We start from the raw sequence: 144,179 nt of genomic DNA on the forward strand, positions 1-144,179 counted from the left end.
CAGCACAGCTCTAACACACCTGATACAACAGATCAACTAATCATGATCTTCAATTTAAACGTGTAGTAGTTGAAACAGTTGTGTTAGCGTTGAGTCAGAAGTTGCCCACCCATGTCTTACTGTCTGTGACATGACATATAGGAGCATAGAGATATTGCACAGAAACTTATAACGTCTGTGATGGAGGATTTCGGATGTCAACAGGTCACAAAACTGTAAGTAAAGTGAACAAGGGTTAAGTCCCTAGTATTTGTTCTTTGAGATAATATTTGTTTTCTCCCCTCATCTCACTGCTGGCACTCTGGGCTTTAGTTATAACAACACAGGAACCGACAGAGCAAAGGAGAATAAAAGAAGGAGATGAAAATAAGTACTTCCTAATTACATGATGGATGAAAGTGAAAAGGTAGACGTTCTTGGTCCATTAGAACTGCCAATCAAATGGTGTAAAGGTGAGGGTTAGTTATGGCAACACCTCAGGACTGGGACCACTGAAACATGCTCAGAAACAAGCACACCTGGGTTCAAATACTATTTAAAACCTTTGAAATACATTGAGCGTTTGCTCTAGCTTGCCTTGAGTGCCAGATGGGTGGGTTTTGCAGTATTGGAACTATTCTATTGGTCCATTAAACCAGGCTTACTCAATCAAACACAAATAAAGTACCCGTAATTATGTCAAATACTATTTGAACCCAGGTCTTGTCAGAAACCAACACACCATTCAGCTTTAGAAAAGCTTTAAAGAGGAACTGGACACTTAGAGGAAAACCAACACCACTAAACATTGGTGTATCAAATTATTCACATATATATTTTTGTCTTTAAATCAGATGGGAACCATTCATTCATACATTTTGGCTTGTAAATTGTGGGAATATCCCCAGGACAAACTGTGGACATTTTAATATCTGATTTTTAAATTGGTAGTTTTCTGTAGAGTTATGATAACATGGCAGAGTTGGCAGACTGGTGTCATTCCTTTTCCCACATCAACTCACAGACAATGGCAGCGTTTGTTCATCTGAACGGCACATACATTTGTCAGTATTAGCTTCTGGTTGTGGGGAGCATTATCAATACACAGTTCCTAGAGTTAAATCATTTTGACATTAAGGTTAATTCTGTAGATGTATTGCAGTATATTGGTTAGTTCCCAATGAATGACCCTGCTGTTTTTAGTTTTATTTTATTTTATTTGACCATTTAAAAAAACAAGCACACATAAAACTTGAAAAAGCCATACATGCACATGAGGTGAATGTGAAAGTGTACTTGTCACATGGTAAGTACACTTCACCTATGCCATGAAGGTCCAGCCCTTTTGTCAGAGGTCACAGTGCACACACAAACAGGGATGTCACACTATAGTCCTTAACCTCCCACAGATCCCGCTCCACCTTGAATGTAGTTAATCTTCTATGGCCAAAGAAATGACAGCACAGTGTTTTTTTCTCTTGATCAACCATTCTTCCTCGTCAGTGCAACTCCAAATGGCCAATCAGAGGTTTGTGTCAAGCAGGGCAAAGGAGCAGTTGCTGCAACAGAACAAAGGCTGTCTCAACTCTGACATTTCACTTCCTTTTTTACTTTTGTATTGAATCTCTCTCTCTCTCTCGCGCGCTCTACTTCTCTAAAACAGGTCACCATCAATAATGGCTGACCCTGGCCGTGACCCTGGACCTGACACCACTCACGAGGGTGTCTCAGGGGGAGTTGGGATATGCAAAACACACACACACACACACACACACACACACACACACACACACACACACACACACACACACACACACACACACACACACACACACACACACACACACACACACACACAAGGGTCTTGATTTCCCCCTTCAACCCAACTCAGCAATAGCTGGTTGTGAGTGATCTAATCTTCACGGTTTGTTGCCCATTTTAATGAGCTTTGAGGTGTGTGTGTGTGTGTGTGTGTGTGTGTGCGTCTGTGCGTGCATTGATGTGTATAAGTGTGTGTATGAGGTCACGCTTCTTGGAACCTCTGCCACATGTCTCACACCTCTGCTGGGATCTGATAACAGAACTGTAAACTGATGAAGATGGAAAAGCACCTTGCCAGTGCCATAGAGCCAACTTACAGTTGAAGTCAGAAGTTTACATACACTTAGGTTGGAGTCATTAACTTGTTTTTCAACCACTCCACAAATTTCTTGTTAAGAAACTATAGTTTTGGCAAGTCGGTTAAGACATCTACTTTGTGCATGACACAAGTAATTTTTCCAACAATTGTTTACAGACAGATTATTTCACTTATAATTCACTGTATCACAATTCCAGTGGGTCAGAAGTTTACATACACAGACTGTGCCTTTAAACAGCTTGGAAAATACCAGAACACGATGTCATGGCTTTAGACGCTTCTGATAGGCTAATTGACATCATTTGAGTCAATTGGAGGTGTACCTGTGGATGTATTTCAAGGCCTACCTTCAAACTCAGTGCCTCCTTGCTTGACATCATGGGAAAATCAAAAGAAATCAGCCAACACCTCAGAAGAAAATTGTAGACCTCCACAAGTCTGGTTCATCCTTGGGAGCAATTTCCAAATGCCAGAAGGTACCACGTTCATCTGTGCAAACAATAGTAAATAAGTATAAACACCATGGGACCACGCAGCCATCATACTGCTCAGGAAGGAGAAGGGTTCTGTCTCTTAGAGATTAACGTACTTTGGTGCGAAAAGTGCCAATCAATCCCAGAACAACAGCAAAGGTCCTTGTGAAGAGGCTGGAGGAAACAGGTACAGAAGTATCTATATCCACAGTAAAACAAGTCCTATATCGACATAACCTGAAAGGCCGCTCAGCAAGGAAGAAGCCACTGCTCCAAAACTGCCATAAAAAAAGCCAGACTACGGTTTGCAACTGCACATGGGGACAAAGATCATACTTTTTGGAGAAATATCCTCTGGTCTGATGAAACCAACATAGGACTGTTTGGCCATAATGACCATCGTTATGTTTGGAGGAAAAAGGGGGAGGCTTGCAAGCCGAAGAACACCATCCCAACCATGAAGCACAGGGGTGGCAGCATCATGTTGTGGGGGTTCTTTGCTGCAGGAGGGACTGGTGCACTTCACAAAATAGATGTGAAGTGAGGCAGGAAAATTATGTGGATATATTGAAGCAACATCTCAAGACATCAGTCAGGAAGTTAAAGCTTGGTCGTAAATGACCCCAAGCATACTTCCAAAGTTGTGGCAAAATGGCTTGAGGATAACAAAGTCAAGGTATTGGAGTGGCCATCACAAAGCCCTTGACCTCAATCCTATAGAAAAATTGTGGGCAGAACTGAAAAATCGTGTGTGAGCAAGGAGGCCTGCAAACCTGACTCAGTTACACCAGCTCTGTCAGGAGGAATGGGCCAAAATTCACCCAACTTATTGTGGGAAGCTTGTGGAAGGCTAACCGAAACATTTGACCCAAGTTAAACAATTTAAAGGCAATGCTACCGAATACTAATTGAGTGTATGTAAACTTCTGACCCACTGGGAATGTGATTAAATAAATTAAACTTGAAATAAATAATTCTCTCTACTATTATTCTGACATTTCACATTCTTAAAATAATGTGGTGATCCTAACTGATCTAAGACAGGGAATTTTTACTAGGATTAAATATCAGGAAGTGTGAAAAACTGAGTTTAAATGTATTTGTGTCTGTAAACAGTTGTTGGAAACATTACTTGTGTCATGCACAAAGTAGATGTCCTAACCGACTTGCCAAAACTATAGTTTGTTAACAAGTCATTTGTGGAGTGGTTGAAAAACAAGTTTAATTGACTCCAACCTAAGTGTATGTGAACTTCTGACTTCAACAGTAGTTTTGCGAGCCAATGCTAACTAGCTAAGTAGAAAAATGGCTTAATTGCTAGAATCTCACAGTATCCCTTAAACCTAGTCCTAGACTAAATGTTTCTCCATTTAAAGTGCTTCTTAGTCAAAGATTAGGCTTAATCTGTGCCTGGGCTACTTTTTCATCGAGCCTGCAGTACCCATAACTGTACACTAAAAGATCACATATTGTATAGCCCCTAGTCTGTTAACAATGATAACTCAGAGATGCCCAGAAGACCGCTGAGATGTTACACTGGGGTTAAATGCTGTAGCCTACCTGAAAGGTACATTCATACTATGAATGACACAGACTATGAAAGATACAATAAGGATATGATGTAACGCATGGATGGCACTGGCAAGCGTCAACCACACACAGATTAATCATGCAAGCCACTGTGCATACAGTACATGTCATGAACCTGTGAAAGCTAGGCATGACACATTTACAATTCCAAATAACATAGATTAAAAAAACACAGGAAATGCGATTGTGACTCATAACACACATTCAACTACACTGAGTGTACAAAACATGGACAAGAGCACCATGGTATGTTGCTCTTTCCATGACCAGGTGAATCCAGGTGAAAGCCATGATCCCCTTTTGATGTCACCTGTTAAATCCACTTCAATCAGTGTAGACGATTAAAGAAGGATTTTTAAGCCTTGGGACAATTGAGACATGGATGTGCAAGACAAAATATTTAAGTGTCTTTGAACAGTAGGTGCCAGGTGCACCAGTTTGAGTGTGTCAAGAACTGCAACGCTGCTGGGTTTTTCATACTCAACAGTTTTCCATGTTTATCAAGAATGTTCCACCATCCAAAGGACATCCAGCCAACATGACACAGCTGTGGGAAGCATTGGAGTCAACATGGGCCAGCATCCCTGTGGATCGCTTTCGACACCTTGTAGAGTCCATGCCCTGACAAATTGAGGCTGTCTGAGGGCAAATGGGGGTGCAACTCAATATTAGGAAGGTGTTCCTAATATTTTATAACCTCAGTGTATACCACGCCCCAAACTCAAACACGTTTCTTTTCTTCCCAGGTGCAGATTTCCTCATAGGCACATCATCATGTCTACAGAATCTACCAGCTCCACGTGTACTCACAGTGCCAACAGGTCCCTGACAACGACACCAGCCCCTCAGATCTCCTCCCTACGCACCTGTGAGCCTCCAGGGTCCTCCCTCCAGCAGATGGTGCACTCACAGGTACCAGAATCCACTGAAAACGGTTTATTTTACAGTTTCACCTAGAAATACACTCCCTCCATTTTGATTCAGCCCAAAGCCATGCATGCTTTACCCATCTCATCTCCTTTCCTGCACCTGCATTAGGCTGCTGTTCCTCCAGAGGTAATTCCAGAATCCACATTGTGATCTTAGTGCATAAGCCCATAGCTGTTTGACTAACCAGACCTCGGTTCAAGTAGTATTTTTTGGTTCCATTGGTTGCTTTTCATTGGTCATTTTCATTGTGACAGATAAAGTATATTTTTTAAAGTGAATACTATTTGAACCCAGGTCTGCTTGCAACATGGAGATTGTTTTTAAGTGAATCTAAAAGGATTTATAAACTGGGTGGTTTGAGCCCTGAATGCTGATTGGCTGACAGCCGTGGTATATCAGACCGTATACCACTGGTAACGTTGGTAACCAGTTTATAATAGCAGTAAGACACCTCGGGGGTTTATGATATATGGACAATATACCACGGCTAAGGGCTGCATCCACGCACTCGCGTTGCATTGTGCCTAAGAACAGTCCTTAGCCGTGGTATATTGGCCATATACCACACATCCTCGGGCCTTATTGCTTAAGTCAACTACAGTGCCTTGCGAAAGTATTCGGCCCCCTTGAACTTTGCGACCTTTTGCCACATTTCAGGCTTCAAACATAAAGATATAAAACTGTATTTTTTTGTGAAGAATCAACAACAAGTGGGACACAATCATGAAGTGGAACGACATTTATTGGATATTTCAAACTTTTTTAACAAATCAAAAACTGAAAAATTGGGCGTGCAAAATTATTCAGCTCCTTTACTTTCAGTGCAGCAAACTCTCTCCAGAAGTTCAGTGAGGATCTCTGAATGATCCAATGTTGACCTAAATGACTAATGATGATAAATACAATCCACCTGTGTGTAATCAAGTCTCCGTATAAATGCACCTGCACTGTGATAGTCTCAGAGGTCCGTTAAAAGCGCAGAGAGCATCATGAAGAACAAGGAACACACCAGGCAGGTCCGAGATACTGTTGTGAAGAAGTTTAAAGCCGGATTTGGATACAAAAAGATTTCCCAAGCTTTAAACATCCCAAGGAGCACTGTGCAAGCGATAATATTGAAATGGAAGGAGTATCAGACCACTGCAAATCTACCAAGACCTGGCCGTCCCTCTAAACTTTCAGCTCATACAAGGAGAAGACTGATCAGAGATGCAGCCAAGAGGCCCATGATCACACTGGATGAACTGCAGAGATCTACAGCTGAGGTGGGAGACTCTGTCCATAGGACAACAATCAGTCGTATATTGCACAAATCTGGCCTTTATGGAAGAGTGGCAAGAAGAAAGCCATTTCTTAAAGATATCCATAAAAAGTGTTGTTTAAGGTTTGCCACAAGCCACCTGGGAGACACACCAAACATGTGGAAGAAGGTGCTCTGGTCAGATGAAACCAAAATTGAACTGTTTGGCAACAATGCAAGACGTTATGTTTGGCGTAAAAGCAACACAGCTGAACACACCATCCCGACTGTTAAACATGGTGGTGGCAGCATCATGGTTTGGGCCTGCTTTTCTTCAGCAGGGACAGGGAAGATGGTTAAAATTGATGGGAAGATGGATGGAGCCAAATACAGGACCATTCTGGAAGAAAACCTGATGGAGTCTGCAAAAGACCTGAGACTGGGACGGAGATTTGTCTTCCAACAAGACAATGATCCAAAACATAAAGCAAAATCTACAATGGAATGGTTCAAAAATAAACATATCCAGGTGTTAGAATGGCCAAGTCAAAGTCCAGACCTGAATCCAATCGAGAATCTGTGGAAAGAACTGAAAACTGCTGTTCACAAATGCTCTCCATCCAACCTCACTGAGCTCGAGCTGTTTTGCAAGGAGGAATGGGAAAACATTTCAGTCTCTCGATGTGCAAAACTGATAGAGACATACCCCAAGAGACTTACAGCTGTAATCGCAGCAAAAGGTGGCGCTACAAAGTATTAACTTAAGGGGGCTGAATAATTTTGCACGCCCAATTTTCCGTTTTTGATTTGTTAAAAAAGTTTGAAATATCCAATAAATGTCGTTCCACTTCATGATTGTGTCCCACTTGTTGTTGATTCTTCACAAAAAAATACAGTTTTATATCTTTATGTTTGAAGCCTGAAATGTGGCAAAAGGTCGCAAAGTTCAAGGGGGCCGAATACTTCGAAAGGCACTGTATCTACTTATCACATACACAAGACCTTTTCAAGGACAAGATGCCCTGGAGGAAATGTGTTAAGTTTTATCCTGACATTAATCACGTTCCTCTTCTTTTGGACTAATGAATTACCCACCCCTGGGGCAGCAATGTGCCAGTAAATACTGGAGATCTCTATCTATAAGGAGATGTAAATACCCCCCCCCCCCCCCCCCCCCGCCAAAACAGGCATGTTGTGTTTAAACCCAAATTATATCTGCGTCCCAAATAGCGCTGTCATGTACTGTCATGTTGTGTCTTGTCTCTGTCCTTTCCCTTCACCCTGTCTCCCTCTGCTGGTCGTTGTTAGGTTACCTTTTCTCCCCCGCTTTCCCCCAGCTGTTCCTTGTCTCCTCTAACTACCCATTCACCCCGTTTCCCACCTGTTCCCTTTTTCCCTCTGATTAGGTCCCTATATCTCTCTCTGTTTCTGTTCCTGTCCTTGTCGGATTCTTGTTTGTTGTGTTTCATGCCTGAGCCAGACTATCGTCATGTTTGCTGTAACCTTGTCCTGTCCTGTCGGAATCTGCCGGTCTATCTGAGCCTACCTATGTTTGGTTATTAAAGAAGCTCTGTTTAAGTTAGTTCGCTTTTGGGTCCTCATTCACTCACCATAACAGAAGAATCCGACCAAGAATGGACCCAGCGACTTCGGATCCTCTCCACTCAGCCGTCGGGATCCAGGGAGCGATGCTAGGCAGACACGAGCAGGAAGTGTCTGCTGCTCGACATGCCGTTGAGACCCTGGCCACCCAAGTCTCCAACCTCACAGAACAGGTTCACCATCTCCGCCTCGATCCACCGGCCACTTCCAGGGCTTTCGAATCTCCGGAGCCCAGAATCAATAACCCGCCGTGTTACTCTGGGGAGCCCACTGAATGCCGCTCGTTCCTCACCCAGTGTGATATTGTGTTTTCTCTCCAGCCCAACACTTACTCCAGGAGCACTGCTCGTGTCGCCTACGTCATATCTCTCCTTATTGGACGGGCTCGTGAGTGGGGCACGGCAATCTGGGAGGCAAGGGCTGAGTGTACTAACCAGTATCAGGACTTTAAGGAGGAGATGATACGGGTTTTTGATCGATCTGTTTTTGGGGAGGAGGCTTCCAGGGCCCTGTCTTCCCTATGTCAAGGCAATCGATCCATAACAGACTACTCTATTGAGTTTCGCACTCTTGCTGTCTCCAGTGGCTGGAACGAGCCGGCCTTGCTCGCTCGTCTTCTGGAGGGTTTCCGCGCAGAGGTAAAGGATGAGATTCTCTCCCGGGAGGTTCCTTCCAGCGTGGATTCCTTGATTGAACTCGCTATTCGCATTGAGCGACGGGTTGATCTTCGTCACCGAGCTCGTGGAAAGGAGCTCGCGCTCTCCGTCGCCTCCCTCTCCGCATCACTACCATCTTCCTCTGCCGGCTCGGGTGCTGAGCCCATGCAGCTGGGAGGTATCCGCATCTCGACTAAGGAGAGGGAACGGAGAATCACCAACCGCCTCTGTCTCTATTGCGGTTCCGCTGGTCATTTTGTCACTTCATGTCCAGTAAAAGGCCAGAGCTCGTCAGTAAGCGGAGGGCTACTGGTGAGCGCTACTACTCCTGTCTCTCCTTCAAGATCCTGCACTACCTTGTCGGTCCATCTACGCTGGACCGGTTCGTCAGCTTCCTGCAGTGCCTTAATAGACTCTGGGGCGGAGGGCTGTTTTATGGACGAGACATGGGCTCGGGAACATGACATTCCTCTCAGACAGTTAAAGGAGCCCACGGCCTTGTTCGCCCTGGATGGTAGTCCTCTCCCCAGGATTCAGCGTGAGACGCTACCTTTAACCCTCACTGTTTCTGGTAATCATAGTGAAACCATTTCTTTTTTAATTTTTCGTTCACCTTTTACACCTGTTGTTTTGGGCCATCCCTGGCTAGTTTGTCATAATCCTTCCATTAATTGGTCTAGTAATTCTATCCTCTCCTGGAACGTCTCTTGTCATGTGAAATGTTTAATGTCTGCTATCCCTCCTGTTTCCTCTGTCTCTTCTTCACAGGAGGAGCCTGGTGATTTGACAGGGGTGCCGGAGGAATATCACGATCTGCGCACGGTGTTCAGTCGGTCCAGGGCCACCTCTCTTCCTCCACACCGGTCGTATGATTGTAGTATTGATCTCCTTCCGGGAACCACCCCCCCCCGGGGTAGACTATACTCTCTGTCGGCTCCCGAACGTAAGGCTCTCGAAGATTATTTGTCTGTAGCTCTTGCCGCCGGTACCATAGTCCCCTCCTCCTCTCCCGCCGGAGCGGGGTTTTTTTTTTGTCAAGAAGAAGGACGGGTCTCTGCGCCCCTGCATAGATTATCGAGGGCTGAATGACATAACAGTGAAGAATCGTTATCCGCTTCCTCTTATGTCTTCAGCCTTCGAGATCCTGCAGGGAGCCAGGTTTTTCACTAAGTTGGACCTTCGTAACGCTTACCATCTCGTGCGCATCAGGGAGGGGGACGAGTGGAAGACGGCGTTTAACACTCCGTTAGGGCACTTTGAATACCGGGTTCTTCCTTTCGGCCTCGCTAACGCTCCAGCTGTCTTTCAGGCATTAGTCAATGATGTCCTGAGAGACATGCTGAACATCTTTGTTTTCGTTTACCTTGACGATATCCTGATTTTTTCACCGTCACTCCAGATTCATGTTCAGCACGTTCGACGTGTCCTCCAGCGCCTTTTAGAGAATTGTCTTTTTGTGAAGGCTGAGAAGTGCACTTTTCATGCCTCCTCCGTCACATTTCTCGGTTATGTTATTTCCGCTGAAGGCATTAAGATGGATCCCGCTAAGGTCCAAGCTGTCATTGATTGGCCCGTCCCTAAGTCACGCGTCGAGCTGCAGCGCTTTCTCGGCTTCGCGAACTTCTATCGTCGTTTCATCCGTAATTTCGGTCAGGTGGCAGCTCCTCTCACAGCCCTTACTTCTGTCAAGACGTGCTTTAAGTGGTCCGTTTCCGCCCAGGGAGCTTTTGATCTCCTCAAGAATCGTTTTACATCCGCTCCTATCCTTGTTACACCTGACGTCTCTAGACAGTTCGTTGTCGAGGTTGACGCGTCAGAGGTGGGCGTGGGAGCCATCCTTTCTCAGCGCTCCCTCTCTGACGACAAGGTCCACCCATGCGCGTATTTTTCTCATCGCCTGTCGCCGTCGGAACGTAACTATGATGTGGGTAACCGCGAACTGCTCGCCATCCGGTTAGCCCTAGGCGAATGGCGACAGTGGTTGGAGGGGGCGACCGTTCCTTTTGTCGTTTGGACTGACCATAGGAACCTTGAGTACATCCGTTCTGCCAAACGACTTAATGCGCGTCAGGCGCGTTGGGCGCTGTTTTTCGCTCGTTTCGAGTTCGTGATTTCTTATCGTCCGGGCTCTAAGAACACCAAGCCTGATGCTTTGTCTCGTCTCTTCAGTTCTTCAGTAGCCTCCACTGACCCCGAGGGGATTCTCCCTGAGGGGCGTGTTGTCGGGTTGACTGTCTGGGGAATTGAGAGGCAGGTAAAACAAGCGCTCACTCACACTCCGTCGCCGCGCGCTTGTCCTAGGAACCTTCTTTTCGTTCCCGTTCCTACTCGTCTGGCCGTTCTTCAGTGGGCTCACTCTGCCAAGTTAGCCGGCCACCCTGGCGTTCGGGGTACGCTTGCTTCCATTCGCCAGCGTTTTTGGTGGCCCACCCGGGAGCATGACACGCGTCGTTTCGTGGCTGCTTGTTCGGTCTGCGCGCAGACTAAGTCCGGTAACTCTCCTCCTGCCGGCCGTCTCAGGCCGCTTCCTATTCCCTCTCGACCGTGGTCTCACATCGCCTTAGATTTTGTCACCGGACTGCCTTCGTCAGCGGGGAAGACTGTTATTCTTACGGTTGTCGATAGGTTCTCTAAGGCTGCTCATTTCATTCCCCTTGCTAAGCTTCCTTCTGCTAAAGAGACGGCACAAATCATCATCGAGAATGTTTTCAGAATTCATGGCCTTCCGTCAGACGTCGTTTCGGACAGAGGTCCGCAATTCACGTCTCAATTTTGGAGGGAGTTTTGCCGTTTGATTGGGGCTTCCGTCAGTCTCTCTTCCGGCTTTCACCCCCAGTCTAACGGTCAAGCAGAACGGGCCAATCAGACTATTGGTCGCATCTTACGCAGTCTTTCTTTTCGTAACCCTGCGTCTTGGTCAGAACAGCTCCCCTGGGCAGAATACGCCCACAACTCGCTTCCTTCGTCTGCGACCGGGCTATCTCCTTTTCAGAGTAGCCTCGGGTACCAGCCTCCGCTGTTCTCATCTCAGTTCGCCGAGTCCAGCGTCCCCTCCGCTCAGGCTTTTGTCCAACGTTGCGAGCGCACCTGGAAGAGGGTCAGGTCTGCACTTTGCCGTTATAGGACGCAGACTGTGAGGGCTGCTAATAAGCGTAGAACTAAGAGTCCTAGATATTGTCGCGGTCAGAGAGTTTGGCTCTCCACTCAGAACCTTCCCCTTAAGACGGCTTCTCGCAAGTTGACCCCGCGGTTCATTGGTCCGTTCCGTATTTCTCGGGTCATTAATCCTGTCGCAGTTCGACTTCTTCTTCCGCGATACCTTCGTCGCGTCCACCCGGTCTTCCATGTCTCCTGCATCAAGCCCGTCCTTCGCGCCCCCGCTCGTCTTCCCCCCCCCCCCCCCATCCTTGTCGAGGGCGCACCCATCTACAGGGTCCGTAGAATTTTGGACATGCGTCCTCGGGGCCGTGGTCACCAGTACCTCGTAGATTGGGAGGGGTACGGTCCTGAGGAGAGGAGTTGGGTTCCCTCTCGGGACGTGCTGGACCGTGCGCTGATCGAGGATTTCCTCCGTTGCCGCCAGGTTTCCTCCTCGAGTGCGCCAGGAGGCGCTCGGTGAGTGGGGGGGTACTGTCATGTACTGTCATGTTGTGTCTTGTCTCTGTCCTTTCCCTTCACCCTGTCTCCCTCTGCTGGTCGTTGTTAGGTTACCTTTTCTCCCCCGCTTTCCCCCAGCTGTTCCTTGGGTCTAACTACCCATTCACCCCGTTTCCCACCTGTTCCCTTTTTCCCTCTGATTAGGTCCCTATATCTCTCTCTGTTTCTGTTCCTGTCCTTGTCGGATTCTTGTTTGTTGTGTTTCATGCCTGAGCCAGACTATCGTCATGTTTGCTGTAACCTTGTCCTGTCCTGTCGGAATCTGCCGGTCTATCTGAGCCTACCTATGTTTGGTTATTAAAGAAGCTCTGTTTAAGTTAGTTCGCTTTTGGGTCCTCATTCACTCACCATAACAAGCGCCCTATAGGATGTCATTTGGGATACAGGCAATGCCAGGAGATAAAATGCATGTGTTTCTTGTCTATTTCCTTGCATTGTTTCATGATTGCAGATGCCAGCCAGGAGATTCTGGATGTGGCTAAATAACCAGCTAACAATTTGTATATTAATCTCTCCTCAGTGTGATGACAGCAGTTCTGTGTCATTTACCACTGCCCAGCGTGAGAAAGAAAGCGCCACCTACAGACAGAGAAATGCCGCTGCAGAGACCTGCAGGAGGCACAGCATTGATGGAGCCATGGTAACACAGAGTCAAAGGTCAAACTTAGGGTCAGTGTCAGCTGACCGCTTCCACCCCTACCGTCGTCAGTTCAGCAACGGTGGGGTTGCCACGGGTTGGTTGGCCCCTGGGCCCCCTGGGTCTCATCCCTTCATCAGTCTCGGAGAGGTGGAGTCTCCAGATAGTTTCACAGACACATCTACCAGTGAGGAACAGACATGCTGGGATACATACAACGGGAGTTTCCAAGCTTCCAGACTGATGGTATGATACAGTGATATTCATACTCTAAATGGCTATTAATTCATGGTACACGCTAACAGCTGAACTGTAGTACCATACCCAAATGTACATGGCCATTGAGGAGAGCATTTCGCTACACTCGCATTAACATCTGCTAACCATGTGTATGTGACAAATAACATTTGATTTGATTTGATCACAATGCTGCCAATGAGTTTCCTCAGATTTCATTACTTGTATAATGCATTTATATTAATTCATTCCCTTCATTCAACACAGCAGGGCTCCCAGCACTCTTACCCAGAACCACTGGCTGCACCCAAGGAACCTTCCTGCTTCCTGTCCCAAGGCCATGCCTCCTACAGCCCCCTAGCCCCACTGCAGCAGGTGAGTGGGCAGGACCAAAGTACAGGGGGAGGGGTTAACTTAAGGGGGAGGTTCTTAGAGGAGCTTAACTCAATAGGGTGGTTTAGGTAGGCTATAGAGCGCAATAGTAATGGTGTCTTTTTGTAGGCACTAACGGAGGGGATTTTGTAGGGTTTTTGGATAAACACAGAAAATAAGGTCTATGGTAACACGGGTTTAGGAGATCTTATGGTATATGTTTTGTTCTATGAGAGAATCTTAATCTGCTAACGTAAAAATATTGAATTTTGATGCATTTATGTAATCAAAACAAGCACACAAAGCACTTAAAGGCTTCATAATTCATAAATGTCCGGTTAACTGACTAATATTCTCTCAAAGAACAAAACTCATTTATATTTTTTAGGTCTACAAACTGTTGGTTTGGGTGGAATGTTGGTGCTGTATAGGTTGGTTGACACAGAAACTACCAACGGTACTGCATATCTTTTCAAGAGTTAGGGCCCTTGAAAAGATAACTTGTCAAACTCCTTGCCAAGGAAAACAACACTTTGCCAACAGGGCTTGGTTATATCATACCGTGAACTTGTAACAGTATAGGGTTGGCAGAACACAGCTGTGCGGTTTGGAAAAACCTCACTGTGTACTCACTTTGTTACTAAAGTAATACAAGTTCTGCTGTAACAATGTGTGTATGTATGTGTTTGTGTTCTCTCTAGTTCTCACCAGGTGTGTATTCTACCAGTGGACAATCCAAAAGTTCTCAGTACTCTCTCCAGTGCCTCTCCACTCCAACCCATCAGGACAGTAGCATGCAGTCCCTCTTCCCCAAGCCCATCTACTCATACAGGTGAACACGCTACTTCGATACTCCATACATGTTCATAATCACAATCTATTACCAATCGGTACAATCAGGTTTTGGAATTTGGCGTAACATTAATTATATATTAAAGACCTTATTTAATCAAGACTGTATTCAATCAAGACCTTATTCAATCAAGACCTTATTTAATCAAGACCGTATTCAATCAAGACCTTATTCAATCAAGACCTTATTCAATCAAGACCTTATTTAATCAAGACCGTATTCAATCAAGACCTTATTCACTCAAGACCTTATTCAATCAAGACCTTATTCAATCAAGACTGTATTCAATCAAGACCTTATTCAATCAAGACCTTATTCAATCAAGACCTTATTCAATCAAGACTGTATTCAATCAAGACCTTATTAAATCAAGACCGTATTCAATCAAGACCTTATTCAATCAAGACCTTATTCAATCAAGACCTTATTCAATCAAGACTGTATTCAATCAAGACCTTATTTAATCAAGACCTTATTCAATCAAGACCTTATTTAATCAAGACCTTATTCAATCAAGACTGTATTCAATCAAGACCTTATTTAATCAAGACCTTATTCAATCAAGACATTATTTAATCAAGACCGTATTCAATCAAGACCTTATTCAATCAAGACCTTATTCAATCAAGACTGCATTCAATCAAGACCTTATTTAATCAAGACCTTATTCAATCAAGACCTTATTTAATCAAGACCTTATTTAATCAAGACCGTATTCAATCAAGACCTTATTTAATCAAGACCTTATTCAATCAAGACTGTATTCAATCAAGACCTTATTTAATCAAGACCTTATTTAATCAAGACCGTATTCAATCAATACCTTATTCAATCAAGACCTTATTCAATCAAGACCTTATTTAATCAAGACCTTATTCAATCAAGACCTTATTCAATCAAGACCTTATTCAATCAAGACCTTATTCAATCAAGACCTTATTCAATCAAGACCTTATTTAATCAAGACCTTATTCAATCAAGACCTTATTCAATCAAGACCTTATTTAATCAAGACCTTATTTAATCAAGACCTTATTCAATCAAGACCTTATTCAATCAAGACCTTATTCAATCAAGACCTTATTTAATCAAGACCTTATTTAATCAAGACCGTATTCAATCAAGACTGTATTCAATCAAGACTGTATTCAATCAAGACCTTATTCAATCAAGACCTTATTTAATCAAGACCTTATTCAATCAAGACCTTATTCAATCAAGACCTTATTCAATCAAGACCTTATTCAATCAAGACCTTATTTAATCAATACCTTATTTAATCAAGACCTTATTTAATCAAGACCGTATTCAATCAAGACTGTATTCAATCAAGACCTTATTCAATCAAGACCTTATTCAATCAAGACCTTATTTAATCAAGACCTTATTTAATCAAGACCTTATTCAATCAAGACCTTATTCAATCAAGACCTTATTCAATCAAGACCTTATTCAATCAAGACCTTATTCAATCAAGACCTTATTTAATCAAGACCTTATTCAATCAAGACCTTATTCAATCAAGACCTTATTTAATCAAGACCTTATTTAATCAAGACCTTATTCAATCAAGACCTTATTCAATCAAGATCTTATTCAATCAAGACCTTATTTAATCAAGACCTTATTCAATCAAGACCTTATTTAATCAAGACCTTATTCAATCAAGACCTTATTTAATCAAGACCTTATTTAATCAAGACCTTATTTAATCAAGACCTTATTTAATCAAACCCATTTCTCAATATTGATTACTCCTCTTTCTCTGCCTGTTTGAAGTCATGTTTACAGGGCGAAACAAAAATCAGTTGAACTGTAAGCATGTCAGTTCTTTAATAACCCCTAAAACCAGTTTACCAGTTTAGATTGAAAGGGAACCAAAGTATATACTGTATATTTGGTGTATGGAGGGGGTGTAATGTGTGAGGTGGATGGAGGGAGTGTGAGGTGTGAGGTGGATGGAGGGGGTGTGAGGTGTGAGGTGGATGGAGGGGGTGTAAGGTGTGAGGTGGATGGAGGGGGTGTAAGGTGTGAGGTGGATGGAGGGGGTGTAAGGTGTGAGGTGGATGGAGGGGGTGTGAGGTGTGAGGTGTGAGGTGGATGGAGGGGGTGTAAGGTGTGAGGTGTGAGGTGGATGGAGGGGGTGTAAGGAGTGAGATGGATGGAGGGGGTGTAAGGTGTGAGGTGAATGGGAGGTGTGAGGTGTGCGGCATGAGGTGTGAGGTGGATGTAGGGGTGTGAGGTGTGATTTGGTTGGGGGGGTGCGGTGTGAGGTGTGAGGTGGATGGGGGCTGTGTGAGGTGTAAGGTGGATGAGGGGTGTGTCAGGTATGAGGTGTGTGTGAGGTGGATTGGGTGTGTGTGAGGTGTAAGGTGGATGAGAAGTGTGTGTGAGGTGTGAGATGGATGGAGTGTGTGTGAGGTGGATGGAGGCTGTGTGAGGTGTGAGGTGTGAGATGGATGGAGTGTGTGTGAGGTGGATGGAGGCTGTGTGAGGTGTGAGGTGGATGGGGGGGTGTGAGGTGTGCAGCGTGTGCGGCGTGAGGTGTGAGGTGGATGGGGGGGTGCAGTGTGAGGTGTGAGGTGGATGGGGGCTGTGTGAGGTGTGAGGTGGATGGGGGGTGTGCGGTGTGAGGTATGAGGTGGATGGGGGCTGTGTGAGGTGTGAGGTGGATGTAGGGGTGTGAGGTGTGAGTTGGATGGGGGGGTGTGAGGTGGATGGGGGCTGTGTGAGGTGTGAGGTGGATGGGGTGTGTGTGAGATGTGAGGTTGATGAGATGTGTGTGTGAGATGTGAGGTGGATGGTGTGTGTGTGAGGTGGATGAGGTGTGTGAGGTGTGAGGTGTGAGGTGGATGGGGGGTGTGTGCGGTGTGAGATGGATGGGGTGTGTGTGAGGTGTGCGGTGGATGGAGAGGTGTGAGGTGTAAGTTGGATGGGGGGTGTGCGGTGTGATGTGTGAGGTGGATGGGGTGTGTGTATCAGATGTGAGGTGGATGGGTGGGTGTGAGGTGTGCAGCGTGTGCGGCGTGAGGTCTGAGGTGTGAGGTGGATGGGGGCTGTGTGAGGTGTGAGGTGTGAGGTGTGAGATGGATGGGGGGTGTGCGGTGTGAGGTGTGAGGTGGATGGGGGCTGTGTGAGGTGTGAGGTGGATTGGGTGAATGGGAGGTGTGAGGTGGATGTAGGGGTGTGAGGTGTGAGTTGGATGGGGGGGTGTGAGGTGTGAGGTGGATGGGGGCTGTGTGAGGTGTGAGGTGGATGGGGGCTGTGTGAGGTGTGAGGTGGATGGGGTGTGTGTGAGGTGTGAGGTTGATGAGATGTGTGTGTGAGATGTGAGGTGGATGGTGTGTGTGTGAGGTGGATGAGGTGTGTGAGGTGTGAGGTGTGAGGTGTGAGGTGGATGGGGGGGGTGTGCGGTGTGAGATGGATGGGGTGTGTGTGAGGTGTGCAGTGTGTGTGTGTGTGTGTGTGTGTGTGTGTGGTGGATGAGGTGTGTGTGAGGTGTAAGGTGGATGAGGTGTGTGAGGTGTGAGGTGGATGGGGGGGTGTGAGGTGGCTGAGGTGTCTGTATAAGATGTGAGGTGGATTGTGTGTGTGTGAGGTGTGAGGTGTTGGGTGAATGGGAGGTGTGAGGTGTGTGGCGTGAGGTCTGAGGTGGATGGAAGGGTGTGAGGTGTGAGTTGGATGCGGGATGTGCGGTGTGAGGTGGATGGTGTGTGTGTGTGTGTGTGTGTGTGTGTGTGTGTGTGTGTGTGTGAGGTGTGAGGTGGATGGGGTGTGCGTGAGGTGTAAGGTGGATGAGATGTGTGTATGAGATGTGAGGTGGATGGAGTGTGTGTGAGGTGGATGGAGTGTGTGTGAGGTATGAGGTGTGGGGTGAATGGGAGGTGTGAGGTGTGTGGTTGATGAGGGGTGTATGAGGTGTGCGGCGTGAGGTGTGAGGTGGGTGGAGTGTGTTTGTGTGAGGTGTGAGGTGAGAGGTGGATGGAGTGTGTATGAGGTGGTTGAGATGTGTGTGTGAGGTGTGAGGTGGATGGAGTGTGTGTGAGGTGTGAGGGGTGTGTGTTAGGTGTGAGATGGATGGGGTGTGCGTGAGGTGTAAGGTGGATGAGATGTGTGTATGAGATGTGAGGTGGATGGAGTGTGTGTGAGGTGGATGGAGTGTGTGTGAGGTGTGAGGTGTGGGGTGAATGGGAGGTGTGAGGTGTGTGGTTGATGAGGGGTGTGTGAGGTGTGCGGCATGAGATGTGAGGTGGATGGGGGTGTGAGGTGTGAGGTGGGTGGAGTGTGTTTGTGTGAGGTGTGAGGTGAGAGGTGGATGGAGTGTGTATGAGGTGGTTGAGATGTGTGTGTGAGGTGTGAGGTGGATGGAGTGTGTGTGAGGTGTGAGGGGTGTGTGTTAGGTGTGAGGTGGATGAGATGTGTGTGAGGTGTGACGTGGATGAGATGTGTGTGTGTGTGTGTGTGAGGTGAATAAGGTGTGTGTGAGTTGTGAGGTGGATGGTGTGTGTGTGGGGTGGATGGGGTGTGTGTGAGGTGGATGGAGTGTGTGTGAGATGGATGGAGTGTGTGTGTGAGGTAGCCCATACCCAAGCGCTACACTGGTTCCACATACATTAGCACTGCCTCTTATTCAAATTCACTACTAAGACCATTTGTGCTTGAATTACATTCATTTTACTTCTTGACGCACCCATCCCGTTAGCGGGATCATTTTCGTCAACATCCGCTGAATTGCAGAGCGCCAAATTCAAATTGAATTACTAAAAATATTTAATTTTCATGAAATCACAAGTTTAATATAGCAAAACACAGCTTAGCTTGTTGTTAATCCACCAGGCATGTCAGATTTCAAAAAAGCTTTTCAGAGAAAGCATACCAAGCATGTACAGTGCCTTGCGAAAGTATTCGGCCCCCTTGAACTTTGCGACCTTTTGCCACATTTCAGGCTTCAAACATAAAAATATAAAACTGTATTTTTTTGTGAAGAATCAACAACAAGTGGGACACAATCATGAAGTGGAACGACATTTATTGGATATTTCAAACTTTTTTAACAAATCAATAACTGAAAAATTGGCCGTGCAAAATTATTCAGCCCCTTTACTTTCAGTGCAGCAAACTCTCTCCAGAAGTTCAGTGAGGATCTCTGAATGATCCAATGTTGACCTAAATGACTAATGATGATAAATACAATCCACCTGTGTGTAATCAAGTCTCCGTATAAATGCACCTGCACTGTGATAGTCTCAGAGGTCCGTTAAAAGCGCAGAGAGCATCATGAAGAACAAGGAACACACCAGGCAGGTCCGAGATACTGTTGTGAAGAAGTTTAAAGCCGGATTTGGATACAAAAAGATTTCCCAAGCTTTAAACATCCCAAGGAGCACTGTGCAAGCGATAATATTGAAATGGAAGGAGTATCAGACCACTGCAAATCTACCAAGACCTGGCCATCCCTCTAAACTTTCAGCTCATACAAGGAGAAGACTGATCAGAGATGCAGCCAAGAGGCCCATGATCACTCTGGATGAACTGCAGAGATCTACAGCTGAGGTGGGAGACTCTGTCCATAGGACAACAATCAGTCGTATATATTGCACAAATCTGGCCTTTATGGAAGAGTGGCAAGAAGAAAGCCATTTCTTAAAGATATCCATAAAAAGTGTTGTTTAAAGTTTGCCACAAGCCACCTGGGAGACACACCAAACATGTGGAAGAAGGTGCTCTGGTCAGATGAAACCAAAATTGAACTTTTTGGCAACAATGCAAAACGTTATGTTTGGCGTAAAAGCAACACAGCTGAACACACCATCCCCACTGTCAAACATGGTGGTGGCAGCATCATGGTTTGGGCCTGCTTTTCTTCAGCAGGGACAGGGAAGATGGTTAAAATTGATGGGAAGATGGATGGAGCCAAATACAGGACCATTCTGGAAGAAAACCTGATGGAGTCTGCAAAAGACCTGAGACTAGGATGGAGATTTGTCTTCCAACAAGACAATGATCCAAAACATAAAGCAAAATCTACAATGGAATGGTTCAAAAATAAACATATCCAGGTGTTAGAATGGCCAAGTCAAAGTCCAGACCTGAATCCAATCGAGAATCTGTGGAAAGAACTGAAAACTGCTGTTCACAAATGCTCTCCATCCAACCTCACTGAGCTCGAGCTGTTTTGCAAGGAGGAATGGGAAAAATTTGCAGTCTATCGATGTGCAAAACTGATAGAGACATACCCCAAGCGACTTACAGCTGTAGTTGCAGCAAAAGGTGGCGCTACAAAGTGTTAACTTAAGGGGGCTGAATAATTTTGCACGGCCAATTTTTCAGTTTTTGATTTGTTAAAAAAGTTTGAAATATCCAATAAATGTCGTTCCACTTCATGATTGTGTCCCACTTGTTGTTGATTCTTCACAAAAAAATACAGTTTTATATCTTTATGTTTGAAGCCAACATGTGGCAAAAGGTCGCAAAGTTCAAGGGGGCCGAATGCTTTCGCAAGGCACTGTATTCCTTTAAATGGAGGGAAGGCATGCAATGGAACAGAGAGCTTTCAGGAAAAACAGCACTTCCTGGTTGGATTTTCCTCAGGTTTTCGCCTGCAATATCAGTTCTGTTATACTCACAGACAATATTTTGACAATTTTGGAAACTTTAGAGTGTTTTCTATCTTATAGTCTTATATGCATATTCTAGATTCTGGGCCTGAGAAATATGCAGTTTCATTTGGGTACGTTTTTCATCCAAACATCAAAATACTGCCCCCTACACTCAAGAGGTTTTAATGTAATTTCTATCTACCATACTTATTTTCTGACGTTTTCCTCAGCGGCTGAGTTAATATGATAATAGCAACTTGTTTCCTTTTATTGTTTTGTGGATGTCATCATGGATCCTTGTCATGAATGATGTACATTAGAATCATCGCTATCTGTCCCCATAGAAGAACCCTTTTTGGTTCCAGGTAAAACCCTTTTTGGTTCCAGGTAGAACTCTTTCTACAGACGGTTCTACATGGAACCCAAAAGGGTTCTCCTATGGGGACAGTCGATGAACCCTTTTGGAACCCTACTGTATATGTAATGAATAAACAACACTGTGATGTTACATAATATAATATATGTTATCATATGCAATAATAATATAATATGGACTACAACTGATTGACTACACTGACTACAATGTTTGTCTTCAATCCGTAGCATTCTGATCTTCATGGCTCTGAGGAACAGTAAGACAGGGAGTCTCCCTGTTAGTGAGATCTACAGGTTCATGACTGAACACTTCCCATACTTCAAGGTACAGCAGGAGGACATTATGGCTTCTCGCTGACACAACAGTCATCTCTGTCTTCATAACGCTTTCATTATTTTCATCCTATGTATTTTATCTGTGAAATGTCACAGGCAGAGTTGTTATAACCATTGCTATACATCCTTGTATGAACTTTGCATCACCTAACTTTCCAAAACGAATGAATACAAGGACACACAAGTGACATGCATTGGGCTTAACCACACTTGTAAAGTAAATTCCTTGTATTTACATGTGGTTTGAAAGACTCAATCACTGAGAGATCAACGCCTGCTGATCTTCAATCCTCTCATATCTGGCGATAAGCCCTTTATAGTAGGACATGGAGAGGGAGAGAGAGAGAAACCATATATTTTCTTTAGAGGCTCCATAGATGAATGATGAATGATACTATAATAGTGTATATAGATCCAACTGTGTGCCAAAGCAGAAGCAGCCTTTGCCGTAGACTAGCCTCGTCCCCAGCCATTTGTTAGGCATCATCAACCCCTACCTATTCTATAGAGAATTCAGGCGTGGCCTCTAGGACCTAGTCAAAAATAGTGCACTAGGGAACAGGGTGCTATTTGGGACTCAGACTGTGTTTATCGAGGCTAGCCGTGGGCCACCCCGGCTGATACCCGTTAGGGCTTGATCAGTGTCTTCCCATCCATCAAGATGCTTATAGACCCATGAAGTGGTTGGCTGTTTGTTGGCTTTCAGTCTGGCTGGCTATCTGGCCTGCTGTCTGTCTGTCTGTCTGTCTGTCTGTCTGGCTGGCTGGCTGGTTGGCTGGCTGGCTGTCTGGCTGGCTCTCTGTATGTCTGGCTGTCTGTCTGTCTGGCGTAGGAAGAGGAGGAATGTACAACGTGGCACTGCAGCAGCTTTGGCTCCTCTTCAGCCAAACATACTGTAGAACCTATGACTGAGAGCCTGCCTCTGGGGTGTGTGTGTGTGTGTGTGTTTGTGTGCGTGTGTGCGTGTGTGCGTGTGTGTGTGTGTGTGTGTGTGTGCAATGTGGCCCTACCCCTGCTTTGGTTCCTCTTGACTTTTGACTTGATTTTTAAGTATTTTAACCCCTATTTCGGTAAAAAGCTGAGGGTTGGGGCTGGACAGAGCTATGGATGCAGAGACTGACCATCCATGACATCACATTATATTTTTAAGCTGTATATTGTTTATTTGCATTGAATGTTTACAAACAGTGGAGTAAAACAAGCGTATATGTTGGGTTCTGAACTAACTTCTAAGCTATATTCTTCAAGGATGAATGGGTAACTATCATTAATTGGAATGTCAAAAAATGGATGCATCAATCGCAGATAGCCCCTTTAAGAAATTCATAAATATGTTAAATATACTTCAATGCAATACCTTGATTATTTACATATACTACTGTATAGTTTGGTTAGTATAGTATAGTATAGTTACCTTGATTATTTACATATACTACTGTATAGTTTGGTTAGTATAGTATAGTATAGTTACCTTGATTATTTACATATACTACTGTATAGTTTGGTTAGTATAGTATAGTATAGTTACCTTGATTATTTACATATACTACTGTATAGTTTGGTTAGTATAGTATAGTATAGTTACCTTGATTATTTACATATACTACTGTATAGTTTGTGGCTATAAACATTGAACAATTAAAAATTGGAGAGGAAAAATATCCCATGGAAAATGTAAATACTGTTACTGTACATTTCTCCTCTCCTTTCTGTCTCTCAGACGGCTCCAGATGGATGGAAGAACTCGGTCCGCCACAATCTGTCTCTGAATAAGTGCTTTGAGAAGGTGGAGAATAAGATTGGCAACTCTTCCCGTAAGGGCTGCCTGTGGGCCCTCAACCCAGCCAAGATAGAGAAGATGCAGGAGGAGCTACACAAGTGGCGCCGCAAAGACCCCCTCACTGTCCGCAAGAGCATGGCCAGGCCAGGTAGGTGGTCTATTCATCAAGACCAGGACTCCTCTTAGACCTGGCCCATGTTTTATTTGCACTTCCTCAAAGTTCAGATGCCAGTGTTTTAATGGACTGTAAGCTTGGCAATCCTCAGGTCCGTCATGGCATAAATTACACCCTAAATAAGATGGTTCTATGTTACTCAGAACGATTCAAGTACAGCTTGTGTTGTTACAGACAGGGCATGTTACCTTGGAGACCGAGCAACACCAGTGTTCTGGTGATTATATCCACTCAGCCTTTTTGGCAGCTGTTACCAGAGATAAATGTAAGGTCATCTCAATTTACCCATCTCTCTCTCTCTCTCTCTCTCTCTCTCTCTTTCTCACTCTCTCTCTCTCTCTCTCTGTTTTCTCAGAGGACCTGGATCGCCTGTTGGGGGAAAGACCAGGGAATCTGAAATCTTTACCTTTTTACCACCAGACCCCACTGGCAAGATCCACCACAAACTACAACCCTACCCCTTCCTCCTTCACTTCATCCCAGCCTCCAGAGCCCTGTCGTCCTCTCCAACGTCCCCTCTACCCCCACGTCCCCCCTTCCACCCTGACAGTCAACCAGCACCCCCGCTACATGTCCCCCACCACCCCCCACCCCTTCTCCTTCTACTCCCCCTGCGGACAGCAGCCTCCATCAGGTATCCCTCCCAATGTGGGTACCTTGGGTTCCCCTTTGGCGGGGCAGACACCCTCCAACTGTAGCGCCACCATACAGGCAGAGTATAAATTTGGGCCCAGGAGCATGCAGGAGCTACAGCTAGAGGGAGATGCTAGTAACGATATCGACACGCTCAACCCCAGCTTGACTGACCTGCAGCTCCACGGTGAGTGAGTGAGAGAGAGTGAGAGAGTGAGAGTGAGAGAGAGTGAGAGAAAGTGAGAGAGAGTGAGAGAGAAAGAGAGAGAGAGAGAGAGAAAGAACCATATTCAGGAATTCTTTTTATACAATCTTCAACAAGATTAGCAACCCTGTTCACTCTCTTCTCAGGTTACTTGTGGGAGGAGCTGAGAGAGGACAGCCTGGCTCCTGATTCGCTGGTAGCAATCAGTCCCTCCTCGTCCCCCTCATCTTCCCAGCCAACACACTTCCTCCTGGGGTCAAGTCTGAGGAGCACCTGTCCTGTCAACCAGACATCAGAGTTGATCTCTGTCGGGCTGGGGAAGGAGGAGGAAGAAGATGAGGGGGAGATGGACGGAGGATGTGGAGGTCCATCAGACCTACATATTAATGGACAGTACCACACAGCCTACACAGGTGTGGAGAGTTTAGCTGGTTACCTCACTTCCATGGGGAACACCCCCATACCTTTGCTTTGAAGACCAGGAATAGACTGGGGTTGTGAAGGTCAAGACTTATCACAATGTAGCAATGAAACAGTGACAATATTGTGCACAGTTTGATCACAATCAAACATCATATTTTGCTTTGCTTTGAACCTGCAGAGCTCGTTGGTTCAATTAGTCTACAATTAGCCTGAATGAAATCTGTGAGCGAGTAGGGGTTCAGGTTTTCACACAAGATGGCAGCAGAGAGCTGTAGTGACTTATTTAATGGAACTTTAGAGTTGTTGATAGAAATACAGCGCTGGTGACATTTCTTCCTTATTCTACACTACAGAGAAGCATATCTGTTCTACACAACATATTTCTATGTTGAACATTTTGTGAAGTACCTTTCTCCTGAATAAGCCCCCTGGTGTGATATGTTCCCGCTTTTTCAATTTGCATTTTATTCAGTTTATGGTGACAAGAGATGATTCAAGCCATCTGGTTTTTAGCTCAAAGCTAATGAATGTAATTACAAAATTTGTCTTAGCATAATTTCTGATACGAAACAGGGAACATAATCACTGTTAACTCAATTAATTTTCTTTCTAGAAATAGTTTTCAAAGCTTTCTAGCTAAATTACCATTGAGGATGGAAGTCAATCTCAAGGCAGAGCCAGACAATTGTTCTCAGACCTCCCTCTAGTTCCTGTAAGTCCTATCTAATAATTTAGCTTCCATAAATATGAAAGTGAACAAGGTGACATCACCTTACCAGGAACAAGTTTTGAGAGTGTGTTTTAGTCATAGCATGTGTGAAAGGGCCCTTTTTCTTGTATGGAACAACTGAGTATATAGTAAACTGTCTTTGATTTATAGCTCTTGAACTGATTCATGATTTGATATTCTAGTCTAGACAATTTGTTCTGCATCTATCTAATTTCTGTCCATCACAAATCTATCCAGACATTGTAAAACAACCTTCGATATAATTGGCTGTTCCCACATATTGTAGCTGGTGTCATTGTTTTACCATCTTGGGTATCAAGTGAAAAAAGACCACAAGTCGCATTTTAAGACTTTCCAAAAAAATCACATATATTTATTTCTCTGAGTGGCATTTCAACTGTCCAAACTTGACATCATTTTAATTTACAATAACCACATTTCTTATAAATACATCTGCAGATCTCTTGAGACTAAATATGAGCGGGATATCAAAATGAATATCTGGTTTTGAGTTCATATATGACTATCCTTCGACTACTTTTAACTCGTCAAAGTGGCTACTTAAAAAAATACTTTAGAAGATAAAACTATGAGTATACGTAAATAAACACGACTAGGGTTGCAAAATTCCAGTAACTTTCCTTAAATTCCCAGTTTTTCCAAAAATCCATGTTGGAAAATTCCTGGAATCAGGCTGGAATAAGAAATCCAGGAATCCTCCAAAAGGGACTTCTGGAAAACCTGGGAATTTTGGAAAAGCTAGAATTTTCCAGCCCTAATACGACACATTCACATTAAAAGAGTACCTGTCCCATTCTACGATGTACTGTATGCTAATGGGATTCAACTGGTTTCTACTGGTATGGTGATCAACAAAGAACCTCATCAAACGGCAGTATTGTTCCTTTCAGGGACAACGAGTCATTCAGAGCTAATAGCTATTTATTAGAAATTCAATCAACTTTTTTTGACTTTCTTTAAGAGTAAAAAAAAGTAGCAGAACCCTAGTAGAAATATATAGGTTCTGCTTGCTCGACTAGAATACATGTTTTGATGATGTCAGAGAATTGTGTGTCTGTGTCACTTGGTAATACGACAGACAGCTGGTCTGTCTGTCTCTGTTATTTAAATAGCTACAATACCAGTCAAAAGTTGGGACACACCTACTCCTTCAAGGGTTTTTCTTTATATTTTACTATGTTCTACATTGTAGAATAATAGTGAAGACATCAAAACTATGAAATAACACATATGGAATCATGTAGTAACCAAAATATATGATATATTTTAGATTCTTCATAGTAGCCACCCTTTGCCTTGATGACAGCTTTGCAGTCTTGGCATTCTCTCAACACGCTTCACCTGGAATACTTTTCCAACAGTCTTGAAGGAGTTCCCACATATTCTGAGCACTTGTTGGCTGCTTTTCCTTCACTCTGCGGTCCAACTCATCCCAAACTATCTCAATTGGGTTGAGGTCGGGTGATTTTGGAGGCCAGGTCATCTGATGCAGCAATCCATCACTCTTCTTCTTGGTCAAATAGCCCTTACACGGCCTGGAGGTGTGTATGGTCATTGTCCTGTTGAAAAACAAATGATAGTCCCACTAAGCGCAAACCAGATGGGATGGTGTATCGCTGCAGAATGCTGTGGTAGACATGCTGGTTAAGTGTGCCTTGAATTCTAAATAAAGCACTGACAGTATAACAGCAAAGCACGTCCACACCATCACACCTCCTCCTCCATGCTTCATGGTGGGAACCACACATGCGGAGATCATCCATTCACCTACTCTGCGTCTCATAAAGACACAGCGATTGGAACCAAAAATCTCAAATTTGGACTAATCAGACCAAAGGACAAATTTCCACCGATCTAATGTCCATTGCTCATATTTGTTTGCCCAAGCAAGTCTCTTCTTATTATTGGTGTCCTTTAGTAGTGGTTTCTTTGCAGCAATTTGACAATGAAGGCCTGATTCAGGCAGTCTCCTCTAAACAGTTGATGTTGAGATGTGTCCGTTACTTGAACTCTGTGAAGCATTTATTTGGGCTGCAATTTCTGAGGCTGGTAACTCTAAAGAACTCATCCTCTGCAGCAGAGGTAATTGTGGGCCTTCCTTTCCTGTGGCGGTCCTCATGAGAGCCAGTTTCATCATAGCACTTGATGGTATTTGCGACTGCACTTGAAGAAACTTTTAGTTCTTGAAATGTTCTGCATTGACTGACCTTCGTGTCTTAAAGTAAAGATGGAATGTAATTTCTCTTTGCTTATTTGAACTGTTCTTGCCATAATATGGACTTGGTCTTTTACCAAATAGCGCTACCTTCTGTATACCACCCCTAACCTGTCACAACACAACTGATTGGCTCAAACGCATTAAGAAGGCAAGACATTCCAGAAATGAACTTTTAACAAGGCACACCTGTTAATTGAAATGCATTCTAGGTGACTACCTCATGAAGCTGGTTGAGAGAATGCCAATAATGTGCAAAGCTGTCATACTGGAAAAGGGTGGCAACTTTTTTAAACACTTTTTTGGTTACTACATGATTCCATATGTGCTATTTCATAGTTTTGATGTCTTCACTATTATTCTACAATGTAGAAAATAGTCATGTAAAACCCTTGAATGAGTAGGTGTGTCCAAACCTTTGACTGGTACTGTAAATGTCAATGAGATGAAGTGCAGAAAAGCAGACATTCTATCTCTCTTTCTCGCTCTCTTCATTTTTTCTGTCTCTTCTTATCTCTCTCTCCCTTTCTCTTTTTCTCTTTAGCTGACTGACTGAGAACTCACTGACTAGACATTCAATCTCACTCATTGTTACTGGCCCTTATATACTCTACTGGTTGTGCTTTTAATTTGTCTAGATCAGGCCACATCAGACGTGTCCCATAGCGAAGGTCTGTGTGTGTTTATGTATGCTAGACTGTGTACACATCTATAACACTCTCTATCAGACACAGAAAGTTGAGAGGTCATTGAAAGAGACTGGAGTAGGGGATTGCAATTGAGGGGATGACAAGCAACGGAGGAATTCTGATTGGAGAAAATAAAGCTGCTGAGAGTGCGAGGCTGTCCATCAGTCCTGCTGCTTGTGACCTGTCAGTCCGTCCATACGTCTCTCCGTTTGTCGTCTGTCTGTCTGTCTGTCTGTCTGTCTGTCTGTCTGTCTGTCTGTCCATGGTCCTATGGTGGGGTGGGTTAGAGTTGGAGTGGGTCTAGGTGTCTAGGGAAGTCCTGTGCTCCTACGGACTCCCACTGTAGGAGTAGTCTGCCTTGTTGTGCATCACCAGCTTGTTGTCCACAAAGTAGAAGCTGTCGGACTGCGTTTTGTATGGGTGCAGGATCATCTCGCGCACTGAGGAAGAAGAGGAAGGACACGTCAGTGTGTGTGTTTGAGTGAGTGTGTGTGTCGTATGGGTACAGGAAGTGCGTGTATGCATGCGTGCTATGTCTGTGTCTCTGTTTGTACGTGTGTCTATACTCACTGATGTCCTCTGACAGAGGGGGGAACTCGTAGATGTGTTCACAGGTGTTCTTGCTGCTGGGCATACAGAAACCAAACTCAAAATCAAAGCTTTTGAGGAGCTGCTCTCTGAAGTAGTGCCTCTCAATCATCCTGAAGTTGTTGATGGGCATGTCTCCCACTGTGAACTCCACACTGTGTGAGAGAGGACAGGGGGACAGAGCGATTTGATAAACTATTGGAAACACACTTGCACATCATTTGTTTGTTATAGTTTGTTGCAGAACCAAAGTGTAATTCCATGTTTCCTCATTTCCCCCTTCTACAGTAGCCTTTTCTTGCATTCAAATGACTAGTGGCCTGTATTGAAATGTTATTCATATTTTTCATAATTTCATAATAAACATTAATTTAAATAAACAGCAGAAAATCTGGTGTTTCGATGCCAAACTGTTTTGCTGTGTTTCAGTCTTCTGTGATGTATATAAAGTGTAATATTGGGATGAAAACTCCAAAAGTAAAAATTTAATACATTTCAACTCTATATCTGACATGGTACAGGTGTCTTCTTTTTTTAAGCCCATAACCATGTGTGTGAGGTGTATACGTTGGTTTCAGTGTAGATGTGCTTAAGACTACCAATAAACACTCTGTGAGACCCTGAGTTAGCCCACTGCAGTAAAACGTTCATTAATAACAACTGGCCTGACTGTCATTTTTCTCATCTCTCTTTCTCTCTTTCTTTTTCCCTCACCCTGCCTCCTTTTTTTCTCTCTCCCTCTCTCTTTCTCCCCCTACTGTGCAGCCTTCCTGCCTCCTTGGTATCTGTCACACACAAACATGCACGCAAGCACGTAGGCACACACACACACACACACCACCTCTCACTCTCTGAGAATAGCCCTCCCCATCTGTCTCCTCTCAGAAGAGAACAGCAGGGCACTGAATGGCCACCGCTCCACCACCCTTACACACCCACACAGGCGGCCATCTTAGCTGTGACTTACGTGGCGCCGACCTGGCGCAACTGCAGGAAGGCAGGGGTGAACTGGTAACGGACGAAGCGGCCTCCGTTGGGGTCAAAATCCTTCTTTTCGCCTGCTGCCATAGTGTCACAAAAGATACCGCGTTAACAAGCATGCTGTTTTGAAGCACGGTCTCTCTGCTGTGTACCTCTCTGAATAGACACTGTTTCAGAGCCTTAGATGATCAACTCACACAGTGAAATAACACCTTCTTGATAGAGACCAAGCTAATAGGAGTAATTTGTTCATGAATCATGCATATTACTGCCTGGGCCTAGTTAACCCAGAGGTATATGCTGCTCACACATACAGTAGGTCTTAAAACCTCTTCGTTATCAGAGGCTATGACCTGTAGTTTAGTGCCACAAGTCATATATCCTAGGCTCTAATAAGAGAGAAAATTGTTAACATGTATATGAGAATATGAATATGTTAGGGAACACAAATACTAATGGTTATATTTAGCACAGAACAGGCCTATTACTGACCTGGTGCTGTTGGTTTGGTGATCTCACCGTCCCTGTCTCCATGTCTTGATTAAAGACATTACCAACATATAGCTCATTCCACAGTACATGCATCTAATATCTGTGCTGTTTAATACGGTAGTTTCGACATAGCCCATACCTGGTACAGGGGGTTTAGTGATCTCAAACAGCACCGTCCCTGTCTCCATGTCTCGGATCTTGAACCGTGTGAAGTCGATCATGTGAACGTTCTCCTCTGGGGAACATAGGTAGTCTGAAACAGAAAGGGGACAGAGCACATTTCAGTCTGAATACAGGAGGGCTACATACTCTACAGAACACATTTCAGGCTGAATACAGGAGGGCTACAGGAGGGCTACATACTCTACAGAACACCTTTCAGTCTGAATACAGGAGGGCTACATACTCTACAGAACACATTTCAGTCTGAATACAGGAGGGCTACATACTCTACAGAACACATTTTAGTCTGAATACAGGAGGGCTACATACTCTACAGAACACATTTTAGTCTGAATACAGGAGGGCTACATACTCTACAGAACACCTTTCAGTCTGAATACAGGAGGGCTACATACTCTACAGAACACCTTTTAGTCTGAATACAGGAGGGCTACATACTCTACAGAACACATTTCAGTCTGAATACAGGAGGGCTACATACTCTACAGAACACATTTCAGTCTGAATACAGGAGGGCTACATACTCTACAGAACACATTTCAGGCTGAATACAGGAGGGCTACATACTCTACAGAAAACATTTTAGTCTGAATACAGGAGGGCTACATACTCTACAGAACACATTTCAGTCTGAATACAGGAGGGCTATATACTCTACAGAACACATTTCAGTCTGAATACAGGAGGGGTACAGGAGGGCTACATACTCTACAGAACACCTTTCAGTCTGAATACAGGAGGGCTACATACTCTACAGAACACCTTTTAGTCTGAATACAGGAGGGCTACATACTCTACAGAACACCTTTTAGTCTGAATACAGGAGGGCTACATACTCTACAGAACACATTTCAGTCTGAATACAGGAGGGCTATATACTCTACAGAACACATTTCAGGCTGAATACAGGAGGGCTACAGGAGGGCTACATACTCTACAGAACACATTTCAGTCTGAATACAGGAGGGCTACAGAACACATTTCAGTCTGAATACAGGAGGGCTACATACTCTACAGAACACATTTCAGGCTGAATACAGGAGGGCTACAGGAGGGCTATATACTCTAGAGAACACATTTCAGTCTGAATACAGGAGGGCTACAGGAGGGCTACATACTCTACAGAACACCTTTCAGTCTGAATACAGGAGGGCTACATACTCTACAGAACACCTTTCAGTCTGAATACAGGAGGGCTACAGAACACATTTTGTCTGAATACAGGAGGGCTGCAGGAGGGCTACATACTCTACAGAACACATTTTAGTCTGAATACAGGAGGGCTACAGGAGGGCTACATTCTCTACAGAACACATTTTAGTCTGAATACAGGAGGGCTACAGGAGGGCTACATACTCTACAGAAAACCTTTTAGTCTGAATACAGGAGGGCTACATACTCTACATAACACATTTCAGTCTGAATACAGGAGGGCTACAGAACACATTTTAGTCTGAATACAGGAGGGTTACAAAACACATTTTAGTCTGAATACAGGAGGGCTACATACTCTACAGAATATATTTTAGTCTGAATACAGGAGGGCTACATACTCTACAGAAAACATTTTAGTCTGAATACAGGAGGGTTACATACTCTACAGAACACATTTCAGTCTGAATACAGGAGGGCTACAGAACACATTTTAGTCTGAATACAGGAGGGCTACAGGAGGGCTACAGAACACATTTGAGTTTGAATACAGGAGGGCTACATACTCTACAGAACACATGTCAGTCTGAATACAGGAGGGCTACAGAACACATTTTAGTCTGAATACAGGAGGGCTACAGGAGGGCTACATACTCTACAGAACACATTTTAGTCTGAATACAGGAGGGCTACATACTCTACATAACACATTTTAGTCTGAATACAGGAGGGCTATAGGAGGGCTACATACTCTACAGAAAACCTTTTAGTCTGAATACAGGAGGGCTACATACTCTTCATAAAACATTTTAGTCTGAATACAGGAGGGCTACAGGAGGGCTACATACTCTACAGAACACATTTTAGTCTGAATACAGGAGGGTTACATACTCTACAGAACACATTTGAGTCTGAATACAGGAGGGCTACATACTCTACAGAACACCTTTTAGTCAAAGGAATGAACAGTAGAAAGACTATGTATACTTTTACCATACTTTTATTTACATTCATGAACATTCTTGAATTGTCAACCTCTTACATACAAATAGACCAGAAATGTTTAAGATATTAGTGTAAAAGTTAACTTTTATCAAGTAAAGGAATATAAAAGCATGAAACTTGGTACACTTGTACATCTGGACTACAAGTAATGATCTCTATGTTATAAGACAATTCTGCAGCTGTTACAGCCTTGTGCACAATGATTAGGCTCTTCCAAAACATGTCCCTTCACTAAGCACTCTGACCCTGCCCCATCCAGCCACTTGGCCAGCCTGTCAGATCCTCACCTAACAGAGAGACAGAAAGAGCTATTTTTACTCCTCTAATCTTTGCATCTGCCAAGATGTGACACTGACAATAACCACAGTCTTATAGTCACTGGAGAACTTCTCTGTGATAACATGCAGGCCCACAGTGTTTTGTGTCACACTAACAGAACTGACAGTTTGGAATCTGAGACACTTCTATAAGGCCCTCTCACAGAACTGACAGTTTGGAATATGTGGACAGGCAAAACTATTAGGACAGAAATCGAACACTAACCAACACGTCTGGTTCCAATACGGCTCAGTTGGTTGGAGCATGGTGTCGGCAAAACCAGGGCAACACCAGGGTGCCAGCCAACTTAACCTAAGGTTCGGGTCGAGGGTACTGTACGCTGATCCCACACTCTTAGAAAAAAGGTTCCAAAAGGGTTCTTCGTCTGTCCCCATAAAATGACCCTTTTTGGTTCCAGGTAGAACCCTTTTTGGTTTCATGTAGAACCCTCTCTGTGGAAATGGTAACACATGAAACCCAAAAGAGTTTTACCTGGAACCAAAAGGGTTATTCAATGGGTTCTCCTATGGGGAAAGTCTAAGAACCTTTTTAGGTTCTAGATAGCACCCTTTTTGCAGATCTGTGCCCAAGGGACAGCATCTACAGCCCTGTGGCAAACACTCACCTCCCCACAAGCTGTGGATTAGGACTAAGAGGCTTACATTGTTTCACCGTCACATGGACAGATTGGAAGACGCTAAGGGGATTTGGGGAAACTATAGCTTTTGCTGTATTGTAACCCCCATTCCTCCGACACCACCCCACAAATTGACCACTGCACACCTTTCATACACCCCTCCCTACCTGCATCCTATTAAAAAATACAGGTGGGCACCTGCCTCTAAGCCTTTGATATAGCTTCATGTCAAAACTGTACTGAGGTAGAATAGTAAGAGCACATTCTAGTAAGATTTTAGTGAGCCCTCACACACACACACACACACACACGCACACGCACACGCACACACGCAAAACATACACTGTGTGCACAGACACACGTATGCACGCACACAAACACTCTCTCCCTCCCTCTCTACTTACCTAAGGAACCAGATGGACCAAACTGGCTAGCCAATGGCCAGGAGATATTTTTAGCCTTCCTGTTACCTAGCTGTGCTACATGGAGAGAGGGGAGGAGTCTGAATGTGTATGTGAGTATGCATGGTTTTGTGTGTGTGTGTGTGTGTGTATACACATGCACACGTGTGTGTGTGTGTGCGTGTGTGTGTGTGTGTGTGTGTGTGTGTGTGTGTGTGTGTGTGTGTGTGTGTGTGTGTGTGTGAGAGTGGAGGAGGAGGGAGTGATGGACTCAAAGGGCCTTCACACAAATCTGCTGAGGTCTTAAGGCGATGCCCCCTGTTCCTTGCTCCGGCTCTGGTGTTGTTAGGGTCATTAATATAATTGGCAGCAGGCTTTGGACTCTTGTGTGTGTGTGTGTGTGTGTGTGTGTGTGTGTGTGTGTGTGTGTGAGTTGTGACTGGGTCTCCTGTCTACTTTCCATCTCACCTACTACCCACCTATCATTATAATCCACACCACAGAACTACTACACCTTCAGATAGGTAAAAACGGTGTATACTGTATGTGTGTGTGTGTGCGGCTGTGTGTATTCTCTACTGGTGGGGCAATGGACATTTTTAATAGGTAAGGCCAGGGGTCTATGTCTAAGACCAGAAAGGTTATCTCAGGTGAGAGTACAGTTGATGGGAAAGCACTTAGCACTGGGACATAACCGGAAGTCAGTCCAGCCACATCACATGCCTGCTGGAATAACAGGCCAGTCAACAGATTTACTGTACATGTAAGCAGCTCTCCAACTTAAACCAGCAACCACAAACTGTCATTTTTACTTCTGAGGCCAACATACTGTAAGCTCTGAGGGTTACAAAATAACTCCAATTGATGTGAGGCTCATCTGTACTACTGAACTATGGCAAGTTTCAAGTTTTATTTAACAAATGCACAAGTACAGTGACATGCTTTACTTGAAATCCCAATCCAACAGTGCTGTACTCAATATCAAACTAGTATAAAAAAAAACTACAAAAAAAAAACTACAAAAACACAAAAAATAATAAATAAGACAAAAACAGAAGAATGTCAGCTATATTCAGGGTCAGTGTCAATACCAAATTCACAATGTGCAGGGATACTGGAGTATTGAGGTAGATACACTGCATTACCAAAAGTATGTGGACACCTGCTCGTTGAACATCTCATTCCAAATTCATGGGCATTAATATGGAGTTGGTCCCCCCTTTGCAGCTATAACAGCCTCCACCCTTTTGGGAAGGCTTTCCAATAGATGTTGGAACATTGCTCCGGGGACTTGCTTCCATTCAGCCACAAGAGCATTAGTGAGGTTGAGCACTGATGTTGGGCGATTAGGCCTGGCTCACAGTTGGCATTCCAATTCATTCCAAAGGCTTTCGATGGCGTTGAGGCCAGGGCTCTGTGCAGACCAGTCAAGTTCTTCAAAACTAATCTCAACAAACCATTTCTGTATTTTGACCTGCTTTATGCATGGGGGCATTGTCATGCTGAAACAGGTAAGGGCCTTCCCCAAAGCACAGAATTGTCTAGAATGTCATTGTATGCTGTAGCATTAAGATTTCCCTTCACTGGAACTAAGGGGCCTAGCCCGAACCATGAAAAACAGCCCCAGACCATTATTCCTCCTCCACCAAACTTTACAGTTGGCACTATGCATTTGGGCAGGTAGTGCTCTCCTGGCATCTGCCAAACCCAGATTTGTTCGTTGGACTGCCAGATGTTGAAGCGTGGTTCATCACTCCAGAGAACGCGTTTCCACTGCTCCAGAGTCCAATGGCGGCGAGCTTTACACCACCCAGCCGACGCTTGGCATTGTGCATGGTGCTCTTATGTTTGTGCGGCTGCTCGGCCATGGAAACCCATTTCATGAAGCTCCCGACGGACAGATCTTGTGCTGAAGCTGCTTCCAGAGGTAGTTTAGAACTCAGTAGTGAGTGTTGCGGCCAAGGACACACTCCGCGCTTCAGCACTCGGAGGTCCCGTTCTGTGAGTTTGTGTGTCCTACCACTTCGCGGCTGAGCCGTTGGTGCTCCTAGACGTTTCCACTTCACAATACCAGCACTTACAGTTGACCGGGGCAGCTCTAGCAGGGCAGAAATTTGACTCTAGCAGGGCAGAACAACTGACTTGTTGGAAAGGTAGCATCCTAAGATGGTGCCACGTTGAAAGTCACTGACCTCTTCAATGAGGCCATTCTAATGCCAATGTTTATCTATGGAGATTGCATGGTTGTGTGCTCGATTTTATACACCTGTCAGCAACTGGTGTGGCTGAAATAGCCGAATCCACTAATTTGAAGGGGTGCCCACATACTTTTGTATATATAGTGCACCTGTATGTGAGTAACACAGTGATTTAGGGGTAAATGTGGTAAATAAACGGTAGCAATATTGAGGGTTGTACAGTACATCTTAAATAATTGTCAATGACCATTGAGTTCAAACACTAACTTAAAGCACTTAGGCTAACCTTTTGCTCATTTGTCAGCACAGGTCATTCAGGTTCAAATCAGTATAAAATAATACTATTCAAATTCAAAAGTTGCTGTCCCCTCAATAATAAACAAAGAAGTATAGAACAGACATACAGTGTTAAAACGTAGATATTCATAACAAAACACTACAGACTATTACTGCTCTATAACATTATTGTAGGTCAGTTATGTGTGTAGTGACTGAATGACCTTAATGTGCACTCTGATGCCATATGGTATAGTAGATGTCATCTAACTACCTAACACGTTACATAAGAAGCCAAAGCTGTGTCCAGGCATCAGCTAACAAGTGGTAGAGCAGGCTAGTGCTGCCATTAATTCCTCATCAACATACAGTACAACCATGCTGCAACGCAGCGCCATTTAAATACAGTGTTGGAAAAGTCCAAATTCAATCTCTGGTAGAAAAAATGATGCCGTGCCGTCCGCAAAATTGTAAGAAATCATGTTATTGTGACCATTCTATTTCTATAATAAGACGTCCCTTTTCCAATCTGTCAGTCAATCCCAAAGGCACCACAAACATTTTTACAGCCATGACAACCACAACCACAACCACAGTATGTTGGAAAGGAAGCTGTTGTTACCCTGGCAACACTGGCACTATGTTCTTGGCACACGGCAGCCTTGCCTTCTTTACTGTGACTGTGATGTCTGATAAGAGTGATGTTCTCAGAACATGAGACGGCTACAGATCAGCTAGCTAAACAGGAGCTCCACGAGCAAATTGTATGAGCCCCACTACCCTTACTGCAGTGCAAAGGCTGCATCTCAATAGTCGTCCCCACAACTCATAGTACAAAGAAGGCCGCATCTCAATAGTCTAAAGTGGCTTCCTCCCCTTTACTGATCTGAACACACATGCAAAATAAATTATGGAGGATACCAACTGAACCAGGAAATTGCTTTCACCTGTTCAGTTCATTCATGTCAGTGTAGATTTTCTTCTCCACTATGCAATCTGGTTTCCGAGCTGGTCATGTGTGCACCTCAGCCACGCTCAAGGTCTTAAAAGATATCAGAACCGTCATTGATAAAAGACTGTACTGTGTAGCCGTCTTCATCGACCTGGCCAAGGCTTTCGACTCTGTCAATCACCGCATTGTTATCGGCAGACTCAATAGCCTTGGCTTCTCAAATGACTGCCTCGCGTGGTTCACCAACTACTTCTCAGATAGAGTTCAGTGTGTCAAATCGGATGGCCTGTTATGTGGACCTCTGGCAGTCTCTACGGGGGTGCCACAGGGTTCAATTCTCGGGCCGACTCTTTTCTCTGTATGTATCAATGATGTCGCTCTTGCTGCTGGTGATTCTCTGATCCACCTCTATGCAGACAACACCATTCTGTATACATCTGGCCCTTCTTTGGACACTGTGCTAAGAAACCTCCAAACGAGCTTCAATGCCATACAACAGTCGTTCCGTGGCCTCCAACTGTTTTTAAATGCTAGTAAAACTAAGTGCATGCTCTTCAACCGATTGCTGGCCGCACCCCCCTGCCCGACTAGCATCACTACTCTGGACGGTGTCTGGTTAGACTGTAAACTCTCCTTTCAGACTCACATTAAGCATCTCCAATCCAAAATTAAATCTACCAAACATACCCTCGTAAAACTGACTATCCTACCGATCCTTGACTTCGGCGATGTCATTTACAAAATAGCCTCCAACACTCTACTCAGCAAACTGGATGTAGTCTATCCCAGTGCTATCTGTTTTAAAGCCCCATATACTACCCACCACTGCGACCTGTATGCTCTCGTTGGCTGGCCCTCTACATATTTCGCCAAACCCACTGGCTCCAGGTCATCTATAAGTCTATGCTAGGTAAAGCCCCGCCTTATCTCAGCTCACTGGTCACCATAGTAACACCCACCCATAGCACGTGCTCCAGTAGGTATATTTCACTGGTCCCCTCCAAAGCCAACACCTCTTTGGCCACCTTTCCTTACAGTTCTCTGCTGCCAATGACTGGAACAAATTGCAAAAATCACTGAAGCTGGAGTCTTATATCTCCCTCTCTAACTTTAAGCATCAGCTGTCAGAGCAGCTTAACGATCACTGTACCTGTACACAGCCAATCTGTAAATAGCACAGCCAACTACCTCATCCCTATATTGTTACTTAACATCTAGCTCTTTTGCTCCCCAGTATCTCTACTTGCAAATCATCATCTGCACATCTATCACTTCAGTGTTAATGATCCATGTGGCCAAAAGGCACATGGACAAAAGGACAAAAGACCCTAGCCTGTTCCATCAGAGACGGTCATGACGACTCAATGTCAAGCTTGTATGAGCATGAGCTATTCAATCATTTCAGCTAACATATCGTATTCCCTTCAATACACATCACGATCACAATATACTGTACACTGTACATCATATAAGTGATCATACCTACTTCCTCAAAGGGAATTCTACTTTCTGATTGATTTCTGTTGTAGTTTGAGCTTTTCCCACTCATCCAGTCCAGTGGCCAGGTAGGTAGGGAGAGAACACACTACATGGCTGCCTAACGTTAAATTCAATCTTTGGCCACGTGAAACGCTGCACTGCAAAATGCGTGTGTGATAATATATCCGAAGCTAACTGGACAGAGGACCGACAGATGCCCTGCAGAGGGATGGCAACATGACTAGTTACACACACACACACACACACACACACACACACACACACACACACACACACACACACACACACACACACACACACACACACACACACACACACACACACACACACACACACACACACACGCCAAGCCAGCCAGAATTACAGATGGAGAGAGAATGTCATCAGATTTCCCTTATCGTGACCCAGACGGTGTGAAAAGTTTCATAGAAATAAATGTACTCTACGAAACAAATTTCACACCCAACGAGTCACCAAAAAGCCCTGCAATCACGGCTCCTAAATGTCTCCACATTCTTTCTCCTCACTGGGTAAGGCCTGCATGTAGATAATAGATGGACATACGTCATAGCCGCTGTTAAAATCCTAACAGACCTCATCCGCTGTACTTTTAGGGTGATTTAAATGATCATTGTGTATATTTCATCACAGGGAACGACAACACAAGATTGTGATTTACGCCTAAAACATTGAGAGAGGGACAGAAAGATGACAAATATGTCATGAATCATCGGATTTAACATGAAGAGGTTCCACTTTCTATTCATCTGAATGGTTATCCTTGAAGAGGAGGATGAGAGGAGAGGAAAGGAGAGAATGAGTGGAGAGGTGGGAGGAGAGGAGAGAAGAGGAAGATTATACATTGTAATTGAATGTTAAAACAGTTTTGTTCATTAACCGCATCACAGCAACAACCTGGTCCATGATGACATTTACCAGTATTCCCTGGAGTAACTAGGCTAATCAAGCTATGGCTTCATTTACAGAGAAAACCACTACAAATACATAACCGTCTGAGTAGGTACAGCCTATTGATATCATTGAGCAAGGTGGTCCAGGTGATCTACGCATCTATGGAGGGTGCATGTGTATGTTCAGTAGGGTGTGACTGTCCTCTCAGTCTGTGTTCTATGGGCTGCTGCTGCTCCATATGGTGAAGGGGATCTAGTTGTGATGCCTATGTGTGGTTCTGTCTGTGCATGTGTGAGTGTAAGGGACCTTGCTCTATGAGTGTTTGAATGTTTATGACTAATATGTGGCCATGCGCTGTGTGTGTATGTGTGTGTGTGTTCCTGCGCGACTGTGTGTGTCTGTGTGCTTGCTCGATTGTGTGTCGGCAACTCGGTGGCAGAGAGTTGCCGGAAGGCTCTGAAGTGTCAGCGTCACCCAGGTTCCCTCTCTCTCCCTCCCTCTTTCGCTAACCCTCTTTTTCTCTCCCTCACTCTCCCTGAGAGGAGCACACCTCTTCACTTCCTTTTCCTTTAACAGCATCACCTAGCAACGCTCGTTCTGATGCTGTGCCAGGACATTTTGCTTTCTGCTCCACCTCCCTCCCTCCATCCACCCCCCACCCCTCCCTCCATCCCTCCCCCCACACCTCCCTCCATTCATCCCACCCCCCACCCTTCCCTCCATCCCACCCCCCACCCCTCCCTCCATTCATCCCTCCCCCCACCCCTCCCTCCATTCATCCCACCCCCCACCCTTCCCTCCATCCCACCCCCCACCCTTCCCTCCATCCCACCCCCCACCCCTCCCTCCATTCATCCCTCCCCCCACCCCTCCCTCCATTCATCCCACCCCCCACCCCTCCCTCCATCCCTCCCCCACACCTCCCTCCATTCATCCCACCCCCACCCTTCCCTCCATCCCACCCCCCACCCCTCCCTCCCTCCATCCCACCCCCCACCCCTCCCTCCCTCCATCCCTCCCCCCACCCCTCCCTCCATTCATCCCACCCCCCACCCCTCCCTCCATCCCTCCCCCCACCCCTCCCTCCATTCATCCCACCCCCCACCTCTCCTCCTGCTCTACCTTTCCTCCCCTCCACCTGCCCACTCTGCATGAACAAAATACAACAAAACACGAAACGAAACAAAGCAGAGCAGAACGACTCATGTTAGGGTTCATTCATATGGTAATGAAACGCTATCAGCTGGCCTCAGATCTGTTAATGCTGTATAGATATGGTCGTTGTCATGAAAAAACAAACAGATCTGGGATGATGAAATGGGATGATGAAATGCTACATTACAGTGATCTGATAAAGTGGTGTCAGACCACTGGGCCTCCTGCTGTGAGTGTGTGCGAGTGTGTGTGTCCGGACGCGTGTGTCTCCTAGTGGTTAAGAGTGTTGGGCCAGTAACCAAAAGGCTGCTGGTTTGAATCCCTGAGCCGGCTAGCTGATAAAATCGGTCTGTGCCCTTGAGCAAAGCACTTAACCCTAAATTGCTCCTGTAAGTCACTCTGGAGTGTCTGACAAAATGACTCAAAAGGCTTCTTTCTGCCTGTAATACATTACAGTGTGATGCACAACACCTTCAGATATGTCTTGGAACAGATGTGTCAACATACAACATGGTACATTGACATGAACTCCACGTAATGGGAATGTGGGTTTTATGCAGGTTCTATGCTTTATGTACAGTCCTTATTTTCATACACAGTAGACGACAAGGCTACAGGATATGATAGAGCCTCAGGTTATTCCAAAACTGGACACACAACAGCATGGGCTGACAGTGATCTGCATTTCTTGCCTCTCTCTAGTGCTTCAAAGTTCACAGAAGTATTGCAGAGGAGTAAAATTAGACTCAGTCTTGAGTCATGCTGTTCTTACAGAACGGACCTGTTTTGACACAAGATGGTCGTTCGTGGCATTCATCAACAGCAAGCAATGGCCATATATAGTTCTTATAGAAATGGACCTGTTTTGACACAAGATGGTCGTTCGTGGCATTCATCAACAGCAAGCAGTGGCCATATATAGTTCTTATAGAAATGGACCTGTTTTGACACAAGATGGTCGTTCGTGGCATTCATCAACAGCAAGCAGTGGCCATATATAGTTCTTATAGAAATGGACCTGTTTTGACACAAGATGGTCGTTCGTGGCATTCATCAACAGCAAGCAGTGGCCATATATAGTTCTTATAGAAATGGACCTGTTTTGACACAAGATGGTCGTTCGTGGCATTCATCAACAGCAAGCAATGGCCATATGTAGTTCTTATAGAAATGGACCTGTTTTGACACAAGATGGTTGTTCGTGGCATTCATCAACAGCAAGCAGTGGCCATATATAGTTCTTATAGAAATGGACCTGTTTTGACACAAGATGGTCGTTCGTGGCATTCATCAACAGCAAGCAGTGGCCATATATAGTTGTTATAGAAATGGACCTGTTTTGACACAAGATGGTCGTTCGTGGCATTCATCAACAGCAAGCAGTGGCCATATGTAGTTCTTATAGAAATTGACCTGTTTTGACACAAGATGGTCGTTCGTGGCATTCATCAACAGCAAGCAGTGGCCATATATAGTTGTTATAGAAATGGACCTGTTTTGACACAAGATGGTCGTTCGTGGCATTCATCAACAGCAAGCAGTGGCCATATATAGTTCTTATAGAAATGGACCTGTTTTGACACAAGATGGTCATTCGTGGCATTCATCAACAGCAAGCAATGGCCATATGTAGTTCTTATAGAAATGGACCTGTTTTGACACAAGATGGTCGTTCGTGGCATTCATCAACAGCAAGCAGTGGCCATATATAGTTCTTATAGAAATGGACCTGTTTTGACACAAGATGGTCGTTCGTGGCGTTCATCAACAGCAAGCAGTGGCCATATATAGTTGTTATAGAAATGGACCTGTTTTGACACAAGATGGTCGTTCGTGGCATTCATCAACAGCAAGCAGTGGCCATATGTAGTTCTTATAGAAATTGACCTGTTTTGACACAAGATGGTCGTTCGTGGCATTCATCAACAGCAAGCAGTGGCCATATATAGTTGTTATAGAAATGGACCTGTTTTGACACAAGATGGTCGTTCGTGGCATTCATCAACAGCAAGCAGTGGCCATATATAGTTCTTATAGAAATGGACCTGTTTTGACACAAGATGGTCGTTCGTGGCATTCATCAACAGCAAGCAATGGCCATATGTAGTTCTTATAGAAATGGACCTGTTTTGACACAAGATGGTCGTTCGTGGCATTCATCAACAGCAAGCAGTGGCCATATATAGTTCTTATAGAAATGGACCTGTTTTGACACAAGATGGTCGTTCGTGGCATTCATCAACAGCAAGCAGTGGCCATATATAGTTGTTATAGAAATGGACCTGTTTTGACACAAGATGGTCGTTCGTGGCATTCATCAACAGCAAGCAGTGGCCATATGTAGTTCTTATAGAAATGGACCTGTTTTGACACAAGATGGTCGTTCGTGGCATTCATCAACAGCAAGCAGTGGCCATATGTAGTTCTTATAGAAATGGACCTGTTTTGACACAAGATGGTCGTTCGTGGCATTCATCAACAGCAAGCAGTGGCCATATATAGTTCTTATAGAAATGGACCTGTTTTGACACAAGATGGTCGTTCGTGGCATTCATCAACAGCAAGCAGTGGCCATATATAGTTGTTATAGAAATGGACCTGTTTTGACACAAGCTTTGTTCACATCTACCCTTTTCTTTATTTTGATTTGAATCGAGCTGTCAATCAATATGGATAATTAATTCATGTTATTAGGCTAATAGAATAAATAAAATATGGCCCATAAAATACCCAAGGACACCTGTTCACAGGACATGTCGAAAACATTTGACAGTCTCCCACAGGAACAAATCTACATTTTAAATGGCTGTTCATTTCAGGTTGATAGTAATAGGCTTTTTATTATGCTTCTTCACACAACATGTCTAAAATATGCTGTTCATTTCAGGTTGATAGTAATAGGCTTTTTATTATGCTTCTTCACACAACATGTCTAAAATATGCTGCCTGTAGGCTACTGGCTTGCAGCCTGGCTGACTGTGAGGTGATTGGCTGGCTGGCTGTGAGGTTTATTGAAAGGTTGTGTTTTTATTTAACAGCTGAATGCAGATTAGATTTCCTCCCTCCTCTTATCTTCCTCCTCAGCCCCCGCTCGGTCTGCCGTTCGGTCAGAGTGAAAAAGCAGCTTGATTTTTTAAAGGGCATGAGTGAGAGCGCTTGTGTCTGTTTGTGTGCATAATGGTCTGGGGGAGAGGTGTCAGGAGGGTTTACGCGTTAATCACCCTGACAGTGTCATTGCGCAAAATGATACGCAGCATCATCTGAATATGTGTGCAACAAAAGGTCAACATTCACCTTCTGCTACCATTTTTGTCAAGCCGTCTACACATACAGTTTGACTCATACGTTTGATAAATCCAACGTATGCACCACACAGAACGCACTGCAACTGCCTCTGCAACGCAATGCTGTAAGTCAAATGCAACATTCCATTGAATTGAATGTACTTCTGGTGTACTAAAACTAATGAAGCTGTCGGTGTGATCGAGGCATTAATGTCTGAATTTGAGCTGCAATTGGCTGTGAGAGAAGTGTTGCTGTGTGGTTGCGGTGCAGAACACACTAGCTCTGTTCACAAGCCCTGTGAGTGAACACAATGTTCTGTTGTCCTAGGCGCTACATCATGCTAACCACACACACTAGGGTAACCAATCGATTGCCACATCTATAAAAAAAAATGCATTCCAAATGGACCCCAACACAAACACTCCTACACTATCTCACACACACACACACACACACACACACACACACACACACACACACACACACACACACACACACACACACACACACACACACACACACACACACACACACACACACACACACACACACACACACATCTTCAACAGACAGTTAACTGTGTCCCAGAAGTGGACCAACTGTGTGTCTACAGTAGCCTATAACAACAATATGTGACGGTAAGATGTTGACTATAAAAATAGGCCTATTTTAAACAAACACAAGGTAGACCTACTAAGTGATAGAACATGTCTATCATTTTGTTTTGATTCTAACAAACCTTCCTATGGTGTTTTGATGAAAGCAGTTGGTTTACTGGTCATAGTTTGAGGACCTACATCAGCTTGTATTTAGCAGTCAATCCCTCACCCCCAGAACAAGCTGAGGAAGGGGGTGAAACATTTAGAAATAAGTTACATCCTCCTTTATTCATCTGCTTTAGAACTTTGAGAATGAAATCCATTTGATCAGAGGCGGAGCTTTAGAGGCCACAGTATTGGCTGCTACAGGTTAATACACTGCTTCAGCCAACCAGGAGCAAGCACAGACACACAGACACATACTAGGAAGTGGAGGATCAAAGGAAAGGCTCTGACCCTACCCTTAAGCTTACAATAAGCATATTGTAGGGCAAAACAACTGTCACATTATAGCCAAGTTTGACTTTGTAGCTTGGCCATGTAGGCCTAGTTGGAGCCATGTTTTAGGGCCATAGGCAAAATGAACAAAGCCCAGGAAGCTCCAGTTACACTGCAGTAGCACATCTCTCTGACAGCTTTCCTCTGATATCTACCATCTACCACTACAGTACTTCACTGGCCCCCAGGGTCACACTGCTACCAGTTGAGAAAGAAAAGGCCGGCGGCCATTTTAAACTCTGCTCTATGTTGATAGGATTCTGTGCCAAACGTCACAAAGAATGGAGGCAAATTAAATGAACATGGCTGGGTAATATAGAAAGACTGTCTGTTATGTGTTATTGTACCGTAGGGCTGTATTAGCTTGAATGTGAATCGTCTCAGTTCATCACGTCATCCCATTCAGAGGGTGAACGCACGCACGCACGCACGCACACACACACACACACACACACACACACACACACACACACACACACACACACACACACACACACACACACACACACACACACACTTTAACACACTCACACTCATAGCGGTATGACTAAGCTCATATATTCCTCCAGGCTCTCTTTCCACTATGTGGCATACTGAGTTTACCGGTCTGTCTGGAAACAGATTCCTCTACCCCAGCACTTAAGGCATAGATACATTCAAATATCATGTGAACCTTTTTGCATCATAGTAACACATATCATCAGACTGGTATAACAACAGTCTGTCCGACAATAAAGGCTTAGTAATACATGTTTTTACCACTGTATCTTCTACTAGGCAAATTAATCATTATTTTAATTATGAATTATTTTGGGGGGTTTTGCTTTTGTAATGCATCATTTTGAGGGTCACTTGGTAATGTCATGGTGGGCTGGATACAGCCATAGGGCCGAGGGTTGTGTGTCCCTGACCAAAGGAGTCCAGCCCGCACGTGCACACACACACATCAGATGACAATGAGTCAATGGCTTGCTGCTTTCAACAAGGAATGATGCATTCTCAATACCCCAATCTGCCACTCAATAGATAATACATTTTGTATTACTTAGGCCTATCCATTGACGAGTTTCACAGCAAATGAAAAACATTGACAGTCAATGACTTGCGTTAATTGTTAACCTTCAAATCAACAGGCAACTGCTTTGTTATACTATAGATAACACTTGTTTAATCAGATTGGAGTTGCTTTGACCCAAGTGAGGAACAATATCCCCACCACAAGTCATCTATCCATCTCCAAAAACTAGAGGAGAAGAGAGAAAAGCACGGGACAGGAGAAGAGAGGACAGGGGAGGAGAATAAAAGAGGACTCTCCTGCCCATTGACATCAGATGAATGGCCCCCATAGAACAGTAGCTTACCTTGTGACAGATGCAAAGAGCAGATTTAAATTAGGCCGGCCACACAGATCAATTTTAATTAAAGCTCCAGCAATTGTGGTGACAGTCAAGTCCAGAGACTGTAAATACAGTCAGGGGAAAATACAGTTAGAGGGAAAGGTTGTTGTTTATCAGATAGGCAGTGATGAAGTGTTTCCCTGGCTTTAATTCAATGTCTCTGTGATAGATGGAGACACCGAGAGACTGTATAGGAGCTGGACGTAAAGTGGGTTGGACTTACTGAATAAGTGATTCATTACTGGAGAGTTAATATACTTGCATTAATATACTTACAGTAATGTCTTTCATATGCTCATTTTAAGAAAAGACAATTACACTGCAGACAAATAAACACACACAATGAGTGATGAGGACTGGACAACGATGTGAGGACTGGACAACAAGGTGAGTAGGTGTAATAAATAACAAGCAATATCTAATATACAGCATAGTACTGTTCCTTTTTGATGTGGCTCGACAACTACAGAAAGAAGTCAATAAGTGTGAGAAAAAATGCTATAATTCTATATTTAGCATCTCATTATGTCACCTAAGGACAACTGATTGAAATGGCCTGTATTCAGTCTGTCTGAATCTGATGTGGTGAGACAGAGACCTGCCAGTATACAGGCTGGTTACCCACTTCACCCCACACACAAAGAGCAGCCCAGTCCGCCTGCCAAAAGCCTGTCGTTCTATTGTTTAGCTACCTAGGATGATTTTTCAAGAGTGGCGGTCTATATTCAAGCAATTGCTTGTGTGGTGAGACACTTCCTGCGTGCCAAAAGCCAGTTGGGTTAGTATTGGCTGACTAGAGTGGAATGAGCTATTCCTGAGGACGGATTCTCCCTGGTGAACAATCTGAAGCAATTATGACTAATACTATCACAACAAAGTCGGCCACCTGACTACATTTGAGTAATAGGATGACATCCAAGATTGTGTGAACTAGCCACAACAAATGTCAAAAATGTATCTGTTCGATGTGTGCATGTGCCAAAGAGATCATGTGAATCTGTCTCCAGTTTCCTTTAGAGATCGTTACTCATAACAGCATGAAATATACAGTGCCAATCAAAAGTTTAGACACATCTACTCATGTGTAGAATCTACTCACATCTACTCATGTGTAGAATCTACTCACATCTACTCATGTGTAGAATCTACTCACATCTACTCATGTGTAGAATCTACTCACATCTACTCATGTGTAGAATCTACTCACATCTACTCATGTGTAGAATCTACTCACATCTACTCATGTGTAGAATCTACTCACATCTACTCATGTGTAGAATCTACTCACATCTACTCATGTGTAGAATCTACTCACATCTACTCATGTGTAGAATCTACTCACATCTACTCATGTGTAGAATCTACTCACATCTACTCATGTGTAGAATCTACTCACATCTACTCATGTGTAGAATCTACTCACATCTACTCATGTGTAGAATCTACTCACATCTACTCATGTGTAGAATCTACTCACATCTACTCATGTGTAGAATCTACTCACATCTACTCATGTGTAGAATCTACTCACATCTACTCATGTGTAGAATCTACTCACATCTACTCTACATTGTAGAATAATAGTGAAGACATTAAAATGATGAAATAACACATATGGAAACACCAAAAAAGTGTTAAACAAATCAAAATATATGTTATATTTGAGATTCTTCAAAGTAGCCACCATTTGCCTTGATGACAGCTTGCACACTCTTGGCATAGACATAGGACCTGCAATCTGGGCCCTAATAAATCAGGTTTCCCATAGAAAAACATTAGAAAACACAATGACCTCAAAAATAAATTTTCCTGGATAGATTGTGCTCTGGGTTTCACCTGCCAAATCAGTTCTGTTATACTCACAGACATTATTTTAACAGTTTTAGAAACTTTAGAGTGTTTTCTATCCAATACTACCATGCATATGCATATCCTAGGTTCTGGGCCTGCGTAACAGGCAGTTTACTTTGGGCACGCTTTTCATCTGGATGTGAAAATTCTGCCCCCTATCCCAAAGAAGTTTTAAACACACTGTGTTTGTCTATTGTTGTGACTAAGATGAAGATCAGATCAAAATGTATGACTAATTTATGTAGAAATCCAGGTAATTCCAAAGGGTTCACCTATTTTTTCTTGCCACTGTATATGTCAGATGTTTAGCTGGAATGGAATGCTCGTATCCTGTATATTTGACTGACGTGGTTTTCTAACCTAACGATCTTAACATCAATGCACTTACTTGTTGTTCAGGATAAGTATCAAAAGTAAATGTTTTACATACAGATCTCATATTACTGTATTGCATGTTTTTACATTTTTAATATCGATTTCATAAATGTACAGTATCATTTGTACATTCATTTAAGAAAAATGCAGTTATTTATTCAATTGACTGTGTAAAACCTAGCAGTACTACTTCTTTCTCTGACAGTGAGGCAGATATACAGGGCATTCGGGAATGTTTTAGACCCCTTCCCTTTTTTACACATTTTGTTACGTTTCAGCCTTATTCTAAAATTAATTACATTTTAAAAATCCTCATCAATCTACACACAATATCCCATAATGGCAAAGCGAAAACAGGTATTTAGAAATGTTTGCACATTTATAAAAACAAAAACAAAAACAGAAATACTTTATTTACATAAGTATTCAGACCCTTTGCTATGAGACTCGAAATTGAGCTCAGGTGCATCCTGTTTCCATTGATCATCCTTGAGATGTTTCTACAACTTGATTGGAGTCCACCTGTGGTAAAGTCAATTGATTGGACATGATTTGGAAAGGCACACACCTGTCTATATAAGGTCCCAAAGGTGACAGTGCATGTCAGAGCAAAACCAAGCCATGAGGTCGAATTAATTATCCGTAGTACTCTGAGACAGGATTGTGTCGAGGCACAGATCTAGGGAAGGGTACCAAAACATTTCTGCAGCATTGAACGTCCCCAAGAACACAGTGGCCTCCATCATTGTTAAATGGAAGAAGATTGGAACCACCAAGACTCTTTCTAGAGCTGGCCGCCCGGCCAAACTGAGCAATCGGGGGAGAAGGGCCTTGGCCAGGGAAGTGACCAAGAACCTCATGGTCACTCTGACAGAGCTCAGGAGTTCCTCTGTGGAGATGGGAGAACCTTCCAGTAGGACAGCCATCTCTGCAGCACATCACCAATCAGGCCTTTATGGTAGAGTTGCCACACGGAATCCACTCGTCACATAAAAGGCACATGACAGCCCGCTTGGAGTTTGCCAAAAGGCACCTAAAGGACTCTCAGACCATGAGAAACAAGATTCTCTGATCTGATGACACAAATATTGAACTCTTTGGCCTGAATGCCAAGCGTCACGTCTGGAGGAAATATGGCACCGTCCCTATGGTGAAGCATGGTGGTGGCAGGATCATGCTGTGGGGATGTTTTTCATTGGCAGGGACTGGGAGACTAGTCAGGATCGAGGGAAAGATGAACGGAGCAAAGTACAGAGAGATACTTGATGAAAACCTGCTCCAGAGCGCTCAGGACCTCAGACAGGGGCGAAGGTTCACCTTCCAACAGGACAAACACCCTAAGCACACAGCCAAGACAATGCAGGAGTGGCTTTGGGACAAGTCTCTGAATGTCCTTGAGTGGCTCAGCTAGAGCCCGAACTTGAACCCGATGGAACATTTCTGGAGAGACTTGAAAATAGCTGTGCAGCGACTCTCCCCATTCAACCTGACAGAGCTTGAGAGGATCTGTAGAGACGAATGGGAGAAAATCCCCAAATATAGGTGTGCCAAGCTTGTAGCATCATACCCAAGAAGACTTGAGGCTGTAATCGCTGAAAGGTGCTTCAACAAAGTACTGAGTAAAGGGTCTGAATACTTACAGTTGAAGTTGGAAGTTTACATACACCTTAGCCAAATACATTTAAACAAAAATTTTCACAATTCCTGACATTTAATCCTCGTAAAAATGCCCTATCTTAGATCAGTTAGGATCACCACTTTATTTTGAGAATGTGAAATGTCCGAATAATAGTAGAGAGAATTATTTATTTCAGCTTTTATTTCTTTCATCACATTCCCAGTGGGTCAGAAATGTACATCCACACAATTAGAATTTGGTAGCATTGCCTTTAAATTGTTTAGCTTGGGTCAAACGTTTCGGGTAGCCTTCCACAAGCTTCCCACAATAAGTTGGGTGAATTTTGGCCCATTCCTCCGGACAGAGCTGGTGTACCTGAGTCAGGTAAGTTGACTGTTTAAAGGCACAGTCAACTTAGTGTATGTAAACGTCTGACCACTGGAATTGTGATACAGTGAATTATAAGTGAAATAATCTGTCTGTAAACAATAGTTGGAAAAATGACTTGTGTCATGCACAAAGTAGATGTCCTAACCGACTTGCCAAAACTATAGTTTGTTCACAAGAAATTTGTGGAGTGGTTGAAAAACAAGTTTTAATGACTCCAACCTAAGTGTATGTAAACTACTGCATGCTGAATGAATTCCTGCAGTGAATACTGTATTTGATGTGCCTTCTACATAGCCCCCCCTATGATCCCTGTTCATTTCCTTATATCATAAGCCCCATGCAGCATACATACAGTACACTGATAAGAAACCATTTCTCATTTCACAAAACACTCTCTCTCCATGGGCTAGATGACATTTATTTTCCTCATCATGCCTGTCTCAGAGAAACAGTGTATCTCCCTCTCTTACCAGCTCTGAGCCACTGTGTCTCCCTGCAACCCCAAAATGGATGCAGTTACCTCCCAAAGCACTGCCATGAAAGTAATTTACACAGCAAGCCTTGTCATTTTCTCCTTCAGTCTTTCACTGGTTATTTCTCCTCCATATACTGGCAGTTCAGCAAAACATTCACAAAATGGATCTCTTTATAGTCTTGGTATACATGTAACATTTGAATCGACTGAATAATTCAGATTTGTTTTGGTCCATTAATTCTGATAGAAAAGGAGTAAGGCAACCATGGGACCAAATTCAACACGACTGCATGTCATAAAGGACGGGGTGAAAAAGAGGACAATGACATTCGATACAATGATCATAAATCAAATAAGTATCATTTCACAGCAGGTGGCTATCATAAAGCATTTGTGAGAGAAATGCCATTAATGCCATTTGATCTATGGTTTCCTGAATGTATCCTACACTGCAGCTATGGGGGCTAGAGACCTAAACACAATGTCAGAGACAGTGAACACAGCAAATGTAACACATACAGTATCAGCTAAACCTGCCTTCTAATCAGAAATGATATACCTTGTAAACAAATGTCCGGATGCGTTCTTCATTGAGTGTTTTGTTGCATGCTGCTTGACTCTGAAGCATTAATTAACTAGAGTCTATCAGGTCATTGAAGCGCCACATTCCCTTCCTTTCTGACATAATCCAGATTACATGTCAGTGGAGAGCAGAGATTACCACTAGGCAGCCATCATCAGTGATTTCTGTATTATCTCGCCACTGCAGCCCGATGCTGCTCTTCTGCTCTTCCTCTGGAGGTTACAGAACCAAACAGCTAACACTATCGGACAGGAACATGGATTAAAGGGATGATGTCGGCGGGCTAGTGTGCCTTTTGGGATGAGAACTGCTCCGGATGATAATAAATGCCCTTTGCTTATAGCAGAGACTCTGGATGGTAACCAAATCATTTAGACACAAGCCTGTATGTATATTGAAATGACTCATCGTACATGGAGGCTAAGGATAAAGGCTTTATTACCATCTAGCTAACCAACCGCCACAGGATATTAGTTTGTGATATAAGATAGAACTAGAGTGTCAATATGGATGCATCCCAAGTCTCCAAAGTGGCCTAGACGTCAAGTGCATACAGAGTAGTACCGTAGTATACCTGGCCTTCCTTCTATTGTACTGTATATCCTCTACTGGTGTGAAAGGCGAATTGATGAAAGCAATTTAACAGCCACCTGGCTATACACTTTGTGAGGCGGAAGCAACTGCTTTTAACCTGAGGAGCAGTCAGGACAAAAGACACTTGATAGAACCAGGATGCATTCAGGTGGTTGACATGAAGATGGCCACATTAAATGTATTTTACAGCTCACCAGTCACCAGTAACCTAGTGTGAATGCAGAAGGAACAGAGACAGGATGTGTTTTATACAACAACAACAAAACATATATATTTTGCAATCCAAATGGCACCCTATTCCCTTTATAGTGCATTATTTTGACCAGGGCCATAGTGTTCTGGTACATTGTTTTGCATTATTAAGAAAATAGGGTGCCATTTGAGATGTCTCTACTGCGTGACTGTAGCTGTGTTGTTATGTGCTGTAACAATCTAATGCAGATCTTTAAGCAGGTTCTGACTGTCTCAATCGGCAGGCACAGAGCACTGATTACCTGTTACCTAAGAGGAAACAGTTTCTTCAGGTTCGGGAAAGGATTTAGGAAAAGTCAGATTTTCATTTTTTCATCAAGATGGACAACAGGGGGCATTAGAAAGAACAATCACATTAATACCTGCCTGTCTGGTTTAAAATTCATATTTACACACTCTCTCTCTCTCTTTTGCTTCCTGCAACCTTCTCTCTCTTTATCCCTCTTTCTAGCCCCCCCCCCCCCTCTCTCTCTCTTACACACACACAGGGTTGTGTGCATACCTATGTACCGACTACTAAACCTGTCTGAGCTAGAGGCTGATAACCTACTCTCCTGTCTTATATCATTATCTATTATGCCCAGATTGCCCACACAGAAACAATCAAGTATACATGTCGTTAGACTATAATTCCACTAGCCTATATAATCTGTATTTCCACCCCCACAAATATCCTACTGTAGCCTAATGTCCCTCTATGTCGTTGTCCAATGCACTGGAAGTATACCCTTGAAAAATGACAAACATGGCACTAGGGCAACTAATATGTTACTACGCGGATGGATAAATGGATGGATGGCTGCCCGTTAACAATGTAACGTTGTCGCTGTGGACCCGATGCTTCATGCCAGGCAACGGAGCAACAGCAGGTGCGCTGCGCCCAGAACCGTTCAGGTAGCCGTGAAGCTACCCGTAATACCAATTAGTAGCCTACTTACTTTCGGTGATCTTTTGTAACCCAAGTACATCCTCAGGCGATATTACGGGGTTTCTTAGCAACTCGTCCTCACTTGTAACCGGGACCCCAGCATCTGTCGAGTTGCAGCCTTTCTTCACTTTCATGGCCACGAGCGGTTGGGGTTGCGACTGCCGTGAACTAGTGCTGCTGCTGCTCTCGAGACCTTCGCTGCCACGGTTCGTATTATTAGTAGCTGCTTTCCTCGCACTGGCGTTAGGTGCGTCCTGGCTATTACACACAGCCTCTGTGCTGGTACAATAATAGCTCATTCTCCGTGCCTCCTCCCCCTCCCGATCTGGGGAAGATACAAATCAGTCTCTTTCCCTCCCTCACCCAAGGCTCAACGTCTCTCACACTCGGTATTTAATTTAAATCCTCAGTTCTTTAAACCCGTTGGTCCGTGACTGTTTGTGTGCGGCGGCTGAATAGCCCTTGCGCTTGGAGCGCGCGTGCGGTGGTGATGACGGTTTACATAATGCAGAACGAGAGAGGAAGGAAGGATGCGGTGGGTCGTCAGCGCTCATACGAAAGCATCATAAGCCGTTCATGCAAATACCTATCAACTCAATTGAGAGCAAGATATTCTCACAAGCTGAATGCTTTCACCCTGCATGCATGTCTGCTGTGACCAACCAGCACATGGACATGCGCTCCCGCATTGAACAGCCTATGACTAACATATTTGTTACTGTAACTTCCAATCGATTTATGACATGATCATTACACGATTCCCAGAAACTGTAAAAACGGCCACTTAGCCAGTGTAGGTTATGTCAAGCAGTTTGTCCCTTTTTATTGGATTACATCCATTACTATCCACATGTGCATATCCATTTTACATGTTTGAAGGTGAACTATTGCAGTTATTTATAATATCTACAGAAATCAGCTATTCAGACAGCTTTTTCGGCACATTCTTACCATAATTATTTATGTGAATAATGTAACATCCTTACATATCTGGCTCATGTGGTTGTGTATTCTACATCACCATGAATGGTCCAGTAAGAAGCCATTAAGTTGTTTTTGTAGCCATATTGGAAAAGGGCTTCTGTGGGGTTAGTGAGTGAATTCTGTGATGGCCATATATGTACAAATCTTTGTAAAACCCTGTTCTAGCTGTATGTGTGCAAGTTGGTGCCTCTATCACCAAAGTTACAATCCTAAAACACACACGACCGGAGAAAAGTTTTACAACACCTACTGATTCAAGGGCTTTTCTTTATTTGTTTTTACTATTTTCTACATTGTAGAATAATAGTGAAGACATCAAGAATATGAAATAACACATATGGAATCATGTAGTAACCAAAAAAGTGTTAAACAAATCTAAATATATTTTATATTCTTCAAATAGCAACCCTTTGCCTTGATGATAGCTTTGCACACTCTTGACATTCTCTCAACCAGCTTCATGAGTTAGTCACATGGAATGCATTTCAATTAACAGGTGTGTCATGTTAAAAGTTAATTTGTGGAATTTATTTCCTTCTTAATGCGTTTGAGCCAATCAGTTGTGTTGTGACAAGGAAGGCGTGGTATACAGAAGATAACCCTATTTGGTAAAAGACCAAGTCCATATTATGGTAAGAACAGCTCAAATAAGCAAAGAGAAACGACAGACCATCATTACTTTAAGACATGAAGGTCAGTCAATACGGAAAATTTCAAGAACTTTGAAAGTTTCTTCAAGTGCAGTTGCAAAAACCATCAAGTGCTATGATGAAACTGGCTCTCACGAGGACTGCCACAAGAAAGGAAGACCCAGAGTTACCTCTGCTGCAGAGGATGAGTTCATTAGCGTTACCAGCCTCAGAAATTGCAGCCCAAATAAATGCTTCACAGTTCAAGTAATAGACACATCTCAACATCAACTGTTCAGAGGAGACTGTGTGAATCACGCCTTCATGGTTTAATTGCTGCAAAGAAACCACTACTAAAGAACACCAATAACAAGAAGAGACTTGCTTGGGATAGGAAACACAAGCAATGGACATTAAATCAGTGGAAATGTGTCCATTGATCTGATGAGTCCAAATTGGAGATTTTTGGTTCCAACCGCTGTGTCTTTGTGAGACGTGGTGTGGATGAACAGATGATCTCCGCATGTGTATTTCCCACCGAGAAGCATGGAGGGGGAGGTGCTATGGTGTTGGGGTGCTTTGCTGGTGACACTGTCTGTGATTTATTTAGAATTCAAGGCACACTTAACCAGCATGGCTGCCACAGCATTCTGCAGCAATACGCCATCCCATCTGGTTTGGGCTTAGTGAGACTATCATTTGTTTTTCAACAGGACAATGACCCAACACACCTTCAGACTGTGTAATGGTTATTTTACCAAGAAGGAGAGTGATGGAGTGCTGCATCAGATGACCTGGCCTTCACAATCCCCCGACCTCAACCAAATTGAGATGGTTTGGGATGAGTCAGACCGCAGAGTGAAGGAAAATCAGCCAACAAGTGCTCAGCATATGTGCTAACTCCTTCAAGACTGTTGGAAAAGCATTCCAGGTGAAGCTGGTTGAGAGAATGCTTACAGTGTGCAAAGCTGTCATCAAGGAAAATGGTGGCTACTTTGAAGAATCTGAAATATAAAATATATTTTGGTTACTACATGATTCCATATGTGTTATTTCATAGTTTTGACGTCTTCATTATTATTCTACCATGTAGAAAACAGTAAAAATAAAGAAAAACCCTTGAATCAGTAGGTGTTCTAAACTTTTGACTTGTAGTGTAGCTGCCCCATTTCATGGAATTCTACGGCGAAGCTTCCAAGATTCTAATGTCAATGGCACAATATAGGCAATATTTAAACAATAGTTGCAGCGGATTCTTTCAAAGTTGGTTATATTATATATAATTTGAATGGTAATTTCATGGCCTTTCAGAACCACTTGTCAAACAAAGTTTGAAATGTATCAGGGTTCCTGTTTTAAAGCCATTTATACAGGTAATTCATTCTGATATGTACCCTAGAGGTCAGAGGTCAAATTTCTGTTGACCTGAACTTTCTGAAAATGTGTCTGATGGATAACTGTGAATAAGCTTTCCAATTATATATGATTAAAGGGTATAAGCGAGAAATAACTTGTTGTATACTTACATTGTTCATCATATGGTAAATTCCCAATGGGAAAACAATTATTGGGATGGAGGGATGAAAGATAGAGTGACAACACACAGAAAGCTACCATTGCTGCACTATCACACATTTTCCAACTCTATGGACATAAAATCACTATGACAAATCATCGGCCCAACGGCCCAAATTTGGGGGTCTGGCTCATGGACTATTTGTCTGATTGCATGAACATGACATGGTTACAATTGGTCGCTGTTGATGTTGATGCAGGATTGCCTTTGTGAGGATATCTATATTGAGTACAATAATTGTTTGAATGTTCAGCATAGTTTAGATTAAAATGTGGAACAAACACCACAGACAATCATAAAACACACAAGAAAACAAAAAGTCAAACAAGCAACTTGACATGAGCCACTGACTGCATGTCCAGCACTGAGGTTAGGAAGCTTTATCAATTTCACTTCGTTTTTTTTATTGGAAAGTTTATTTCCAGATGCCAGCATCCCTGAGAAATATATAGTGTATATAACAACATTCCTCTGCAACCCCATCATTAAGAGGGGGAGGGGTCTCCCAAAAGGTTGGCATGTCTAGAAAAACACTACCAGGTAGTCTACAGCAGCCTGTCTCCCAATCATACCCCCTAGCTCACTTCCTCCTTCAGACAGCCTCACTGCCTTAAACTGAGTCTGTTACCCTAGACTGAGTGGGTCGTGAGCATAGCGTCACTGCCCTAGATAGAGTGGGTCATTGGAAAGCTTCACTGCCCTCAACCGAGTGGGTCATGGGCATAGCTTTGAAGCCTTGAAGGTAGAATGTCATTAGGGAAATTATGGTTGAGGTGGAATCCCTAGACTAGATGGTGGCCATGGGGAGAGTACATTGGTAAACAGTGTTTCCCTGTGGATGATTGAGCTCACTGTAGGGCACGGACACAGCACAGAGCTGGCAGCTGTCCATGGTAGTTTAGGGACTGGCTTGAGTGGAGTGTCTAGTATCTCTACTCTCTAAAATCATTCACAGATTGCAGGAGGGTAGAGCATTGTAATGAACAGGCTTATTCGGCATCATTTGGTATATAGCTAAGAAACAAGTAAGTAAGATGTATAAAATCAATGGGTTTGCAGATATGGAAACAAACTAGTGAACACAAACTAATGAAGCTATATAACTTCTTAAAATCTTTGTTAACTAATTCCCTTTACCCCATTAAAATCCCCATCCTAAATCTTCTCACGCTATAATTCTATCAGGTCTTGGAACAGAGAGTACAGCTTTCAGTTTCACCAGTATTATTATATTCAGGCATTGTGGAAGTCAGCAGCAGGTGAACTGCAGTAACAACCTTTTCCCAGTAGGTGGCAATGTCTTCATTCAGCGATTGTGCAATACAGTACACACACCCTGAATGTTACAACTAGTAAGTGATTGAGGTGGAGCCAGTGATGTTATGTTATTAGCTGTTAGCTTATGTTGGCTGTGTGGAGATCCAAGATGGAACTCTAGACTCTGGAATGGTTAGCTCCAGGGCTAGCCAGACCCCTTCCTCTCTGTCTTGCTGGCCCACAACCCGTCGCCTGCCTGGCCCCTTCCCCTCTGTCCTGCTGGCCCACAACCCGTCGCCTGCCTGGCCCCATCTAGACGGTCCACTCAAAGCAGCCTCTGCGATGTGTCTGCATATCCCTCACTCTACGGATGGACTGGATCTGGGGATGGTGGGCGCCCCACTCGTTCCAATGCTTGAAGACGGCGCACTCGAACACGTACTGGTAGCCACGGTAACCGGGGTACTGATAGCCAACCCAACTGTCACCCAGGGAGATGGATGGAGAAAATGAGAGAGAGTTAATGGAAGTTAACAACGCCTTAAATCAAATGGATGGGTAGATTGATTGATAAGTTAATGTGTCAACTCACGTTCCACCAGTGACCTGGATGCTGGCCACACGGTCCTGGAAGCCATAGGACCACAGACTCGGGATATCCTCATCACAAACTTCCATCTTACGGCCCTCAAAGTTATTACACTCAAATAGGCATATCTTGTGGTCCTGGGTGTCCTGTAGGTATAGAGGGACAGAGAGAGGGATGTCAGCAATAGAGTTTACCCACTTATTCAGCCACAGCCCCCAGACGAGGAGGGAAAGCCACTTAGACTAGAGTATTGATGTAGGGATGTAGTGATTGATGGATGGATGGATGGCTGGATGGATGGATGGATGGATGGATTAATGAATGGATAGACTAACCATGCGAACAGGCCTGACGGACATGAAGCGGTCACACCTATAGCTGTTGCTCCAGGTATCCCAGCGGGGGTACTCTCCCTTCTCCAGCATGAACATCTCTCCACTCAGGTTCTGCTGCTCATAGCCCACCCAGCTGCATGGGGAATTTATACAAGTGTTACAGCACAACTATAACACACTTATACTGAATTAACACAACTATCTTATAAACATGATCAGAAGCCTTAAGGCTAAGTGATTTCAAGGTTCTTAGGCGACATCATGTTAGATAAGAATGATTCTGCAAGCTTTCTTCTGGACACGCTCCAGCTAACAACTTTACTCTAATGACTCAAATAATACACTACATGACCAAAAGTATATGGACACCTGCTCACTGAAAATCTAATTCCAAAATAATGGGCATTAACATGGAGTTGGTCCCCCTTTGCTGCTATAACAGCCTCCACTCTTCTGGGAAGGCTTTCCATTAGATGTTGGAACATTGCTGTGGGGACTTGCTTCCATTCAGCCACAAGAGCATTAGTGAGGTTGCTGAAATAGGAAAGGGCCTTCCCCAAACTGTTGCCACACAGTTGGAAGCACAGGATTGTCTAGAATGTCATTGTATGCAGTAGCATTAAGATTTCCCTTCACTGGAACTAAGGGGCCTAGCCCGAAATATGAAAAACAGCCCCAGACCATTATTCCTTCTCCACCCAACTTTACAGTTGGCACAATGCATTCGGGCAGGTAGTGTTCTCCTGGCATCCACCAAACCCAGATTTGTCCGTTGGACTGTCAGATGGTGAAGAGTGATTCATCACTCCAGAAAACACATTTCCACTGCTCCAGTCAAATGGTGGCAAACTTTACACCACTCCAGCTGATGATTGGCATTGCACATGGTGATCTTATGCTTGTGCGGTTCCTCGGCCATGGAAACCCATTTCTTGAATCTCCCAACAAAAAGTTATTGTGCTGATGTTGCTTCCCGAGGTAGTTTGGAACTCGGTAGTGAGTGTTGCAACCGAGGACAGTCCATTTTTAATCGCAACGCACTTCATTTTGTGTGGTAGGCCACACAGCTTTGAGATTGTGTGGCCTACCACTTCGCGGCTGAGTTGTTATTACTCCTAGATGTTTCCCCTTCAAAATAACAGCACTTACAGTTGACCGGGGCAGCTCTAGCAGGGCAGAAATTTGACGAACAGACTTGTTGGGAAGGTGGCATCCTATGACGGTGCCATGTTGAATGTCACTGAGCTCTTCAGTACTGCCAATGTTTGTTTATGGAGATTGCATGGCGGTGTGCTCGATTTTATACACCTGTCAGCAACGGGTGTGGCTGAAATAGTCAAATACACTCATTTGAAGTGGTGTCCACATACTTTTGTATATATAGTGTATGAATCCCACGGAATAGTTTCTATCTTCTATGTAAACAGATGCAGTTAGGCATGACGTACGGTCCACACTCCACCCTGATGGAGCCGATCTTCTCGAAGCCCTTCTCACACAGGTTACGGCACTCAGTGATGCACTCCATCATACGACCCTGGAAGTTCTCAAACTCAAACAGGTACATCTGAAAAGATAGACAATATCACAGCATGGTTATTTACTGTAATAAGTTATAATATAACACTGTTAATGATTTGATATGGATATCATTGATCAAGATGCTTGTCTTGGGCCTTTATAACAACTGGAAATGCTGTATCTTGGCTAGAGATTGCATTATTAGAGTAGTTTGTAAAAATAAATGTGAAGACCTACTTTGTGGGCACGCAGCCCCATGGCTGGGTGGCTCCCAATGCTGCCCTGGGCTCCGGAGTGGGACATGGTCGAATCTGTGGCCGAACAGGAAGAGATTGAGAGAAATAAAGAGGGAGAGAGGTTAAAGCCAAGCCTCTTGGAAAAACAACTTCATTTGACATCCATATTGTGACACTCATTTTGGTCATTTGGCAGACACCCTTATCCAGAGAAACGTACATGAGCAATTAGGGTTAAGTGCTTTGCTCAAGGGAACATCAACACATTTTTCACATAGTTGGCTCAGAGATTCAAACCAGCAACCATTCGGTTAATGGCACAATGCCCTTAAACACTAAGCTACTTGCAACCCACCCCCCAGCTGTGTATCTATTCAACAGGCCCCCGGCCCCCTAGCGTCATATATCTGTACAGCTGAATAGATATCAATGAGAGATTGCAAAGAAGAATGTTTCCTACCAGAGAAAAAAAATACCAAACAAATTTCAATATTCGTCTTTTGGCAAAAATCCATATTAAAACGCACTTCTCCAAACTGTTAATACGAACATTAAATACTTGAGTGACAAGATAAAAGTAGATTATCTATACTGGTTTAGAGGATTTTTGTCTCTCATTTTCTCTACTCCAAAACACATTTTGATGTTAAAGCCTGTTCTAAGAGACTTGCCTGCACAATTTACCCCCACTAAATATTATATCTATTCCGTAAATAGCAATTGCTCTGTGAAAAAATGCAATCTCCAAAGATCCTTTTTAAACAACTTATTCAAGCATACTTTTCTTACAATTACTAAATTCAGTGGCACTGAGCACACTTTCATCTGCCAGATGCAGGGAGGCTTGTCATGTCGTATTACTGAGCTGAAAGGAGATCACAATCAAACATGGCCTCGCATCTCACTGACTGCCATTTCCCCATTAAATGAACCACAGAACAGACAGAATGTCAAAGTATTGCAAAACATTGCTGTCTTGATATAAGATAGAGTATATCCCAGAGTTAATTGAAGTAAAAAACTTTTTGACAGTCCCTGATTTAGGTCAAGGGACGAAGAGACCCCACCTTTGCCCCCCCATCTCTCGCTCACAACCCCCTTCCCTGAGCGTGAATCTCACCAAGTGGCTGCTTGTCAGGTACAAGGGAGGAATGGACATCCAGATGGATAAGCCTAAGAGTTGGAATCAGGCCCCCAGAGTAGGGATATATATACATTTACATCCCCACGCTGACTATTGGGTCGGGATCCCACCTCGTCATTGGATGAGCGGGGTTCTCTTTAGGTGCGGAGGGTGGGTCAGGGGTCATGTATGCTGATCTCAACTGAGCCGTGCTGAGTCGGCTGCTCGCTTTGTTGTCCTGCGCTACTGTGGGGTCCTGGACACACAGCCACCATCATCAGCAGTTGTCTCTCTCTCTCTCTCTCTCTCTCTCTCTCTCTCTCTCTCTCTCTCTCTCTCTCTCTCTCTCTCTGAGCAAGCAATGTGCTGACCTATTGTGTGTAGAACCGGCATGCAGGGAGGCGGGCACGCATGCGCGCACACACACACACACACACAAACAAACACAAACACACAAACTTCACACAGTTAGGTGTTTGCTAGGTTTTGTTTTCTGCCATAGTGTGGGACACCTCAACGGGACGGTAGTATGTGCCAGACTGCTAACATCTTTTACAGTAAGAGGAACACAGCAAAAGGACTTGACACCCATGTCATTTTACAATTCTAGAATGTTTTACAGTGAAACAGGCAGAACCGGTCTGCCGGAGGCATAACATATTATTTGCCTGGCCTAAGTGGAAATCATCAGGTACAGTATGGTGAAGAAAGCATGTTTGGTAAAGGTGTCACATTATATAATAGCTACAGTATATCATATCAAGATAAGTGGTCAAGTGGATTAGGGTAAAAATAGGGCTTATTGATAATGATGGGGGGGGGGGGGGATGCATTGAATAACACATTCATAAATGGGAATAAAGACAGTAAAACATTTATCATAAGGAATAAGGTTTTGAAGTGTCTGTCCTATATCTAGGAGACATAATATATATATAATTTTTTATTATATATATATATACTTTTTTTTTGTTGAAACAAAACTACCCCTGTACTTCCATTTATTTGTATGGGTTACCTTCAGACGAGTCTGTGACACTTATGAAGTCATATTAGTTTCTAGCCCAAACGGTTAGATTTTTTGGGATGTCTCATGGTCTGACAAACACGACTGTAGATCGACCACCTTCCACCGCAGATGTGGATGTGCTGGATTGAGACGAAGCCCATACGGTTCAACTCTACCATTGAAATCGTGATGGTGCCTCTATGTCACCAAAAGAGAGGTGTTCAGTATGAAATACACTCCCTTCTAGATGTGCTGGGTGGTACCACCTCAAGGCTTACTATAAAAGCAGATGACAGCGCGCCTTATTTGGTAAGCAACCTGGTCTCAGAGCATTTTGTATTATTCTGTAAGTAAAACTAAGACATTCCATTTAGTATGATATGTTATGTTTCGTATGGTATGTATTAATTTATGGACGTCCATAACCCATTTCATATGATATGTTACGAATTACAATTCATATTATATGTTATGAATATGCAAAGCATACAATATGTTACGAATTCGCAAAACGTGTGATATGTTAAAAATTCTAGCTAGGTGGCTAACATTAGCTAGCTGCTAACGTTAGCTAGGCTAGGGGTTAGGGTTAAGGATAGGATTAAGTTTAGGAGTTAGGTTAAAGGGTTACGTTTAGGGTTAGGAGAATTTATTAACAATTCCCCCCACCCACAACTTCTCACCTGAATGCATTTTAATTTAATTTGAAGGTGTTTGGCAAAGGATGAAATTGTGGTTGAGAGTTACCCTTCAAGCAACATTTTCTCTTTTAGTATTTCTCCAGTAGGTTTCCTCATGTTAAAGATAATAAAACAAAAACACTACAGTAAATACTACAGTAATGTCTGCAAAAATACTACAGTAAATACCATAGTATACTACAGTCAGCAAAAATACTACAGTAAATACCATAGTATACTACAATCTTCAAAAACACTACATTAATTACTGTAGTATATACTACAATTTTTTTTTACTACAGTATTCACTGTACTGTTTTGTTAGCAAAAACACTACAGTTGTCACACCTGCTCCCGCTCCCCCTCTCTGGCGCTCTAGGGCGCCAGGTTGCCCATCATTACACACATGTTCACTCCCTGTACTTGCTTCTCATCTCCCAGTGTCTGTCCTCACAACAGTGAATGGAGCCAGCAGCATACCATCCTGCATCCGACTTTTGGCTTGCCTCTCAAGCGAAACAGCGTTGATCCTGGATGGGTGACCAGATGTTGCTGGAAGAGATGTTGGAGGGCGAGTAGGAGACAGTCTTTCTTCTGGTCAAAAAATAAAATAAAAATTCCAATGCCCCAGGGCAGTGATTGGGGATATTGCCCTGTGTAGGGTGCTTTCTTTCGAATGGGACGTTAAACGGGTGTCCTGACTCTCTGTGGTCACTAAAGATCCCATGGCACTTATTGTAAGAGTAGGGGTGTTAAGTTGGTGTTCTGGTTAAATTCCCAATCTGGCCCTCATACCATCATGGCCACCTAATCATCCCCAGCTTCTAATTGGCTCATTCATCCCCCCTCCTCTCCCCTGTAACTTATTTTCCCTAGGTTGTTTCTGTAGATGAGAATGTGTTCAAAGTCAACTTACCTGGTAAAAAAAATAATGCAGGAAAGTCAGCAAAAACACTAAAGTGAATACTATAGTATTTATACCATAGTATACTATAATATTTTTTTAACTTGGGAAGGGCTTCTGAAGAGCGCTGTCAGTGAGTATGAAATTCTTGGTTCACTGGAGATCTTGTTAGTTTGTTGAGCACACGTGTTTTATTTAATTATAAAACTGAATATCACTCATCATGAGAGTGTAAGTGTAAGTCATAGGTGCCTCAGAACATCTGATAGGGTATAGCTGAGATTTTTTTATGTGTTTTTATTGATGGATGATATTAATCTGATGGTTATGTTCACAGCCTTACAATAACAGTGTGTTCAATACTGACCAATTGTCATCCAAAAAACACATTTTTAAATGGTTAGATTTTTGGTACATCCTGTCTCCCTATCTTTTTCCTCAACAGCATATACATTAACTACTGCAAGCATGTCGTGGGTTAGGGGCTGGGCTATGACCAGGGCAGGGCTGGGCCAGGACTGGGTGTAGTCTATGTCTGTATAATCATGGGGTCCGGACAGTTGTCCAGGGGCTTGTGCTAATCGGCACTGGGCACGGTGCCCTGCGTCCAGACCAGTACACCAACACACCGTGGCTTTAGAGAGCCTAAAGCCCTGTGGCTCAGTATGGAACAATGGAGGGCCCAGTAATGTGCTGACTCCTAGCCCGTCCTGCAGGCCTGGGCTCCATTCACCACCACTCTGTATAAATAGGCCCGTTTACTCAGGGGTCAGGACATCGTTTTGTGGAGCCCCCCGTGAGCGCTACACAGCTATTTTTTTGGGGTAGGTCAGGTAAGCCCTCCATCTTTAGACCGTTCAGCCTATAGCCTTTTGCCAGCATTGTTGTCCATTTTCATTGTCCTGTTTTTTCCTTTACTGTTTTCTGCTGAGTCTTGGGAATGTATAGAAAGGGTCATATGCTCACAAACACATAGGACACACACACATACTCTAAATGGACACACCAATCGTCATCACTGTCAACATCATGCACTGTCAACATCACACTAGAATGCTACTGTATGTATGCTGTGACGCCATCAACAGCATAGTTTATGTTACACACTCAGAGTGTAACAATTGCATGACTTACAGGCACATGATACAATGAGAATTGAATTTATAGCAACTAATAAAGCACAACATCATTATCACGTCATTCAGAAATGTGGATGGATGCTTTGCATTGTACTACTTGGTTTGTGGTATTACATACCAACGTTAGATACCAGACCTATGTATTGAAGAGGAGTTTCAGTATTATACTATGGTATTTGCACTTCTCGATTGGTATCTGTGTCCTACTTTCTATCAACGCTCTGGCTTTAGCTAGCTGTTTTTGTGGTGTGCCTCTCCTCCCTCACCCTTATGTGCATTGTATTATCATCAGCAAAAGCACAGGGCAGTGCTTTGTTTGGGTTTGTCTCTAGCATAGTCTATAGTCCCTACGACATGAGCATAACCATAACATTAATATATTTGGGCATTAGCTGCTGGGCACAGACTGATGCAAGAGCTCGAGCTGACTGGAGATGAGGTTCATGGTGGTTTAGTCATGTCAGCCCTGGTCTCCCTGTAAGACCAAACAGAAATGTGACTCTGCATGACTGTGTGCTTTCTGCACTGCAGGTCAATTTTTACTGAGATATCAAACATGGCGCTGACTACTCCTAACCCAATGGGACCATGGAAGGTGAGTCAATGTTGTGTATACCATGTTTCCACAACAATTGAACTACGTTCCACAACCTTTCACATTTTTCATAAAAAGTCTTAAGAGGAGGAAAAAGGAAATCTTTGCACACAGCAGTGTGTTCTCTAGCAGAGACACTGGTTGTGTTAAAAACACATTTGAAAAAACATCAATAATGGTTTGGAAAATGGCAAATATGCACTATATCCTCTGTTCTAGATCACAGTCTACGACCAGGAGAACTTCCAGGGAAAGCGTATGGAGTTCACTGCTTCCTGCCAGAACATCATGGAGTGTGGCGTGGACAACATTCGCTCACTGAAGGTCGAGTGTGGAGCGTAAGTCAGCCAGCCCCCCAAAATACAAAGACATCTACATACTGAAGGATATTTATCTCCCTGACAGGTTACACGTTATCCTTCAGGGGCCAGGGGACTATTGCTCAGGCAACCATTTCTAAGGGATACTGATAGACATATACTGTATCATGGACAAACACAATTTAATAAGAAAACATGACAAAGTCTTGCCCCACCCTTGCATCTATCCACATGAATGTCCGTCTGTCTGTCTGTCTGTCTGTCTGTCTGTCTGTCTGTCTGTCTGTCTGTCTGTACCATTTGTCTCTCTATCCTCTCTATGTCTCTCTGTCACTTTGTCTCGCTATCTATCTATCTCTCTCTCTGTATGTGTAGCTGGGTTGGGTACGAGCACTCCAGCTTCTCTGGGCAGCAGTTTGTGTTGGAGCGTGGAGAGTACCCTCGCTGGGAGTCCTGGAGTGGCAGCAACGCCTACCACATTGAGAGGTTGATGTCCTTCCGCCCAGTCTGCTCTGCCGTGAGTGTACTAGTCAAGCCTACTTCCTGTTCCTACCGGACCAGGCCAGACAGACACTCTCTTCTGTGGGCTACGTTACAATATTCATTGAAGAATTCCGCTTAGAATGCCCAATACATTGATTAATTCACATAATATGCTAGTACAGATAATGGAACACAGGCCTGATATTGGCACAGAAGCCAGGGTTCTGGTCTCAGTCCATGTATCTGGCTCTTGTGACTGACACTGACAGAGTCTGGCTCTACTCACTGTTACTGACACTGACATTATTACATTTAACAGATACAAGTAGCTATCCTTGGTAGCCTCTACCAGCGTTATTGAAAGCACTAAATAACAAAGTGAATAAAACACTGTTTTATAAAGATTTCCTACTTTCCCTCATAATTCTACACAGTATATATTTTGTAAATAGTTCTGAGAGAAACAGGTTAAATGTAACATGAAATTTCCCACTCCTCTCTCTGAACTGCATAGAACCATAAGGAGTCCAAGATTGTGGTGTTTGAAAGGGAGAACTTCATTGGCAAGCAGTGGGAGATGAACGATGACTACCCCTCCCTGCAGGCCATGGGCTGGGGCAACAACGAGATCGGATCCATGCAGGTCCAGAGTGGAGCGTAAGTAGCAGGAGTAGAAACCCTGGCTTCCTTTTTCACACTACAGAAGAATACGCTCATAACAATCAGAAATAGCGGAATCAGTTGTGTCTAGTGGTCAGGAGACAAACTGCTAAAAAATGTGTAATGTGCAGTAAGAACAAAATTCATTGTAATAACTATATAATTAAAATATATTTTAATAACTAGATAAACTTTGAGAGGATAATCCTTTCAGTCATTGATCATAATAGAACTAAGCGAAAAACAATTTCAGGCCTGAAATGATGAATTATCTAAATGAGTTCCAGTGACCTTACTGACCTCTGCCAAATGTGTTAAAGGGACACTATGGTGAAACATTTGAAACAATGAGCTATTATATGGTGTCCCTGGATATTATACAGAGGACTAACATGCACTGTAGAGGCTAACTCTTTCTGATCTACAAGTGTCTAGACTCTAGAGCAGGGATGGACAACATTGATGGGGGTGGGGGCCACAAACAAAATCGGAACACCATCATGAGGGACTATAGTGGCTGGGGGTTTTGCATACCCACATCCATACGCACACTTTTAGTCAGACCCGGCCCTTAGCGAAATTTTGTTGGACCCCCCCCCCCAGCTTGCGAGCAAAACATTTTAGCAGCCTCCTCTTGACAGCGAAGACAAACGTTTTTCAGTCAATTTCCTGCAATTCTACTCATTTTGCAGTTGGGCGGAGAGAAAAATTTGCCGTTTTTAATATGATATCTGATGATCAAAGGAAGACCACCGGTCGGTAATTCGACCATGATTACTACAACTTTATATAGCTGGCAGCTAGAATAACTTACCAATCTAAAAAAATGTTAGCTGACAGGTGCTAATTGAGTGACAGTCAGTGACTGACATAACAAGAGAAAAACTGCTGAAATTGCACCAAGTTTTGAAATTACACCTTCAGTATTTCTTAGATTTTTTGTGGAACTTGATCTGCGGCCGTACAAAAGTGGCCGCCATTTGCCCACCCTTGCTCTACAGAGTAAGGGCTCGGGCTTGTTTCTTGGTATTTTATCACTTCACCCTCTTCCTCTCTCCCTCTCCCCCATTAGCTGGGTATGCTACCAGTTCCCCGGTTACCGTGGCTACCAGTACATCATGGAGTGCGACCGTCATGGCGGAGAGTACAAACACTACAGGGAGTGGGGCTCCCACGCTCAGACCTTCCAGGTCCAGTCTCTGCGTCGCATCCAGCAGTGAGAGCTTCCACAGCCTTCTCCCTCTTTCACCCTTCCTCCTCTCCTCTCCCTTCTCCTCCTCCTCTTATCCCTCCTCCACCCTATCATTCCAAGCTTGGCCAGCAGTCCTGTCAGACCTCCAAGACCAACGCTTCCTGACGCTTCTGGTGCTCCACAGCGACAAACATGTTTACAGCACTTTTGTTTTTTTCCATCGCTTAAAGAATAAAAACAAGAGAAGAAGATACGCCCCACAGCAAGCGGAGAGAAGGGTCTCGGGTGGTGTGGTGGTACGACTCAGGCTTTGATGCTGTTCTTCAGTGTTGTCACAGGGAATTCATAGCCACAGTGATCAATAAAGAGAGAATGAGCAACAAAAATAAACAGCGATACAAGAGTGCTATTAACCTGCTCAAGTGTCTTTACTCTTTTCACTGTCTTTTGTCTCTACTCTCCACTTGCATCTTTTCTTCGCAGTCTCAGCCTTTTCCTCTGTAGGCTACTACTTTGTAATGAAGGCTTCACTATCTGTAATAGAGGTTAGAAGAGTTGATTATGTCAATAAGCACCTGCCTACCATATAAAAGGGCTATAATCTACTGGTTCACGTTCAGCATCAGGTTTTCCGGTCACTATAAACTGGGGTCAAATTGGCAGTGGTGTAAAGTACTTAAGAAAAAAGACTTTAAAGTACTACATACGTCGTTTTTTGAGGTATCTGTACTTTACTATTTATATTTCTTACAACTTTTACGTTTACTCCACTACATTCCTAAAGAAAATAATGTACTTTCTACTCCATACATTTTCCCTGACACCCAAAAGTACTCGTTACATTTTGAATGCTTAGCATTAAGTAAAAGTCTAAAAGTATTTGGTTTTAAATATACTTAAGTATCAAAAGTAAACATAATTGCTAAAATATACTTAAGTATCAAAGGTAAAAGTATATATCTTTTCAAATTCCTTATTTAAAGCAAACCAGGTGGCATCATTTTCTTGTTTTTTAAATTCACGGATAGCCAGGGGAACGCTCCAACACTCAGACATCATTTACAAATTAAGCATGTGTTTAGTGAGTCTGCAAGATCAGAGGCAGTAGGGATGACCAGAGATGTTCTCTTCATAAGTGTGTGAATTTTTCTGTCCCGCTAACCATTCAAAATATAATGAGTACTTTTGGATGTCAGGGAAAGATTTGGAGTAAAAAGTACATAATTTTGTTTAGGAATGTAGTGAAGTAAAAGTAGTCAAAAATATAAATAGTAAAGTAAAGTACAGCTACCCCCCAAAAATACTTAAGTAGTACTTTCAAGTAATTTTACTTAAGTACTTTACGCCACTGCCGTCTGGTTTGCTTAATATAAGGAATTAGAAATGATTTATCGACATCTAAAAATAAAATATGATTTTGTTTAACACATTTTTGGTTACTACATTATTCCATATGTGATATTTCACAGTTTTGATGTCTTCACTATTTTTCTACAATGTAGAAAATAGTAAAAATGAAGAAAAAACCCTTGAATGAGGAGGTGTGTCCAAACCTTTGACTGGTATTGTAAATGTCGATGAGATGAAGTGCAGAAAAGCAGACACTATGTATCTTCCTCGCTCTCTTCATTTTTTATGTCTCTTCTTTTCTCTCTTTCCCTTTCTCTTTAGCTGACTGACTGAGAACTCACTGACTAGACATTCAATCTCACTCATTGTTACTGGCCCTCATATACTCTACTGGTTGTGCTTTTAATTTGTCTAGATCAGGCCACATCAGACGTGTCCCATAGCGAAGGTCTGTGTGTGTTTATGTATGCTAGACTGTGTACACATCTATAACACTCTCTATCAGACACAGAAAGTTGAGAGGTCATTGCAAGAGACTGGAGTAGGGGATTGCAATTGAGGGGATGACAAGCAACGGAGGAATTCTGATTGGAGAAAATAAAGCTGCTGAGAGTGTGATAGGCTGTCCATCAGTCCTGCTGCTTGTGACCTTTGAATGAGTAGGTGTGTGCAAACTTTTGACTGGTACAGTATGCGGCTCACTTTTTGGCTTCCTCCTTTTTTTGTTCTGATTACTGCCATTGGGATAACAGATCTGAGCATCGGTGAGGCTTGTCAGAACCAACACTAATGGTGCTTTCAAGACAACTGGAATCTCTGAAAAAAATGATGTCAGTGATCTCCAGGTCGGAAAGTCAGAGCCATATAAAGATGCCAGAGTTTCCGACTTGGAATTCCGAGTTGGATGACTGTTCAAAAGGTTTTTTTTTCCCAGTCTGAGCTTGTTTCTTCCAGAGTGCCTAGTTGTCTTGAACAGACTGAAATCGTAATTCAGAGATTTCCAAGTTCCCAGTTGTTTTGAACGCGACATCAGTTCCTAGTTGTTTTTAACCTGGCATAATGCCACGGTCAAGTGCTAGTTGAAACTAGGAAACAGAAATTTCCAACTTGCTAACTGTTTGAACTCGGCACATGAATAACTATCACTAGTTAGCAAGTCGGACATTTCTGAGTTTCATGTTCCACTTCCAAAACAACTGGGAACACTAGTCATTTTAATAATGTTTACAGATCTTGCATTACTCATCTCATATGTATACACTGTATTCTATACTATTCTACTGTATCTTACATCTTGTCTTTGATTTGACCACATAGATGTGTGTGTATTGGGTATATGTTGTGAAATTGTTAGATATTACCTGTCAGATATTACTGCACTTTCGGGGCTAGAAACACAAGCATTTCACTACACCCACAATAACATGGAAAGATATCTTTACTCATTGTGTATTTATTATTACCTGTTTTTACTTATTGATTATATCTCTATTTTTTTTCTGTCTGCATTGGGAAGGGCCCGTAAGCATTTAAGCATGTGACGAAAAACTTTTTAAAATTGAATTTGATGTTAGAAACACGTTTGGCAGCGATTAAAGCTGTGCGTCTTCTTGTGTAACTCTCTAAGAACATTGCACACCTGGATTGTCCAATATTTGCCCAATATTCTTTAAAAAAATTAAAGCAGATTTAAAACGAAACGGTATTGGCCTCTCAGGAATATTCACTGTCTTCATGGTAAGCAACTCCAGTGTAGGTTTGGCCTTGTGTTGTAAGTTATTGTCCTGCTGAAAGGTGAATTCCTCTCCCAGTGTCTGGTGTAAAGCATCAGAAGCAGGCTTAGTGCCATCCCATTTCTTTTTACCCTGAAAAACTCCCAAGTCTTTGCCATTAACAAGCATACCCACACCATGATGCAGCCACCGCCATGCTTGAAAATAAGTTGTCAGTTACTCACATGTGCTGTGTTGGATTTGACACAAACATAAGGCTTTGCATTTAGATCAAAAAGTATATTATATTTTTGCATATACAAGATGCATGTTTTGGAATATTTTCATTCTGTATATTTGTATTCTTCTTTTCACTCTGTCATTTAAGTCATTATTAATAATCATCACAATGGCAGACCGAAAGGAGGGTGGTGCGGCAGGTGCTGCTTCTCCTCCAGATGCTGTTACAGTGCATTTGGGAAGTTTTAAGATCCCATGACTTTTTCCACATTTTGTTACGTTACGGTCATATTCTAAAAAGGATTAAGAGGTTATTTTTATTCATCAATCTACACACAATACCCCATAATAACAAAGCAAAAACAGGTTTTCAGATTTTTTTTGCAAATGTATAAAAAAAAATGTAAAATACATTTACGTAAATATTCAGACCCTTTACTTAGTATTTTGTTGAAACACCTTTGGCAGTGATTACAGCCGAGAGAGTCTTCATGGGTTTCATGGGCGCTCTGGAGCAGGTTTTCATCGAGGATCTCTCTGTGTTTAGCTCCGTTCATCTATCCCTCAATCCTGACTAGTCTCCCAGTCCCTGCTACTGAAAAACATCCCCACAGCATGATGTTGCCACTACCATGTTTCACCGTAGGGATGGTACCAGGTTTCCTCCAGACGTAACACTTGTCATTCAGGCCAAATAATTGAATTTTGGTTTCATCAGACCAGAGAATCTTGTTTCTGTCATGTGCCTTTTACTGAGGAGTGGCTTCCGACTGGCCACTCTACCATAAAGGCCTGATTGGTGGAGTGCTGCAGAGATGGTTGTCCTTCTGGAAAGTTCTCCCATCTCCACAGAGGAACTCTGGAGTTCTGTCAGAGTGACCATCGGGTTCTTGGTCACCTCCCTGAGCAAGGCCCTTCTCCCCCGATTGCTCAGTTTGGCCAGGTGGCCAGCTCTTGGAAGAGTATTGGTGGTTACAAACTTCTTCCAATTTAGAATGATGGAGGCCACTGTGTTCTTGGGACCTTCAATGCTGCTGAAATGTTTTGTTACCCTTCCCCAGATCTGTGCCCCGACACAATCCGGTCTCTGAGCTCTACGGACAATTCCTTAGACCTCATGGCTTGGGTTCTGCTCTGACATGCACTGTCAACTGTGAGACCTTATATATATATATACAGTGCCTTGCGAAAGTATTCGGCCCCCTTGAACTTTGCGACCTTTTGCCACATTTCAGGCTTCAAACAAAGATATAAAACTGTATTTTGCACGCCCAATTTTTCAGTTTTTGATTTGTTAAAAAAGTTAGAAATATACAATAAATGTCGTTCCACTTCATGATTGTGTCCCACTTGTTGTTGATTCTTCACAAAAAAATACAGTTTTATATCTTTATGTTTGAAGCCTGAAATGTGGCAAAAGGTCGCAAAGTTCAAGGTTGCCGAATACTTTCGCAAGGCACTGTATATATAGATGTGTGCCTTTCCAAATCATGTCCAATCAATTTAATTTAACACAGGTGGACTCCAATCAAGTTGTAGAAACATCTCAAGGATGATTAATGGAAACAGGATGCACCTGAGCTCAATTTCAAGTCTCATAGCAAAGGGTCTGAATACTTATGTAAATAAGAGATATCTGTTTTTATTTGTAATACATTTACAAAAAATTCGGAACCTGTTTTCCCTTTGTAGTTATGGGGTATTGTGTGTAGATTGATGAGGGAAAAAATTGATTTAATCCATTTTAGAATAAGGCTGTAACGTAACAAAACGTGGAAAAGGTCAAGGGGTCTGAATACTTTCCGAATGCACTGTATGTGCATGCAAAGAGCAGACAAGCTGTACAAAAACTCACTACTGTAATGGTCCATTTTACAAAGTGGCTCAGTCACTCATGTTTGCATCTCAATGTGAGAAAAACTGTCTGCAAGTATGCTCTCTGTGAGTGCTTCCCATGTCTTGCACCACCTATCACACCTTCACATAAAATATAAAGACATGGCTAAAGGACAATTAGACTTGTGAACATAATCCCTAGCTGTGTGTTGTCACTTTCCATGTTATCAGTTGTCTGTAGCTTGTGAGGTGTGGAAACACTTTGTTGCCTTTATGTATTTTGTTTTGTTGCTTTTTGTCCTATGTTGCTCTGTCTGCGTGCTACGTGTTGCTTGTCCTATGTTGCTCTGTCTGCGTGCTACGTGTTGCTTGTCCTATGTTGCTCTGTCTGCGTGCTTCGTGTTGCTTGTCCTATGTTGCTCTGTCTGCGTGCTTCGTGTTGCTTGTCCTATGTTGCTCTGTCTGCGTGCTACGTGTTGCTTGTCCTATGTTGCTCTGTCTGCGTGCTACGTGTTGCTTGTCCTATGTTGCTCTGTCTGCGTGCTACGTGTTGCTTGTCCTATGTTGCTCTGTCTGCGTGCTACGTGTTGCTTGTCCTATGTTGCTCTGTCTGCGTGCTACGTGTTGCTTGTCCTATGTTGCTCTGTCTGCGTGCTACGTGTTGCTTGTCCTATGTTGCTCTGTCTGCGTGCTACGTGTTGCTTGTCCTTTGTTGCTCTGTCTGCGTGCTACGTGTTGCTTGTCCTATGTTGCTCTGTCTGCGTGCTACGTGTTGCTTGTCCTATGTTGCTCTGCATGTGCTCACTGCTCATTGTTTGTCTGTATTGTTGTTGTAATTGTTTTTAATAACATGCCCAGGGACTGAGGTTGAAAATTAGTCGGACGGCTAAAACCGACACTTTTACTAAAATGTCGATTAATGTAATTTAAAAATGAAAATAAACTCAAACTCATTGTGGAGTTACTACAATGTTGTTGATCCATCCTCAGTTTTCACCCATCACAGCCATTGAACTCTGTAGCTGTTTTAAAATCAGCAATGGCCTCATGGTGACATCCCTGAGCAGTTGTCTTCCTGTCCGACAGCTCAGTTCAGAACGATGACTATCTGTGATTTGTCTGGGTAGTTTAATACATCATCCACAGCATAATTATTAACTTGACCATTCTTAAAGTGATATTCAATGTCTGATTTGTTATTGTTACCCATCTACCAATTTCTACCTTCTTTATTAGGATTTTGAAAAGCTCACTGGGCTTTGTTGTTGGATCTGTGCTATAAATGTAATACTTGACTGAGGGACCTTACAGATGTTGTATGTATGGGGGACAGAACAGAGGTTAGTCCTAAAAGAAAAATGTCAACCCCTATTGTTTCACACGGAGTGAGTCCATGGAGCTTATTATGTGATTTGTAAGCCACGTTTTACTTCTGAACTAATTTAGGGTTGCCTAAAGAAAGGGAGTGAATACTTGTGAAACAGCAATTGTTTTATTTAACTTTTATTCATTTGTATACATTTGTTTTCACTTTGACATTGAGTATTTTGTGTAGCTCAATGACAAAAAAAATCACAATTAAATCCATTTCAAAACCACTTTGTAACGCAACACAATGTGGAAAAAATCCAAAGGGGTGAATACTTATGATACCCACTATATGTGGTCTCACGTACAGACATTTCTGAAGGCCTGGTTGCCCCAGCTCTACATTAGGTGTTATTCGAAGTAGGTTTGTTTTCCTAAAAGCCAGATAAGGTACCCTGTATTCATAGGCCTAGCAGCTGTATGTGTTTGTAGCTTTTGTCTGGATTCTGGAATGAATCATTTCTTTACTGGCGAATGAGAACAGGGCTGGTTGAGCAACGCAATAGGTCTAAGTAGGTCTAATGCTACAGACATTCATACAAACAGACAGAGAACTACATATGGGCTGGTAGTATGATGAGGCCAATTCTGTGGAATTTCTATGTTTATTATTTTGTTCCGATAATCTGTTCCCATTTGTGTTGTGAGTCTTGTGGTGGGTTTGGTAGAAAGCCTGAGCCCTCTTATGATTATCAAAGTTAGTCAATTATCTACCCGGGCTATGAAGTTAATGTACAAAATCTCCCTGGGAGGCTATTGGACAATAGGCCTAACTGTGTTTTGTTATGCATTATGGCTATATTTTTACTAGCATTGGAAAATGTATCAATTGAAGCTCAAATCAAGTTGAGTGTTTGAAAGAACCCAGAAAGTGTTTGAAAGAACCCAGAAAGTGTTTGAAAGAACCCAGAACTGGTTTACACTCACACGTTTCGGAATCAGAATGTCCAAAAACCTACAAACCACTACAAGGGCTTATAACAGTAGTGTTACATTAATTCCTGTTCTCCTACCTCTCTGTCCACTACCACTTCAAAGCCTGTGGTTGTAAGTTAAAAGAAGTAGGCCTAACAGGCTTAGTGTATTTTCATGTAACCCCAGACTACCTCTATCTCCTTCCCTTCTTATATTATGTAAAGATCTTACCTGTGAAAGCTGGGGGCTTTGCCCGGGGCTTGGTTCAGGTCAGGTTATGGGCCCGAGGTTACCAAAGAACAGAGGAGGGTGTGTCACTATCACGCAGTGTGTGTACAGTGCTGTAAAAAGGTTTGACCCCTTTCTAATTTTCTCTACTTTTTCATATTTTTAATACTGCATGTTATCAGATCTTCAACCAAAACCTAATATTAGATAAAGGGAACCTGAGTTTACAAATAACAAAAAAATAGATACTTATTTATATTGTTATGCAACACCCAATTCCCCTGTGGAAATAGTAGTTGCCCCCTTAAACTTAATAGCTGGTTGTTCCACCTTTAGCTGCAATGACTGCAACCAAATGCTTCTTGTAGTTTTTGACCAGTCTATTACATCTCTGTGGAGGAATTTTGGAAAGGAGTCAAACCTTTTTACAGCACTGTACACACACAGCGTGATAGTGACACACTCTCCTCTGTTCTTCGGTAACCTCGATGGCCTGACATTCTCCTGTAGAATTCTCTGATACAGAGCAGAAATCATGGTTACTTCAATTAAGGCAAGTCGTCCAGGTCCTGAGGCAGCAAAGCATCTCCAAACCATCACACTACCATCATGCTTGACCATTGGTATGAGGCTCTTTCGCAAGGCATCATGTGACCCAAGTCATCCAAAAAGTTGACTCAAGTTTGCCAAAAAGCACCTGGATGATCAACAAGACTCTTGGAAGAATTCTCTATGGAAAGAACATGATTCAAAAGTATAACTTTTTGGATGACATTATGCCTGGCAAAAACTGAACACTGCATTCCACAGTAATTTTTATTATTATTTTACCTTTATTTAACCAGGCAAGTCAGTTAAGAACAAATTCTTATTTTCAATGACAGCCTAGGAACAGTGAGTTAACTGCCTGTTCAGGGGCAAAACGACAGATTTGTACCTTGTCAGCTCGGGGGTTTGAACTTGCAACCTTCCGGTTACTAGTCCAACGCTCTAACCACTAGGCTACCCTCATACCAACAGTCAGGTGGTGGCAGTGTGATGGTTTGCGGATGCTTTGCTGCCTCAGGACCTGGACGACTTGCCTTAATATAAGGAAGGGGGAAAATACTTTTTCAAGACACTGTATATCCTGCCTGATTGAGTTCTGACTGGACCTCGAGCCTTTGTTTGGAGTAGGTTTGCTTTTTGATATGATCTAATATGCCAGGTTGTCATAAGGACATCACATACTGTAGCTGCTGGGTGAAGGGTTAAACAAGAACTTCAGACTACATGTACATTTTAGTCATTTAGCAGACACTCTTATCCAGAGCGACTTACAGTTAGTACATTCATCTTACGTTACCTAGGTGAGACAACCACATATCACAATCATAGTAAGTACATTTTGTCTCATCAATTAGTTATCAGCCAATGTGACTATTATTAGGAGCATAACAGTCAGTCATGCACTGCACAGCAGACCTATTTCATTATGTCAAGTTTTTATTGTTACATAGACTGGATAGGTGCTGTGAAATGTGTTGTTTTACAGGGTCAGCCATAGTAGGATGATGCTCCCAGAGCAAATGTTTTTCTTATCGGCTCGGTTATTGGAACCAGCGACCAACGCGCTGACCGCTAGGCCAGTAGTTCTCTAACCTCTCCTCGGGGACCCCCAACCGTTTCACAGTTCTGCTGTAGCCCTGAACTAACTCACCTGATTCACCTAGTCAAGGGCTTGGTGATTAGTTGACGATTTGATTTGGGTGCGCTAACTGTGGAATAATTGATATAACATACTAGCCTAAACAAGATATACTGACAAAAGCACATATTCCAGCACACTACAGGTCGCGGAGAGACCAACAACTTGTGGGGGTTGAGAATGACTGTGAGAAGGTCAGTGATGGTGACTTTTTAAAAGGATATTCTTCTAAAATATAATTTCAATCTCCAATAACATATTGGTCCATATTATCAGGCAGGTGTGCTATTTAGCAATAAGCATCATCACCTGATGCAGCATAGTGTCTATAAATAAATAGGCTAAGGGGTTGCCCATCTGCATTTACCCAAACTATTAGCTAGATCAGAAACTATTAGCTAGACCATGAATTGTGTTGCTACATATAGTTAGCAACATATTGATGAGTTGAATGTCCCCCACAAAAAACATTCCACTGGCACTCAGCCAACTAAATATCATGTACTGTGATTATAATGTAGTCCTTCCTACCTGTTACACCTGACCCTTTGTTAGATTTAGCCCGTCTTCCCTACCCATTCAACGGCATTGGTGAGCGCTAACACCCACAAACCATGACCATGCAGGTTCTAAAATTGTGTATTTTATTAATTTCTTGGATTTGAGAAATAAGTGTAGCCTACTAACACAAAAAAAGCTCTGTGTTCTTCCTCTTTTAACAGTGGGCATCAAAACTGCTTTCAAAGGCGTGTTTTCCCACGACTACATTAAGAACATTGTACAATGACTGGGCATGTACATTTCTCTCCGTGTGCGGCACTTGCAATTTCAATGAGCCTTGAGAGGAATGTTGTTTTCTCGCATAGAATGCGACAGGCTGAACAATTTAATAGGTATACCATTCGTTCTACTGTGGAATTGTCTGACTTTGCTGTTACGTGTTGTTGGCTGTGCAAAATTGCATGTGGACAACCATTTTTAATTTGATAATTCAACTAACCAAAGGTACCGGGTGTCAGCTCCACCTGGCTCTCATTTGGATCATAGGTGGGACCTGGACCAATTAAACCCCTGGTCGAGCCCCCCAAAGGGCGCAGGACTTTCCTTCATTTGAGAGGTGAAAAAATTATAAACAATTACGTAGCGAACTTTATACTGTTCCATTGATCGAGTGCACATATTTAGCTAGAAATCATTCAGAAAATACACCACCAGCATAATTACAATTAATACAGTACACCCCCACCCTCTCCCCCCCTCTCTCACGCTCACCTCATCTCTCATACAAGACCATGTTAATGTGTCACTCAAAGGTACCTTTCATTTAACTGCAAGCTGAGTGGAAGTGTGGGTATATGCATGTCTACCCATGACACACATTTGGTTAAATTAATTCCTCATGTCTCTTAACTATCTCTTCTTGGTTTAAACATTAACTCTGTGCCATCCAATAGACAGTTTCCTGCGCACAGGTGCGCTCTGAGGATTTTTATCTCACCATCATATCTCCTCCTTCGCAGAATTACTTGATGATACGGCTATATACTCACACCTTGCGAAATAGAATAAGTATTGGTGTATGCGACTGCATTAAGTGACGTGCATAACTTAACTTGATTTATTCTGATTTAATGAAACAGGCGGCACAATGACTCCAACGGTCCAATACAACACGTCACAAGTTTAACAGCTTTAGATCATCAAATTGTATGGCTTGGAGGGGATATAGGGCTCAGGCGTCACTGCTACTACACAATTAAGATTATTGTAGCCTACATACTCACCGACCCCCAATCTACGCAGCAGCTCTCTTTACGGGTTCGGGGCATTGCCGGAGCATCCCCACACAATCTACTCCGTATAACCCTACCGGATCCATGGTGAGTGTCCTGGTCACATCATTTGACACTTAAACATTTATGAATGTCTTGTTGTCCATTTTCCTAATAAAATAAACTTTTTCTTGAGTTAAAGGTCCAATACAGCTGTATTTATCTCAATATCAAATAATATCTGGGTGAAAATGAAGTACCTTACAGCGATTATTTTTCAATTAAAATTATCAAAAAGAAACAAAAATGGCTTCTTGGCAAAGAGCAATTTCTCAAGGAAGATTTTTGCTAGGACTGTCTGGGAGTGGTCTGGGTGGAGAGGGGAAAACCGAAAACTAGCTGTTATCAGCAGAGAGGTTTGGAACTCTCTTTCTTATTGGTCCATTAACCAGTTTACTGCCTGGTGATGTCATCCCACAAAAACAGGCTGAAATTTCAGGCAGTCTTTTCAAACAGTCTTTTTTCAAAAGTGCATTATCATTGTTTTCACAATTTCACAGTATTATTCTGTGGAAGTATACAGTACACCAGTCAAAAGTTTGGACACACCTACTCATTCCAGGGTTTTTCTTTATTTGTACTAATTTCTACATTGTAGAATTATAGTGAAGACATCAACACTATGCAATAACAAATATGGAATCATGTAGTAACCAAAAATGTGTTAAACAAATCAAAATATATTTTATATTTACAATTCTTCAAAGTAGCCACCTTTTGCATGGATCACAGCTTTGTACACTCCAGGCATATGTGTAATTTCATGGTTTTGATGTCTTCACTATTATTCTACAATATAGAAAATAGTACAATTTAAAGAAAACCCTTGAATGAGTAGATGTGTCCAAACGTTTGACTAGTTTTACTTAAAAAAATATGTACTGTGCATTCGGAAAATATTCAGACCCCTTCCCTTTTTCCAGATTTTGTTACGTTACAGCCTTATTCTAAAATTGATTAAATTAATGTTTTCCGTCAACAATCTACACACAATACCCCATAATGACAAAGCGAAAACAGGTTTTTAGAAATGTTTGCACATTTATTTAAAATAAAAAACTGAAATTCCTTATTTACATAAGTATTCAGACCCTTTGCAATGACTCAAAATTGAGCTCAGGTGCATCCTGTTTCCATTGGTCATCCTTGAGATGTTTCTACAACTCAATTGGAGTCCACCTGTGGTAAATTCTATTAATTCGACATGATTTGGAAAGGGACACACCTTTCTATATAGGGTCCCACAGTTGACAGTGCATGTCAGAGCAAAAATCAAGCCATGGGGTCTAAGGAATTGTTAGTAGAGCTCTAAGACAGGATTGTGTCGAGGGACAAATCTGGAGAAGGGTACCAAAAAATGGCTGCAGCATTGAAGGTCCCCAAGAACACAGTGGCCTCCATCATTGTTCAATGGAAGAATTTGGAATATATGGTCACTCTGGAGATGGGAGAACCTTCCAGAAGGACACCCATCTCTGCAGTACTCCACCAATCAGGCATTCCTGGTGGTTGCCAGAGGGAAGCCACTCTTCAGTAAAAGGCACGTCACAGGCTGCTTGGAGTTTTCCAAAAGGCACCTAAAGGACTTTCTGACCATGAGAAAGAAGATTATCTGGTCTGATGAAACCATGATTGGCCTGAATGCCAAGCATCACGTCTGGAGGAAATCTGGCACCATCCCAACGGTGACGTTATGGTGGTGGCAGCATCATGCTGTGGGGATGTTTTTCAGCGGCAGGGACTGGGGGACCGATCAGGATCGAGGGAAAGATGAGCACCTGCTCCAGAGTACTCAGGACTTCAGACTGGGGCGAAGGTTCACCTTCCAACAGGACAACGACCCTAAGCACACAGCCAAGACAACGCAGGAGTGGCTTTGGGACAAGTCTCTAAATATCATAGAGTGGCCCAGCCAGAGCCCGTACTTGAACTCGATTAAACATCTCTTGTGAGACCTGAAAATAGCTGTGCAGTGACGCTCCCCATCCAACCTGACAGACCTTGATAGGATCTGCAGAGAAAAATGGGAGGAACCCCCCAAATACAGGTGTGCCACACTTGTAGCGTCATACCTAAAAAGACTCAAGGCTGTAATTGCTGCCAGAAGGAGCTTCAAAAAAGTACTGAGAAAAGGGTCTGAATACTTATGTATATATAATGTGTCTATATAATATCTATATATACATTTTTTTTTTTTTGCTCTGACAAGCACTGTCAATTGTGGGACCATATATATATATATATACACACACACACACATTTCTAAAAACCTGTTTTTACTTTGTTGTTATTATGGGGTATGGTCTGTAGATTGATGAGGAGAGAATTTAAAAAATATATATTTTAGAATAAGGCTGTAACATAACAAAATGTGGAAAAAGTCAAGGGGTCTGAACACTTTCCGAATGCACTGTATTTAAGTTTGATTCAAAGTTTTATAAAACATAGCCTACACTGTTGACTGAAGTGCTGAGATTTTGTGAACGTGCCAAGGGATCAGGAATTTGCACAGTTTGGATAAGTCGGACGAAACAGGTAGATGATGCTGATCGCTACAACTGTCGAGGAACCTTCTACGCATTTCATATTACGACATGGGAAATTGCAGATAGCTTGAGGCAATCTACTTATTTAGTTATATTTTAAACACATCTGGTTGTTGAATTTATTCGATCTAACTGGAATTCACATCAAATAAGGATGTTGCATCTAAGGTTCCTTGAAGCCAATTTGTGATAGTTCCATACAAGAGGGACAGACAGATCACAATTCATTACATCTATCTGCATTAGGTGATCAATTATTGTCACAATTGATGATCATGAACATGTTATAATATGCAATGATATACTTCCAATATGACATTTTTGAAAGTTTGACTGAACAAATATGGTCTACTTTAGGCTATCTACTTTAAGGCCTTTAATTGATAAGCTATGACTTTATTGACGAGCTATCCCTCGTGCCTATTTGTTTTACAGCGCACTGCCCAGACTTGCCAAGATCTGAGCTTCGTAGGGGGCCAACTCTACGACTGCCCTTACCCCGCCCCAACGTTAGCAGACAGTGTTGATGTTTCTACGGTGACTCTGGCCTCCTTTTGGGCTGCTGGTTCCCCGGACAACACAGCCTGCCAGCAGGAGTCGACACAGCGGGGTAAATTGTTTGAAATACATTTTTACTTAGCAGCGATATGCTATGTTCAGCGTGAGACTCCGCTGGGCTAGCACGTTTATCACTGGAATTAGCCGCATTTGGATGTCACAGAATATGATTGATCGAACGGCCTGTCCTAAGTCTTCTGACTGTTTCCTTTCTTTCTTTTCTTTATAGTGTACACACGTTTTACTCATGCAGGCCTATATCTCTTGCTGATGTGCATCACATCCATGGAGTTGAGTCAAGACTAAAGTTTGTGAAGTGAATCTCTGACTATTTCGAGTCGCTGTGCAATCGATACTTTTAAATTCGTAAACCCTTACCGTGTACCTATGTTGGTCCACTGTAGCTGAGAGAGTTTCTTTCTTTGCTGAAATCCATACTTTTTAGTAAATCGTTTATCAAATACAACCACCGACTGTTTGCTCGTTGAGATTCAATTGGCGCATTCACACTTAGTTGCCATTTAGAGCAACAACATCAGTTGTTGTATTTGATTAACGTTTTATTAAAAAGTATGGATTTCAGCTAACAGAAAGGCATGCAGCTACAGAGGACACACAGCGACTCTAAGTAGTTGGAGATTAACTCCACTAACTCTAGTCTCCACTCAACTCCATGGATGTAATGTACATCATGTGGTTGAGTTTAGTCAGCAAATATATCAAAAGCCTTTACCGCAATTTGCAGTTATTGGTCATATGTTTTTGATATTTAGGGTTATGTCTCTGTCTCCTCTCTCACCTAGAACTCCTCTCCCGCTTGGACTGTGGGACCTCTCCACCTGACCCCAACTGGAATGACCACCTGTCGCCACATTTGCAGAGAAACAAGCAGGTATTTACACACCAAAAAAATTGAGGGGTTCTTTCATCAAAATCTCATGTGCTACCTGCCGTTGGGTCTTTTCAAGGCAGTCAAGCCCCTTACCAGGCACTTAACCCTGTTATGGTGCATTCGGAAAGTATTCAGACCCCTTTACTTTTTCTACATTTTGTAGAAATGTTGATTGATTAAATTGTATTTTTTTTCCTCATCAATCTACATACAATACCCCATAATGACAAAGCAAAAACTGTTTTTCAGAACTGAATATTACATTTATATACGTATTCAGACCCTTTACTCTATACTTTGTTGAAGCACCTTTGGCAGTTATTACAGCTTTGAGTCTTCTTGGGTATGACGCTACAAGCTTGGTACACCTGTATTTGGGGAGTTTCTCCCATTATTCTCTGCAGATCCTATCAAGGTCTGTCAGGTTGAATGGGGAGCTGCATAGCTATTTTCAGGAATCTCCAGAGATGTTCGTTCAGGTTAAAGTCCGGGCTCTGGCTGGGCCACTCAAGGACATTCAGAGTCTTGTCCCAAAGCCACTCCTGCGTTGTCTTGGCTGTGTATTTAGGGTCGTTGGAAGGTTCTATGGAGCAGGTTTTCATCAAGGATCTATCTCTGTGCTTTGCTCAATTCATCTTGCCCTCAATCCTGAATAGTCTCCCAGTCCTTGCTGCTGAAAAACATCCCCACAGCATGATGCTGCCACCACCATGCTTCACCGTAGGGATGGTGCCAGTTTTCCTCCAGATGTGACGCTAGTCATTCAGGCCAAAGAGTTCAATCATGGTTTAATTAGACCAGAGTATTTTGTTTCTCATGGTCTGGGAGACCTTTATGTGCCTTTTGGCAAACTACAAGCAGGCTGTCATGTGACTTTTACTGAGTAGTGGCTTCCGTCTGGCCACTCTACCATAAAGGCCTGATTGGTGATGGTTGTCCTTCTGGAAGGTTCTCCCATCTCCACAGAGGAACTTTGGAGCTCTGTCAGTGACCATCCGGTTCTTTGTCACCTCCCTGACCAAGGCCCTTCTTCCCCGATTGTTCAGTTTGGCCAGGTCTACAGTTGTGGCCAAAAGTTTTGAGAATGACACAAATATTAATTTTCACAAAGTCTGCTGCCTCAGTTTGTACGATGGCAATTTACATATACTCCAGAATGTTATGAAGAGTGATCAGATGAATTGCAATTAATTGCAAAGTCCCTCTTTGCCATGCAAATGAACCGAATCCCCCAAAAAACATTTCCACTGCATTTCAGCCCTGCCACAAAAGAACCAGCTGACATCATGTCACACCTGTCACATCACAGGTGTGATTGTTGACACAGGTGTGATTGTTGACGAGGACAAGACTGGAGACCACTCTTTCATGCTGATTGAGTTTGAATAACAGACTGGAAGCTTCAAAAGGAGGGTGGTGCTTGGAATCGTTGTTCTTCCTCTGTCAACCATGGTTTACCTGCAAGGAAACACGTGCCGTCACCATTGCTTTGCACAAAAAGGGCTTCACAGGCAAGGATATTGCTGCCAGTAAGATTGCCCCTAAATCAACCATTTATCGGGTCATCAAGAACTTCAAGGAGAGAGGTTCAATTGTTGTGAAGAAGGCTTCAGGGCGCCCAAGAAAGTCCAGCAAGTGCCAGGACCGTCTCCTAAAGTTGATTTGGCTACGGGATCGGAGCACCACCAGTACAGAGCTTGCTCAGGAATGGCAGCAGGCAGGTGTGCATCGGCACGCAAAGTGAGGTGAAGAATTTTGGAGGATGGCCTGGTGTCAAGAAGGGCAGCAAAGAAGCCATTTCTCTCCAGGGAAAAATTCAGGGACAGACTGATATTCTGCAAAAGGTACAGGCATTGTACTGTTGAGGATTGGGGTAAAGTCATTTTCTCTGATGAATCCCCTTTCCGATTGTTTGGGGCATCCGGAAAAAAGCCTGTCTGGAGAAGACAAGGTGAGTGCTACCATCAGTCCTGTGTCATGCCAACAGTAAACCATCCTGAGACCATTCATGTGTGGGTTTACTTCTCAGCCAAGGGCTCACTCACAATTTTGCCTAAGAACACAGCCATGAATGAAGAATGGTACCAACACATCCTCCGAGAGTAACTTCTCCCAACCATCCAGGAACAGTTTGGTGACGAACAATGCCTTTTCCAGCATGATGGAGCACCTTGCCATAAGGCAAAAGTGATAAATAAGTGGCTCGGGGAACAAAACATCGATATTTTGGGTCCATGGCCAGGAAACTCCCCAGACCTTAATCCCATTTGAGAATTTGTGGTCAATCCCCAAAAGGCGGGTGGACAAACAAAAACTCACGAATTCTGACAAACTCCAAGCATTGATTATGCAAGAATGGGCTGCCATCAGTCAGGATGTGGCCCAGAAGTTAATTGACAGCATGCCAGGGCGGATTGCAGAGGTCTTGAAAAAGAAGGGTCAACACTGCAAATATTGACTCTTTGCATCAACTTCATGTAATTGTCAATAAAAGCCTTTGAGACTTATGAAATGCTTGTAATTATACTTCAGTATTCCATAGTAACATCTGACAAAAATATCTAAAGACATTGAAGCAGCAAACTTTGTGGAAATTAATATTTGTGTCATTCTCAAAACGTTTGGCCACGACTGTAGGAAGAGTCTTGGTGGTTCCAAACTTCTTCTATTTAAGAATGATGAAGTCCACAGTGTTCTTGGTTACATTCAATGCTGCAGACATTTTTTGTACCCTTCCCCAGATCTGTGCCTCAACACAATCCTGTTTTGGAGCTCTACGGACAATTCCTTAGGCCTCTTTTATTTTTATTTCACCTTTATTTCCTTTAGTAGTGGTTTGGTTTTTGCTTGGTTTTTGCTCTGTCATGCACTGTGAATTGTGAGACCTTGTACAGACAGGTGTATGTCTTTCCAAATCATGTTGAATCAATTGAATTTACCACAGGTGGACTCTCGAGGATGATAAATGGAAACAGGATGCACCTGATCTCAATTTCGAGTCTCATAGCAAAGTGTCTGAATACTTACGGTACTTGTCAAAAGTTTGGACACACCTACTCATTCCAGGGGTTTTCTTGGTTTTTACTATTTTCTACATTGTAGAATAATAGTGAAACATCAAAACTATGAAATAACACATATGGATTCATGTAGTAACCAAAAAAGTGTTTACTAAACAAATCAAATTATATTTGCAATTCTTCAAAGTAGCCACCCTTTGCCTTGATGACAGATTTGCACACACTTGGAATTCTCTCAACCAGCTTCATGAGGTAGTCACCTGGAATGCATTTCAATTAACAGGTGTGCCTTGTTAAAAGTTATTTTGTGGAATTTATTTTCTGAATGCGTTTGAGCCAATCAGTTGTTATGACAAGGTAGGGGTGGTATTCAGAAGATAGCCCTATTTGGTAAAAAGCCAAGTCCACATTATGGCAAAAACAGCTCAAATAAGCAAAGAGAAATGCCATCATTACTTTAAGACATGAAGGTCAGTCAATACGGAAAATTTGAAGTACTTTGAAAGTTTCTTCAAGTGCAGTTGCAACATCAAGCTCTATGATGAAACTGGCTCTCATGAGGACTGCCACAGGACAGGAAGACCCAGAGTTACTTCTGTTGCAGATGATACGTGTATTAGAGTTAACTGCACCTCAGATTGCAGCCCAAATAAATGCTTCACAGAGTTCAAGTAACAGACACATCTCAACATCAACTGTTCAGAGGAGACTGCGTGAATTAGGCCTTCATGGTTGAATTGTTGGAAAGAAACCACTACTAAAGGACACCAATAGGAAGAAGAGACTTACTTTTGCCAAGAAACACGAGCAATGGACAAGTGGAAATATGTCCTTTGGTCTGGAGTCCAAATTGGAGATTTTTTTATTCCAACAGCTGTGTCTTTGTGAGATGCGGTGTTGGTGAACAGATGATATCTGTATGTGTATTTCCCACCGTAAAGCATGGAGGAGGAAGTGTTATGGTGTGATGGTGCTTTGTTGGTGACACTGTCCCGGAGTCACTTCTTCATTGTTGCCGTTGAGACTGGTGTTTTGCGTGTACTATTTCATGAAGCTGCCAGTTGAGGACTTGTGAGGTGTCTGTTTCTCAAACTAGACACTCTAATGTACTTGTCCTCTTGCTCAGTTGGTACCGGGGCCTCCCACTCTTTCTATTCTGGTTAGAGCCAGTTTGCGCTGTTCTGTGAAGGGAGTAGTACACAGAGTTGTGCGAGATCTTCAGTTTCTTGGCAATTTCTCGCATAGAATAGCCTTCATTTCTCAGAACAAGAATAGACTGACGAGTTTCAGAAGAAAGTTCTTTGTTTCTGGCCATTTTGAGCCTGTAATCAAACCCACAAATGCTGATGCTCCAGATAGTCAACTAGTCTAAAGAAGTCCAGTATCATTGCTTCAATTGCTTTAATCAGTACCACAGTTTTCAGCTGTGCTAACATAATTGCAAATGGGTTTTATAATGATTAATTAGCCTTTTAAAATGATGAACTTGGATTAGCTAACACAACGTGCCATTGGAACACAGGAGTGATGGTTGCTGATAATGAGCCTCTGTACGCCTATGCAGATATTCCATTGAAAATCTGCCGTTTCCAGCTACAATAGTCAATTACAACATTAACAATGTCTACACTGTTTCTGATCAATTTTATGTTTTAATTGACAAAAAATGTGCTTTTCTTTCAAAAACAAGGACATTTCAAAGTGACCCCAAACTTTTGAACGTGTGTGTATATATATATATATATATATATATATATATATATATATATATATATATATATATACACACACAGTGCCTTGCGAAAGTATTCGGCCCCCTTGAACTTTGCTACCTTTTGCCACATTTCAGGCTTCAAACATAAAGATATAAAACTGTATTTTTTTGTGAAGAATCAACAACAAGTGGGACACAATCATGAAGTGGAACGACATTTATTGGATATTTCTAACTTTTTTAACAAATCAAAAACTGAAAAATTGGGCGTGCAAAATTATTCAGCCCCTTTACTTTCAGTGCAGCAAACTCTCTCCAGAAGTTCAGTGAGGATCTCTGAATGATCCAATGTTGACCTAAATGACTAATGATGATAAATACAATCCACCTGTGTGTAATCAAGTCTCCGTATAAATGCACCTGCACTGTGATAGTCTCAGAGGTCCGTTAAAAGCGCAGAGAGCATCATGAAGAACAAGGAACACACCAGGCAGGTCCGAGATACTGTTGTGAAGAAGTTTAAAGCCGGATTTGGATACAAAAATATTTCCCAAGCTTTAAACATCCCAAGGAGCACTGTGCAAGCGATAATATTGAAATGGAAGGAGTATCAGACCACTGCAAATCTACCAAGACCTGGCCGTCCCTCTAAACTTTCAGCTCATACAAGGAGAAGACTGATCAGAGATGCAGCCAAGAGGCCCATGATCACTCTGGATGAACTGCAGAGATCTACAGCTGAGGTGGGAGACTCTGTCCATAGGACAACAATCAGTCGTATATTGCACAAATCTGGCCTTTATGGAAGAGTGGCAAGAAGAAAGCCATTTCTTAAAGATATCCATAAAAAGTGTCGTTTAAAGTTTGCCACAAGCCACCTGGGAGACACACCAAACATGTGGAAGAAGGTGCTCTGGTCAGATGAAACCAACATTGAACTTTTTGACAACAATGCAAAACGTTATGTTTGGCGTAAAAGCAACACAGCTGAACACACCATCCCCACTGTCAAACATGGTGGTGGCAGCATCATGGTTTGGGCCTGCTTTTCTTCAGCAGGGACAGGGAAGATGGTTAAAATTGATGGGAAGATGGATGGAGCCAAATACAGGACCATTCTGGAAGAAAACCTGATGGAGTCTGCAAAAGACCTGAGACTGGGACAGAGATTTGTCTTCCAACAAGACAATGATCCAAAACATAAAGCAAAATCTACAATGGAATGGTTCAAAAATAAACATATCCAGGTGTTAGAATGACCAAGTCAAAGTCCAGACCTGAATCCAATCGAGAATCTGTGGAAAGAACTGAAAACTGCTGTTCACAAATGCTCTCCATCCAACCTCACTGAGCTCGAGCTGTTTTGCAAGGAGGAATGGGAAAAAAATGTCAGTCTCTCGATGTGCAAAACTGATAGAGACATACCCCAAGCGACTTACAGCTGTAATCACAGCAAAAGGTGGCGCTACAAAGTATTAACTTAAGGGGGCTGAATAATTTTGCACGCCCAATTTTTCAGTTTTTGATTTGTTAAAAAAGTTTGAAATATCCAATAAATGTCGTTCCACTTCATGATTGTGTCCCACTTGTTGTTGATTCTTCACAAAAAAATACAGTTTTATATCTTTGTTTGAAGCCTGAAATGTGGCAAAAGGTCGCAAAGTTCAAGGGGGCCGAATACTTTCGCAAGGCACTGTATGTGTGTATATATATATATATATATATATATATATATATATATATATAATGAGTAAATAAAATAATGAAGATATCATTTGTATTGTTGATATTTACTATTTTCTTCCTTAATTTTCCTAAGCTTCAAGACACATTGATACAAAGAGAGGAAGAACTGGCAAGACTGCAAGAGGAAAATAACAATTTAAAGGAATTCTTAAACTCCTCATGTGTAAAAGCCTTGGAGGAAAAAACGAAGGTAATTACTTCATGGATGAATTGGTTGATTAATTTCATCTGAGTTTCTCTAAAGGTTCATCTCTAAACATAGCATAGTAAATAAGGTTGCCCTTTGGAAAGCCTGCAACCAATGTTCACTCTAAACTGCGCGTGTCCCCCTGGCGCGCAGCAGACCCGAGACCGCCACGCCGCTCCCCTTGGACTGCGGGGTAGAAGAAATGCAGTATCAGCCCATGGAGAGAGAGGCACGAGATTGATTTTTTGTTAGTTAACACTGTCAACGTTTCCATTTACTGTGGCAATTGTGATCAAATCAACACAATATTAGTGTTGACATGCTCTACACAGACCGGTTCGGCATAACCAATCAGAACTGCAGTAGACTTATTTAAGCAATTAGGCTTGAGGGGGTGTGGTATATGGTTAATATACCACAGCTAAGGACGGTTCCTATGCACAACGCAATGCGGAGTGCCTAGACACAGCTCTTAGCCGTGGTATATTGGCAATATACCACAAACCCCCGAGCAAATATTGCTATTTTATACTGGTTACCAAGATAATTAGAGTAGTAGAAATACATGTTTTGTCATACCCATGGTATACAGTCTGATATACCACGGCTGTCAGCCAATCAGCATTCAGGGCTTGACCCACCAAGTTTATAAATGCAATTAAACCATTACCATATATGGATCTGTGCCATTTACTCTGAACTGGACTGTTTAAAGCATGAGTGGTCTTGAGTGGATGCGCTTGTTTTGAGATCAAAGTGAGAGTAGCATGTAGCCACGTGTGCACATTTTGTTCATACCCTTTGCTAGTTAGTGAGTTATTAGCCCAGTTATAGATAATTTGTAGTCAGCAATAGGGGAGTGATTGCTTCCTACAAGAGCACAAAACGTGTACATTTCTAGACTTATTTGAAAAGTCAGGTAAAGAGCTTTTTTGTTTTTAAAGGGACAGTGGTGTATTTTGAGACAGGCTTCAATAAGCTAAGTAGCCAATAGGCAGAGGGTAGCATAATTTGTCTGATTCTCTTAAATAATGGCATGGGAATAATAATGCATTTCATTTTGTAAAGTGGTTTCTTGCATCAAACAACACAACCACATTTTCAGTCACCTCCTTGTCTGAAGGACAAGTGGATAAACAGGTTTATGTGAAGTCCTGCATGTTTTTTCAAAAGTCTCATGGAACGTAGGCCTACATTGAACACAACACATTGGCTGCTACTGTAGGCTGAATTATAGAACAGCTATTTCCATGTTCAAATGTTATGGGATGCATTTTCTCCATTGTTTTAGTAGGTAGGCCACTATTAACTGTAACTTAAAGCAGGTACAGCCTCAGTGTTCACAACATTCAAGTTTGTGCTCAGTAGACCTGAAGTTTGGTCAGTGCCCAACATTTTTGGGGGGAATATTACCTGCAACATGATGGTGCATTTACTTCATATTCCCACTTTACAGAGGTGTAGTTTCTCTCAAACCGTCTCTTTCACTTCTTCCTCCTTTTCCATAGAGCCTTCTCTCTGCTCAGAGTGGCGATGGGAGGAGGAACCGGAAGCGTAATTCTGAAATCCAGAATCTGCATGGTGTTGGAGAATTCCGGAACCTCAGTGCCAGTCAGCTGCTCCTTGGTTCTCAGGTGAAACGGACCTGCCGGAACTTGTCCCTGGAGTTTTGTCCCAAAGAGGAGCTAGCCTGTATCGATTCTGTGGACCTGTGGATCTTGCAGACCTTGGGCCTGAAGGACGAGGACACCATCGATACATCATCCACTGAATACAGCTTCAACTGCTCCATTAGCTCCCTCACCAAATGCAGCTCTGTCACAGACACCTCTGGTGACTACTGCCAAACAACCGATCACAAAAATACAGCTTATGACTCAAATGCTGATGGCCTGTGCAATGGTGCCAGTATAGGACATTCCAATGATTACTGCTTTAACACCAACAGTGACTACAGTCTCTCTACAGACTCAGGCTCTGACTTCACTGGAACTGTGCTGTCTGTCCTATACAGCCCTAGCATAGAAGTCCCCCCCAATTTCCATGTTACCCCTTATGCACCCCCACTGCCCCAATCGTTTAACACTCTCTCGCCACCTGATCCAATACAGTCATTCAGGCCCATCTTAGCCACCTCACCCAAACTGTCTCAAGACAGGAGTCCCGGGCTGCACCACACTCCCAGCCTGCACTGCCATAGCCTCTCCAATCCCATAGGGGGTGACGTGATGAATACCCCATTGTCTACCCCACGTAGCCAGACAGAGCTGGCCTTCAGCGTGTCCCTAAACCCTTCCAGCAGCGTCAGACTCAAGACACACAGCTTTCCTCAGGGACAGGCCTTCGTCCACAAGAACACCCAGGGAGGCTGGAACTTTACCTGGGTCCCCAAACAAGGCCCGTAAGCCTCATTTATGCCCTACGTACGTACAAACACAAGCTCTACAATTAGCTATGCAAAATGCAGACCCTAAGTAGTTGGATAGCAAAAACATGTTAACCCTACTTTGAGTGTCAATGATGATAGCAGTGATGACGGTAAGAACTTCCTGTGTTCCTGTATAGGGACCAGAGTTTTTCATGGTCAGGTCAATTGGATAGGAAAAATGTGTGACCCTAGCTATTATCCTACCCCCCTTCTACAGACCAGAAACAGAGCCTGTCATCCAACCAGAGCTCAATCAAACCAACCGATCTTGACTTGATTCAGCAGCCCTAGTGCCAGGAATGCAAAGTGTTCCCATGTTGAAACATTTAATGTGTCTGAAGGTAGAACTCCGCCTACCCAGCAGGTCCAGATAACAAATCAAGTGCACCTATTAGGCCTACCGCTGGCCAATCAGATCACTCAGATCAGTGTCTGCACAATTTCTTTGAACGCACAGCAAAGTTGATAATGTGATATTTCAAAACTATTTTGATAATGTGATATTTCAACACTATTAAAACCATGATTAGAGAGAGACTCAACAAATACAGCATAGAGCAACTTTTTTTAATGAGTAAGTTCATGTTTAAGTTGTTATTCAGCACCGTCAACACTTATACTTTTTATAAGCCATAAAATGTGTGTTGTCCCTACTTCCACTCACGCTACAACCAGCACTGCAGCTGGAATGAATGAGTATAGCAAAGTGTTTCAATGAACTTATGTTTTTATTATTTTTGGCTTGTCTTTTTTAATATCGTGGAATATTTCACTTTCTTTTTTCTTTTTTTGTCATAGGAGTAACAACATGCATTGATGCATGAGGCAGAAATAATACTGTGTGACTTATGTTTTGCCATCAGCTTATAAGAATATTTGGAAGATAAATACACAACGCAGAGGACGAGAGGACTAGAATGAATGATCAATAGGGAATTCTCAATGGAAATAGTTGGTTTTCAGTTCAACAGCTGTTTAGAATCTGTGTAATGTCAGTCCTGAACTCAGAGCTACGTGTCCCATGTTTTCATTGGTTTGTACATTGAGTCTAGAACAGGATACTTGTTATTTGACCATTGGCCCAGTTGTACTGCAAGGACTTCTGATTGGTCAACCCCAGGCTAGGGTGGGGGGTTATAAGTGGCATCCTGTTTCTTTGTTCTGTGGAGAAAAACTGAGGACAGGGAAGACTGAACGTCTACTTCTAATGCATAACATCTATGATTTGTCCTTCTCAAATAAATCTATTTTCTCACCCTGATTTGCTTTGGGGTCTGTGTTATTGAAGAATAACATCAACTGCTAACAAGCTGGAAGACTGTGTCCCCTTTTCTCAGCGGAGAGAGGAGGAACTGTGATTTGGTGAAGGTGTAGGCTACATTACATGGATTTATTAGACTTTTTAAACTGTAGATGTTCCAAAGGTCTGCATCAGTGGCTTGTAGGTTATGTGTGGATGCCAGTAGATGCTAAATGGGTTTATGTTAATTAACTTCTTCGGGCTAGGGGGCAGTATTTGGAGGTTTGGATGAATGCGGTGCCCAAAGTAAACTGCCTGTTGCTCAGGCCCAGAAGCTAGGATATGCATATAATTGGTAGTGTTGGATAAAAAACACTCTAAAGTTTCCATAACTGTTAAGATAATGTCTGTGAGTATAACAGAACTGATATGGCAGGCAATCCATCCAGAAATGTCTTCCCAGCTCACCCTTGATTACTATGGCTGTCAATGGGAATATAAAAGGAATACCTCCCAGATTGCAATTCCTAGGGCTTCCACTAGATGTCAACCGTCTTTAGAAAGAGTTTCAGGCTTGTTTTTTGAAGAATGAGCTAGAATTTGTAGTTTTAGATAGTGGCTCCCATTTTGGCTGTAGTGTTTGTTGCGAGTTCCGGTGAGAGCGCGTACTTCGTTATTTATCTCCGGTAATGGTCTCCAGTATTCTCCGTCTTAAATTTGATCGTTTATTTACATATTAGGGTACCTGAGGATGGATTAGGATCGTTGTTTGATATTTTATGGAGAAGTTTATTGGTAATTTATGGGATTCATTTGTATGCATTTTGAACGAGGGAAACCGGTGGATTACTGAGACTAGCGTGCCAATGAAACTGACTTTTTTGGGATATAAAGAAGGACTTTATCGAACAAAAGGACCATTTGTTATGTAGCTGGGATCCTTGTGATTGCAACCAGATGAAGATCTTCAATGGTAAGTGAATTATTTTATCTCTATTTCTGACTTTTGTGACGCCTCTGCTTGGTTGGAAAATGTATGTAATGCTTTTGTGGGTGGGGCGCTGTCCTCAGATAATCGCATGGTGTGCTTTCGCCGTAAAGCCTTTTTGAAATCTGACAAAGCGGCTGGATTAACAAGAAGTTAAGCTTTTAAAACGGCCCTTTTGTGAGGCTCATCCGGGAACTAGTTCTGTACAATGGTGAGTGGTGGGGTCAATAAACCAGAATTGGAGGGTCCTCCATCATCGTTTAAATCTCTAGTTTGATAAACTTTTTGGCTTCCCAGTAGATTACAACCACAATGGCCAGAGTTGCGGATAAAACTCAACAGTATGTTGCTTCGCTCAATGAGAATAGCCTATGCAGCTGCCACTACCTCAAATATGTTGACACATTTACGCTGACATCACTCCCAGTATACCGGAGCAAGACTGAATGTAATGAAACAACTATACTCTATACTCTATACTGGGCTCTTCTCTGCTCTTCTCTGCATTCAAGCAGCCCTTGAAAATAAATGACAATAGCGATAGGTAGGCTGTGTTTATATTTTTTACAGTCTTTGGTTTATAGCTGTGGATAGGCACTCATGTGTGGTCGAGAATAGGGGGTTGTGGTCGAGAATAGGGGGTTTCAGCACCTCATGAAAGTGCTCGAGCCACGTTACGAATTTCACTCTTGCACCCATTTCAGCAAACAGGTAGTACCCGCTCTATACAAGCAAGCCAAAGACTAAGTTTTCAATGAATTAGCCAATGCACCCAGTATTGATGTAACGATCTTCTTCATCTGATGAGGAGTAGGAAAGATCGGACCAAAACGCAGCGTGGTAAGTGTCCATTTTAATGAAACATAACTGAACACTGAATACAAAATAACCAAAGTGAAACAACGAAAATTGAAACAGTCCTATCAGGGGACAAAACAAAGACAGGAAACAGGAAACAACTACCCACAAATACCAGGTGGGAACAGGCTACCTAAGTAAGGTTCTCAATCAGAGACAACAAATGACAGCTGCCTCTGACTGGGACCATACCAGGCCAAACACAGAAATACAAAACATAGAACAAAACAGAATGCCCACCCCAACTCACGCTTTGACCAACCCAACATAGAGACCTAAAAAAGGAACTAAGGTCAGGACGTGACAGTACCCCCCCCCCCCCCCCCCCCCTCAGACCCCACTCCACCTTAGTCTTGGCCCACTTCTGTGGCGCCTCTGGAGTGGCGACCCTCGCCGCTGACCCCGGACTGGGGACCCTTACAGCGGGCCCCGAATAGGAGGGAGACTCCGGCGGCGCCGGACAGGAGGGCGGCTCTGGCAGCGCCGGACAGGAGGGCGGCACCGCCGGAGTCTCCCTCCTATTCGGGGCCCGCTCTAAGGGTCCCCAGTCTGGGGTCAGCGGCGAGGGTCGCCACTCCACACCTGGCTATCAGCGAAGTCTTGTCTGGCAGCAAAACAGTTCACTCATTTACTGCCTTTTAAAAAACATAGCTGACATGGCTGACTTGCTTGAACAAATTATTTTTTTACTGACAATTGAGATGTACAAACTATGGCATAAGGGGACGACGAGCAGATAAGAGGCAATCTGTAATTTAGATTAAGACATTAATGAGAGAGCTAGGACGAACGTAGTCATAATAACTATCTGTTCAGCACTTTTGAAATTTACAGCGACAAAATTCAGAACATGGGCCGTTCTTACAGTATTCTTCCTGTACACCAAGTCAGAGTCGTAAGATAAATAAAGGAGGCATATAAGCAATGAAAGTTCTTACACTATTAGACCATGAAATTTCTCCAAAACAGGCTATAGGCTACATGTGCACCACCGAGTCAGAACAGTAGGCTAAATTATGAGGGGAAAAGGGACCAAATTATTAGGGTGAGGCACATGGGCTACTAACAGCTTATGACACAACATCCACTTACTATTACTAGCTACAGTATACATATCTCCCTGACATATTACATTATTTGTGCAGCAGCATACAAGACATTTTTGGACTCACCTTGTGCTGTGCCCAGTCCTTCTTGGGCAAATGTTCTCATCAAACTTTGTCATAAAAGTCTGGCATTCTTTGGATTTAAGCTGCTTTCAAGACAACTGGGAAAAAACAAGGATGAATCATGATGTTATTGATCTTCAGGTTGGAGCTCTAAAAAGAGGCCAGAGTTCCCGACTTGGAATTGCAAGTTGGATGACTGTTCTAAATGTATTTTCCCAGTTGGAGCTGTTTTTTTCAGAGTTCCTGGTTGTCTCTCTGAATTCTGAGATTTCCCAGTTCCAAGTTTCCAGTTGCTTTGAAAGCAGCAGAAGTCATGTTGGAATGACAGCATGGCCAATGTTGAATGTTTATCATTTTAAGCGAGACCCTTAAACCCAGACATGGACCACACATCCACTCCACTGAATAGCAGGCTAGTGATTGCTTTGCAATGCTTGTAGTTAGCCACTGATTCCTTCCAAACCACTCATTGTAGAATTTGCGATTTCCAACTTGTTGTGTAATGTTTATGTCCAATTGCTGATGAGCACGATACGTTTTATCTATCATTTCTCTTCATAATTTCTCTTTACCAGTAGATTGTCGACTTGATTCATGATGATGACTGCTAGCTTGCTAGCTAAGATTTTGAAAGTATGATGTTGACATGATCAGTCCAATCAAAGCTACTGTAGATATGTGATTTAATGTCATTTTATCTGTGGCCAATGACCTTGAGCCTTCTTGGATGGGCACTTCTAATGTAACTCTATGGCAGCACCCAAGGGGCTTGAGATTTGAGCTCTCCCTGTAGATTTTGCGGTGATGTAGTGTTCCCATGAGTGACAGAACACTGAGCCAATCACGGCGCAACTAGAGAACATTACCAACCTCTATGCTCTGATTCTGTGCTTCCAACTTTGTGGCAACAGTTTGTGGAAAACCAAGATGGCGGACTGAACTCAGCTATGTAGACCACCTCAAGATAAAAACGTAATATTCAATATCGGTAAGTTAGACTAAATATTAGCACTACACAATCTGGTGGGTAATAACTTTCAATCTGGATAACAAAACAAATCAGAAGACTAGAGAAATGTATCGACAAATATTACGAAAACAAGCAACACCCAAACATGACGGAGAGTAAGACTGGAACCTATTTCAAAATGAAAACATGACTTCTACAGACACAGATGATTTAATATTTTCACCACTGAGAATGGTAAAGGTTGAAACCGATCTTTTAATATCAATAAATGACAAACTGGGCATACTTGAACTAGTCAGTAAGGATATAAAAGATTTGAAGGCAAGCGTCAAGATGAGTGACGAAAAAGCTGCGACATTGGAGAAAGACACAAACAAGCTAAAGGTTCAGTCAATAAGATTGAAACCGAAGTTAATGAACTTAAATGAACATTGTTCTGAGAGAAGCCTTACTTGACATACTGACTAAATCCATGAGAGAGAATCTGGCACTTACAGGTATCCAAGCGAAAGAAGAAGTTCCTGAATGTGTAGTTAGAGAGTTCCTCCTGCCAGAGTCTCCCGCCAGTTCGGCGCTGCCAGAGTCGCCCTTCACTCAGGCGCTGCCAGAGTCGTCCGGCGCTGCGCTGCCAGAGTCGCCCGCCTGTCCGGCGCTGCCAGAGTCGTCTGGAGCTGCCAGAGTCGCCCGCCTGTCCGGCGCTGCCAGGGTCGTCCGGCGCTGCGCTGCCAGAGTCGCCCGCCTGTCCAGCGCTGCCAGAGTCGCCCGGCGCTGCCAGAGTGGCCCTAATAACCCTAGGTGTAAAATAGTAAATAATGGCTACATCTCAGAAAGTTTTAAACTATCTAGAGGAGTAAAACAAGGATGTCCACTATCGGCATATCTATTTATTATTGCCATTGAAATGTTAGCTGTTGAAATTAGACCCAACAATAATATTAAGGGATTAGAAATCCGTGGCTTAAAAACTAAGGGGTCATTGTACGCTGATGAGTCAGGTTTTCTTTTAAATCCAAAATTAGAATCCCTCCACAGCCTCTTAGAGGATCTAGATACTTTTGCTAACCTCTCTGGATGAAAACCAAATGATGATAAATGCACAATATCTTATTTATTGGATCACTAAAAAACTTTTACATTACCGTGTAGTTTACCAATAAAATAGTCTGACGGGGATGTGGACATACTCGGTATACATGTCCCGAAAGAAAGAAATGATCTCACTACAATACATTTTTATAGAAAGTTAGCAAAAATAGATAAGATCTTGCTACCTTGGAAAGGAAAATACCTGTCTATTTGTGGAAAAATCACCCTGAGTAACTCTAGTCATTTCCAGGTTTTGCCTACACCTAGTGACCTGCTTTTTAAATTATATGAACCAAAAATACTCAATTTTATTAGGAATGGCAAGCCAGACAAAAGTAAAAGGGCCTATTTATATAATGAATATGAATTCGGAAGGCAGAAATGATTAAATATTAAAGCATTAGACCTCACACTAAAGGCATCAGTCATATAAAAGTTATACTTAAATCTGAAATGGTTCTCTAGTAAATTAGTAAGAATGTCTCACCCCATGTTCAAGAATGGCTTTATGCCCTTTATTCAGATTACAACTGCTCACTTTCAGTTATTTGAAAACAAAATAATTTCCAAAATATCGTTATTTTTTAAACAAGCCTTAGAAAGTTGGTTGCAATTTCAGTGTAATCCACCTGAAAAGACAGAGCAAATACAACAAATATTGTGGTTAAACTCAAATATACTCATTGATAAAACTTATTTTTCAATAACATTTTGAAAGAGGTACCATTGTTGTAAATGGTATCATAAATAGGACATACAGCTAACACAGACATATGGAAATGTCTGCTCTACCCAAAATTACAACCAACTAATTGCAGCGTTTCCACAAAAATGATAGAGGCAAGTGGAAGGGGGAGAAAGTAAGGAACTTGTCTGTCGACCCTGCATTAAAGACCAAAAATATTTAAATTTCCTTTAAGGACCAAAAAGATGACAGCTGTGCCATATGAATTGCAAAATAGTTGGGAAGAGATTTTCGATGTACCGATTCCATGGCACACGGTTTATGAATTGACACGCAAAACGACGCTGGATTCAAAACCTAGAATTTTTCTATTTAAAATATTATACAAAATTATTGCAACCAATAGAATGTTATATATATATGGGGGATACAATCCTCCCAGCTCTGCAGAGTTTTCTGCGAGGAGGCAGAGTCATTAGATCATTTATTTTTGTACTGTCCATATGTAACTCGTTTTTGGTCACAGGTCCAGGAATGGCTGAAGATTGCAACATGTACCTAGAACTAACGCTGCAGATAGCAATACCGAGTGATTTGAAAAGTCCTTATCAATTGATCAATAATATAATTATTTTAGCAAAAATGTTTCTTTAATTAACAAGAAGCTATGAAAAAATAAAAGGTTCAGGAATTCTGTGAAGCATCACAGCACAGTTGAAAAATATATGGCAAATCGAAATCCAAAATGGATGATGTTGAGAGATAGATGGGAGGGGTTGAATGGAGCTGAAGGGTGGGACTAATAACAAGGTAACCAATGTAAAACATACACGGTCTGTAAAATGTATATAGGTTCAGATATTGTGAAATAGCACAGTTACAAATAGAAATCAAACTGGATGGACATCATAAATAGAGGAAGGACTAAAAAGAAACAAAATAAAACCATTATAAAATGGATTGTTTGTAAAGTGTGTATAATATGTATAAACTGAAAGTAGAAGCCTAAGTGTTATTGTTTATTAGGTTACTCTAATTGGAGGAGGGGTGGTAGGGTTTGCGGGGGGGAAATAAAGGTATTGTAGCAGGCTTAAGGGTGTGGGGTTTCCACGTCACCAAGTTCAATAACAAAACAGGCACCAGTAGCACAAATAGACTGCAAATGGAAAGTTTATTAGGGGTTTTGGTACACTGGGGAAGAGGGGGAAATGCACCTCACAGTCCACAAGCCGTTCTCATTGTCCATTCCATTTTCCAGTGGTACTCCTCACACTCAGGTCCTCAGCCAATCCGGTACACAAATAGGATACTCTGACAGTCCAGGTCACAAAGTCACACCGCTACTTTTCATACCACTCTTGGTTCTCCCCCAGTCTGGGCAGGCTGCCTCCTCTTTTATTGCCAAGCATTCCTTGGCTTAACGAAGGACAGTCTTGCCTCGTTGGAGCAGGAAGTCCATATAAGGCTTGGGGGTGGAGCCAGCAACGTGGAAGATATCTCTCCTCAATTACCACTCCCCTCACTTCTCCCCGCAATTTGCCACAGTATATTAAAAAAGTGTGTATATGTATGAATTTTAAAAAGTGTGTACATATATATATATATATATATATATATATATACACAGTGCCTTGCGAAAGTATTCGGCCCCCTTGAACTTTGCGACCTTTTGCCACATTTCAGGCTTCAAACATAAAGATATAAAACTGTATTTTTTTGTGAAGAATCAACAACAAGTGGGACACAATCATGAAGTGGAAAGACATTTATTGGATATTTCAAACTTTTTTAACAAATCAAAAACTGAAAAATTTGGGTCGTGCAAAATTATTCAGCCCCCTTAAGTTAATACTTTGTAGCGCCACCTTTTGCCTGCGATTACAGCTGTAAGTCGCTTGGGGTATGTCTCTATCAGTTTTGCACATCGAGAGACTGACATTTTTTCCCATTCCTCCTTGCAAAACAGCTCGAGCTCAGTGAGGTTGGATGGAGAGCATTTGTGAACAGCAGCAAAAATTTCAGTCTTCCCACAATAAGTTGGGTGAATTTTGGCTCATTCCTCCTGACAGATCTGGTGTAACTGAGTCAGGTTTGTAGGCCTCCTTGCTCGCACACACTTTTTCAGTTCTGCCCACAAATGTTCTATAGGGTTGAGGTCAGGGCTTTATGATGGCCACTCCAATACCTTGACTTTGTTGTCCTTAAGCCATTTTGCCACAACTTTGGAAGTATGCTTGGGGTCATTGTCCATTTTAGAAAACCCATTTGTGGGTTCCTGACGGGCGTCTTGAGATGTTGCACATAATCCACATAATTTTCCTGCCTCATGATGCCATCTATTTTGTGAAGTGCACCAGTCCCTCCTGCAGCAAAGCACCCACACAACATGATGCTGCCACCCCCGTGCTTCATGGTTGGGATGGTGTTCTTCGGCTTGCAAGACTCCTTTTTCCTCCAAACATAACGATGGTCATTATGGCCAAACAGTTCTATTTTGGTTTCATCAGACCAGAGGACATTTCTCCAAAAAGTATGATCTTTGTCCCCATGTGCAGTTGCAAACCGTAGTCTGTCTTTTTTTATGGCAGTTTTTGAGCAGTTGCTTCTTCCTTGCTGCACGGCCTTTCAGGTTATGTCGATATAGGACTCCTTTTACTGTGGATATACATTATATACTTTTGTACCTGTTTCCTCCAGCATCTTCACAAGGTCCTTTGCTGCTGTTCTGGGATTTCGTACGTTCATCTCTAGTAGGCAGAACACGTCTCCTTCCTGAACGGTATGATGGCTGAGCGGTCCCATGGTGTTTATACTTGCGTACTGTTGTTTGTACAGATGAACATGGTACATTCAGGCGTTTGGAATATCTCCCAAGGATGAACCAGACTTGTGGAGGTCTACAATCTTTTTTTCTGAGGTCTTGGCTGATTTCTTTTGATTTTTTTGTATGTAAACTTCCGACTTCAACTGTAACCTTTTGACAAGGTTTATATCACAACTAAAGTGGCCAAATAACATCTTAAAATGAAGCCCATTAATCTGCTTTAATCCGCTTTACAATGGGTGTAGCGCCTAACATCTTATAATAAAAGCATTACATGCACAATCTCATTGTGGTCCCTTTTGAGAATGGTGTTTTCCTGGTAATGGTGTTTTCCTGGTAATACTGCTGTGTGCACATTGCTGCGCTTGTAATATGAAGAAATAGCCTAATAGTTTATCAACATATTAAGCTAAACTTTCTCATCTGCTGCATCAGGCTCATTGCTTAAAACAGTATTTTGATGCTAGAGGTTGGATTCATTTGAGATCTCTCTTATCCCACATCTGTCCCGGACTATGTTTGGAATATTTATTTCTCGCAAAGAACAGAATAGGTCAACTTTTGTACTATGGGACATAGACATGCTTTTACTGTTCGTTAGGCCTACTCATCTTGTTGGCTGACGAAAAGTAAATGTGGACTGTTCTTCCAATAGATTCAATATTGGAATTGGATAAGGACGCGCACAGTTGTGTCCCGGATGTGAGAAAGATCTGATCACGTGACTGAAAGCCATGTGATTGAGAGGTGCTTTGGCATACAGCAGGGAGAAAGGCCACTGGCCGCAAAAGGCATGGATTTTTAGGGGGATTAGGGCCACACAAAGGGGATGCAGCCGGGAGATTTGAGGCATTATTAAGTGCTTGTGAAATTGTGAATGAGAGACTGAGGAAGTGTGTACACCGTGCGCAAAAAACAAAGCAGAACTCGTGCCTTTCATGCTACTTTTTTCTAATCTTTAGTCGCATCATGCAGCCTTAAATATCAAAACATATAGCCCAACATTTGTATCACAACTAAAGTTACATAAATAACAATAATTTAAGCATATACTGTAGGAGTACCTGTGTCTTTGTTAATCGCTCAACACAGAATAGCTGTGCACTACCTCAAACCGTTTGGAGAAAATATCCTTATTTATTAGACTTTAAAATGTAGATGTTCCAAAAGTCCAGCAGAGACCGGCAGTTATTTGCTTGACAATCAACAGCTGACAAAATGTAATGACCGCCACAGCCCTAGCTGCACAGCTCAATGCAGGGGTCGCTGAGTTGAGTAAGTTTGAGGGGTGAATGTAGCACATGGGGATGTGTGAAACTTCTTAGCCTGAAGTGTCCCAACTTGTGTCAGTGAATAGGTAGCTTTTCGCGTTTTTCCTTCCTAGTAAGACGCTTCAGGAGGGCGGTCACGTGTGCTAGCAAGCCAGAGGTCCCAAGTTCGCGCCAGGTATTGGCCGAATTGGGAGGAAGTGGTACTTGCTAAGAAAGCAGTGTGACGTCCTTTACAGATTGAAATGACATATAGAGGAAAGATAGAGCAGTGAGTGTGCTGAAATAGCAGTGGGCTGGATTCAAACCCATGCTGCAGCAGTATATTTGATCGGGAGGCATTGGTTTAGATAGCTCTACCACCTTAGGTCACTCCAGGCCAACCTTTAAAGCTCTGTTACAGGGGTGACCTATCATGCTACGTTAACTAAGCTCACTACGGCACCTGTCTCTCCACACTTTCCACAAGCTTTTTGTTCCCCTATACTAAAAAACAAGAGATAACCAGAAGCTCCTGGGAGAGATACGCACACTGATCCACCCACCTAGATTTTTTTTTTTTTACCTTTATTTAACCAGGCAAGTCAGTTAAGAACAAATTCTTATTTTCAATGACGGCCTGGGAACAGTGGGTTAACTGCCTGTTCAGGGGCAGAACGACAGATTTGTACCTTGTCAGCTCGGGGGTTTGAACTCACAACCTTCCGGTTACTAGTCCAACGCTCTAACCACTAGGCTACCCTGCCGCACCTCCTGGACAGCCAGAGACGGGATACATAACCCCCTCTCGGGCTAAGGGAAAGTTACCAGCGTTAGCCATGGTGGTGCCTGAGCGGGTGGTCTATCCTTAATGACAAGGTAAAGTCCCCTACAGATGTCTACCAGATTGGGTTGGGTTGGTAAAGCGTATGAAAGGCAGACAGACCCTGAGACAGGAAGCTTGGCTGGCTAACCCACAGTCAGTCCATTGTTTCCTGGCAAAGGATCGGGCAGGCAAAGGGGTCATTAGGTGGGCCTACCCTGCTGAAACTCAATGTGGCTCCCAGTGTTTCTGAGGATGGGGATCAGGTTGTCAATTTTCATCTAGCTGACAGCCTTGCTAGCTGCTCTAACTATATCATCATCGCTGGCGTTGACTGACGTTAGTTAGACTCACGTATACTAATTTGCCTATTGCAGATGTTTTTAAATGAGAGAATGAATTGAACATTTTAACCTAACATTATAACCTAACAAATCTTCAACAATAAATTAGAATTAGACACTCAGGGCGGGTTTCCCGGACACAGATTAAGCCTTAAACGTTATTTTAGCGGTAATCGCGGTTAACCCAGAACTAAAATCTTGCATAATTTGGTCAGCTGCGTGAAGTTCTGGGTCTATACGCATTAGAAATGTTGAGTTCCGGTTTGTCAAGTCTCCACCCTCGCAAAAGGAAACTCAGCCAAAGTCCCCAGTTTGTCATGCCTTGATCTGTTTCACCTGTCCTTGTGCCTGTCTCCACCCCCATCCAGGTGTCGCCCATCTTCCACACTTATACCCTGGTTATTTATACCTGTGTTTTCTGTCTGTCTGTGCCAGTTTGTTTTGTTTGTTCAAGTCAACTAGCGGTTTGTCTCAACACTTGCTTTTCCCCAGTCTCTCTTTTCTCGGACTCCTGGTTTTGACTCTTGCCTGTCCTGACTCTGAGCCCGCCTGCCTGCCGTCCTGTGCCTTTGCCCCTACTCTGGATTACCGACCTCAACCCGACCTGACCCTGGGCCTGCCTGCCGTCCTGTACCTTGGCTACTCTGGATTATCGACTCCTGCCTGCCTTGACCTGTCGTTTTCCTGCCCCTTTTGTTGCAATAAACATTGTTACTTCAACACAGTCTGCACTTGGGTCTTACCTGATACAGTTAGTAAGTAGGAATGGTATGACGTGTTATTTATGACTGGGAGTCTACAGTCTGAGACAGACAAAAGGTTTATTTCAGGGGTGTATTCACTAGAAACAAATGTTGTCATAGTTGGATGACAACAACAGTCAGTTCCATTGATCTTGGTACCCTGTGGTCTCTCTTGTGTCTAGTTTAGCGTTTATCATGATTTAGCATGAGGCTGAAATGAGAACTGCTAGGCCTACTATAGGTCTGTTTTTCTGGTTATATTTGTTTTTCATAACTGATGGTTATCTCATAGGCTGCTGTTTTCTAGCTCACTGACATCACAGCTAACCTGTGAACAGAAATCTGGACAAATCATTATGCTGTAGTAGAGAACTATATTGAAGAACATATGTGGCCTCATTTACGGTTACAATACTGAAGGCCGATTTGCTCCAGCTCTGCGCTGAATGTTATTCAAACAAGTTTGTTTTCCTGCTAGCTGGATTAGGTACCCTGTATTCATAGGCCTTGCAGATTTGTGTTTGCAGCTTTTGTCTGGATTCTGGAATGAATCAATTCTTTACTGGCGAATGAGAACACGGCTGGTTGAGTGAGGCAATAAATAGGTCACTGTGGTTTGGGTAGGAAGCCAGTACAAACAGTATTGCAGGCTTGGTAGCCTAATGCTACAAACATTCATCACTGCAAACAGAGAGAACTACAGACATGATGGTGATTGTAGTGATGACGAGCGTAGTTATTGGGGACTTCTCTTTTTAAAAGTTTATTGCCATAACACAATCACATGTCTTGAAGTGAATCTTGTCGAAGGTCTGTCCTCTTATGATTATCAAAGTCAGTCAATGATCCTCTTGTCTTGGGATGTGAGGTTAATGTGCAACAACTCCCTGGGAGACTCTTGGACAATAGCTGTGTTAAGGATGTGTTTTGTGACATTGTGTTGGAAAATATATAATTTGAAATTCAATCAAATTAAGCTACTACAATATACTACTATAGATTTGAAAGTAAAGCCTTACTATTTAAAAAAAAAAAAAATGGTGTGTGTGTGAATTTTACCCCTTTTTCTCCCCAATTTCGTGGTATCCAATTGTTTTTTAGTAGCTACTATCTTGTCTCATCGCTACAACTCCCGTACGAGCTCGGGAGAGACGAAGGTTGAAAGTCATGCGTCCTCCGATACACAACCCAACCAAGCCGCACTACTTTAGCGCGCACTGCGCCCGGCCCGCCACAGGAGTCGTTGGTGCGTGATGAGACAAGGATATCCCTACCGGCCTAACCCTCCCTAACCCAGACAACGCTAGGCCAATTGTGCGTCGCCCCACGGACCTCCCGGTTGCGGCCGGTTACGACAGAGCCTGGTGGCACAGCTGGCGCTGCAGTACAGCGCCCTTAACCACTGCGCCACCCGGGAGGCCTCATTACCTTACTATTTTAACCTAGGCCTGGTTTTCACACATGCCCATTTCGGAATCAGAATGTCAGAAAACCCACAAACCACAACAAGGGCTGATAACAAGTGGTACATTCATTCCTGTTTACCTTTCTCTTTGTCCTCAGAGTAAAGTAAAGAGGGAGTAACTAACAGGCCTAGTGTATTTACATGTAACCCCACGTAGTCTCTTTAACGCCATTCGTTCTTATATTATGTATCGTTGTCATCTGTGAAAGCTGGGGGCTTTGCCCAGGGCATGGGTCAGGTGATAGATATAGATACAATGGTTACCTCACAGTGAGATGAGGGTGTGTCGCTATCACTCCGTGTGTATCCTGCCGGGAGGGAGAATGTGGAGGGTGGGTATAATTGAGCTCATGACAGGACCTCTAGCCTATGTCTGGAGGATGTTTACTCTCAGATATGGTCTAATATGACATGTTGAAATATGATAGACATCACAGCTGCTCACAGGCAAATTTTGTTAAACACGAAAAGTCAGTATAAGATTGGTATTTTTACGAGCATTGTTACAATGCACACTGTACAGTCTTTTTCATGCTAAGGTTATTAACCAGTGTCCATAGAGGCACTGTCAGAGACATAGCCTAGGCCTGTTGCACCCTGCTGGTGTCACCATAGGGGACTAAGCCCTTGGGAACTATTATATCTAACATCTCTAAAGTACTCTCTAACAGGCTCACATGGGGCACTGCCCTGTTGATCTGTTTCACCACAGCTGTCGGCTTAGCATAACTAGACTGGGGCTTGCACAAACCCTGACATTTAACAGCCATGCAAGGCAGTCCAACAAGTGTTGCAATGTTTCCTCTACCATGTCTCAAGCAAAATACTCAAGAAATAATATATGTTATGCTGCCACCATAAAGCCTGCATCAAATAGATGTATTATAACCCACCAAATAACTGTCTTGTGGTTTTATATCTAAACTCTTTACCAGTCAATGAAAACAACAGTCAATGAAAACAACAGTACCCAGAATGAATCTGCAGGCCAGGCAGTCACAGTGATGCAGCCATTTGAGAGGATGTTCAACAGCTGTACCACTCTGTGTACCACTCTGGCTTGTATTCTAGCTTGTCCTGGGCTGACTCAGTATTGTGTCAGTAAGGGCTTACTCTGTGCTTTCTGATACCTTTCCTCTCTCAGTGAGAAGTTGCCTAACACACACACACATTCAACCCTGATGTGTGTGGATTAAACAGCCTTACTAGAGATGGCTTTTTATCTGGTGCCTGGTAAGTGATTACAGTCACTCACTGAGGATGGATAGATGGATGGACTGACACTTGTTTCCTCTTTTCCTTTTCTCCCCACCTCATCTCCTCTCACTGCATCGTTGTCAAATACCTTCTGAGGATTCCTGTATTAAAGCCACAGCCTGTAGTTGGCCAAAACTAAAGCAGCCATGTTAGCTGTCTCTGCAGCTCTGTGTGTGTGTGTGTGTGTGTGTGTGTGTGACTATAAATGTGGGGACCAGAAGTCACCACAAGAATAGTAAACAATCTCAAATTTGACCGACTGTGGATATATAGTTAGTCCCACAAGGTCAAATTATATTTCTAAGGGGTTTAGGGTTAAGGTTAGAATTAGTGATAGGTTTAGGGTTAGGAGCTAGGGTTGTCTGGCTCTGTGCTGAGGGCATTCTGGGAATGCTGCCTGAGCAGCAGGTGGCACCAGGCCACAGCAAACACATTCCTCCACCAGGCAGCCCTGGACTGGAGGAAAGGCTGGTGCTGGCTACAGCCTACTCTGCTCTGCCAGAGGCACTTTGCATTGATCAGCACTTTGTAGCCTACATCCTGGGTTATGTGAGGATTTAAGGTTTCTGATTCAAACTGTTAGGCCTGTATCCATGCTGTTGCTTTCATGACCTAAATAGAAAGATTGAGTCAACACACTTGCTTGTGACAGTCAAGTTTATTTTGTATGCTTGCCCACTTTCTTTGGTTTGTGCTTCCAAAAGTAATTGGTTTTGAAGCAGAGACAATGACGTGTTTACAGGTAAAATGTTTGACATAGGCAATTTTTTGTCATCTCTGTTCGGGAGGCATGCAGGACTATAACTACCTGAAGCCAACTTCCTGTTCCTGCCAGACAGGCACTATGTGGGCTACGTTCCAATAGCCAGTCTAGCATTCCACTTAGAATTCTTCATTCACATAGTATGCTAGTACTTATATTGGAACAGAGGCCCAATAGTGGAACAGAAGCCCAGGTTCCGGCCTCAGTCCATGTCTTTGGCTCTTGTGACTGACACTGACAGAGTCTGGCTCTACTCACTGTTACTGACACTGTCATCATTACATTTAACAGATACAAGTAGCTATCCTTGGTTATCTCTCCCAGCGTTATTGAAAGCATTGAATGACTAAATGAATTAAAGATGTAGGACATCATGGAAAGCAAACACATAATTATAAAGACCTTGTACAATCCATCATAATTCTACACAGTATATCTATGGTAAATAGGGCTGAAACAGGTTGAATGCGCCCTGAAATTGACCACTCCTCTGTCTGAACTGCACAGAACCATGAGTCCAATATTGTGGTGTTGGAAAGGGAGAATTTAATTGGCAAACAGTGAACGATGACTACCCCTCTCGTAGTCCATGGGCTGGGGCAACAACGAGATTGGATCCATGCAGGTCCAGAACAGAGTGTAAGTAAAATGAGTAAAAGTCCTGGCTTCCTTTTTCACACTACAGAAGATTATGCTCATAACAATCAGAAATAGAAGAATCAATTGAGTCTAGTGGTCGCAAAACTTGGACAAACTGCAAAAAAGTGCAGTATGCAGTAAGAATAGCACAGAATAGTTCAATATAAAATATAACACAAGCCACTATTGTAAAGCTACAAAGTCTATATAAAGTCTGTGAAATGTATATAAAGCAACTTCAGTACTTTTCGGTCTTTTCCCCTTCAACAGTGTTCTGGCCGGGTGGTGAGTCTGATCTACTAGATAAACTGTGACAGGATAATCCTTTCTGTCATTGATCATAATAGAACTAAGCGAAAAACAATTTCAGGCCTGAAATGATGAATTATCTAAATGTGTGTCTTGTGACCTTACTGACCTCTCTCTGTCAAATGTGTTAAAGGGACACTATGGTGAAACATTTGAAACAATGAGCTATTATATGGTGTCCCTGGATATTATACAGAGGACTAACATGCACTGTAGAGGCTAACTCTTTCTGATCTACAAGTGCCTAGATTAAGGGCTGGGGCTTGTTTTGGGATATTTTCTCCCCTCTCCTCTTTTAGCTGGGTGTGTTACCAGTTCCCCGGTTACTGCAGCTACCAGTACATCATGGAGTGCGACTGTCATGGCGGATAGTACAAAAACTACAGGGAGTGGGGCTCCCACACTCAGACTTTCCAGGTCCAGTCTCTGCGCCGCATCCAACAGTGAGCGCATCCACAGCCGCCTCCTCATCCTCCTCGCCTCCTCCTCTTATCCTCCACCCTATCATTCCAAGCTTGGCCAGTAGTCTTGTCAGACCAATACCAACGTCTCCTGAAGCTTCTAGTGCTCCACAGCGACAACCATGTTTACCTGCACTTTTGTTTTGTTCCATCGTTGAAAAAAATAAAAAAGAAAGAACAAGAGCAGAAGAAAGAAAATAAAAGTGACTGAACCACCCCACAGCAAGCGGAGAGTAGGGTCTCGGGTGGTGTGGTGGTACAAACCAGACTTTGATGCTGTTCTTCAGTGTTGTCAGGGGAATTCATAGCAACAGTGATCAATAAAGAGAGAATGAGCAACAAAAATAAACAGTGCTATAAGAGTGCTATTAACCTGCTCTGGTGTCAATTGTCTTTACTTGTTTTAACAGTTGTTTCTCTCTACTAGTATATGTTTCAGCAGTTCTCAGTAGTCCCATCTCTTTGAACAAACTATTTCCACCATTGGTTATAAAAAATATAGGAAATATAAATATCAAACTATATTACACCCTATAGCACACAATTACAAACCCCAGAAACCTAAAACATTTTAGCCATAATGCAAAAGAAAATACAAAGCTTCAATCATGAGTACAATTAAATACTTTGTGTAAGGTAAAATGTTTCAATTTAACCCAGCTCTATTGAGATGTCATGAAGTGTTTATCCAACACTGCCCCTCTCAGCAAACACTAAAAACCCCAATCTGTCTCCATTCAGTACCATTCTCCTGTAACGGCAGATTTCCTCTTCATGTGAAGAGGAGTAAGGATCGGACCAAGATGCAGCGTGGTAAGTGTTCATGACGATTTATTAAAAACGAACTGAACACTGAAATACAAAACAATAAACGATGTGATGAAAACGAAAAAACGAAACAGTACCATGAAGCGACAAACACTCACACGGAAACAAACACCCACAAACCAACAGTGAAACCCAGGCTACCTAAGTATGATTCTCAATCAGAGACAACTAATGACACCTGCCTCTGATTGAGAACCACACTAGGCTGAACACAAAAACCAACATAGAAAAACAAACAGACTGCCCACCCCAACTCACACCCTGACCATACTAAATAAAGACAAAACAAAGGAAATAGTACCCCCCCCCCAAAGGTGCGGACTCCGGCCGCAAAACCTGAACCTATAGGGGAGGGCCTGGGTGGGCGTCTGTCCACGGTGGCGGCTCTGGCGCGGGACGTGGACTCCACTTCACCATAGTTTTAGTGCGCCTCTTAGCCCGCCTCCGTGGCCTCAGGACAGACTGGCGGCTCTAGCAGCTCAGCACAGACGGGAGACTCTAGCAGCTCAGCACAGATGGGAGACTCTAGCTGGAGACGCACTGGAAACCAGATGCGTAAAGCCGGCTTCATGGCACCTGGCTCGATGCCCACTCTTGCCCGGCCGATACGAGGAGCTGGAATGTACTGTACCGGGCTATGCACACACACTGGGGAGACTGTGCGCTCCACTGCATAACACGGTGCCTGCCCGGTCCCTCTCTCTCTCCGGTAAGCATGGGAAGTTGGCGCAGGTCTCCTACCTGGCTTCACCACACTCCCTGTGTGCCAGCCCCACAATACATTTTTGGGTCTGCCTCTCGGGCTTCCAGCCGCGCTGCCGTGCTGCCTCCTCATACCAGCGCCTCTCTGCCTTCGCTGCCTCCAGCTCTGCCTTGGGAAGGCGATATTCCCCTGGCTGTGCCCAGGGTCCTTTACCGTCCATAATCTCCTCCCAAGTCCAGGAGTCTTGTGTTCGCTGCTGCTGCAGCTGCTGCTGCTGCTGCTGCCCGTTACCACGCCGCTTGGTCCTTTTGTGGTGGGTGTTTCTGTAACGGCAGATTTCCTCTTCGTCTGAAGAGGAGTAAGGATCGGACCAAGATGCAGCGTGGTAAGTGTTCATGACGGTTTATTAAAAACAAACTGAACACTGAAATACAAAACAATAAACTATGTGATGAAAACGAAAAACCGAAACAGTACCGTGTGGCAACAAACACTCACACGGAAACAAACACCCACAAACCAACAGTGAAACCCAGGCTATCTAAGTATGATTCTCAATCAGAGACAACTAACGACACCTGGCTCTGATTGAGAACCATACTAGGCTGAACACAAAAACCAACATAGAAAAACAAACAGACTGCCCACCCCAACTCACGCCTTGACCATACTAAATAAAAACAAAACAAAGGAAATAAAGGTCAGAATGTGACTTCTCCATCTGAAATATTGAGCATAGGACAAATTGTGCCTAAATGCATGGTATCTGTCAGGCTTATCCAATGCAATTTGGTAGCTAATAGTCTATACTGTATGAGGATTATGTTTGGGATATTGAGACAATGAAAATTAGTCGCTGAAATTGTTGCAACCCCATCACTAACCTATTCAACCTCTCTTTCGTATCGTCTGAGATCCCCAAAGATTGGAAAGCTGCCGGCGGTCATCCCCCTCTTCAAAGGGGGAGACACTCTAGACATAAACTGTTATAGACCTAAATCCATCCTGCCCTGCCTTTCTAAAATCTTCGAAAGCCAAGTTAACAAACAGATCACAGACCATTTTGAATCCCACTGTACCTTCTCCACTATGCAATCTGGTTTCCGAGCTGGTCATGGGTGCACCTCAGCCACGCTCAAGGTCCTAAATGATATCATAGCCACCATCGATAAAAGACAGTACTTCATCGACCTGGCTAAGGCTTTCGACTCTGTCAATCACCGCATTCTTATCGGCAGACTCAATAGCCTTGGCTTCTCAAATGACTGCCTCGCCTGGTTCACCAACTACTTCTCAGATAGAGTTCAGAGTGTCAAATCGGAGGGCCTGTTGTCCGGACCTCTGGCAGTCTCTACGGGGGTGCCACAGGGTTAAATTCTCGGGCCAACTCTTTTCTCTGTATGTATCGATGATGTCGCTCTTGCTGCTGGTGATTCTCTGATCCACCTCTACGCAGGCGACACCATTCTGTAAACATCTGGCCCTTCTTTGGACAGTGTGCTAACAAACCTCCAAATGAGCTTCAATGCCATACAACAGTCCTTCCGTGGCCTCCAACTGCTTTTAAATGCTAGTAAAACTAAGTGCATGGTCTTCAACCGATTGCTGTCCACACCCTCTGGACGGTTCTGACCTAGAATATGTGGACAACTACAAATACTTAGGTGTCTGGTTATCCTTACAGACTCACATTAAGCATCTCCAATCCAAAATTAAATCTAGAATCGGCTTCCTATTTCGCAACAAAGCCTCCTTCACTCATGCTGCCAAACATACCCTAGTAAAACTGACTATCCTACCGATCCTTGACTTTGGCGATGTCATTTACAAAATAACCTCCAACACTCTACTCAGCGAATTGGATGTAGTCTATCCCAGTGCCATCCGTTTTGTCACCAAACCCCCATATACTACCCACCACTGCAACCTGCATCCTCTTGTTTGCTGGCACTCACTATATATTTGTTGTCAAATCCACTGGCTCCAGGTCATCTATAAGTCTTTGCTAGGTAAAGCCTAGCCTTATTTCAGCTCACTGATCACCATAGCAACATCCACCCGTAGCACATGCTCCGGCAGGTATATTTCATTGGTCATCCCCAAAGCCAACACTTCCTTTGGCCACCTTTCCTTCCAGTTCTCTGCTGCCAATGACTGGAACGAATTGCAAAAATCACTGAAGCTGGAGTGTTATATCTCCCTCTCTAACTGTAAGCATCAGCTGTCAGAGCAGTTTACCGATCACTGTACCTGTACACAGCTAATCTGTAAATAGCACACCCAACTACCTCATCCCCATATTGTTACTTATCCTCTTGCTCTTTTTCACCACAGTATCTCTACTTTTACATCATCACCTGCACATCTATCACTCCAGTGTTAATGCTAAATTGTAATTATTTCACCTCTGTATATAGATTTTTCTGTTGTGTTATTACCTGTAAGTTTGTTTATGTGTAACTCAGTGTTGTTGCTTTTGTCGCACTGCTTTGCTTTATCTTGGCCAGGTCGCAGTTGTAAATGAGAACTTGTTCTCAACTGGCTTACCTGGTTAAATAAAAGTGAAATAAATAAATAAATAAATATTGAAAAAACAATGACAATTTACAACCTACCACGTTTTCTTGGGGGGGGGGGTTATTACAATACTGACTAATATTGTCAGATATACATTTTACAGAACTAAAATACACTCTGTACTGTACTGTAGTCTCAAATGATATATTCTGCAAGCCACTTTAAAGAGAGGATCCTCCTCAAGAAGAGTGACATCCCTGGCTGAGGATACAGAACGGCTGTGTCAGCCGGCTAAATGACCAAATACAGGCCAGGAATGTGTTTGGATTTCCGGCCTATGTCTTTTCGATTAGAAGATCAGAAATGGGGACTTATATGATAGGTGAGATGTTGTGGCTAATATAGCATTGTTTAGCACATCGTGTTTAGCGCCACTCACTCCCTAACGTGAGAGTTAAGTGTTAAGTGTTATTTAATATTAGCGTATATGCGGAGCATCTATAGACGACGAGTTAGTTCAAGCTGTATGTCTAGACACGCTAAGGTTTGTGTGTTAGCCAAGGAGTGCTTCGTTTGGGGAAGTCACTCAGTAAAGGGACGGGAGGGGAGATGGGGTCTGTGTTTTATGTTCACGTTTATTATTAGTACAGGTGGCATGACAAGCTCCCGCACGGCGGGAGTTTTGTATGACAGCAACAATTTGCTCTAAAATAAGAAATGCCACATAGTGACAGAGCACAGAGTAGACCAGGTGGAATAAAGATAGTCAGCTGGAACTGTAATGGCTTAGGGCATGTGGTGAAACGAGCTAAGGTTTTTTCTCATCTTAAATCACTGGGTGCTGACATAGTGCTTCTTCAAGAAACTCATATTAAACGCTCCGCTCAGGCCAAGCTACGAGTCGGCTGGATCGGTCAGATATACCAGTCTATCTTTGACGCAAAAGCGAGAGGGGTAGCAATCCTGATAAGGAAAAACATTCCGTTTGTTTACTCATCCTCGATTTCAGATCCTAATGGTCGGTATATTATTGTGGCTGGTACACTGAATTCGAAACCAGTAACCTTGGTCAATTTATATGGACCCAACTTCGATGATCCATTATTTTTTCAAAGGGTATTTAAGGACATACCAAATATCTCGGATACAAGTATTATTGTTGGAGGGGACTTTAACTGTACGTTAGATCCTCTTTTAGATAAACAGCTATCAAGGTCACTTCAACAATCAAATGCCAGTGTCTGTCTAAATACATTGATGACAAACCTTAACATTGTCGATATTTGGAGACTGACACACCAACAGATAGGGATTATTCTTTATTTTCGTCAGTTCATAAATCATATTCCAGAATAGACTATTTTTTGTTGGACTCCAAACTAATTTCAGCAGCTGAGTCGGTTACCTATCACCCTATTCTAATTACGGACCACTCTCCTGTGACCATGGTGCTGAAACTCGACAATATGTCGAAAGGTCGGCGACCGTGGCGCTTAGACGCATACCTGCTGAAAGATTAGGCTTTTTGTCAGTATTTGAAGGAGCAGATTGCCTTTTTCCTCGGAACTAACGACACGGGGGATGTTGACGACTCCACCCTTTGGGAATCTCTAAAGGCTGTGATTATAGGTTACATTATTTCTTATACATCAGAGAGGAAGAAACGCGCCAATACTAGGCTGAGAGAAATTGAAAGAGAGTTAGGGGAACAGGAGAACGTTTTTAGGACGAATTCCTCGTATACAGTCCTTGAGAAGATCACAAAGTTAAAATATGAATACAATACCATCCTTTCGAAACGGGTGGGCTCTATACTTGCTAGAACGCAACAAAGTTATTTTGAACTGGGTGACAAACCACATAAATTATTAGCAAGACAGCTAAGGCATGTACAGTCATCTAGAGCTATTCACAAAATAAAAGACAAGAAGGGTAAAATAGTAACAGATCCGCAGGATATTAATAAATGCTTTGCGCAGTTTTACTCAAGAGCTATACCAATCAAAATGCGATGCTACTGATCCACAAACTATGGAACCCTGAATGTGAACTTCCTAAACTAGACAGGGGGGCAGCTGCTGCACTCGATGCAGGGATAACTTCAGAGGAAATTAACACAGCGATAGCACAATTTCCAAACAGCAAGGCCCCTGGGCCCGATGGATATGTAATAGAATTCTATACGAAGTACTACGCCAGTCTATCTCCACTTATGTTGCGAATGTTTAAACACTCCATAGAAAATGCCAAACTCCCGCAAACACTGTATGAGGCTACAATAGCACTGATCTTGAAAAAATATATAGATTCCATGGAGATGTCGTCTTATCGCCCCGTGTCGTTACTCCCCATAGAAAACAAGGTGTTGACAAAGATATTGGCAAACCGATTGAAAACATATATTTCCGACCTGACAGGTTTTTATCCCGGGCCGACATATATACTACAATTTGAGACGCCTTTTCAACGTAATGTTGAAAAGGTTGAGGCAGTGGTAATAAGTCTTGATGCAGAGAAGGCGTTTGATCGGATTGAGTGGAAGTATATGTATATGATGTCGGTTCTGGAGCACTTCGGGTTCGGAAAGGAATGTATTAATTGGATAAGAATTATTTATGCACACCCAATGGCGTCCGTGATAACCAATCAAGAAATGTCGTAGAGAAGAAAGGCTTGTTCAAGGGATGCCGATAAACACGACATGCTCCTTCTCTGGCTACAAAAAAAGTGAGTTAACGCCACGGCCTGTGGATATGCAATTTCTGCAATCTACCAACCCCGACCTGACAAGGTTCACAAGCCTTGGCAATTTTATTTAACCTTTATTTAACTAGGCAAGTCATTTAAGAACAAATTCTTATTTGATGGCCTAGTGCGTTAACTGCCATGTTCAGGGGTAGAACGACACCTCGGGGGTTTGAACTTGCAACCTCCCGGTTACTAGTCCAACCACTAGGCTACCCTGCAAAGCGAATTGGGACATGAAAATATATCAGCTTAAACAAAATATAGATTTTTGGATGTTCTTGGTTGGTCGTATAAGCGCTATTAAAATGGTTGTCCTACCCAAGTTTCTTTACCTCTTCCAATGTCTACCCAATTTCATACCACAAAGCTATTTTAAGAAACTGGATTCAATAGTAACTCCATTTTTACGGGATAACAAGGCAGACAGAATTTCAAAGAAGCATTTATGCAAGTACAAGATAGAGGGGGGCTTTGGCCTTCCTCACTTTAAACTGTATTATTGGGCTGCTAATCTGAACATCGTGTCTTTCTGGAGGGAATGTTCACCTGCGATGAGACAGAAGGATATGCCTGCATGGCTTTTGATTGAGCAGGCCTCCTGTCAACGTTCCTCACTCCCTGCACTTGTTAATAGCCCATCATATGTGAAAAAAATCCACTCTAACCCAGTCATTTGTCATCGGCTTAGGATCTGGAAACAGATGAGGTATTTCCTTAACATACCCACTGTATACATTGGCAGCCCGATTTGCCTGAATCATGCTTTCCACCCCGCATTGGATGATGTGGTGTTTTCACAGTGGAGGGAGAAGGGGCTCACAACAATTGGTAATCTATACATAGATGGTCAGTTAGCTTCATTTCAACAATTTCATTTCAACAATTACAGGGAAAGTCCATCATGCCAACAACACATTTTTTCAGATACCTCCAAATCAGGAATTTCGTAAGGACACATATCCCACAGTATGGCATGAAGCCAAATAGTCCTACATTAGATAGCTTAATCCTTGTCAAACCCCATTCAAAAGGGTCGGTCTCTAGACTGTATGATGTGCTACAGGCCCACATAGAGGTATCCACAGACACCATTAAAAGGGCTTGGGAACAAGAACTTGGGTCAGAAATCTCAGATGAGGACTGGGTAGAAGCTCTCAGGAATATAAACCACAGTTCAGTGAATGCCAGACACAACCTTGTACAGTTTAAGGTGATACACAGGTTACATTACTCAAAAGTGAAACTGCATAAAATATTCCCGGACACCTCACAGCTGTGTGAGAGGTGCAAGCAGGATGAGGGGACGTTGACCCACTTATTCTGGACATGTCCTAAGTTACATGCTTACTGGGCTCTCATTTTTGATTACTTATCTAGAGCCTTTGATAGAGTTCTAGCCCCATTGACATTGGCCATCCCATTCAACAGTACAATGAATGTCATCGTTAGTATTGCTGTCTTTTTTATTTGATTTTTTTATTGTAATAAATATATTATTTAAAAATAAAAGAAGAGTGACATCAAACCAAAGCCCCGCCCCTATGAAAGCTTAACGGGAAGTTGAATGCATACAGGCAGGCTGACCGGAGAGACAATACTCTAGGTTAGCTAGATAGCAATGTTCTAATCGTTGACCTTTTTATTTCACGAGACTGGATATTCAAGAGGTAGGAGAGTAGGAAACATGGCAACATATTTGCTTGAGCATCGACATACAGCGCCGAAACTATGCGTCTTACTTTTCGTCTTCCTTGTTTTTGTTGTTGGCCCCATCACGGCTCTCAGCGTCGGCGAGGCGAGGCTTGTCAGAAGCAACACCTTCGCGGAAGTGGAGGTAGAAGACTATACAAAATACTACAATTATGTCGAAATGACCCGGCTACTGAAGTTCATGGCCATGAAATACCCTTACATCTCCAACCTGTCCAGTATAGGCCAGTCGGTGCAGGGCAGGGAGTTGTGGGTTATGCGAATCACAAAGGACCCCAACGCTGACGTACCAGGAAAACCCAAATGTAAATACGTGGGGAACATGCACGGGGACGAAACTATCTCGAGGCAGGTGTTGGTGTACCTTGTGAACTACCTACTGACGAGGTATGGAGAGGACCCGCGTATCACGGAGTTGTTGACGAGCACGGATATTTACATTATGCCCAGTATGAACCCAGACGGGTTCGAAAGGTCCAGAGAGGGGGACTGTAGTGGCGACGCTGGGGGTCGTTCCAACGCCAAGAACATGGACCTCAATAGAAGTTTTCCTGACCAGTTTGACAAAATCAACGTCCAGCAAGACGATGTTCCAGAGGTTACAGCTGTCATTAAATGGATCCTGGAGAAAAAGTATGTATTTATTTATTTCTCTCGTCTATTTACATAGACCTACATACAACGTTCTTTGTGTTTGTTTAGCTCACATTGTTTATAACCTAATTCAGATGGCTCAAATGTATGGGCTACACCAGGGATAGGCAACCCTTTTCCTGGAGTGGCGCAGGTACTGCAGAGTTTTGTTCCGACATAGGCACCACACCTGACAAACTGAGGTGATTGATTGCCTAAATTCAACACATCACACACCTGTTCTTCCAGGTCGGTTAAGTAAAAAATATGAAGTGACTGCGGAACTCCAGGACCCTGGGCTCCACAGACATCGCTTACTGCAAATGGTAACTGCTGCACCCAAGATATTTACTGGCAGCCTGCATCTGTCGTTGTTCCTATTGTTCTTAAGCACCTCCACATGGACCCCAAATACCACCTCCCCTGCGAAGGATCTCTCCATTTACCTAAGGGCCCACTGTTGCCAGCTAATCTTTGGGAATGCCCTTGATCAACATTAGATGTGGACACCAAGGAACTTGAAGCTCTCGACCTGCTCCACTACAGCCCCATCAAAGTGAATGGGGGCGTGCTCGTGTGTGTACTCCAGATCAGCCTTGGATAGTGAAAGGTTTCCCCCCTTGGTCTTGACAATAGTATGTAGACTGCAGACAGTAGATACCAGGCTTACTATATATCCCCTGCCTCCTGATAACATTGTGTTGTTATGTCCCTCCAGGTTTGTCCTGTCAGGGAACCTGCATGGTGGCACTGTGGTGGCCAGCTACCCCTTTGATGACTCGGCCTCCCACAAGATGCAGGGTTACTACAGCAGCTCTGTGGACGACAACCTGTTTAAACACCTGGCGCTGACCTACGCCAAGAACCACCCCGTCATGAGGACCGGGGAACCCAAGTGCCCAGATACCCCCGATGAAACTTTTGAGGATGGCATCGTCAACGGGGCAAAGTGGTACGATGTACCCGGTAAGACTTTTTCTTTTTTAACTGTCAGACCACTGATGATGCTCTTTTTAGGCAGGTCATGTTCTTTTTCCTTCGTTTGTTGAAAAGAGGTGATGGTTCACACACAAAGTAGCCTAGACCAGCTCCAATATCTTCCTTTCTTGATTTCTAATATATTTTCTTCTCTTCTTCGTAAGTTGTTTCCTTGGCTTTCCATTTCTTGAGAAAAGCTTCTTCAGTTGCTTTTTTGATTGTTTAACTCTTTATCCCTCATCACTCTCAGAATAATCGCACATTGTTGAGACAGAGAGCTGAGTGCTGGGTTGCCATGACGATTAAGTCATAGATTGGTGTCTATTTTGACTTTGTCTCTTCTCAGGGACTGACAAAATGATGTGGTAATTTTACTTTTCAGGCGTTCATAATCAGTTGGAGATCAGGTTTTACTCAGCTCAGTGTTGTTTGAGTTCATGGCGACACCTTGAAATGAATATCGAATGACGTACTGTAGACTTATAGTAGGGTAATAAAGGGTATTTGATAACATGTATAGTGTGGGCTTTCACTACCATGGTACAGGCCTACTTTTTGTCATTGGGACAAAGCCTGATGTATAGGCTATGTGTTGCCATGAAAAGGGGTGTGATTGTTTCCTCTGTCATTTTCCATGGCCCAATTTTCACAGAATATCCCCCCCCCCCCCACTCATTTTGGGTCTATTTGAGAACCAATCCAGCAGATCTACAGCTGGGATTGTCTAGTATTAATTTAAAACCCCACTAATTAGACAATTTAATTAGAGTATGGCTTTGACCATTACAGAAGAATTAGCACTAAATTTTCACAGTGATTTATTGTAATGTTTGTTTGTGTCAATTAATGCCATAAGGGATGGGTTGCCAACTGGCGATTTGACACCAAAATAAAATTGAATTAATTCATAATGTCATGAATTAATTCATTACAGGTGTTCCATTGCACTGACTTCACTATCTAGCAAAGCAGCTGTAGCAGAGGACAACAGACCCAGCTAGCTAGTATTGTTTTATTCACCCCTGCAGGACAGACCTGCTCTCTGTTCTCTCCTCACAGAAAGCCTGACTGGTCTCAGGTTATCCTATCTGTCTTACGAGGTGTGTGTGTGTGTGTGTGTGTGTGTGTGTGTGAGACACGACCTGTCCATGCAGCTTGCTGTCCCCCCACTTCCCCCCTTCATGTTCAGGAATACCAGTGTCTGTGGTCCACAGGCAGTAACCGGACCCCCAGTCTCTGTGTGGCTGCTGTCAGTGGTTTGGGAAGAGAGCCAGACGAAGGACGATGAGATGATACTGTAATCTGAGTCTGAAGGTTTAAGGTGACCGTCATGGCTTTTCCTGTAAAGACATGTGCGGTCATCACTGTGTGTGTGTGCACGTGCATATTTACAGTGAGACTGTTTATCATGTGTCTGTGTGAGTCCAATAGGGAGTTGTGAGTTCCATGTATATTCTCAGACATTCTTCAATAATCCCTGAATCTGCTCTAACAGACTGCCTCTGCTTCAGTTGTAAATTATGACTCGGTAGAAGACTAATTCTGGTTTCTTCATCATTACTCACCTGAATCTAAATTGACTGCCTATGTGGTTAATGGAGACTGCAGGAGATATTTCATCTGATGCATAGATCTCTGTCTTCTATAAGCACTGTTAAAGGAACAGCAGAGGTGTCATTTTGGAACTAGGAACTAGGAGGTGTAAGGATTAGGTGTTTCTAATCCATTAGCTTCTATTTATTTTATTTATTTCATCTTTATTTAACCAGGTAAGCCAGTTCTCATTTTACAACTGCGACCGGGCCAAGATAAAGCAAAGCAATGCGACAAAAACAACAACACAGAGTTACACATAAACAAACGTACAGTCAATAACCCAAAGGAAACGAAAAATATAAAATCTATGTACAGTGTGTGCAAATGTAGGGAGGGAGGCAATAAATAGACCATAGAGGCAAAAATAATTACAATTTAGCATTAATACTGGAGTGATAGATGTACAGATGATGATGTGCAAGTAGGGATACTGGTGTGCAAAAGAGCAAGAGGGTGAGTAATAATATGGGGATGAGGTAGTTGGGTGTGCTATTTACAGATGGGCAGTGTACAGGTACAGTGATCAGTAAGCTGCTCAGACAGCTGATGCTTAAAGTTAGAGGGAGATATGACTCCAGCTTCAGAGATTTTTGCAATTCGTTCCAGTCATTGGCAGCAGAGAACTGGAAGGAAAGGCGGCCAAAGGAAGTGTTGGCTTTGGGGATGACCAGTGCAATGTACCTGCTGGAGCATGTGCTACGGGTGGGTGTTGCTACCAGTGAGCTGAGATAAGGCAGGGCTTTACCTAGCAAAGACTTGTAGATGACCTGGAGCCAGTGGGTTTGGCGACCGATATGTAGTGAGTGCCAGCCAATGAGAGAATACAGGTCGCAGTGGTGGGTAGTATATGGGGCTTTGGTGATAAAACGGATGGCACTGTGATAGACTACATTCAGTTTGCTGAGTAGAGTGTTGGGGGCTATTTTGTAAATTACATCGCCGAAGTCAAGGATCTGTAGGATAGTCAGTTTTACGAGGGTATGTTTGGCAGCATGAGTGAAGGAGGCTTTGTTGTGAAATAGGAAGCCGGTTATTTTGGATTGGAGATGTTTAATGTGAGTCTAGAAGGAGAGTTTACAGTCTAACCAGACACCTAAGTATTTGTAGTTGTCCACATATTCTAGGTCAGAACCCTCCAGAGTAGTGATGCTAGTCGGGCGGGAGGGTGCGGGCAGTAATCGTTTGAAGAGCATTCACTTAGTTTTACTAGCATTTAAAAACAGTTGGAGGCCACGGAAGGAGTGTTGTATGGCGTTGAAGCTCGTTTGGAGGTGTGTAAGCACAGTGTCCAAAGAAGGGCCAGATGTATACAGAATGGTGTTGTCTAATGAAATATGAATCCATTCTCTGATGAACTTTGAGAATAGACTTACACAATGCTCAATGAGGAAATGACAGGACTGAAATGTACCCAATGATATCGTAGGATCTTATTAGAGCATTACGAATGTGAGTTTAGAATCTAGATAATTGTCATTATGACCTTCCGGGAGGTGACTGTTGAGAAATAGTAAAAGGGAGAGGGAGGGAGGGAAGTTTAGGTACTTGGCGGTGTGGGTTGACTTTGATAATTGCAATAGATGACTGATAACCTTTTGACAAGCTTTTTCTGTAGACCCATTTTATAGCTAGTTTATCTCTTTCCTGTATGCCAGGGGTGTCAAACTCATTCCATGGAGGGCCTAGTGCAGCATCTCCCAAACTCGGTCCTCGGGACCCCAAGGGGTGCATGTTTTTGTTTTTTCCCGAACACTACACAACTGATTCCGATTATCAAAGCTTGATGAATCAGCTATGCAGTGCTAGGGCAAATACCAAAACGTGAACCCCTATTGGTCCTAAGGACCGAGTTTAGGAAACCCTGGCCTTGTGTCTCCTTCTTTTTCCTTTCAACTCAATATTAATTAATGAAGAGTTTATAAACTACGTGGGCCTATAGCCTAAATAATTTAAAGTAGCCTAGTCCTTTTACTAACCAGCAATACCCACTGCTCTCTTTCTGAACGTTCATATTATTATTATTTATTTTACCTTTATATAGTGTCCCCTGAGCTGACAAGGTGAAAATCTGTCGTTCTGCCCCTGAACAAGGCAGTTAACCCACCGTTCCTAGGCCGTCATTGAAAATAAGAATGTGTTCTTAACTGACTTGCCTAGTTAGACTTAGGGATGCCATCCGTTAGATTAAATACAGAACAGTTCCGCATTTCACTGAAAGAATAAAGGTTTTGTTTTTGAAATGATAGTTTCCGTATTCGACCATATTAATGACCTAAGGCTCATATTTCTGTGTGTTATTATGTTATAATTAAGTCTATGATTTGATAGAGCAGTCTGACTGAGCGATGGTAAGCACCAGCAGGCTCGTAAGCATTCATTCAAACAGCACATTCGTGCGTTTCGCTGCGCTTCAAGCTGTTTATGACTTCAAGCCCATCAACTCCCGAGATTAGGCTGGTGTAACCGATGTGAAATGGCTAGCTAGTTAGCGGGGTGTGTGCTAATAGTGTTTCAAACGTCACTCACTCTGAGACTTGGAGTAGTTGTTCCCCTTGCTCTGCATGGGTAACGCTGCTTCGAGGGTGGCTGTTGTCGATGTGTTCCTGGTTGGAGCCCAGGTAGAGGCGAGGAGAGGGACGGAAGCTATACTGTTACACTGGCAATACTAAAGTGCCTATAAGAACATCCAATAGTCAAAGGTATATGAAATCAAATGGTATCGAGAAAAATAGTCCTATAATTCCTATAATAACTACAACCTAAAACTTCTTACCTGGGAATATTGAAGACTCATGTTAAAAGGAACCACCAGCTTTCATATGTTCTCATGTTCTGAGCAAGGAACTTAAACGTTTACTTTTACTTTCTTCTCCAACACTTTGTTTTAGCATTATTTAAACCAAATTCAACATGTTTCATTATTTATTTGAGGCTAAATAGATTTTATTGATGTATTATATTAAGTTAAAATAAGTGTTCATTCAGTATTGTTGTAATTGTCATTATTAAAATAAAAATTGTCCGATTTAATCGATATCGGCCTTTTTGGTCCTTCAATAATCGGTATCGAGGTTTTTGGTCTTCCAATAATCGGTATCGTTATCGGTGTTGAAAAATCATAATCGGTCGACCTCTACTCTGGGCACCTTTCATCCAAGCTACTCAATACTGCCCCTGCAGCCATAAGAGGTTTAACAAGCAGTGCGGCTTGGCTGGGTTGTGTTTCGGAGGATGCATGGCTTTCGTCCTTCGTCTCTCCCGAGCCCGTACGGGAGTCGTAGCGATGAGACAAGATAGTAACTACTAACAATTGGATACCACGAAAAAGGGGGTAAAATTGAAAAAAATAAATAAATAAAGTGCAAGGATGCATGATTAACAGAGTCCAGTCTCTGTAAAACAGAGGAGGCTGCATACATATACAGTTGAAGTCGGAAGTTTACATACACTTAGGTTGGAGTCATTAACTTGTTTTTCAACCACTCCACAAATTTCTTGTTAACAAACTATAGTTTTGGCAAGTCAGTTAGGACATCTACTTTCTGCATGACAAGTCATTTTTCCTACAATTGTTTACAGACAGATTATTTCACTTATAATTCACTGTATCACAATTCCAGTGGATCAGAAGTTGACTGTACCTTTAAACAGCTTGGAAAATTCCAGAAAATTATGTCATGGCTTTAGAAGCTTCTGATAGGCTAATTGACATAACTTGAGTCAATTGGAGGTGTACCTATGGATGTATTTCAAGGCCTACCTTCAAACTCGGTGCCTCTTTACTTGACATCATGGGAAAATCAAAAGAAATCAGCTAAGACCTTAAAAAACAAATTGTAGACCTCCACAAGTCTGGTTCATCCTTGGGAGAAATTTCCACAACGCCTGAAGGTACCACGTTCATCTGTACAAACAATAGTATGCAAGTATAAACACCATGGGACCACGCAGCCGTTATACCGCTCAGGAAGGAGACGCGTTCTGTCTCCTAGAGATGAATGTACTTTGGTGCAAAAAGTGCAAATCAATCCCAGAACAACAGTTAAGGACCTTTTAAGATGCATCTGTCCGTGGAACCCTTAACCGATCCAAATCTATATACTCTGTCAGAAAAACGTCCCGAATCGTTGGTTCCCAATTAGTTTTTGCTCATTTTACTTTTTTTTCTACCTTCTAAAAATACCTCATATTTTGTGACAACCTCAATATCAGCAGCCTAGTCACACTGCGCACTGTGCTCTGCTTCATGCGCTGACCAACTTATTCCTGATCTTGCACATCTGCGCTGCACCTTCAGCATTCAAATGCTTGTTAAATGGATTGCGCAATATTAGGCTTTATTATTGAGTGACGGCCAATTGATTTGATAGGTTATTGATATCAAATGCGCTGTTGAAAGGGGTGTTTTACTGGAATATAAGTAAGGTACCAGAGACACAACTCATCTGGCTAATAGCCCAAATGCTGAACAGGATTTACATTAGATTTGATTTGAATCAGGATCACCATCAGTAATAGTTTTGGTAGTTTTGCTTTATGCAATCAGTGTATATGGTCATTTTTAGATATACAGGGTAAAGTTGATAATTTCATAGTGATGACAGCCATCATCACTTTTGCGAGGGAGGCGACACTGCATTGTCGAAACGGGAGGCGCTCACTCCATAGAAACTTCCAAACGGTCAAAACCATTTCATTTTAAGACTGGGTGAAATCCGAAGTTGTGCTATATATTCATTGGCTATGTCATGTCTAATTTGTAAAGATACATATTGATACATTACTAGCTCACTTTTAAGTGGGTGATGGTTTAAAGCATTCATTGCCTCCCCCTAATCTAATAGTCGGGTGGTAGATGCCCACTACCACAGGCAGACAGAGGTCAGCTCAAACAGATCCCGCTTATGAACTCCATCAGAAGCAGATTTTAATTTAGTATGGTAAATTAATGTTTATTCACCAAATGTTAGTACATTGAACCGAATCTCATTGATTTGTTTGTTTAATCATACCACATCGCTTCGAATCATTTCAAACTAAAGCGTATTGTTCCTGCATTGTATCGGTTCCATGATATGTACGAATCATCTTGAAAGATGCACATCCCTACCTACTATTTAACCTTTATTTAATTAGGCAAGTCAGTTAAGAACAAATTCTTATTTACAATGACGGCCAAACCCTAACCCGGGCGACGTTTGGCCAATTGTGTCAATTGTAGTCACACCTCTCGCACTGAGATGCGGTGCCTTAGACCTCTGTGCCACTCAGGAGCCCTATAGGTCTGCTATTTGTTTTTCATAACTGATAGTTATCTCATAGATGGGCTGTTGTTTTCTAGCTCACTGACATCACAGCTAACCTGTTAACAGCCATCGGGACAAATCCTTATGCTGTAGTAGAGAACTATATTGAAGAACAAATATTGCCTCATTTACAGTTACAATACTGAAAGCCGATTTGCTCCAGCTCTGCACTGAATGTTATTCAAACAAGGTTGTTTTCCTACTAGCTGGATTAGGTACCCTGTATTCATAGGCTTTGCAGCTTTATGTGTTTGTCTGGATTCTGGAATGAATCATTTCTTTACTGGCGATTGAGAACAGGGCTGGTTGAGCAAGGTAGTAGGCCACTGTGGTTTGGGTAGAACGCCAATACAAACAGTATTGCAGGGTTGGTAGCCTAATGCTACAAACATTCATCACTGCAAACAGAACAGACGTATGGTGTTTGTAGTGATGACAAAGTTAGTTCTGGGGAATTTCTCTCTTTTTAGAAGTCAATTGCCATAAGACTCCCACTTGTCTTGTCGAAGGTCTGTCCTCTTATGATTATCAAAGTCAGTCAATTATCTACTTGTCTTGGGATGTGAGGTTAATGTAGGGCAATTCCACTCTAATGGAATTGTGCTGAGACTCGCTCTATGCATAAGAACTACTCTTAACAATTTAAACAGAACATTTTACAAAAACATATTAATTGGTAGATTGCATATTTGGGTATTATTCTATACACTGGCTATTAAGTAAGCATTTCACTATAAGGTCTACACTTGTTGTATTCGGTGCATGTGACAAATAATATTTTTATTTGATTTTATTATTTTAATGAGCTCCGCCACCAAACAAGACCTAATTTGGTTGGTCCGGACTGGACCACATGTGAATCAATCATAGATGTCCAAACCTGTGAAACAAACTTTAAAGTACAGCACAGAGCAGTAGAGTATAGTAGAGTATACTTCAGTACATTATAGTGTACTCAACTCGTGTGCTCAACTGTGTACTGTACTCCTCTACTCTACAGTACAGGAATGTACTGAACTATACTCGACCGCTCTTTACTGTACTGTGCTCCACTGTACTGTACAGTTCCGTCCAAACTTGTGAAACATGGACATCTATGATTAGTTCAGATTTGGTCCGGACCAAATGGAATTATATGTTTGGGCCAAATTAAGGCTGGTCTAGACGTCTGTGGACATTTTAAATCAAGGCTGGTTGGGACCAGACCAAAAAACGATGTCTGTGGACATTTTAAATCAAGGCTGGTTGGGACCAGACCAAAAAACGATGTCTGTGGACATTTTAAATCAAGGCTGGTTGGGACCAGACCAAAAAATGATGTCTGTGGACATTTTAAATCAAGGCTGGTTGGGACCAGACCAAAAAACGATGTCTGTGGACGTTGAAATCAAGGCTGGTTGGGACCAGACCAAAAAACAATGTCTGTGGACGTTAAAATCAAGGCCAGGGCGGACTGACTAAATTTCAACTACATTTCAATGTCCATGGCCTTCCGTGTTGGTCGGTGCTCAGTGGATGAGGATGCTGGTTACAGTAAATGGAAAGAGAGGGGGCTCATGGGTAGGTGTAAGAGCCGGGAGAGGGAGGTTGGTAAAGGGAAGGAGAGGGACTGCAGAAATTCTGTTACAATTTTTTTTTCTGAAGTTCTGATTTGGTAAAATCATTTCCTGTTTTAGTCACTTATCAATTATTTTTATGAATTATTATCAGTAAAAACATCAACTAATTGATAGGTCTACCTTGTTACTTCTTAATTATCCTCCCTCCTTATATGGGAGAACATTTAGAACATATCGTAAAGATATATGGGTTTTTGGTTAACGGAATTCCAAGACACAAGCCAATGTTTTATTTTGATGTACAGTGCCAGTCAAAAGTTTGGACACACTTACTCATTCAAGGAGTTTTCTTTCTTTTTTATTATTTTCTACATTGTAAAATAATAGTGAAGACATCAAAAATGTGAAATAACACATATGGAATCATGTAGTAACCAAAAAAGTGTTAAGCAAATCAAAATATATTTTAGGTTCTTCAAAGTAGCCATCCTTTGCCTTGATGACAGCTTTGCACACACTTGGCATTCTCTCAACCAGCTTCATGAGGAATGCTTTTCCAACAGTCTTGAAGGAGTTCCCACATATACTGAGCACTTGGCTGCTTCTCCTTCATTCAATTGGGTTGAGGTCGGGTGATTGTGGAGGCCAGGTCATCTAATGCAGCACTCCATCACTCTCCTTCTTGGTCAAATCGTCCTTACACAGCCTGGAGGTGTGTTTTGGGTCATTGTACTGTTGAAAAACAAATGATAGTCCCACTAAGTGCAAACCAGAAGGTATCGCTGCAGAATGCTGTGGTAGCCATGCTGGTTAAGTGTGCCTTGAATTCTAAATAAATCACAGACCATGTCACCAGCAAAGCACCATCACACCACCTCCTCCATTCTTCACGGTGGGAACCACACATGCGGAGATCATCCATTCACCTACTCGGCGTCTCATAAAGGCGCGCTGGCTGGAACCAAAAATCAAACATTTGGACTCATCAGACCAAAAAACAGATTTCCACCGGTCTAATGTCCATTGCTCGTGTTTCTTGGCCCAAGCAAGTCTCTTCTTCTCATTGATGTCCTTTAGCAGTGGTTTCTTTGCAGCAATTAGACCACGAAGGCCTGATTCACAGAGTCTCCTCTGAACAGTTGATGTTGAGATGTGTCTGTTACTTGAAGTCTGAATCATTAATTTGGGCTGCAATCTGAGGTGCAGTTAACTCTAATGAACTTATCCTCTGCAGCAGAGGTAACTCTGGATCTTCCTTTCCTGTGGCGGAACTCATGAGAGCCAGTGTCATCATAGTGCGTGAGGGTTTTTGCGACTGCACTTTAGAACTTTCAAAGTTCTATACATTTTCTGGATTGACTGTCCTTCGTGTTTTAAAGTAATGATAGACTGTCATTTCATTGCTTATTTGAGCTGTTCTTGCCATAATATAAACTTAGCCTTATTTTGGTAAAATACAATTTTCTGTATACCACCCCTACCTTGTCACACACAACTGATTGGCTCAAACGCAAGAAATTTCACTAATTAACTTAACAAGGCACATCTGTTAATTGAAATGCATTCAAGGTTACTACCTCATGAAGCTGGTTGAGAGAATGCCAAGTGTCCAAAGCTGTCATCAAGGCAAAGGGTGACTACTTTGAAGAATCTCAAATATAAAATATATTTGTTTAACACTTTTTTTTGGTTACTACATGATTCCATATGTGTTATTTCATAGTTTTGATGTCTTCACTATTATTCTACAATGTTGAAAATAGTAAAAATAAAGAAACTCTAGAATGAGTAGGTGTGTCCAAACTCTATTTCTAATCATTTGTAATATGTTTTCTAAGACTCATTTTCCATCTGTTTGACATGAAACCAAAGCCTGTGCTTATTCCAATATTTTTTTAATAAAAAATGGTTGAAAATGGCTATACGCCATAATTCCCCCCCCAAAAAAGATGGACTCTTAGCTTTGACATGCTCCTATGATCTTCACATGTTGGTATTTATGGGTTCTTTTACATGGAAGTTACCTGAACAAAAACTTCCTGGGAGCTTACATTAATATGTAGTGTTAAACCAAAGTTTATTTCGAATTTACAGTAAAAAAACATACTTGTTGTTTTTTTTGTTACAGTAACTTACAGCTAACTGGCTGCCAGCAAGTTACCATAAAAACAACTGGATTTTTTTTACAGTGTAATGTTACATTCATTCCTGTTCACCTTTCTCCTTGTCCTCTACCACAGAGTAAAGTAAAGAGGGAGTAACTAACAGGCCTAGTGTATTTACATGTAACCCCACGTAGCCTCTTTAACGCCATTCGTTCTTATATTATGTATCGTTCTCATCGGTGAAAGTTGGGGGTGTTGCCCAGGGCATGGGTCAGGTGATAGATATAGACCCAATTGTTACCTCACAGTGAGATGATGAGCAGTGTTTTCCCTAATTGCCAGCCGCCGTCTAAACAGCCGATAACAGACTCATTGTCGGCCGGCTACTTTTTCCACTTCACTTCTTCCACTTCACTTCAGGCTTCTGCTCATTTTAAAAGTTTCAAGTTTGCTAGTCAGAAAAGTCTGTATAGCCTTCTCCCGCTAGAATGAACAATATGCATCTTCTAGTGATCTATTGATACGACAGGCGCAAAGCGAGCGATGAACTGGAAACACTGCTGGTTTGTCAGTCGGCTGTCTGTCCCGCTGCTTGGTACCTGTGTTGTTTTTGTTATCTGTGGTTGGCTGCAGTCAAATTTCATTTCACGGAGGAGGGAGAGCATGATGCTCCTTCATCTACTGTGAGTGAATTTACACGTCCCATTTAATGTAAGTGGTAACAATGAATTGAAATCCACTTAATTACTGTTTTTTGGCACATTCATTTATTTTATGTTGAGTGTTTCAACTTTCATATAGCCAGCCACGGAGTCGGGTGCATAGGCCATTTACTTTCCTTTGATTGGCGACTGAACAGCGAATGTTGACTAGTTTATAAAAGGTGTCGATCTGACTAAATAAAGTAAATCTCCTTATATCCCTTCGCTATTTTTAAATCATACAATATGGTTATGTCAATGGTATCGCATTGGGACACGTTTTTGGCCAGTTTATTAGGTACACCACCCTGTTCACATGGTTCGCTCCTACAGCCAATGAGTCACGTGACTGTGGCTTGCTAAATAAAGCAGGTCATCGAGGCATTCAGTTACTGTTCGAATGAATGTTATAATGGGCCAAATGAGTGACCTTAGTGACTTTGAGCGCGCCTGTTCCAGTATCTCAAACGGCCTGGCTCCTGGGCTTTTCACGCACGACAGTGTCTAGGGTTTACCAAGAGTGTTGCGACAAACAAAAACATCTAGTCAGCGGCAGTCCTGTGGGCGGGAAAAAAAAAAACGCTTGTTGATGAGAGGTTGAAGTAAAATGGCAAGAATCGTGCAAGCTAACAGTTTGGCAACAAACAGACTAATAATGGCTCCATACAATAGTGGTGTGCAGAAGGCATCTCGGAACGCACAACTCGTCAGTCCTTGTCACGGATGGGCTATTGCAGCAGGCAATAGGGTTCATTGGAACATTGGGTTCCACTCCTTTCAGCTAAAAACAAGAAGAAGCCACTCCAGTGGGCACGCGATCACCAACACTGGACAATTGAGGAGAGGAAAAATAATCCCGGTTGCGTCATGCTGATGGCAGTCAGGATTTGGAGTAAGCAGCATGAGTCCATGGCTTCATCCTGCCAGGTGTCAATGGTACAGGCTGGTGGCAGTGGTGTAATGGCATGGGGAATGTTTTCCTGGCATGTTAGGTCCCTTGATACCAATTGAGCAACGTTTCCATGCCCCAAAGAATTCAGGCTGTTTGGGAGGCAAAGTGGGGTCTCACCCGGTACTAGCGATTATCTGCGGCTACATTTTGAAAACATTCAATGAAGATGTTGAATCCTCACAGCAGGAACAGTAGGTTGTGTTAAGAGAGCCTCATTCTGGACCAAAATATGATAACCGATTGAAGGTTATAAAAGGTAATGATACTTCTATGGTATTATTAAAGATATTGATATAGGCCTACTGATTTCATTAAGGTGTCAAAAATGTAGTAGTCAACTGCTGCTTTCTGTGTAGAAAAGCCCTTTTTTAACACCTGCTTCATTCTTCAAAACCTGTAGGTCTATTCATGGGCATCCGATATATATATATATATTTACACTATGTCGGGTGGTCTTACCACTGAAAATGTTTGCATTTTTAAAACCATTTTCCTGCAATTCTATATTGTTTCTCAGTCTGTACATATGACTTTATTCTCAAGAGGACAGGTTTAATGTTAAAAGGTTATCTTACTTAAATTGTCCTGATCATATAGGGCTAGGCCTAGACGATATCCGAAGAACACACTGAATTCATTTTTACTCAAGACCACAACTCTTTTGATCAATCTGGGAAGTAAAATCTTTAAAGTATTAAATCATTTAGTGCAGTGTATTTGGGATGGAATCAAGCCATTAGAATGTACCAGAGGCTACCAAAATAGAGCTCGTTCTGCAAAGTAGCCAGCCGGAACTCCCTGGCTGGCTACTTTTTCCCTATTTGGCTGGCTTCTCCGTGTACTTAGGGAAAACACTGGATGAGGGTGTGTTTAGCCTATTCCAGGAGAGAATGACTTCCCTCTCTCATTGAAGCCACAGAAATTCAAGGCCGACCACGGTACTGCAGGTATTGTTAGCAGAAAACAGAATCCCCATTAAAGTGAATGGAAAAATTGCAAACTTTATGTAAATTGAAAAAACATCTAAGACAATCATGGCATCAATAATTGCTTCTAATACACCAGATGTATGTCATTGCACCGATTTATTTTAAAAATAGCACACCGAAGAAATTATAAGGATCATTTTTAGTTGCTACAGTACAAATACCCGGTCGGCCTTCAACTCAATGAGGAGGGGGCAGACTGCAATGTCACTTCCTGGAGTAGCTCAAACAGCATGAGACGTCATCTTAACCGACTTCATTTGGCTTTAATGTACTATAGAGTATTCATATAGGAATGAATGGTGTCACATGATTGATGGCTTTGTCCATTCATACTACATGACCAAAAGTATGTGGACATCTGCTCGTCGAACATCTCATTCAAAAAATCATTAGCATTAATATGGAGTTGGTCTCCCCCTTTGCTGCTATAACAACCCCCTCTCTTCTGGGAAAGCTTTCCACTAGATGTTGGAACATTGCTGCGGGGACTTGCCTCCCTTCAGCCTCAAGAGCATTAGTGCTCTTGTGCCGATGTTGCTTCCAGAGGCTGTTTGGAAGTCAGTAGTGAGTGTTGCAACTGAGGACAGAGTTTTACGCGCCACCATTTCGGCGGTCCCATTCTGTGAGCTTGTGTGGCTAACCACTTCAAGGCTGAGCCATTGTTGCTCCTCGACCTTTCCACTTCAAAATAACAGCACTTACAGTTGCCCTCTAGCAGGGCAAAAATTTGATGATCTGACTTGTTGGAAAGGTGGCATCCTATGACGGTGCCACGCTGAAAGTCACTGAGCTCATCAGTTAGGCCATTCGACTGCCAATGTTTGTCTGTGTAGATTGCATGACTGTACACAGCTGTCAGCAACTGTTTTGGCTGACATAGCCGAATCCACAAATTTTGAAGGGGTGTCCACATACTTTTGCATATATCGTGTATATACAGTCATTGGTGTATCCTGCCGGGAGGGAGGATGTAGAGGTCCTGTCATGAGCGCTATGTCTGGAGGATGTTTGCTCTCAGATATTGTCTACTATGACGTGTCATATGATTCTCACATTACAGGTTCCGCCAGGCAAATCGTTAAACACGAAAAAGTCACTATAAGATTACTATTAGGAGCATTGTTGCAATGCACACTGTACAGTCTTTTTCATGCTAAGGTTATTAACCAGTGTCCGTAGAGGCACTGTCAGAGACATAGCCTAGGCCTGTTGCACCCTGCTGGTGTCACCATAGGGGACTAAGCCCTTGGGAACTATTCTAACTAACATCTCTAAAGTACTCTCTAACAGGCTCACATGGGGCACTGCCCTGTTGATCTGTTTCACCACAGCTGTCGGCTTAGCATAACTAGACTGGGGCTTGCACACACCCTGACATTTAACAGCCATGCAAGGCAGTCCAACAAGTGTTGCAATGTTTCCTCTACCATGTCTCAAGCAAAATACTCAAGAAATACTATGAAAACTGTAGAAAAATACTTTGTGCTATGCCTCCGCCATAAGGCCTGGCATCAAATAGATTTATAATAACCCACCAAACAACTGTCTTGTGGTTTTATATCTAAACTCTTCAAATCAAAGTGTATTTGTCATGTGCGCCGATTTAAAACAGGTGTAGACCTTAAAGTGAAATGTTTACTTACAGGCTCTAACCAATAGTTCAAAAAAGGGTGTTAGGTGAACAATGGGTAAGTAAAGAAATAAAACAACAGTAAAAAGACAGGCTATATACAGTAGCGAGGCAATAAAAGTAGCGAGGCTACATACAGACACTGGTTAGTCAGGCTGATTGAGGTAGTATGTACATGTAGTTATGGTTAAAGAGACTATGCATATATGATGAACAGAGAGTAGCAGTAGCTTAAAAGAGGGGTTGGTGGGTGGCGGGACACAATGCAGATAGCCCGGTTAGCCACTGTGCGGGGGCACTGGTTGGTCGGCCCAATTGAGGTAGTATATACATGAATGTATAGTTAAAATTACTATGCATATATAATAAACAGAGAGTAGCAGCAGTGTAAAAAGAGGGGTTGGGGGGGAACACAATGCAAATAGTCCGGGTAGCCATTTGATTACCTGTTCAGGAGTCTTATGGCTTGGGAGTAAAAACTGTTGAGAAGCCTTTTTGTCCTAGACTTGGCACTCCAATACCGCTTGCCATGCGGTAGTAGAGACAGCAGTCTATGACTGGGGTGGCTGGGGTCTTTGACTATTTTTAGGGACTTCCTCAGACTCCACCTGGTGTAGAGGTCATGGATGGCAGGCAGCTTAGCCCCAGTGATGTACTGGGCCGTACGCACTACCCTCTGTAGTGCCTTGTGGTCGGTCGGAGGCCGAGCAATTGCCGTACCAGGCAGTGATGCAACCGCTCAGGATGCTTTCAATGTGGCAGCTGTAGAACCTTCTGAGGATCTCAGGACCCATGCCAAATCTTTTTAGTTTCCTGAGGGGGAATAGGCTTTGTCGTGCCCTCTTCACGACTGTCTTGGTGTGTTTGGACCATTCTAGTTTGTTGTTGATGTGGACAACAAGGAACTTGAAGCTCTCAACCTGCTCCACTACAGCCCCGTTGATGAGAATGGGGGTGTGCTCAGTCCTCCTTTTCCTGTAGTCCACAATCATCTCCTTAGTCTTGGTTACGTTGAGGGATAGGTTGTTATTCTGGCACCACCCGGCCAGGTCTCTGACCTCCTCCCTATAGGCTGTTTCGTCGTTGTCGGTGATCAGGCCTACCACTGCTGTGTCGTCTGCAAACATAATGATGGTGTTGGAGTCGTGCCTGGCCATGCAGTTGTGGGTGAACATGGAGTACAGGAGGTGACTGAGCACGCACCCCTGTGGAGCTCCAGTGTTGAGGATCAGTGTGGCAGAGGGAACCGATTATTTGTGTTGTTACCTACCCTCACCACCTGGGGGCAGCCCGTCAGGAAGTCCAGGATCCAGTTGTAGAGGGAGGTGTTTAGTCCCAGGATCCTTAGCCTAGTGATGAGCATTGAGGGTACTATGGTGTTGAACGCTGAGCTGTAGTCAATGAATAGCATTCTCACTTAAGTGTTCCTTTTGTCCAGGTGGGAAAGGGCAGTGTGGAGTGCAATAGAGATTGCATCATCTGTGGATCTGTTTGAGCGGTATGCAAATTGGAGTGGGTCTAGGGTTTCTGGGATAATGGTGTTGATGTGAGCCATTACCAACCTTTCAAAGAACTTCATGGCTACAGACGTGAGATCTACGGGTCTGTAGTTATTTAGGCAGGTTGCCTTTGTGTTCTTGGGCACAGGGACTATGATGGTCTGCTTGAAACATGTTGGTATTACATACTCAATCAGGGACATGTTGAAAATGTCAGTGAAGACACCTGCCAGTTGGTCAGCACTTGCCCGGAGCACACGTGGTGGTAATCCGTCTGGCCCCGCAGCCTTGTGTATGTTGACTTGTTTAAAGTTCTTACTCACGTCGGTTACGGAGAGCGTGATCACACAGTCATCCGGAACAGCTGGTGCTCTCATGCATGCCTCAGTGTTGCTTGCCTCGAAGCGAGCATAAAAGTGATATAGCTCGTCTGGTAGGCTCGTGTCACTGGGCAGCTCGCGGCTGTGCTTCCCTTTGCAGTCTGTAATAGTTTGCTAGCCCTGCCACATAAGACGAGTGTCGGAGCCGGTTTAGTATCATTCAATCTTAGCCCTGTATTGACGCTTTGCCTGTTTGATGGTTCGTCACAGGGCATAGCAGTATTTCTTGTAAGCTTCCGGGTTAGAGTCCCGCACCTTGAAAGCGGCAGCTCTACCCTTTAGCTCAGTGCGAATGTTGCCTGTAATCCATGGCTTATGGTTGGGGTATGTATGTACAGTCACTGTGGGGACGTACTTTTTGTGGCTGTTTATTTACCACCACAGACAGATACTGGCACTAAGACCGCACTCAGTCAGCTGTATAAGGAAATAAGCTTATTTCCTTATACAGCTGACTGAGTGCGGTCTTAGTGCCAGTATCTGTCTGTGGTAGTAAATAAACAGCCACGAAAAGTATGGCTGAAAACTCTCTAGGCAAATAGTGTGACCTGCAATTTATCACAATATACTCTACTTCAGGCGAGCAAAATCTAGAGACTTCCTTAGATTTCGTGCACCAGCTGATGTTTACAAATATGCAGCGTATATCCCGCTACGTTGGCGAGTAGTATTGACGGTAACGGCAGCTTTCCCAGTCGCCCTCGCCGGGTCCTGACCAGGCATCCGGCTCTTTGTCCTCTGTACCTGCGTCGCTTCCTCTTGCAAATAATGGGGATGTCGGTCCTGTGGTGTGTTTGGAGAATGTCTTGTGCGTCGTCCTTGTTGTAGAAAACATCTTTGTCTAATTCGAGGTGAGTGATCGCTGTCCTGATATCCAGAAGCTCTGGATAGCACAATTGGTTGGGTGCCCATAAAACTGCTGCCATTTCTTACTGTGCCATTTTACAACAGTCTTTACCAGTCAACCAAAACCACAGTAGCCAGAATGAATCTGCAGGCCAGGCAGTCACAGTGATGCAGCCATTTGAGAGGATGTTCAACAGCTGTACCACTCTGTGTACCACTCTGGCTTGTATTCTAGCTTGTCCTGGGCTGACTCAGTATTGTGTTAGTAAGGGCTTACTCTGTGCTTTCTGATACCTTTCCTCTCTCAGTGAGAAGTTGCCTAACACACACACACTCAACCCCGATGTGTGTGGATTAAACAGCCGCCATTCTGGATATTACTTTTTTATTAACTGGTCCCTGGTAAATTATTAGTTACTAACTAATGATGGCTGGATGGACACTCACTTCCTCTCCCCTCTGTTTCTCCTCCTCCTGTTCCCTTCCTTTCCCTCTCTGTGTCAAATACCTTCTGAAGATTCCTGTATTAGGGCCACATCCTGTAGTTGGCTAAATCACAAGCAGTCACGTTAGCTGTCTCTGCTGTGTGTGTCATTTGATTATGTAAATGCTGAATCTGCTGTGTTGTATCTTACCCACATCATGCTGTCTAATATCATATGCACACAGCAGCATTTCTAACCTGAGGCTGGTAGGCCTCACACATTCAGATGAAAGAGCTGGCGTTGTTTGTGCTGTTTGTCTCCTGTGAATTAGTGTGTGGGTGCGTGCATTTGTACCCTGGATTGTGTCTGTTTAAGGATGACAGAGTGAGTTGGCCTTGTTTGTGTGAATGAGGAAGAGGGTTGAGTATCCTACTTCTATTGGGTTCAGGATTTCCGTTAGCTGGTAATAACCAGCTTTTGGATGATTTTAATAACTTTTACAAAAATAGAAAAGCCGATAAATAAAATTGATGCAGGCCAATTGTCCGGGAGAAGAAAAAAATCTTCTTGCGAAATAATGCTTTTTTTTAGACTTTTCGTTGATTGAAGTACCATTTGATGGAAATAGATTTGATTGGTCATGTTTATCGGTCTATACTCTATAGGTTACTTCGCATAATTTAGTGGAATTAAATTGACGTGTGCGTTTGTTATGCATCTTATTTATCACACGTGTAAAGCATAGAGCGATACAAAACCTTTGAGTGTAAAATCTGTCAGACAGCACGAGCTGCTACTACAGCGTCTCAAACAGCGCGTCACACACCACTTTGCAATGAGCAGTATGCATTTTGAAATCATACTTAAATGTTTGAAACCTGAAAGTGTTACTACGTGTTATGAGGCATGTCTTACCTTGCTTCAAAGTCGCCTAAGCCAAAATCTGACCATATCCTTGAAGGAAATTATTTTATATCAACTTTCTTTCATTGTCCAGTAGTTAAATGCACAACCCTAGTCATATTAGCGACCCATGCTAGTTGTGGCATATTAGATCTCCCCTCTTTCTAAATTTCTAAATAATATTTTAATCTCTGTCACATGAAACTGCTCGCATGTGCGCTGTGCTTTTGACAATTTTCCTGCTAATTGCGTTATGGAACAAATATTTACACTTAGCCTACTGTCTTGTGCACGTTGCTGCGTTTATAATCTGAAGAAATAATAGTTTATCAACATTTTAAGCTAAACGTTCTGATCTGTTGCATCAGACTCATTACTTTTTAACTTTTTAATGTTGTTTATGCCTACTGGTTGTATGAATTGGGCATCTATTGTCCCAGAGTCTGTTTGGAATAGGCAATTTTTTTAATTGTCAAGCTGACCAATAGAATAGGCCTGGGTAAACGTTTATTCTATGGGGACTATGGTATATTGACAGGCTAGTGTCTAGCTGTTCCTTGCTCGGCTTGTTGGCAGAGGAAAAGTACATGTGGACAGTTTATTCTAACATCTTCAAAGTGGACATTCTATTTCAATAAGGACCACACATCGTTGCATCCTCGTCTTGCATGTTCTTTTAACATGGATTACACTGGTTGATTTCTGTCTTTCTGAGCACCATGGATGGACGCCCTAGTCAGGTTAGGCACCCAATGCATATGGGTCTGATTAAAATGCTGCCGGTCAAACCCAGTCATGGCAACCTTCCCGAGGCCTACTGCCTGCCTGCCTGCCTGCTGTCAGGCTTTGTGCTGAAAACAACCTGGGAATGCTGCCTGAGTGGCAGCCCTGGACTGGAGGAAAGGTGCTGCCTGAGTGGCAGCCCTCCACCAGGCAGCCCTGGACTGGAGGAAAGGCTGGTGCTGGCCACAGCCTACTCTGCTCTGCCAGAGGCACTTTGCATTGATAACACCTTTAGCCTACATCCTGGGTTTGGTGTAGATTTAAGGACGTTCCCGACTCAAAGCATTAGGCCTGTGTTCATGCTGTTGCTTTCATGACCTTAGCAGAAGTCAACACACTTTCTTTTGACAGTTTATTTTGTATGCTTGTCCACTTTCTTTAGGTTGTGCCTCTAAAATGAATACTGATGTCATTGTGAGTGGTTTTCAAGCAGAGAGATGTTGAAATGTTTGCAGGAAAACATTTTGACATAAGGTACAATGTGTCATCCCTGTTCAGGAGGCATGCAGGACTATAACTACCTGAATGGAAACTGCCTGGAGATCACCATGGAACTGAGCTGCTGTAAATTTCCACCGGCCTCCGAGTTAAAGAAAGAGTGGGACTATAACAGGGAGTCACTCATTGCCTACCTGGAGCAGGTTGGCTTTCACAAGACACAGTGTCACACTCAAACTTTTTAAACTATCACACACACACACACTTTCATTGCACATATGACTAGCTGTAGTATTTCTAACTACTTTCTGGTTCTTACTACTGTACTCGATCTATTTATTTATTTGAATTGAAGAGATTGTTCCATCTTGACATCCATTTGCAGTAGTTACTTACTTCTAGGCAGCACTTCAGTTATTTGAGCTTCATTTGTTCCCAGCTACTGAGGCAATAGAAAGTGTTTGAGATCTCTTCTGACGTTATCCTGTTGATCTCCCAGGTTCACATTGGAGTTCGAGGCTATGTGAACGAGGCTACCAATGGGACAGCTCTGCCTGATGCCAGCATCGTGGTGGTAGGCATCAACCATAACCTGACCACAGCCAAGTTTGGTGACTTCTACCGCCTGCTGCTTCCTGGGACATACAATGTCTCAGCTATAGCCACAGGGTGAGTACTGCTGGAGGAATGAACTCCTTTCCTGCCGCTATACTAACTTGCAGGCACAGGGTACAGAAAATAAAGTCTTTAACAAAAGAAGCATACTCTACTCCTGATTTTTAGTTCCTGTCTGTTTTCCTTTGAACTGATTAGTGCATGGTGTTTTCTTACATGAAGTAAATGCACATCTTAGAGCTTAATTTCCTCTAAGATATTTCCCTGTTCTGGTACTTTCCCATTATACCTGAAACTTCCTGGTGAAATAAATGTAAAAGATATCACCTAGATTTAGACACACTGCTGTGCACAGGGTTTTTACTTTGTGTTTTGCATTTCTAATATGTTTTATTTTAACTGCAACAAAAGAAACAAATTCAATATTTCTGTCTTCATAGGTACATGCCCATGACAGTAGTCGGGGTTCAAGTGGTGGAGGGCAAGGCCACTGAGCTCAACTTCACCCTGGCACCCCTGGGAAATGAACCCACAGGTGGCATAACCGTACCCTTTACCACCACCACTGTCCCTACCACAACCTCTGTCCCTAACACAACCTCTGACCCTGACTCCACCACCATCGAAACCTCCAGCACCACCTCTGAGATGGGGACCTCTGGGGCCAACGAGAGCTCCACTCCCCAGGAGGCTCGGCCCCCAGCCCAGCCTGAACACCAGCCCATCCAGCCACAGGACTTCCGCCACCACCATTACAATGACATGGAGCTGTTCCTGCGCATGTACTGTTATGTTTACTTTATAGGCTTGCCTTTGCAATTAAGCATTTAAAATATTATGCTAGCAAGTAATGTTAGGATGTGAGAGCTTTTAATAAAATGTGAAAAAGCCTTGTTCTTTCAATACAACAGGTACAGCAACAGGTTCCATTCCATCGCTCATCTCTACTCCATTGGGAAGTCTGCAGAGGACCGTGAGCTCTACGTCATGGTGATATCAGACAACCCCACCGTCCACGAGCCAGGTATGGATGTGTTTTGGTGACACTGGAGCTCCAGAAGAGACTTAACTCTAAAGCAATGCCTTCAATCTACGGCTGTGTGGTTTATGTTGATCTAACTTCTTACAGTAACTGGATTGTGTTCATACACAGAAATTCATAGTCTAAAACAAATAACAGTTTTTCCTGTAAAAGATCCTGATACTATTGCTTCAGCTCAATGATCTCGTAGCTTCATATCCTTTTGAATGTGGGGGTACTCACTCTTATCCGCAGGCCCATTACAGCATTGTATTTTTTCAATAGTGGGTGGCCTAGAAATTACAGTGCAAGGATAAGGAGGGTTTTCAAATGAATGGTGTGCTTTAGTTTAATTGAGTGTGAATTTGTTCAGGAGACTTCCGCCCTCATTCTCTCCCAGCCGACTCTGCCCTACTTCTCTTTTAATAGCACTAACACTTTAACAAATGTATTTTACCACTATTTTCTCCCCTTTAGGTGAACCAGAGTTCAAGTATATAGCTAACATGCATGGAAACGAGGTGGTGGGACGCGAGCTGCTCCTCAACCTCATTGAGTACCTGTGCCATAACTATGGCAGCGACCCTGAGGTCACCCAGCTGGTCAACACGACCCGGATACACATCATGCCTTCCATGAACCCAGATGGTTATGAGATCGCCAGGGAGGGTAAGAGAGGAATGTGTGTGTGGGGTCTATTTGTGAAAGATGTTGCCTGTCCACAATAAAAATACAGTGTACCCCTAAATTAAGACATTAAACATGATTACCAGTAGCATAAAGTCAGTGTCCCCCATCCTTATTTTTGAA

General features: G+C 42.9%; 6 protein-coding genes across 10 annotated transcripts in view; 4 read left to right on the forward strand and 2 right to left on the reverse strand.

Moving 5' to 3' along the window:
• Positions 1-12,808: 12,808 nt before the first annotated feature.
• Positions 12,809-24,944, forward strand: LOC110503351 (forkhead box protein N1-like). Its single transcript, XM_021581716.2, has 7 exons — positions 12,809-13,150; positions 13,409-13,516; positions 14,215-14,345; positions 21,569-21,665; positions 23,397-23,604; positions 23,987-24,451; positions 24,616-24,944. The coding sequence occupies exons 1-7, from the start codon at positions 12,905-12,907 to the stop codon at positions 24,942-24,944; spliced, it is 1,584 nt and encodes a 527-aa protein (XP_021437391.2). The 5' UTR covers positions 12,809-12,904.
• A 3,241-nt stretch (positions 24,945-28,185) lies between these two features.
• LOC110503852 (protein unc-119 homolog A) lies at positions 28,186-54,637 on the reverse strand. Its single transcript, XM_036961985.1, has 5 exons — positions 54,153-54,637; positions 30,748-30,861; positions 30,103-30,196; positions 29,118-29,290; positions 28,186-28,987 (listed from the first exon to the last, which is right to left on the reverse strand). The coding sequence occupies exons 1-5, from the start codon at positions 54,439-54,441 to the stop codon at positions 28,875-28,877; spliced, it is 783 nt and encodes a 260-aa protein (XP_036817880.1). The 5' UTR covers positions 54,442-54,637; the 3' UTR covers positions 28,186-28,874.
• A 3,073-nt stretch (positions 54,638-57,710) lies between these two features.
• On the reverse strand, positions 57,711-64,769 carry LOC110503854 (beta-crystallin B1). 2 transcript variants are annotated; one of them, XM_036962007.1, is made up of 6 exons: positions 64,562-64,769; positions 61,271-61,344; positions 60,961-61,079; positions 59,513-59,645; positions 59,181-59,323; positions 57,711-59,069 (listed from the first exon to the last, which is right to left on the reverse strand). In XM_036962007.1, the coding sequence occupies exons 1-6, from the start codon at positions 64,569-64,571 to the stop codon at positions 58,901-58,903; spliced, it is 648 nt and encodes a 215-aa protein (XP_036817902.1). In that variant the 5' UTR covers positions 64,572-64,769; the 3' UTR covers positions 57,711-58,900. The 2 variants fall into 2 exon arrangements, with proteins under 2 accessions (XP_036817902.1, XP_021438088.2); XM_021582413.2 differs by lacking the exon at positions 64,562-64,769 and adding an exon at positions 62,390-62,514.
• A 310-nt stretch (positions 64,770-65,079) lies between these two features.
• cryba1a (crystallin, beta A1a) lies at positions 65,080-69,787 on the forward strand. Of its 3 annotated transcripts, none has more exons than XM_036962077.1 (6): positions 65,080-65,118; positions 66,656-66,719; positions 66,939-67,057; positions 67,415-67,556; positions 68,037-68,179; positions 69,255-69,787. In XM_036962077.1, exons 2-6 carry the CDS (start codon positions 66,681-66,683, stop codon positions 69,400-69,402), a joined length of 591 nt encoding a protein of 196 aa, XP_036817972.1. In that variant the 5' UTR covers positions 65,080-65,118; positions 66,656-66,680; the 3' UTR covers positions 69,403-69,787. The 3 variants fall into 3 exon arrangements, with proteins under 3 accessions (XP_036817972.1, XP_021438090.1, XP_021438089.1); XM_021582415.2 differs by lacking the exon at positions 65,080-65,118 and adding an exon at positions 65,634-65,809; XM_021582414.2 differs by lacking the exon at positions 65,080-65,118 and adding an exon at positions 65,635-65,818.
• A 10,434-nt stretch (positions 69,788-80,221) lies between these two features.
• On the forward strand, positions 80,222-94,894 carry LOC110503856 (geminin coiled-coil domain-containing protein 1). 2 transcript variants are annotated; one of them, XM_021582416.2, is made up of 5 exons: positions 80,223-80,590; positions 83,524-83,698; positions 84,450-84,538; positions 91,092-91,208; positions 92,714-94,894. In XM_021582416.2, the coding sequence occupies exons 1-5, from the start codon at positions 80,588-80,590 to the stop codon at positions 93,608-93,610; spliced, it is 1,281 nt and encodes a 426-aa protein (XP_021438091.2). In that variant the 5' UTR covers positions 80,223-80,587; the 3' UTR covers positions 93,611-94,894. The 2 variants fall into 2 exon arrangements, with proteins under 2 accessions (XP_021438092.2, XP_021438091.2); XM_021582417.2 differs by lacking the exon at positions 91,092-91,208 and having other exon boundaries at positions 80,222-80,590.
• Positions 94,895-119,845: 24,951 nt separating this feature from the next.
• Positions 119,846-144,179, forward strand: part of LOC110503857 (carboxypeptidase D) — a 34,173-nt gene continuing 9,839 nt past the window's right edge. The window contains exons 1-7 of the mRNA XM_036961938.1: positions 119,846-120,643; positions 121,362-121,609; positions 141,794-141,936; positions 142,233-142,402; positions 142,789-143,130; positions 143,260-143,372; positions 143,847-144,038. Coding sequence (XP_036817833.1) covers positions 119,985-120,643; positions 121,362-121,609; positions 141,794-141,936; positions 142,233-142,402; positions 142,789-143,130; positions 143,260-143,372; positions 143,847-144,038 — 1,867 coding nt within the window. The 5' untranslated portion in view covers positions 119,846-119,984. The remainder of the gene's footprint in view (positions 120,644-121,361; positions 121,610-141,793; positions 141,937-142,232; positions 142,403-142,788; positions 143,131-143,259; positions 143,373-143,846; positions 144,039-144,179) is intronic.

Source organism: Oncorhynchus mykiss, chromosome 24, assembly GCF_013265735.2.
Source record: "Oncorhynchus mykiss isolate Arlee chromosome 24, USDA_OmykA_1.1, whole genome shotgun sequence".
Classification (NCBI taxonomy): Eukaryota; Metazoa; Chordata; class Actinopteri; order Salmoniformes; family Salmonidae; genus Oncorhynchus; species Oncorhynchus mykiss.

Bases quoted from the DNA above. Each gene is read 5' to 3' on its own strand.
- cryba1a (XM_036962077.1), top strand. From the start codon at position 66,681: ATGGCGCTGACTACTCCTAACCCAATGGGACCATGGAAG. The intron at 67,058-67,414 runs GTAAGTCAGCCA...CTGTATGTGTAG, and splicing joins CTGAAGGTCGAGTGTGGAGC to CTGGGTTGGGTACGAGCACT. The intron at 67,557-68,036 runs GTGAGTGTACTA...TGAACTGCATAG, and splicing joins TCCGCCCAGTCTGCTCTGCC to AACCATAAGGAGTCCAAGAT.
- LOC110503856 (XM_021582416.2), top strand. The intron at 84,539-91,091 runs GTATTTACACAC...AATTTTCCTAAG, and splicing joins ATTTGCAGAGAAACAAGCAG to CTTCAAGACACATTGATACA. The intron at 91,209-92,713 runs GTAATTACTTCA...CCTTTTCCATAG, and splicing joins CCTTGGAGGAAAAAACGAAG to AGCCTTCTCTCTGCTCAGAG.
- LOC110503852 (XM_036961985.1), bottom strand. From the start codon at position 54,441: ATGAGCTATTATTGTACCAGCACAGAGGCTGTGTGTAATAGCCAGGAC. The intron at 30,862-54,152 runs GTAAGTAGGCTA...TTTCTGTTTCAG, and splicing joins GTTACAAAAGATCACCGAAA to ACTACCTATGTTCCCCAGAG. The intron at 30,197-30,747 runs GTATGGGCTATG...ACACTATGGCAG, and splicing joins CACTAAACCCCCTGTACCAG to CAGGCGAAAAGAAGGATTTT.
- LOC110503351 (XM_021581716.2), top strand. From the start codon at position 12,905: ATGGTAACACAGAGTCAAAGGTCAAACTTAGGGTCAGTGTCAGCTGAC. The intron at 13,517-14,214 runs GTGAGTGGGCAG...TGTTCTCTCTAG, and splicing joins CCCTAGCCCCACTGCAGCAG to TTCTCACCAGGTGTGTATTC. The intron at 24,452-24,615 runs GTGAGTGAGTGA...CTCTCTTCTCAG, and splicing joins GACTGACCTGCAGCTCCACG to GTTACTTGTGGGAGGAGCTG.
- LOC110503854 (XM_021582413.2), bottom strand. From the start codon at position 62,486: ATGTATATATATCCCTACTCTGGGGGCCTGATTCCAACTCTTAGGCTT. The intron at 59,646-60,960 runs GTACGTCATGCC...TTCCCCATGCAG, and splicing joins ATCAGGGTGGAGTGTGGACC to CTGGGTGGGCTATGAGCAGC. The intron at 59,070-59,180 runs GTGAGTTGACAC...CCTGGGTGACAG, and splicing joins ATCCAGGTCACTGGTGGAAC to TTGGGTTGGCTATCAGTACC.